The sequence below is a fragment of the Tursiops truncatus genome, chromosome 15 (assembly GCF_011762595.2).
Source record: "Tursiops truncatus isolate mTurTru1 chromosome 15, mTurTru1.mat.Y, whole genome shotgun sequence".
Lineage (NCBI taxonomy): Eukaryota > Metazoa > Chordata > Mammalia > Artiodactyla > Delphinidae > Tursiops > Tursiops truncatus.
The window spans coordinates 76,676,046-76,820,224 of record NC_047048.1 but is presented as its reverse complement, the minus strand read 5'-3'; the positions used below and the strand labels follow the sequence as shown (position 1 = coordinate 76,820,224).

Genomic DNA, 144,179 nt, shown 5'->3' with positions numbered 1-144,179 from the left:
ACAGTAGTGATCAATTTGCTGTAAAACTAAGCAGTTTAGCTCAGCAGTCTATAGTTGGAAAGCAAGTTGTTCAAGAGGAAAGTTTATACTCAGCCCAAGGGATAAATTAAATTTTATGGGGAAAATATGCATTATTACGTGCTTATCTGTTTAACATATTATTCTTTTCCACATCAGTATAATAAATATTTTTAATCGTATATTTTATCTCACATATATATAGTGATGTGGTAATTTTATTCCTCCTGTATTGGCCCAAATATGTTCAATTAATCACAGAATAGAGAAGAGCTTTCAAATCTTTTTTTAAAATTCTGATGCGCTTAGCAAATGTGCATTCCCAGTGAGATGGAGTAGCTTTGCCGTAGGAGAATAGTTCAAATTCTATTTCCTTGAAGGGCGAGCATCGACTGATCTATTTTATCCTTTTTCCCAATTTAAAACCCCTTCTCCTTGCGTAGCGGCTCTCAGCCAAAAATGCTTTGGCCTTACTTGATTCCATTCATAAGGAGTGATTTCACTTTGAAGATTTTTGCCTCAGAGTACATGTTGGTTGTAAGAAATCAAAATTAGAGAATATGAATTCAGGGCCTGTGCATATAGAAGTAGTAAATCATGAGAGCTAACATTAGTTGAGCCTCAGTACTTGTCAGGCTGACTTACCTTATTCCATGTCATTCTCACAAAAATTCTATGGGGTAGGTATGTTGCTATGTCCATTTCAGAGATAAGGAAACTGGGCTTCAAGACTCAAGCTAAGCAGTGCCTGGAGCAGAAGGCGAGAACCACTTAGGAAGCCATTGCTATAACCCCCAAGAGAGAAAATAGCAGCCTGAAACAAGATGGCAGCCATGGAGGTGAAGACAAATAGGTGAATTCAAGAAATATTTGGAAGGTGGAATCAACAAGATGTGATGGTTTGGTGGCTGGTGCCATTCCCAGAGAAATACATTTTCGAATGTTTGCCAGCAAGCTCTATCTATGCGTGTACAAGAATAACTTAATACAGAAAAACCCAGGCATGTTTCTACGTTTTCTCTTCATCCCATCTATCTTGCATGTAAATGAGTATACAAGGACATGTTACCTCAAACTTCAAAGGGTAGAAAAAAGGTTGAGTCTGAAGCTTATTCTAAAAGCATGAACAGTTCAGTGCATCATGGTGACTCCCAGTGGGGAGGGGGTGATTCTCCATGGTGTTTCTACATGTCTTGTGACAGGTTTTGTCCCAGACTGTCTTCTCAAGGATGTTTGTTTGTATAGCATATATCCTTGAAAAATAGAAATTGTGTCTTCCTCCAGAGCAGAAAGCAGATTTGTTTCCTGAACGAGAGAATAAAGGTAACGCCCCCCTCTAAGGCAAAGGTTGAGCAGATATGCCAGTAGCCCCTTTATAATGATATTGGAAGTTTCTTAAACATGGAGGTCCTCAGCTATAGTATAAACCTGCTGCATGTGCAAAATCTACCTAGGCCACTCCACAGCGCTCACATGGGACTTGCAGGCAAGGGGAACAGATACAAATAGGAAGCTCATGCCTTCTGCTGTGCTATGGAGTATCAAAATCTTTTTTCTCTGACCCAAGTCTTATGTCTTCCGCCAGCATCCATGAAACTGTGGCAGGCTCACTTGTCAGCTAGAAAGCAAAGTGAAATCTTATACCCTCCACAGATCTTGACAGTGACATTGCCCATTATCTAGTGATTTTTTAATTAATTTATTTTTTAAATTTACTAAATTAACCAGTATTCCTCCATCCTCTCCAAAGGACCTAGAACAGCCTATTAATTTACATTGCTCAGGTTCCACCCTTTTGGATTTCTGCTTCCTTTCTTCATTTTTCAGTTGGTAGAATTACATGGCACATCAGTATTATCACAACCCCAAAGTATGAGTTATCACAACTATCTATACTTGTAAATGTCTTAACAGCATTCTAAATAGACTGTTTCATATAAACAAACTAGCGTAAGCACTCCATCCATCAATAAATGTTTACTGAGAGCCTTCTATGTGCCAGACACCGCACATGTCATAGTGAAAAAGACAGACACGATCCCTGCCCTGGGAGAGCCTCAAGTCTAAATAGAAATGCAGATAATTGATCAAGCAATTACAATGAAAGGGATTAAGCATCATGTTGGAGAGATGGTAGCTGCCATCCAGGGGAGCTAACCTGTAAGCTGATATTTGACACCACTCATGCATAGCGCGGTCAGCCGGGAAAAGGTGAAGAGGGTTGTGGAAAAGTGACTCAGCTTTTGGAAACAGTTTATGCAAAGTCTGTAGGAAAGCAAGGACACAGTGCGTTTATAAAGTAAGAATGGGACGAGGAAAGAGATGAGGGAAAAGGTAGGCAAAAAACAGACAAGGGAGCTTTGTAATCATGAATAAGGATTCAGGTCTTACCCTACAGGCAATGAGAACACAATAAAGGGTCTTAAGCAAGGAAATGACGTCATCAGATTTACTTTTTTTTTTGGCTACATCGCGCAGCTTGTGGGATCTTAGTTAAACCCAGGCCATGGCAGTGAAAGCGCCTAGGCCTAACCACTGGACAACCGGGGAACTCCCCAGATCTACATTTTAGAAAGTAAAAATCACTATGGCTCCTGAATTGAGAACACGTCGGAGGGAATGACTAGAGCAGGGATTCTCGGTACTGTTGACATTCTGGTCTGGAGAATTCTTTGTTGGGGAGGGGGGCTGTGCATTGTAAGATTTTATCACCATCCCTGACCTGTACCCATTAGATATCAGTAGCATCCTCGTGATTATGACAAAAAAAAAAATCCCCTGGGAAGCAAAATCACCCCAGTTGAAAACCACTGGGGGGAAGGAGACCAGGTTGGGAAGCCATAAGCAGGAGAGAGGAAGGCAGTCTGGACTGTAGGAATGGGGAAAGGAGATGGATTTAAGAGAAATGTAGACACATCCTTTAAATTTCCCATCATCAGTTTATACATCCCTGAGAAGGGTCTGCTTCAGTGACCCACTCCTCCACTTGTGTAAGGAAGTGAATTTTACTACTTGCTTCTGCCTCTTATTCTAAGCAAAACCTACTGTTGTGTGTGTCTGTCTCATCCCTGCTAAGTTGTATACTTTCATACATATGTATGCATGTTAAGTTTTTGCGAGCATAATTTAGACTTTTCCAAACAGTGACATAGTAACAAAGAAAAATTGAGACATGCATGCATTTTGAATATTGATTCCAGTTTCTCACATACTACCCGTGACATTTTCCATGCTGCTTTGTTTTTATGCGTTTGTTTTCTCTGCTTTCCCACGTCTTGCCCAACTTTAAAGGAATCTGCAGCTAACAGGCAATTAGGCCCACCATTAACTATAGAATGTAAACACTATTCCAGGCCAACCCACCAGAAAAATCTGCTGGTTACTAAATAGGGTTTTCATAGGCTAAGGGACAACATAAATAACAATATTTTCATAAAGTTTACTTTGGTAGAAATGGAAATTATGTTTACAGGAAGTGAACTGTATGCTAGGAGCTTTGCAGATATTACCTCAAATGTTAAATCTTCACAAGTACTATAAGGGAGCAATTATTTATCCCATTTTATATTTACAAAATCTGAGATGAGACTCAGAGAAGTAAAGGAACTTACCTAAGGCCACCCAACTAATAAGCTACAAAGCTAGAATAGAAAGGCCATAGAGCAGGGCTGAGCAAACTTGTTGCATAAAGGTTTGTAAATATTTTTAGCTTTGCAAGCTATTCAGTCTCTGTCACAACTACTCAGCTCTGCCCCTGTAGCTAGAAAGCATACGCAGGTGATATGTAAATGAATGAGCACGGCTATGTGCCAATAAAACTTTATTTATAGACAGTGACATTTCAACTTCATATTTTCACATGTCAAAAAATGTAATTTTTCATTATTATTTTTTGACTATTATAAAAGATAAAAATAATCATAGCCCATGGCCAGACAGAAAAAGGCAGTGAGCCAGATTTGGCCCACAGGCCAGAGTTCACCAAGCTGTTGGCAGAGTGTGGGAAGGAACACAGACTCTAGAGGCTGGCTCCCTTGGTGTGAATTCCTACTCTCCCACATCATCTTAAATATAGAAACTTAATGAGTTACTTAACCAATATATCTGTACAACAGTATCTCAGGTGGGGTTCCCCCAAAACAGACCCTGAGACAGGTTTTGAGGACAAGTAGTTTATTTGGGAGGTGATTCCCCAGAAGCACTGGTGGGGATGTAGGAAGCAAGACAGGGAAGGGAGGGAGCCCAATATGGAAAGTTACTGCTCATCAAGGAGCAGGTTACTGCTGGGGACAACTGGACACAATCCTGCCAGGCCCTCCAGGAGACAAGCCTCAGTACTGCTCCGCCTAGCAAGGAAGGGGGATGGGGGGATTTTCATCCTCTGCCAGCAGTGGTGGAGGGCTGCTCTCAGGGGTAATGACAGGGCAGTACCTCTATACCCATGTAGATAAGACCATTCACTGGGGACCAGAGAAGGCCCTGGGGCAGAGTCACAGAATGCCTAGGGAATGGGGCGGTGGGGGGGCAGGGGGCACTGAAAGGTCCCCTGCCACTCAGCTTCCTCATCTGCAAGTCGGCATAATAATAAGGCCTACCTTGTGGGTGTATTGAAAGATTAAATGAATAATATATAAAGTACTTTAAGTCTGAGACTAAGAAAGGTGGATGAAGCACTTGCCTCAGGCATAGAACTTAAGGGGATGCCAAAAAACTCAGTAATCAAGATCAATCATATTTTGGGACTTCCCTGGAGGTCCAGTGGTTAAGACTCCGTGCTTCGACTTCTGGGGGCGCAGGTTCGATCCCTGGTCAGAGAACTAAGATCCTGCGTGCCACACGGCGCGGCCAAAAAACCAAAACAAAACCAAAAGAGTGTTAACTTTATTTTTTTAAAAAAAAAAAGATCAATCATATTTTGATGCAACATTTTTTTAAAAAAACAAAGTTATCGGAAAAAATCCATGATGAACAAAATATCAAAATGTTACGTAAAAGTAGGATCAGTAACAACTCTGTGTGAATGCATACTGGATTCTTAGTCAAAACAAAAAAATATATATTACCATAAACATGCTTTTATATATTTTTAGTGGTTAATTTTTTTCTGAATTAGATTTTGAAAATGTTGATGATGGTTTTACTTCCATTCAAGGAGAAAAGTGAAATTATCATCAGTTCTGTCTGGGGTACAAATAAAATATTTAAACTTAATGTTATGCATTTTAATACAACTGCTTGTCAGTTTTTCAGTATTTTTTTCCAACTTATTTAATGTTCTGGAAAAAAAACTAACAATTAAAAAAATACATATGAGCATCATATGGGAAATGCAAATTTTCCTTTTTTGCCTTAGGTTTCAATATGTCTCCACACAGCACTGTCTTTATTTAAATTTTTGATATTTTGTTCATTTTGGATTTTATGTTAATTTTGATTTTTTAAAATATTGCACAAAATATGAGTTATCTTGATAACTGAATTTTCTGATGTGCCCTGCCCCCTAAATTTTGTACCCACAGTGAGTGCCTCACTTTCCTTACCCTAGTCCTGGCCCTGGTTAGTATATACCTGGCAAATAAGTGCTTAATAAATATTACAGCTCATCTTCAAACCCGGTTTATGCAGCACTACTATCAGTGTTCCTTTTTACAGCCCTCATGCTGCTTCCTTGGTCTATCAGGATAACCACATATTCACATCATTATATCTTTTTTTTCTATCATGGCATGTGGGAAAAAAATGCAGCCTTTTATTGAATATTTCTGAAGCATATGTGTTGATAACTACTCACATAACCTGTTATGGAGGGGGGGAAAGTTAGCAAAGCCAAGGCAATTATGGCTGGATAATTTGAAGGACCCACTTTTTCTTGACAGCAAATTAATTGATGTTATAATGGGTATGTCACCCTGTCATCCATCAACATTTAGTGAGTTCTGACAATGTGCTAGGTTACACGTGAAACAGAACACACACACACACCAAAATCCCCAACTTATTCCTTGCCAAGTGTGATCCATTGATGATATGGTTTGTAATGTATATTTTTTTAAGTAAAAGGGAAATAATATTGCCTGTACTCCCTGTTTCATCTTAGCCTGCCTCTCACCTCCTCCCCCTCTGTGCCCTCCCACCGCCTCTTTCTTTCCCTCTTCCTTCCACCCTCCCACGCCAAATTTATCTTAGCACAATGGTTCTGGTTCGTTTTGAACACGAGTTGTAATCAACTTCTGAAGTGGAATAAAGAGAATTCTTATTTGTAGGAGGAAGTAAATTTGTCTGATAGATGCATTTTAATGACTTCTGCTTATTAATGACCCAGGCTTTCCAGAAACACATTCAAGAATTGAAGCTGTAATCGGCTCTGCTGATTTGGCCTCACAACGTATCACTGTAGAAGCAATGAAAAGAATCAGCAGCAGCTGCTTAACCGACTAACCCCCTGTGCTCTCTTCTCTGGGCCTGTTAACAGAGAGATGCTGGGGTCTGGAGAAGTAAATAAACAATAGCTTTGTTGAAAGTGCTCCTGGAAGAAAAAAAAAAGCCTATGACTCAAAAGAAAAAAAAAAACCACCAAGTAATTACAAAAGAAACTTCATTTCCAGTTGCTGAATAAGACATTAAAGAATTGTAGGAAGCAAAACCCAGTACAAAAACAGCTATTTAATTTTTAGAGTTGTGGTTAGAAATCAAAATGAAAGGATGCGCTGGAGTGGATTTATAACTTTGTCCATAATTCCACATTCCCATTTTTTTTATTTGCGTACGTACATTTGTTTTGGGCAACACATTCCAGTATCAGATTGAGACCTACAATAGTGAAATTTCATCCTTAACCCCACATTTCCTTTATTCCAGCAGCTCTAGTTACAACCTAATGTTATTTTAACAGTTTTTCTTTAATTTAACAATATTTAATTTGCATTCGCTCAAGTGACATACAATAGATCATGCTATTACCATGATTTATATCAGATGAACTGGCATAAATTCAACATTATAAATTGCGCCTGTAAATGAAACTATTATTTTACAGGAATTACTGAGCAGAAAGGGTAAGGACCCTCCAGTCAACCTTAGTCATACCCACTCTTTAGAGTTTTATATTTTATGCCTGCAATAAATGCTTTTGTGGAAGCCCATAACCCACAAAAAAGTCATCCGAAGTACATTAATTACGATAATACTATCCAAAAAGCTGCAAGGGCCTATTTTTGTGACATCATTCTTTGATTTCTTGCTGCCTTAAATTATCCCTTTGATGGCTGTGGAGATTAACAGTCATACTTTTGTCATTAAATATAAGGCATTTTAAAGCTTAATCCACCTAAGTCCTAATTGATATTGCTTTCAGTTGGCAGATAGCAACCTGATTTATAATTTAAATATGCCGCATTATATGCATCTCTTCAGTATAATGAAAAAGCAAAGTTCCTCTCATCTTTCTCAGCAATGTTAAACATCAAGGAAAAGTCGCTTTCTTTTTTCCTTTTATATCCTGAGCCTAATTGAAAACTGTTCATTGAATTTCAACATGATAGAAAAGTCTTTTTATCTCTCAATTTGTCCATTAGCGATTATAATTGAAGTATCTGCTACACAGCTGAATTGATATTGTTCTTGTTTAAATTCTGAATGACTCTAAATCTTTCAGAAGACATCAAAAAATATATATGTATATGTATGCACACACACACACACACACACACACACACACACACGCTTGCATATGTATGTGGCTGAGGAGATATCAGCTAACGACTTTGCTTAAATGGAACATTAGACTAGCTCACTCTCCACGTGGATAAAGCCACACAAAGAAGGAAATCATCTAATTTTGCTGGAGAATGTGTTGCATAATAATCTTACCGGCATGACCATAAGGTTTGCTAATTGCCACATCTGTTGAACATCTGTCAGAGGCTTCCCACATGTTGCCAGCAATATTACAACACAGTACATTACCACGAATTTTATTGTTTTCAAATGTTATTTATTTGTCATAGACATTACTACAGCTAATGATGTCTATTTATGTTATACCACTAATTATTTTCTGTTTTTTTAGAAATCTCTATTTAATCTACTTTCTCAGTTTGGATTATGCCTTTCTTTCCTGCCCCCCGTCTCATGACCCCTGGCTTCCTGTAACCTCCCTGACAACCCCTTCATGTTAATGATACTAATTCTTCTTCATCCAGAGTCATAAATATCCTAATGGGTTTGTAGAATTGAAAAAAAAAAGTTTGCAAAATGTCTTCATTTCTTAATGGCACTGCTGAATTCTTTCACTAAATCTCTAGGCTGAGCCCATGTTAGTGATGATAAATGTACAAATATATCACTGTTTAGGCTGCCTTTACGGAGGCAGAGTGAGTCTTGCTGATTTTTTAAATTATTTTTATATCTCACCTGGTTCCTCACTACAGTGCCTTCTTTTTTTTAAGCACAGCAAACCACGACGTCTATTAAGCAGAAAGTAGAGATTGACAAACTGCAGACTGAGCGAAGTACGCATGACCTGATTTAAAATGAATTGATAGGTGTCACTGATCTCTGTTACACATAGCATATGTGAATGCCATATGATGTATTATTTATCCATAGTAGATGCCTTTTCGTTTCATTAATAAACCTGTATATCAGAGATATACGGTACCAATGATTAGTGTGAGGCAGTACAAAACGACATGGTATTTGCCCGCCATTGCTCAATTATTTTCCTCATTTTTTCCCCGTGTCTTTGCATGAATTATTAAGACCTTGGCTGTTTATTTAAGAATCTAATTTTAGTGCATGTGTCCAACTGAATTCTGTTTTCTCCTCTAATGAAGGAAAATAGTGTGAGAATTTCCAATCTTGGTCTCTGATTTTAGATATGCAATGCACAATGCAAGTCGTAAAGGTCACTCTGCTTTTGAACCATATAGTATAGACATTTGATGGGCCTAAAAATCCATTTTGGTTACGCATCACATCTTGCCAGCAAATTAAAGCAGAGCTGCTTGGTTAAGTCAAGCACAATTTGCATTCGCTTAGAGAGAAAGAAATTAAAGGAGCAAGGATCTGATTTGAGCAACCCTACAGAAAAGCTCTTCTGTGAAAGGAAGGTAGGTGATTGGAGATAACTTCTTGAAGTTGCTGTGAGTGACCGTTGTTCATATTGTGATGTCTGACGTTGCCCATCCTAGTCACCACGTTTGGATGACTCTGGTTTTCACGTCTAGTAACGCACATTCATTTACAACCAAATCATGCCACAACCTGCATAGAGATCTTTGAGATTGCTTATTGAGAGAGTAGATAGAGATGATCTTACACATAAAATTTGCTTTGCTTTTCTAAATATGAACTGAAGGATAACATTTTGTTATGGATTAAAAGTGATTGAAGATTATATATAGATGTATAGTTGGGGGGTTTTCTTAGATTTTTTTTTCATTAAATGACTTTTTCAAAGATGAGTCTGAGACCAAGTTTCTTTAGCTTGTTTGTTCAAGATCTAGTGGAAGGAAAATGATAAGTTTTTAATGTCCACATTGCTTTGAGAGAGTCTGTTAAGAAATCTCACATGGTGTAAATCAAGCAGTGTCTGGAAGCATACAGTCCTGCACAGTCAAGTTTAAATTAACTAGGGAAATGCAACGTGGCAAAATGAAAAAAATCACCATACATATCAAAAACACCTTTTTCAGAACCAGGCACACTCCTTCATAGCTAGTGGGAGTTTAAATAAATTCAAACTTTTTTAGGGCAGTTTGGCAATAGCTTTCAAAATGTATAATGCTGTTCCATTTGACCCCAATGTTCTTCTGCTAGGAACACACGCACTGTAGATATTCTTGCACAGGAGTACAAAGTTAAATGTACAAAATCAATTTTGCAAAGTTGTTTGTAAAATTAAAGATTTTTAAATAGAAAACTGGAAACCCTTCAAGGTTGATCAATAGGGGAATATTTGCACAAATCATGCTTGATCCATTGTTTGTAACAGAAGAATATTGGAAGTAATCTAAATGATTATTATTAGGAGAGTAGACAAATGATGGGTTCATATAATGAGACACCGCACAACCATTAAAAATAATAAAGAAGATCTATGGTACTAATATGGAAAGATGTACTAGATGATAAGTAAAAAACAAGCTATGCATAATATGGCCAGTGAGTGTGTGTATTTGTGGATGTAAGGTGTGTTGGATATTTAAAGCTTTACACATTCACTAGAACGTACATCCCCAGAACGGAAGGGATTTGGCCTGTCTTGTTCACCAACATGTTGCTTACATCGCTGTATCAGTGCCTGGCACAAAATAGAGACTCAATAACTGCTTGTTAAATGAATAAATGAACTCTCATATGCTGGTACAAGCATAAAGGTCTGCATTAAAGATATGGAAGGATACAAACCAAATGTATAAAAGATAAGGCACAGGATTAAAGGAGACAAGCTAGGGAAGGTTGTGTTGATTCTCTACACTGTTGGAGTATTTTTAGAATTGAGTGTTTTTCAAAAGGCTTTATCAGAAAAAGAAAATTAAAAGGCTTTCAAAATATAATAAAACCAAAAAATGGACAGCCATGTTGTGGCTCCCATTTGCATTTTTGTATGACTGTAGGATCTGTCACAAAGATCACAGTCTCTTCCGTCATGCCCCATTTCCCCCTTCCAGTTAGGAAAGAGGGCGGGTGAGGACATGATGGGCAGCATTTACAAGGAATAAGATGCTCTTCTAAAGTTCCTGTGATTGCACATTTGGGGGGCTGACCTCAGCTCTGTGGATGCTGACCTTGTGAAATACTCAACAGGAAACGACTTGAACAAAGCCATCAAGGACAGCTCAATCAAGGTGTCCGACTGTCTGGAGCAGCAGTGAAGAGAGAGGGGGATGGATGGACATGTTAAAAATTAATAGAAAGTATATTAAAGGACCTCGGGTTTTAAATGGTGGGTTGAATTCACCGGTTTATCTTCTCTTCTTCTCAAAACCATGCTAAAATGATGGTAAAGGGATTAAAGAGTTATAAACTCCACAAGGACAAAGAGAGTGGGAGAACAGACAATGACAGGAGAGAAATGTCAGCCACATTTTTAAAGATGGAAAATGAATGAACAAGTGGTAAGTGACTAGGTCCCAGTACTTTCCCATTAGCCCAGGACTGGATGGTGGGAAGGCATCGTGAAGCCAGTTCAGCTCCAGCACCTGGAGAACTTTGAGACTGGGAGGCACCAGTTACTTCTGAAGGCAGAAGTGCAGGCTTGGAGTGAAATCAGGAAAACTCTTAAGGATTTCCTCCCCCACCTTCCTCCTACAGAAATGAAAGTTACTAAGGGCATGAGTTTAAAGACTCTGGAGGGAAGGACACCCAGCACAAAGGAGGCTGAGAGTGACAGCCCTTTATGATACAAGCAGGCATACTGACAAAGACCCTCACCATCCTGTCTCTGCTCAGCTCCCAGTCTGGGCTACCAGGTCAGCACTCACCTCCCTCCCAAGTGAGAGGCTCACTGTTTCCTCTCTGAAAAAAACTCACCTAAGAGAAAGGAAAACTACAGATACTGACATCCTGGGGGATTTCCATGAAACAGGCAAGTCACAGCCCATTGCTCCCACTCAGAGGCCCACCTGTCAGCAGTCATCCCAGACGTAAAGCGTTGAGTGTGCTTTTAGTGCCTCACTTCAAAATACAGATGGACATCCAAGCATCACATGTATTTGAGAAAAACCTCTAAGATAAAATTCAGAGATGAAGACGTGGGGAAAAGGAGGAACGCTAAGGAAATAGAGACTGTGTAATGTGCAAGAAAAAAATGTCAGAAATACTGAAATATCTTCAGTGTTAAAGCATTCATAAATAAAATGCATACAACGATAAATAGCTTTTGGAAATTGAAAGAGTGTAACATTTAAAAATTCAAACGATAGTTTGGAAGACGATGGTGAGAATTCTCCCAGAAAGTAGAACTAAGGAAAAAGAGGTAGACAATAGAGAGAAAATATTAAGAAGAAAATTAAAGATACAATATCCAAATAATAGAAGTTTTATAAAACAACAATACTAAAAATTAGGAGTGAAAAGGGGGAAATAACAAGAAAGTTTGGAACCCATTAGTTACCCAGCTCAGTAAGTGAGAAAAGTCCACACCAAGTTATATCATCATAAAATTTCAAATCCTGAAAACTTCCCAGAGAGACAGAGATTAGAAAAGCATCATCACACATGACAGCAGCCATGCTGAAAACTGGAAGACAATACATTTCTTCAAAATGCTAATGCAAAAGTATTTCTTACCAAGAATTCCGTAACCAGCCAAATTGTTACTCAAGAATAAAAATATTTTCAAACTTGCAATCTCTCAAAAATTGAAATCTCAGATCCCCTTTCTTTAGAAAAAGGGGGACTTTTTTTCTTTTTCTCCAGATAAAGGGGGTACGTCTGTCTGAGAATGAAGGCAACCCAGAGGAAAAGAGAAAGGGCAGTGGGGAGGGAAGATGGAATCTCACCATCATCATTTGAGCCCTGAACCCAAAAGTGACGAGGAGTGTGGGTGTGTCACCTGCACCGCAGTTTTTGGTTCATTCTGACTAATGCAATCCCTGCTAGTTAGAGCCCATCCCTTTCTACCTCATCCATGAGTTTTTCTGAATTGTGCCAACCAATATGGATCTCTCTTCTTCCTGATCATGAATCATTTTAGCTTATGATATTAAACCAGTAAGACACTTTATTTCTAAGGCATTACTTCCTTAGCATGTAGGTATTATGTTTCTCTCCTACATATAAGCCTGTCTTTCCAAATGGGTTAAAGCTACTCTTAGACTGAAATGGTGAGTTCCTGGTTCCACCTCCCCCTCACACCCAATGGGCCACCAAGTTGATTCCACTTCACCTCCTTGCTCCTCCCACCTTCTTTCACCTAAATTCCTACTGATCTCCTTGCTTTCAATTTCCCTCCTTTAGAATCAGTCCTCCACACAGCTGCCCAGCCATTCTAAAATGCCAATTGGATCATGACCCTTCTTCCTGTTTGAAACACCTTAATTGCTCTCAATGGCAGCAGAATAAAATCCAACATCCTTAACACATCATGCAAGATCTAGCCCCCAACTATCCGCCTCCCCCTCCCACGTGAGTCATCTGAAACCACTTAGAGCTACTTCATACCCTTATGACTTTGCAAACCCTGTACCCTCAGCCTGGCATGTCTACCCCTTTACTCTGACAAGTTCTCACACATCCTGCGAGAAGCAACACAGATAAGTCCTGCTCTCTGGAATGTCCCCTAGTCCTTCCCTCCCTGTTTAGATTGCCTGCTCCCTCCACTAACACCTGTCCTCTATTAGAGCACTTACCATATCTTTTACCTTTTGTGACATGTTGGCTTCCCACACTAGGTGATGAGTTCATTTCTGTGCCCCAAAATTGAGACAGGCTCTGTCCTTGGTAGATAATAAATACTTAGTGACGGATCAGTGAATTCTCCTCTAGAACCCACTTCCTGGCACTTTTGTGGAAATACACCTCAATAGATATCTAGTAAAATAAATGGAAGTTTCTTTACTCTCTGTAGGGTGCTTTTGTTGGCTTTGTCTGGCCCACCGTATTCCCCATCATCCTGGTGCTGGTGCTAGAATGATGATTTTTTTTTTTTTTTTTAGTAAACTATCTCTTGGCCTCTGCCACCTCTCCCTTGTCTTACCAGCTCATGAAAGCTGACTGTTAAATTTTTAGCAACCTTCTAAGCCATTTGAGACTGTGCAGGTAGTCTGAAATCAGGCATGGTGGGAGTATTTGCACATAGAAATGTCCCCTGCCCATCCCCAGAGCCAGTTACTAAATATTTACCAGATTTCAGCCCATGTGGTTTGACGGGAGTTGACCCCACCCACAGCCCACCCAAGGTGGATACTTGGCCAAAGCCTGGCCACTCAGTGTGGGCCAAGCCTCCCAGGGCCACAGTGATTGGTTCGCAGAGGGACAGGTTATTTTTGCCTGACCAATGAGAATCTCTCCTGAGATGTTGCTCAGACCACTCAAGAGAGGTGCTCCAGGCACTGAGATGGGCATCTCTACAGAGGACAAATAATCCCCGAACTTCTGGGCTGCCAGGAAGGGAAAACCTGTCCGAGAATGAAGCCAACGTGGGGTCGGGGTTGGAGGCCGGGGAGAGCGAGGGAGGTGAAACTAAGTCCTGACATAACCATTTGAGACCTGGATCCAGCAATGACTCAGCCGGTTTTCGTTCCTACACATTCCAGTCTTCTGAGTCAGTAAAGCCCCTTTTTTCCTTTGGGGGGTTTGGGTGTTTTTTTTTTTGTCACTTGCCATTGAACATATCCTGCCTGACGTATAGTCTATCCCACCAGGTCGTGTGAATTCTCCTGTAATGTGGAAGGCACCTCTTCAGGCGGTTACCTTGCTCCAGTCAATGACCTTGCGCTGGGAACTGCCCCTAGACATGGACCAGGGCCCCCAGCAGCAGTCTACACACCATGGCCTGCCTCTCCTGGCCACAACTGAACCTCTTCCTCCCCTGTATTTGCAGGTTTCAGCGGGAGATGTCTTCGAGTTAAACCACATTATTGGGAGCACTTGAGAGAAAAGAGCCACAGCCTTCATTAAGTCCCAAGCTGCCCTGTGGCTGCCCTGCCCATGGCTGCTTCCTTGATTTTATGAGAAAGCCCAATAAATTCCTTATTTCAGCTTAAGTTACTCAGACCTGCTTTCTATTAACTGCACTTAAAAGAATCTTAACGCAACCTTTCCCAAAAGGTAGTTCATGAACAGCTGGGGTACAGGACAGTTTTAAGTAGCATAGAGATGTCTACTTCTAACGTTGTGTATTTATTTTATGTATATTCAGAAAAATAAAACTAACACATCTAAAGTGATTCCATGGATACCATTACTTAGGATGAAGCTGAAACAGGTTGTTTTTTTTTTAATTTGTCAATTTCAAGAAAATGTTCAATAAATATACCCATCAGGGTTCTTGGCGACAAGTAACAGACCAAATCTGGTTAACTTAGCAGAAATTAATTTGTTGGCAGGAAATCAGGAAGTCCCCCAAAAGAGAAGAAGGCTGGAAAAATGAGCAGGAGCCAAGCAAGGGAAGTTGTGTCAGAGGAACCACTTCAAGGTCACTCCAGAGGGACCTTAACTCTTGTTAATACCCAGTTACCCAAGTAGCATGGCCACTGCTGCTACTGGATATTTCTGCCATTGAGCTCACAACACTGTCCCAACGCCTTTGCTACAAATACTAAGTAAAGTACCTCTACATCCCTCAAGGCTTAAGTGCAACGGGGTATGATGTGAGCCAAGCCAAGATGCCAGCCCTGTACCACAGTGGGGAGAGAGAGGGAGTACTTGCCAGTGGGTCTCAAATGTGGCTGCCCAGTGGAACCATCTGGGGAGCTTTACAAAATGCTGTAACCTGGTCCCACCCCACAGGTTCAGACTGTATTGGTCTGGAGTACAGCCTGGGCATCAGAGCTTTTAAAGCTGTCCAGGAGGTTCTATTGGTCAGCCTAGGTTGAAAAGCACTAGGCTAGGTCGCCTAGCTTTCATAGTGGGCAGTTTTATTCACTGAAGGGAGCTCGGCCTTATCTGAACTTCTTTCCTACATTCCACAATGGATTTCCTTACTCTCCTTATATGCTCTAGTGCTAATGCTGTTTTCAGCTCTTTCAATTATGAGATTTCCTTATCTTTATACTACTGAGAATACCTTACAAGATTTCTTAAACAGCAACTAAATTTATCTGCCTGTCATTTTGTTTTCATTATCCATGATAGCAATCTCTCGAATAGCTTATGAGATCATATCAAGTGATTGGTTTTAAACAAACAAACAAATCCGCAGAGTCAACATTTGTCCCAAGGTGTATAGGATGCTTGTTGCTTCGATGGCTTTGGAGTGATCCGAATCTGATTTGGGCATTCACCCTGGCCCACAGAGGCTTCTCTCCTGAGCCTGTGGATGTTTGTTCTTATCTACTGTTCCCCTTATCACAGACGCTGGCGTACTGTTGTCTGGAGTGTGTTGCTGTGGCCCAAGTTTTGCTCCATAATGAAAGCAATAATTCTGAAAGCATGCCGAAGGCATAAAGACACATGGTAATTGTCAGAAGTTCTTCATTTTGAACGTGAATTGCTCATCGTGGTTGACAGTTGATGGCTTTTAGCTGTAGAATGCATGTAAAAATAACAAGAATTTTAACAACCTAACTTCTGGCTTGCTTTCAGATGAGCTTATCAACAAAGGAGGTCTGGATCCATGGAACACATGAGGAGACCAAACTCAAAGCTGTGTTGAACCCCCATGGTTACCCACTTGGCTACCTGGGTACAGTATTCATGCGTTTCTACTTTCCACCATCTGCCCCAGAGTTAAACTCGTATGATGCAGCTAGCCAGGCTTCTCTGACTCCTCTAACCCAGGGTTTCTCCACCTCGGAATTCCTGACGTTTGGGGCCAGATAATTACTTGTCGTGGGGACTGCCCTGGGCGTTGCAGGTTGTTTAGCAACATCCCTGGCCTCTCTTGGTCCACAAGATGCCAACAGCGCATACCTCTCCCCAAGCTGTGACAACCAAAAACACCTCCCGCCATTGCCAAATGTGCCCTGGGCAGGGAGTAAAATCACTCTCATTTGAAAACCACTGTTCCAGTTCTTGCTGAATATTAGGTTTACCCTTGACGCCATCCCAATGGAATCAGAAACTTTGGGCATGGACCCCAGGCGCCAGCACTGGAAAAGCTACCTAGGGGTTCTAAAGCACAACCTGGGTTGAGAATGTCCATCCTAAAGCAGCTAGTCTAATATTGCTATGGAGCTTCTTAAAGTCCTGCTCAAATATTTTTATAATCAGACCCTCCACTTAGCAACACATGAGCAACTACTACGTAGAAACAATATTAGCTATAATGTCAAGTACCGTCTCATGGAATTTGCAATTTAATGAGGTCATGAGAGTGCGAGGGAAATAAATTGTTTTTCATGTGTGAGTACATATGGAAAAATACCTAGAAAGGAAACCTAAAAGGAATGAGAGAAATGAGTGCTGATCTGTGAAAGGAGGGCAGGGGAAGTTAATAGACAGGTTGGACCCCAGGGAGCTCAGCAGGGGTGAATATGCCCAAGAGCCCTGAGAGGGCAGGAGAGGCATAGGGCATTTTGATGTTTTGAAGATCCTGGTGTATTTTTAAATGTAGGGGGTTACAAAAACTATATGTTCAGCATTTACCTTTTTTTAAATATCAGCTTTATTATAATTCACACACCATAAAATTCTATATTTCAGTGCACAATCCAGTGATTTTTAGTATATTCATAAAATTGTGCAATCACCACCACCATCAAATTTCAAAATATCTTCATCACCCCAGAAAGAAACTTCATACCCATTAGTAGTCACCCTCCCTCATTCACTGCTACTCCCCAGACCCTGGCAACCGATAATCCACTTTCTGTCTCTGCAGATTTGCCTATTCTGGACATTTCATATCAACAGAATCATATAATATATGGCCACTTGTGTCTGGCTACCTAGACAGCATCTAAAAACAAAACAAAGCAAAATGAAAGGGAAAACAAAACCTTCCTCCCAAGAGGCAATTTAACCTGGAGCCCAAGAGATAGACTTTGGCACCAGACAAAACTCAGATTAAATCAAGTCCTAACCCTCTAGCTGTTTGATCTTGGGCAGACAGCTTTGGTCAACCACCTAAAAGCATTCCCAACACCCTTCTCGGCATGCGGAATCGTAGTTCCCCAACCAGGGATCGAACCTGGGCCCCCTGCAGTGGAAGCACGGAATCTTAACCACTGGACTGCCAGGGAAGTCCCTAAAAATCGAGTTGTTTGCTTTTTTTTTTTTTTTCTAACACCCTTCTCAACGCCCAACTCTTACCATAGAGACTGGAAAGGCTAAATAGGCATTGTCCCAAGTCCTCCAGTTTTACCAAAAAGAGAAAGTAGGAAGTCTCAGACAACTCCTAGTAAGGATATTTCCTTCTGTGATTAGAGAGAGATGTACCAGAAGAAAACACTGTGTCATTTGTCCTCCACCCCTTTCTTCCTTCGAAGGATGTGTGAAGGCAGGAAGCTTGGACAGTGGCTGCCATATTGTGACCATGAGGGAAAGACCAAGAAGATCACAGAAATGCCAGCCCAGATTCTGATGTGTTGCTACTGAACCAGTACCAGCAACTGCCTTCTCACTGATTTGTTATGCCCCAAAAATAAGCCCTTGTATGTCTAAGCTACTGTTAACTTGGGTTTTGGTTACTGGAAGCATCAACTATCCCAAACTGGAACAGAAAGTTATTTCATTTCTATGCGTAATTTCACATGTTGGTGGGCAGAACTTCCTCACTTATGTCCCAAGAACCATTACCATTTGTTGAAAATAAGGAGTAGGTTCCTTTTGGGAGTGTCTCTTCCCTTTGGGGAAGCTCATGGGACTTCCATGCTGTTCTCCTTTTGGTAAGATATGAGCCTGTTAGTCAACATACACTCATCAGAAACCCCTCCCTGAAATGTGATTTTTGAAATGGAAAATTATTGGAGTTCATTCTTTCCAGTGGGAGCACAATGACTAATGAGTCTGTTTCCACCACAGGGCTGTTCCTGTATTTACCCATGCATGCATTCATCCATGCACTCTGGAAAAAATTTATTGAACACCTAATATGTGCAGTGTGAGGACATGGAATTGAAGAAAACAGACAAATTCAAGTAGCTTATATCCTAAGAGGGAGTTAGACTATAAACACATCTGTGTCTTATATAACATCACGTGGTGATGAGGCTATGAAGAAAAATAAAGTAGGCTGAAGGGGATAGATTGTGAGAGAGATAGGGAAAACATGGCTTCTATTTTAGAGGGCAATCAGAGGAAACTATATTTGAACAGAGAAGCTCTGCAAAAGTGTTCCAGGCAGAAGGCAGAGCAAGTGCAAAGGCCCTGAGGCAGGAGCCTGCTTGGTATGTTTGAGGAACAGAAAGGAGGAAGTCAATGTGGCTGGAGCAGAGGGATGGAATGGAAATATGGTGGATGAGAAGGCAGGAGAGGTGTCAGGAACTGGATCAAGTCAGATCAAGCCACTTACAAAGACATGAGGCAACCATTTTAACTTAATCCTTCTGGCTGCTGAGTGGAATGTAGACTGAGGGAGAAGACAGGGAGACCAGCGAGGAGGTGATGGTAGTACTTCAGGTGAGAAATGATACTGCCTAGCACCAGGGTTGTAACTGTGGGGTGAATAGGAAGTAATCACATTCCATATATATTTAGAAAGTAGAGCTAACCAGGTTTACCGAAAGACTGGATGTGAAGCGTGAGAGAAATAGGAGAGTCAAGTACAATTCCAACACGCTGGCCTGAGGAGCCATTTACTGAGGTGGAGGACCACGAGAAGGATCAGGTTTTTGGTAGACGGGGTGATGTCAGACGTTGTGATGGCCGTCATTACTGTGGGTCTGCTGCGTAGCTCTCTGGGGCTCCCTCTCGGAAAGTCTGGTCCCGCAACCTTCCCACTGATTCAGGGCTCCCGCTAGCCTTCCAGTAATTTGGCTTAAATTAACCAGAGTTAGTTTCTATTATTTGCAACCAAAACCCTGTAATCGATAAAAGGGGCTCACTTGGCTCTTAAGTGTCAGCACAGGACCCTAAACACCATTCTTACTGTGGGAAAAACGTGTTCTGAGCAACAACCAACAAATTCACAAATGAACTTTCGGACGCCACCCATCTCTCCACGGGAGGCTGACTTTTCCTCTCTGGCATCTCTCCTCAGAGAGACAGCTTCTGCCAGTACAAGGTGGGGAAGTGTCAAATACTATTAAAACCTGATTGCTAATTCAAATGCTATTGTGCTTGATATGCTTGTCATGTAAAAGTGCACAATGTAGCTTAATAAAATTGATAGAACTCCCTTTGAAGATATTTTTGTCACAGAGGCACTCAATAAAACTGTTTCCTTCAGGCTCTTCTGCCTCTTCGATATTTTGCTAGTGACACATTTTAGTGAACTAGTCCAGGGCCTAGCAAAGCATGTTTTGCAAAGAATGTTGGAGGGGAAGGAGTACTCAGATTTTTCTTTTTTTTTTTTTTAATAAATTCATTTATTTATTTTTAGTTTTGGCTGTGTTGGGTCTTCGTTGCTGCGCACGGGCTTTCTTTAGTTGCAGTGACCGGGGGCTACTCTTCGTTGCAGTGCATGGCTTCTCGTTGCGGTGGGTTCTCTTGTTGTGGAGCATGGGTTCTAGGCGCGGGCTTCAGTAGTTGTGGCACGCGGGCTCAGTAGTTGTGGCACAGGGGCTTAGTTGCACCGTGGCATGTGAGATCTTCCCGGACCAGGGATCGAACTCATGTCCCCTACACTGGCAGGCAGATTCTTAATCACTGCGCCACCAAGGAAGCCCTCAGATTTTTCTTTTTATTTCTTGTAATTAGGAAGCCCTCTATCAACTGCCTAATAATACAGTTCATCTGGTCACTGGGAAACCATATCAAAGCTGTTTTGCTTCAGAGTCGTATGCAATCCAATAAATAACCCACAGAGGTTGCTGTCACTAACTCAGAAATAGCTAACTGTAAATACTAAGTCCATTAATCTGTTCAAGGAAATGTTACTTTTCTTCTTGCCTGTGTCCAGCAAGTGTTTTCGGCCTGGGACCCAAGAGAATCACAGATTTGCGTTCACTAACAAGATGGTGGACCTTAACTCCCAGCTTTGGACACAGCCAGCATGGAACAGAAGTAGGTAAGTGATTTCTTACTGGTAAACTGACCAGCCTTGGAGGGATACTGACCTGAGTTCAAAGCTGGGTGGTCTTGGACAAATTATACCATCCTGAAGCTCAGGCTTCACATCTGCAAAACGGGGACGGTATACTCTTGAGTGAGTGGTAGTACTCTTTTGAGTGTAATGGGAAATTCCATTCAAATGGGTTTAAGAAAGAAAAAGGAGATTAACTCACTTCAGTATTTGAAAATATTGAAGCTAGAGCTGGCTTCTAACCCAGCCACATTTGGAAGCTCAAAAATCTCATCAAGACCTGGTGACTCTGTTTCTTGTCTCCGTTTTCCCCTATCTCAGCTTCACACTCAGGCTGACCAGCTCCATATGGGAGCAGGATGGCAGCCAGGTGCTCCTGGCTTACATATTTTTCTAATGAAAAATAGAACACCCCTCTCCAGCCATTTGACCGTTGGCCCAAATTGTGTCATGTGCCCATCCCTAAGCCCATCCCTAAATCAGCAATGCTCTGGTTATCCACATGCCCATGATGGAGCCATAATGGTGTCAACAGTACTCAAATGACATGGACAGACTGTGGGGAAGACATTGTTTCCCCAGAGGGAAATTGTGTGCTGTTACCAGGACATGGAAGAAGGCATGCTGGATAGAAAATGTCTGGTACCAATATCCACTTTATTAGGACTGTTGAGCATTCAATAAGACAATATTGGTCTAACACCTGTGTCAATTAAGAATTCTTTTGGTTCGGGGGTGATAAAAATGTTTTGGAACTAGATAGAGGTGGTAGTTGCACAACACTGTGAATGTGCTAAATGTCACTGAATTGAATTCACTTTAAAATGGTTAATTTTATGTTATGTAAATCCCTCAGTTTTTTAAAAGAATACTTTTGGCTGCAAATAAGAGAAAACCCTGAGCCACTGGCCTAAAAAGTAGAGATTTATTTGTCTTATACAACAGGAAGTCTGAAGGTTTATAGGCGAGGGCTGGTCAGTGAAGCCCTCAGACCTTTCCTTCTTTCTGCTCCATCACCCTCAGCATAAGGCATTTATCCCCATGGTCACAAGATGGCTGCTTCTCTTCCAGTCATCACATCTGTATTCCAGATGGGAAGAATAATAAAGGCAAAAGGACAACAGGGGGAAGGTAGGAAGTGACTGCACGTGTATCAGGAAACTGAAGTTTGACAGAAAGACCAGCTCAGTCTTCCTGACTAGAACTGTGGTAGATGGCTACCCCTGGTTGCCAGGGAGACGGTGGAAGAGCACTTTTTTTATCTGGACACATTGCGTGCTTAAACAAAGTTGGGGTTCTGCTAACAAGGAGGAAAAGAGAACAGATACTAGATAGACAACTAGCATTGTCTTCCATGTGCCTGCAACAAAGTAGGACTTCAACAGAGGCCAGTGGAGGTAGAAGGAGCAGGTGTGGTATTGAAATTCTGAAAACAAAAGATACAGTCCTCCTTGTCATTACCTCCTAAATCTCACTGATTTTTCAGGTGTGAGTTTAAATAGGTTTATTTTTAGTCTTAAATACAAGCTGATTGAATGGGGGAAAATGAAAAGGTAAGTGAAAGAGACCAATAATCCTCTTACACCAATCACTTGCCTTTTTTCTTGTCTTTTCTTTTTTTAGTTTTCATTTTAATGAACTGCATCTGAAACAGCGACCCTAACAAAATCTGGGACACAGGTTTACCAGATTCCAGATTTACTGCCTTCAAGTCCCCCAAAGAATCATTATTTGTAAACACTTTATTTTTCAATCCTGATACCTCCCTGTGACTCGTGTGTTCCCACAGTAAATTAACGTACTGAGAATGACTTCTCACTCAAGGTACAATGGAAACATGAGAAATGGGTTTTAATAAAGAGGGTTTGAAGAGGGCGTCTGAGGGATAGCAGAGGAGGGACTTGGGTTACATCCAAACATTGAAAGGACAGCAGAGAACACATGAAGAATCCCAGCCGTTTCTCTCATTGTGGAACTTGTACAGCTTGATTGCCAATGTTTAGCTAACTATAAAAGATGGTTGCTGTATGACTAGATGTCATTTACATAAAGTAAGAATTACACTCAATATGAACAGAAACTTCATTTTCTAATAGAAACATTTCAGCTTTTTCTCATGAAAAATAATTATTGTGTATTTTTGAAAGTCAAATAATAAAGAAAAACTAAAGATCCTCCTCATAGTCCCAACCCACAGGGAGAACTACTGATCAAACATCCATCTCAGGCTTATTTGTATATCTATTTCCACAAACATACACACATTTTCAAAGCAAAAATGGAATCACACGATGATGCTGGGCAGGGAACATTTATTTTCTGTGTCTCACATTTCCCTAAAGAGGGACCACAATCACAGTGACACTCCTGCTCCCACCCCACAGAGGAGTGAGTTACTTGATAGATGGGTGATAGCCATTGGTCCGCATTGCTCAGGTGGACGGGCTAACATATTAAAAGGCTAATTGCAACTTGCTCCCTTTCCTCTCTGTCCCAGAACCATGCAATCTTTGAGGCAACAATCTTTGACAAACATAGCTTTTCCCTGGGTGGGCTGTGCCCAGGTGGACGCACTCCTAAAAACATCCTCCAAAAAAATTTTTATCAGAAATAAAGCTGACGTTTTTATCCCCATCTATCTGAATTTCCTCTGTACCCATCTAATTATTTCCCTAGGTAAATTTCTAGAAGTGAAACTGCTGGATCAAGGCACATGGCCATATAAAGTTAGTGAATTACTTAGCTAGTTATTGCAGGTTTCTTTCCAAAACGTTTATATTGACGGAACCGCAAATGTCTATTTTTCCACATCTTTATCAGCACCGAGCATTTAAAAAATCTTTTCCAGCTCTCTGAAATAAAAGTAATGTTGGATTTTATTTGCAATTTTGTTATTACTGAGGCTGCATAATTTTTCATGTGCTTAATACATTCTTTTCTGAATTGTCTGAGAAATTAAATTTTATTATTATATAGCCAAGTCCTAATAGACATTTGTTCAGTGTCAAATTACGTCACAGATACCTCACGAAGCCTCGTCTCCCACCACTCTCAAACGCACTCATCCTAAAGTCAGCATTCAGAGTTGCAGTAGGAACCATCTCTGGCTGTTTTGAGTGGGAAATGATATTTTGTGGTCAGGGAATCTTCATGAGAGACTGAGAACCAGGCTTGGAGGCAGCTCAGCCAGGAAGAATGCCCACAATGCCACTGCAGAACTGCTCCAGGGGGACACTGATGTCCCCTTGCAGACTCAGACCCTGCAGCTTGCACCACCTGCATCACCCTGTATGCTCTGGACAGCAGTCCTAACGTCCCTGCAGCTGCTGCCTCCAGAGCCTGGATGGGGTTCCCACTCCAATCACCAGAATGCATTCCACATGGTGCCTGCTTTGTCTCCCTGGCAGGACCTCAGGATCTGCAGTGGCTGTCTGACTGTGGCTATACAAGAGGTGCCAGGGAGGCTGGGAAGGTGAGCCTTCTATGGTAGGTGACAGTTCTTACAACGTGGAGAATCTCCCGTGCCTAGGAAGGATGCAAAAAGGGTTTGAGCTGCCAGAAAAATGGAGAGTGTCTGCCACAGTTCTTGAGGACCTGATCCACATGTAACGGTACCTTTGGAACTTCAGAAGTTTCCATCTGTTCCATCTAAGTCAGGCAATTCAGAGTCACTCCCATCCCCCATTACACCTATTATCCCATTTTTATACATGCTGATACCTCTCCCTGGGATGCTGTCTCTTTCTTCTGCCTGTCAAAACCCTGCTGGTCCAGGCTACACTCCATTAAAAATCACACTTAAAATGTATTGCAGGATCTGAAGTTTCAAACTGTCTCATGAGAAAAAATATCAACTTGTCTTCTGCTTCTTTCTTGCTACATTTAGAGGAAGACATTTGGCCCGTTCTTCTGGGGAGGATAACTTTCTCCAGGATGGAAGACAAACACCATAAAGAGAGGTACCTATCCTCCTGATGCTTATGTTATCTTTTTTAAGTTTGCTTAATGAGCAAACAGAAACTTCTTCCTTAACCTGGAAAGCCTGGAATCCTCCCAGCTATCCCTTACCACCATTCCTGCACAAGAGTGATGGAGCCCTGTGGAGAAAAATCCCCTAACAGTGTGGATTGACATCTCGACAAGTGTAGAAGGATGTAACATGTTTTGATGGGTACATTCCACTTTTTTGACTTTCTCTTCACTACAATGGATGGTGCCTTCTGGAAATGGTGATCAGCCACTTGTATATCCCAGAGGCTGAGCCTGAGGAAGGAGTATCTGGTTTCATAGTGTTCACAATTGGAGCTCCTTTTAACAGGCAATCAATCAGACCCTTCCCAGATGCTCTCAGGGTAGCGGGTGGGGGGGGCGGGGGGGGGGGCCTCTGCATCCGCTCTTGTCAGCTGAGTCAGTCTCACTAAGGACCCCGACAGCTGCGATGAGTGCCCCCCCCATTACAAAATATGCATTGGAAAAAAATACCCAAAAGAACTATGTCAAAATTATAGCAGTGTTTGCCTTTGGGAGGGCAAATGAATAGGATTTCTTAGAGTGTTTTCTGTTTTCTAAATTTTCTGCTAGATGAATGCATGTCATTTTCAAACAATAGTTCATCCACTCCAACTACTCCCCACCCTGCCCTTCATCATCACGGGTGAAAGGTCTGCCCATCTCTCAAGACCCATCAGGGATGCCACCTCCTTCAGGAGCCTCCGCGGCTGGGTGATTCTCTCTCTCTCTCTCTCTCTCTCTCTCTCTCTCTCTCTCTCTCTCTCTGGCCTGCTCCACTGTCTCCCACTCTTCTGGCTGGGATTAGATTTAGCTGGATTCTCAATTTACCCTGCCTGCTAGCTGCCCTCTGTGAGCACAGACTCTATTTAACTTATTTTTTTTTAATTTAAAGCCATGACTGGCACAGCAGCTTACACAGATCAGGTACTCAACAAGTACTCAGAGTTGAATTCTCATTTTTTCTTTAATGAAGGTTTACCTCATCAGATTAATGGTCTCAAATGCCACTTCTCTCTGAGAAACTGAATCAGCTTGGGCGCAGTCATATCCTTGAGGAACCAGAGGCTGAGATTTTTCACAAAATCCACACATGGAGGCTTAGGGCTTTCCCAAGTTCCCACAAGCTTCAGGTGATCCTGGAGGACCGCCCCCCCACCAGAGATCCATTCAACAGACCCATCAACATGGGCACCAAAGATATATAAACAAAGGTGTCCCCTGCAGGGTTGTGTGAAATATTTCAAAAATTGGATTCAACCTTAATCTTTGAATATAAATGAAAGAACATCCACAGAGACCATGGAATATTCTCCAATGGTTGTAAAGACTATGTTAGGTCCACACATAGTAAAATAAAAAGGTCACCAAGACACACTGTTAACTAGAAAAAGCAATATATCAATACATAGGCTATAATTACATAAGTAGAAGTAATAAAAGCTAACAGTTTATTATTTTTTAACATCTTTATTGGAGTATAATAGCTTTACAGTGGTGTGTTTCTGCTTTATAACAAAGTGAATCAGCTATACATATGCATATGTCCCCATATCCCCTCTCTCTTACGTCTCCCTCCCACCCTCCCTATCCCACCCCTCTAGGTGGACACAAAGCACCAGGCTAATCTCCCTGTGCTATGCGGCTGCTTCCCACTAGCTGTTTTACATTTGGTAATGTATATATGTCCATGCCACTCTCTCACTTCCTCCCAGCTTACCCTTCCCCCTCTCCGTGTCCTCAAGTCCATTCTCTCCATCTGCATCTTTAAAACTGTCCTGCCCCTAGGTTCTTCAGAACCTTTTTTTTTAGATTCCATATATATGTGTTAGCATACAGTATTTCTTTTTCTCTTTCTAACTTACTTCACTCTGTATGACAAATTGTAAGTCCATGTCCCTCACTACAAATAACTCAATTTCGTTTCTTTTTATGGCTGAGTAATATTCCATTGTATATATGTGCTGCATCTTCTTTATTCATTCCAACAGTTTATTTTTAAAGTACAGATACACATAGGAAATGTCTGCAGTCTGTACATGTACATGTGAACAGTGATTACTTCTGAGGAAGGATGAGGATTTTCAGGAAGAGATAAAGAGGGACTATAATGTTTACCTCTATGTTAAAAATTATGTCATGAAATGATTATTGTTTGAATTTTTATGAAAACATGTTCCTACATTATATGTGTAATTACAAAAATTAAAAAAGAATTGTAATTTCAGGACAAAGTTAGAATTCTCAAGCATATGCAGATGAAGTCTTTTGTAGAACACCATGGAAATCAATTTATAAAACTTTAAATAACTAAATTTTGCATGTCTGCATTATGTCAATATCATATTAAACTATAGCCTTAAACTGTAGCAGTTTAAGAAAAATGTAAAGCACTGAAACAACTTAAATTGAGAAACCCCTATTGATTAATTTACTTTTCTGAAAATCAGGTGGGAAAGTCATAATTTTTTTTTTTTTTTTTTTGGTGGTATGCGAGCCTCTCACTGTTGTGGCCTCTCCCTTTGCGGAGCACAAGCTCCGGAGGCGCAGGCTCAGCGGCCATGGGCTCACGGGCCTAGCCGTTCCGCGGCACGTGGGATCTTCCCGGACCGGGACACGAGCCCGTGTCCCCTGCATCGGCAGGCGGACTCTCAACCACTGAGCCACCAGGGAAGCCCCATAATTTATTTTTAAACGCAGCATACCTCAGTGGGGTTTCAAGAATACTAGCATCTCATACAGCATAGTTTGAGAAGCCCAAATCTAAAGAGAAAGGGAAAGAATTTAGAAGAATAGAAAAGTAAGCCATGATTATCAGAGAGCTAAGACAATACAAGCTAAACAGACTGAAATCCTGAAAAACAAATTAAAAGAATGTCCTGGAAAATTGGCTTAGATAACAAAAATCACTCTGGAAAAACCGGCAGAATCACCCACCTAGACCACACTGCCTCTCTTTGTCTTTTCACAAAGGATCTAAGCGGACGGTATTAATATTTACAATAAATTTTCTTTGTGCAGTAACATATATAGAGAAACAATAGTCAAAAGACCTATGGGATTACAGTAATTTAGACTTATGTCTTTGCTTCTATCGTACCATAATACCATGGGGATTTTTATACATATTGAAAGACTCAGGATCATGTTATACTTCTTAAAGTGGAATTTCACACACATAAGCTGAAAATAAAACAATGTCTGGGAGAAAATTTCATAACATGCTCAAGGAGAATGGTATCAGAATTCATAGCACTGTAGTCATTTTTTTTTTATTATTTTTACAAAAAGGAAGAGAATGTTAAATATGCAACTAAAGAGCGCCCTCTAGTGGGAGATAATGTTTATACAAAATACTCAGAATTTGACCTATTTTCCAGAAAATGTTGCAACTCAGATTTGCTATGGATAAAACAGACTATGCTTAGAATATATTGCTTCAAATCACAGTATTCTTTGTTAAAATCATTACATTTCACAATGCTTTTTCTCTTCAACTATTAAATGCAATTGGTTAGTCTAAAATATCTTTCTTTTTCTCAAAGCACATCAAGATTGGAAACAATCACTTTTTCTTATTAAAATACCTTCTTTGTTCAGAAATCCTTGAATCTTGCAAACATGACTTCAGATGAATATAAGATGAGGACACAGTTGCCCCTCTTAAAAACTCTTCTTTGGCCTTCAGTACAAATCTGCTGATGCTGACTTGTGGCCTGATGCAGACAGTGATAACGACCAAATTAAAATCCCTCTTTAGGCAGAAATGAAAGGTGCTGAGGAAGCCTACCACAGCATATTTCAGAAAAGTAACCAAGACTGGCCATCTTTATACAACCGTTAATCGTAGTTTTTCCCCATTCGGTACACCAAAGAACTCATCACACAAGTAACGGGGAAAAGATATTAAACGCTTAAACACTGAGAAGGTTTAACATATGATCCAAAAGACCAACAATAAGAGTTTCACCAAAACAACAAGGTTCTCAAAGAACACAGAAACACTGAACTTTTGAATCAGGAGAGCATTTAGAGTTTATTTTACTCAGTATCTCACCCTCGTGATTTTTACCATATTAACATCCCATCTGTACAGTTATTAGCTTAATATTTGTCTTTAACCAGTTTGACTTTCATTTAAAGACCAAGATCACATACCATAAATAGAAACTAACCATAAAAATAAATTAAAAGAAAACAGTAGTATTATATTCTAGAAACTGGGTTTTGCATTGGGGCTCGCTCTTTTTTATGAAAAAGAGGAGGTTGCAAGAGAAAAGAAGTGTTTGGGACAAAATAGCACCCAAGGTAGACTTTCTCATCCATATTTCTAGAAGGACTGAACGAATCAGGATTCAGCGCTATTTGAAGCTATGTCCATGTAGCACTAAAATCATCTCTCATTCTGGCAGTGGTCCATGTCCACAGTTTTAGGAAGCTTTCCTCAAACTCTAGCTTCTCACATGATTGGCGAAAATAAAACTCAAGAAGGGAAACTGCCTTGCCCAAGGCTGTTGGAGGGACCTGGCTGGTGTCTGCCCACAGCCCCTCAGGCATTTCCATTGCTGTGCTCTCTAGAGCAGCTTCCCACTGCCAGCATCCCATCTCTTTGCCTAGGGGCTCCTTCCAGTGGAGGGAGCCCACTCTGCATATGCACTCAGCGCAGGCCAGAAGTCCTGGAGAATTAACATCCCCAAGAGCAGTTCTCAACAAATGACCAACAGGAACGGGTGTATAAATACCCCAGCTCCCTCTCCATCCTGTCAGGGAGGCATGCCGTCCACTCTAGCTCCTGGGGTTCCCACAAGGGATGTGGCCCCATTTACTCACAGAACTAACTTGCGTGATAGCGCATCTTTTATTGGCTGTTCTCAATTCTAGTCTCACTGCCCCATTTCTTTATGTGTTTCCTGGGGTCACCTCTCAATCTACTAGCACTCGGATCTGTATTTCAGGGTCTGCTACTTAGGAAACCCAAATTAAGACAATTATGTAGTAAATGAGCAGTAGAGTCCGTTTCTTAAGCCCGGTTTTCCTACCTCCACATCTAGGATGGTCTTTATTTGTCTCCTCCTTGCCATTGCTTCCTTGCCCCAAGGAAGGAAGCCAAATCTAACTGAGCCAAATCTAACTAACTGAGCCAAATCTAAAAAGATGGTGGCTTTCAGTCATGAGTGTGCCAGTTATAAGGTGCCCAGGGCTCAGGGGGTTCCCAGGAGATGGAACTTGCAGTGAAAAGTCCTAGGCAAACCAGGACCCATTGGTCACCCTAGTCAGCTACCACCTTTGTGTGGAGGGGGCTACAGTTCTGAATTTAGAGACCCCAGCCTTCTATGTGTAACAAATAGGTACAATCCATAAAACATGACTTCAGTAATGAAGCATCTGGAGTTCCCCAAGTTATGCTACATATTCAAGTGGCATCATTGACAATTCTATACTCTACTAGGTATGCGTTTATTTTCCTGTGTATTAGAAAAGTATTAGGGAAAATTTAGCACAGTAAATCTGTGATTTTATAGACATTCATGTCAAAGAAGATGCTCAGATAGTTATTTACTTTCTTAAGTGAGTTCATTAAATAAAAATAAATGATAGTACACATTTTATGTACCCATGGCAAAAAGTCTTGTACAAGTTTGGGGAAACTGAGCTATCTAGATAATTCTAGAAATCATATATTTATAATTTTTTAGGTAAATTAAATTCAGTATTTTAATCTGTTAAGTAACTAATCAATTGTCCTTAAGTAACCATTCCTCTTTATTAAAAATAAGGATTCCTAAAAAAGAAAAGAAAAGAAAAAGGATCCCTATTTGTCAGAATCACAGACAAATGACTCCAGCAATCTCTATCAGGCAGCATATATCAAAAAGCACATTTCAACTACCCTATTTGGGGGACCCTTACTATATGCGGACAGAAAGATTCAATTACTAAGTGAGTTTCAATTACTGAGTAACTGCTGGGTGCCAGTCATTGGACAATCAGAAAAAACATACTGAGCACACACGCTTTATGGTCCTTTATGCAATAGGGAGGGAAGCAAACACAACCCCTGCCCTTGGGGAGTTAACAGTCAAGAAGGCAAGATAGACATTAATTGAATACTAGTTACACAGATAAATATGCAATTATTGTAGCTGAGGTAAAAAAAAAATAACATTCAGCAAGCTGTGTTCAGATACGCAAGGGAAAATGTATCTTCATTTTCTATAACAGGCCCTGGGGGGCAGTGGGGTGGCCAGATGAGAGGGACATGCAGAAATAAAAATTAAAGCTTGCTCATTAAGGTATCTCTGTCTCTTCTGGTTTAAATGCAGCCTCTTTGAGTTCAAAATAGTATCTTTCAAGTAACCTTCTCTCACTTTTGGCTAAATGTTGCATTTTTCTGGGTTTCTCCCCCACCTGCTCAGTAAGATCAACTTTCCTCTATGCCAAAAAGTATAGTACTCTAAAAAAAGTAATAACCCAAGAAGGGACCCTGTCTTAGTCTATTCAGGCTGCTATAACAAACCATAGGTTGAGTGGCTTTAACAACCAGCATTTATTGCTCATGGTTCTGGAAGCTAGAAATCCAAGATCAAGGTGCTGGCATATCTGCTGTCTGAGATCCTGCCTCCTGGCTTGCTGCCTTTTCCGTGTGCCCTCACATGGCTAAGAGAGAGGAAAACAAGCTTCCTCATGTCTCTTCTTAGAAGGGCATTAATCCCTCCATGAGGGGTCCATCTTCATGACCTAATGACCTCCCGAAGACTTCATCACACTGGGGATTAGGGTTTCAGTATATGAATTTGACCCATAGCAGACTCTAATGATCATTTTCTATGGCTCTTCTTTCTTGCTACAGAGGGCCACCCTTCACCCTTCTCTACCCACCATTTCCATCCCAGCCTCATGGTCCATGGTCTGAATGTTTGCACTCCCCCCAGAATCTCAGAAGTAAGGCCACGCTGCTTACGTCACAAGGTCACTAATTTAAACTCTACCACTCAATGTAAATAGAGCATCGTTGTTTTCTATAACTGGCCTGTTCTTCCTCTAGAGCTTAGCTTTCCAATATAGTAGCCATGAGCCACATGCGACTATTTCAATTTAAATTGTACTTAATTAAATTTAAATAAAATTACAAATTCAGTTTCTCAGCCACACCAGCCACATTTGAAGCTCTCAGTAGCCCATGTAGCTTGTGGCTACTAAAATTGGACATGAAGATACAGACCGTGTCCATTATCACGGTCTGTATTAAACAACCCAGGTCTGGCGCACACAAGAGGGAAAAGCAAACAAACTTGCCCATCACTGTATCTTAGCCTCTTTTAGTTTTAAGACAATCTCTTCCCATTTAAAGGAAGTTCTTGAGTAAACTTTGTTTTTCAAGGTTTCTCCTCTCTCATCTTCCAGCAGATGGTGTCTGGATCAAAGTCTCTCAGGGATTCAGCAAAGTATTGAAGGTAAAGCTGGACATCCGCAAACACTGGAACCTGAGGAACAGAGGTGAAAGTTTCTCCAGATGTGGGATAATGAAGCCCACAGATGACAGCTGAGTTATGCCCATTTTATAGGTAAGAAATTGTTGCTCAGAAGTGTAAGCTATTTGCCTAAGGTCACAAAACCAGTGAGAGGTGGAGTCAGAATTCAAACTCTGAGATCTCAGCTCTGTCCACTCCATTGCATTGCCTCTTATATTCTTTACAGTGCATTCAATCTCCTTGCTAAGGGCACAACCCAACAAAGTCTTGGTTGATCAATCCTCAAGAGAAAAAATCTGTGCCAGTTTTCCCGTGGTCCCCATAGTCCAGGACGGGGAGATGCATATACCTGATGACTCCTGAAGAGCTCGGAGGACAGGCAGCTGGTGTAGGAGTAGCCCCGCCACCTGATCACGCAATCTGGTTAAACCCAGTTAGGCCTGTTGTTCTGAGGGTGCTTCTCCATCTCACCAACTCTTCTACTGCTAAGGAGCTTTAATTGTATTAGACCTGCCCATATAACATCTAGAGGTCCTGAATCTTACGTTGTCAACTCCTCATTTTGGAATCGTATTAACTGAGCACAAATTGCATGCCAAGCACTGTGATAAGTACTTTCCAAGATCATTATCTTATATGGTCCTCACAATAGTCCTTTGGAGTTTATATTGTTATTCTCATTTATATTTGAGGGAATGAAACTTAGTTTCAGCCACTGACCAAGATGCAAACACAAAGCTGTTTGGTATCTAAGCCATGCTTTGCCACAGAAGGAAATCAAACTTACCTTTGAAGACATACCTCTGAAGCAGAAACTGTGGGAACAAATTATAGCTCTGTCAGGCACTCACTGTGAGATTTGGTGCGAGTCATTTAGCCTCTCTGAACCCACAGTTCCCAATCTATAAATGGGGGTGGGGATGCCTGCTGCCCACTCCAGTGTGGTTAATGAGAAATGTAGATGCTCTTTCCGTTAGAATTATTGGGTGGCGAGCACTGTTACTTGGCCAGCAAAAGCAAAAAGGGCATTCACTGCAAGGAGGTTTGGGAGCCTCCAGAATCTATGGGAAGGCTGCAGCATGGGGCGTGAACAAAGGTCAGGAACAAAGGCAGGAGGTAGTGCAGAACAGGAGTCAGGGGTCATTGCTCTTGGACTATCTTTCCATCTCTGAGTCACTTCACTCACAATTCAAAGTCCTGGGTTAAGAGAATCTGATTTACTGACCTTAGGTCACTTGTCCACCCTTGGCTGCACTGGAATAATTAGAAGTTTCTGGAAGAGACCTCTTTGGCCTCCACAGTGGGAAGTGAGAACCCTTTGATTAACCATGCTCATGAGGGAAAGATAATATCTGAAAATGAAAACAGGATACTGTTGGAAGAGAGGGAAAATCCTGGGGTTGACTGTAAGATAAACGGTCACAGAAACGCAAAGTAGTGGTAACATTACCATTTCCTGTCCTTACCTGGAAGCCCTGCTGTACACATTTGGGGTAGAGGGGCACTGGGGAGGGGCAGTGTTTGCTCCCCTAAAGGACTTCTTCACACTCTTTTTGTTTCCAGCATTATTGCAAAAATTTATATACTTACTTGCAAACATAGGCTCTAAGTTTTGATTTATACAAATACCAGTTCTTCTCCCAAAAGTATCAACCATAAATAGCAAAAAGATAAGTAAATAAGAGCATGTTAAGCATGAGGAAATCCATGGGCTTCATGCCTCATGTATGAAATTCCTGATGATAAAAACATGATCATGCATTTTTAAGGCAAAAGTAGTAGATCATGTGGCTAGAATAAATGTGAGGCATGACCATTCAGTTGGGAAAGAAATGTTCTTCTTTAGGTTCAAAAGAGAATGAATCATGGCCTGAAAGTCCAAGAACATAAATTTTACCATCATCGTTTACAAAATATTACTATTGAAACCTAGGCCATTATGCAAAAAATACAGGTAGTTCCTCAAGGGGAAGTACTTCAGGCATTAATGTAAATAATAATGTTTTAAAGTTAAAAATGTTACCAAGAATGCAAGACTTATATACATAATACTTGACTTTCTTTTTTTTTAAATGCCATTCCAGGAAAAAATGTCTTCTCTTGGGCACATATATAAAGGTTAAGAAATATTAGCAGATCATATATATTACTAGTTTTGTTTTTCTACCATAAAACAAGAAAAAATGTAGAACAATTAAAAATTTTGTCATGCTTCATCCAAATGATATGTCGAAATATGCCCGAAAGAGAATTTTTCAAATAAACAATAAAGTTAATACAGAAGGCCTCCTACTTCTGTGAATTTGTTGAAGAAGGAAGAAGAGTGGTGGGGGAAAAGAAGAAAGAAAATGAAAAAGAATAAAAAGAACCCGAAGTTGTAATGCTAGAAGAACACCTTTACAACTCAAAAATTCATATTTGGTTACACTGTAAATATTAGAGCCAAACTGAAGTAAGTTACCTCTGAGAATTTTTTTTAATGTTTGATTGACGGTATTTGAATAATCCATTTAAACAAACGCCAGTTGAATTTCAAAATGATTCAGCATTGTGTGAGGCAAAACTGTAAGAGGGACTTACTATTTTAAATTATATGATATGTTACTGTCAATAGAAGTATATCCAACACGTGTCTAAATTTTGCCTACACAGCTAGAAAATAATAGATAACAAAAGCTTTTAAGAAGTACATATTCGTATACATCTATCCCTATATCCCCTCCCTCTTGCGTCTCGCTCCCACCCTCCCTATCCCACCCCTCTAGGTGGTCACAAAGCACTGAGCTGATCTCCCTATGCTATGCAGCTGCTTCCCACTAGCTATCTATTTTATATTTGGTAGTATGTATACGTAGAGCTGATTCACTTTGTTATACAGCAGAAACTAACACAACAATGTAAAGCAATTATACTCCAATAAAGTTGTTAAAAAAAAAAGTACACATTCGTATAAGTTCCATTTTCTATTATCTGTTGATACTGTATCTCATGTTCTAATACAGTGGTTGTTCTGATGACACAAATTACACAGAAACTCACTATTTTCCCCCAATTTTACCCATCATTCAAATTCCAAGTCAAAGAAAAAGTTCCTCTAAATGAATTTTAGGACCTCCTTCCCCTTCTGTTAATTTTTTTTCAAGGCATTAGGCACCTAACGAGAAAAATACATTCTATACATTTCACAGTTATTTGAAAATATTATGCTAGTGGAAAAAGCTGTAGAGTGCTGTTTTTCAAGTCTATATCAATAAACATCACCCAGTGTAAAAACCACAGTGCTTTATCTATGATGCTTGGACTGGAGGAACTAGCATAAGATTTGTAGTAAAATCTCCACCAAGAATATTACACTGGGTAACTTTTTGGTGTGTATGAGTTAATAAATTTCTTGTCAGTCCGGCCCTTAGGATTACTCTTCTGTCTGAATTTTGGTTTTGTTTTCTCTCTGTCCCTCCCTCATGGAGTTGAACTTGGAAATAGCATCACTCTTGAGCTCGTTAGTTTGATAAACTGGCCTAAGTGTGCAGCGGTAGTGGGTACCTCCAGTACAGAAGCATTTATGGGTCTCCAGGGAATTCTGAAGAACACCAGGAAGTGTTTAGGTACTGAATCACAGCCAAGTGTTCTGAATCTTTAATTTTTTTTTCCTTTGAGGATGTCAGCACTAAAACATAGAACATGCTTTTCCCACTTGGTTTCTATTACTTGTAAAGCATTCAAGAGTTTATAGGCTAGAATTACCTCCTTCCCAGGCAAGAGAACGGGCAAAAATTCTAAGATGCATTAACAGTCCCTCTGCTGGTCTTCTTTTATATTTTTTACCCAACAATATAATAAAAATGACTAAGTACTAAACCTGACCATTGTGCTTCTGAATCCATCATATTTTTTATCATATTTATCCATGCAGTGTTCTCATCGTTGGTGGTTTAGATAACGCATGTTGAAATAAATTTCACACGATAACTAGTTTGTTTTCAGATATGACACGTCCATCATCCAAATAACCAGGCAATTATGACATTGCAAACCTTTGGAATAAATGATTTGTTTGAAAGATGGTTTAGGTTACAGATAAAAATTAAACTTCACAGCAAAGGCTGGAAAAAACAAGACAAAATTAATGTTTGTAAATAAGAATTTAAAACAAATTTGGGTGGAAATGACTTGTTTTGTTTTGTTTTGTTTTAATTAAGCACATGTATTATTTATGTTGGAATACCTCAGACAACCGCTGGCGGGGGAAAGAGGGATTACAACTGTATTTTCTCAGATCTTAACTTATCTATCTTTGCTTGCTGACTGCATTAGCATTTTTAAAAGATCACTGCAACAATTGAACATTAGATATTTATCCGTAATCAAATAAGCAAAAATATAGGTACAAAGACATTGAATGAACCAAAAGATAATTTTTTTTAACATCTTTATTGGGGTATAATTACTTTACAATGGTGTGTTAGTTTCTGCTTTATAACAAAGTGAATCAGTTATACATATACATATGTTCCCATATCTCTTCCCTCTTGTGTCTCCCTCCCTCCCACCCTCCCTATCCCACCCCTCCAGGCGGTCATAAAGCACCGAGCCGATATCCCTGTGCCATGCAGCTGCTTCCCACTAGCTATCTACCTTACGTTTGTTAGTGTATATATGTCCATGCCTCTCTCTCGCCCTGTCACAGCTCACCAAAATATAATATTAACAAATTGGAGACAACTGTCCATCAATAGGGAATGACTAATACATTTTAATTAGAGTCATATAATCGAGATATAGAATGCTTTGCAGACGCTTTGAAAAACTGAGCAGATCTGCTTATACCAGTGTGGAAGTTTATCCATGACACAGAGTTGAAGACACAAAGCATTCTGCATTCAGTAAGAATAGTAAGATGTCATTCTAAAATAAGCATTCATAGATATATTTGAACATTGCTTGCATTATTATGACAAAAATATATTATTTGCTCACTATTATTTTTCAAATGATTATTTAAAGGGTCCAGAGGATACCAAAAAACCTGTTAAGAGTTTTTGTAGTGAGCAGGATGTGAGGGAAACACATTCACTCTTTACATGTGTCCGTGTTACTCTTTTTAAACAAAAGACCCCACATTGCTTTAAACAATACTAATTTTGTCTATACCCTGGTTCAGCAAAGAATGAAAACAATGTCATTTATGTGACGTATAAGGGGATAATATTAAAATAAGTGTGAGTAATAGGGACTAGGGAAGGAAAAAGCATGAATATCTAATGAAAGAAATGTAAACTAATATAATAATAATATCTAACTTGGCAAAAAGGGTATTTAAAGTATTTCAGTGGACGGTAGAAACAGAAGTTGGCACAAATTTATAGAAGGCACCTCAGCATTGTATAGCATGAACTTCACAAACATTTGTGCTCTTGAATCCAATGTTTTAACATCTAAAAATTTAGCCTAAGAAAAGGGTTGATGCTAACAGCACTACTTTAAAAAGCAAAGAGCAGGAAACAACCTCTATATCTGGTCAGAGAGGATTAGATGATTTTATTATTATTATTGTTATCGTTGTTGTTATTATCTTACCTTTATTGATTATAATATGCTAGGCATTGTTCCAAGGGTTTAATGGACCTTCTGCCATGTACTCTTGTAACAATCATATGAGATATACACTGTTTCTTTCTACTTTTATAGGGAAAAAAAACAGAGACATGAGCTGTTCCATAACTTGCCCAAGATCCGCATCTAGTGAGGAGTAGAGGAGGGATCAGAACAGATGGACAAGATGCCAAAACCTGTGTTCTTAACCAACACATTCATCTATATTCATCTGATGGAATACAAGGTAGCCATTAAATATCATGGAATATTACTGACCTGGAAAAATATTCATGATTTCTTGTTCCATAAAAAGATATAATTCGGACTTCCCTGGTGGCACGGTGGTTGAGAGTCCACCTGCCGATGCAAGGGACACGAGTTCGTGTCCCGGTCTGGGAAAATCCCACATGCTGCGGAGCGGCTGGGCCCGTGAGCCATGGCCGCTGAGCCTGCGCGTCCAGAGCCTGTGCTCCGCAACAGGAGAGGCCACAACAGAGGCCAGCGTACCGCAAAAAAAAAATATATATATATATATATATATATATAATTCAACAATGTGTATAGTCTGATGATACTTTGGAAGTGCACATTCACATACAAACATAGAGTTTTCTAAAATTAACATATATCCCTTTTATGATCAGAATTAGACATAAAAGAAGTTATTTTTAATCATTTTATGGATGTTTAATGACATACTAAGCAAAAATAGAAAGTGCCAATTGCATATATTATAAAATATGATCCCAAATGTTGAAGCCCCAAATCCCCATGCCAATGGGCCTTTCTAATTGATGTCTTCATCTGCCTCTGGTTGATATCTTATACATATACACAAACACACACACCCACGCATGCATGCAGGCACACACACACACACACACACACACACACACACAAAGGCAAAAGATAGGAGAGCAATACATAAAGACATTATCAGTGGTTCTCTGAGATGTGGGATTTAATCTTTTTCATTATACTTGCAAAATGTTTTCCAAATTTTTACAATACAAGTGTAGAATTTTTAATTATAATTAATACTTATATTTATATATATAATATATATGTAAAGCAATACAACAAAGCTTTCTCTATTACACATCTATTTGTATTATATTCGTAAAGTTGTATTTTGTATTGAAAAAATTCAAACATACACAGCAGTATGACACCCCATATACTCATTATCCAGATTCAAGGATTATCAAGAATTGTTAAGACTGTGCTGCCTTTACTTCAGTTTATCAGGGAAGAGCTCAGGAGCAGGGCCAAGTTTAGAGTGAGGCAAGTGAGGCACTCACCTCAGGTAAAAAATTTAAGGAGGCCCCAAAAAGCTCAGTAATCAGGATAAATAACATTTTAATGCAATATGTTTTTAAATTAATCCAAAAAATCCATGATGAACAAATATTTAAAAATTAAATAAGGACAGAATGTATCCCTCCACTTGCAAGACTCACTGACCCTGGTCCCAGCCCCGGCTGTTAGAAAGGGGAATGGAGTGGAGGAGGGGGAAAAGGAGGATGGAGACAGTGAGGAAAAGAGAAAGGGCTCAGCACTCAGAGGCAGGTCCTGGTGTGGGAGAGAGAGGAGGGGCTTGCCCACAACACACCCAGAAGATTGGAGGTGAGCCGGCCCCCCAAAAAGGGAGGCAGGCTTCAAATCATCCAAGGATTAGGGAGGCGCCCTGAGAACAGGCTGAGGTCTCTGGGCTCTGGTAATTTCTAGTAAGAAATTTTGCAGTACTATTGATACCGTGTCACAGTAGAGAGGAGGGCGGCAGCTAAACCTCAGTCTGCCAGAGCCCCCATTTACATCCACGATGCTTTTCACCAACTCCATCTCCAGTTAAGGAGTACTCTGTAAATGCACACATGAAAAATTATAAACTAAGTATAATTACAAAAAGAGAAAGAGATTCGGTTCATCTCTTTGTATCATCTTAGATGACGGCAAAGAACACTACCAAAATTGTGAAGCCTAAATTAGGAAGGATTCTTTGAGGATATACATTTAAGGTAATATTTAAAGAATGAAAAGAAGCACATGTGCTTTCCATTTTTAGCTGCATAGATATCCTGGCAAACAAACAAAATTAGAAGATGGTACAATCCTTATTGTGAGAGACAAAAACCCTGCCCCCTCTCCCACCAAAAAAATAAGTTTTCATGAACAGAAAGTTCTGGTGATGTGGCCATTGACACCTCCTAGCCACTGGTTTGCAATCTAAGACATAGTCTGGAATTTCCCTAAAACTTATTGACCACCAAGTAACAGATATGGACAAAAAGGAAACTTCCAAATAATACATTTCAGAAGACAAAGTAAACATCACTTCAGAGGTTGAACCTCAGCTCTGACAATATCCTTAATATTTTCCGCACACTTCCTCCAAATTAATAATTATACATATTAGGAAGGAAGCAGACAAATTACTGTTTTAACATAATTAATTTGACATTTATTCATTGTTGTAAAATTATTGTTGTCACATAATCATACTTTAATGTGCACATGTCAATAAGGCAGACCAAGGATGAGGATTTCAAATAGTTTTGAGAAGGAAGACAATTAACTTTTATGATAGTTGCATAAACATTGCATTAAGTGTCAAAGTAACACATTGGAGGAATTCAAATGGCTTCATAAAATCGAAAAGTAGGAAAGTCATAATTACACATATCAGAGAATGATTGACTATTCTTTCTACAGAATTCCTTTGCTGAAGATTAAAAAACTTGGTTTTTGCCAGAATGTTCCAAAATTTGCACCATCAGTGGGACAGGAGATAAATATGATTCTATTTTAATTGTTCTGTGTTTACTTTATCTTAGAAATATGACTAGTGTGTCAAGCCTGAGACGCCACAGTATTGCTTATGATGAACTTTTGTTTTAAAAGAAGTTCTTATAAAAAAAAAGTTCTTATAAATGAAAATAAAACTAAGTCATTGTATAAGTACTCCACAGACTAGAACAGTTGATGTGAGTATATAATGTCTCTGAGCACCCCTTTCCCACTTTCCTGCACACGGACTCTCAACTTGTACCTGCTTCCCATAGCCCTGCACTTGGGTTTTTTGTCCACTTCAAGCTGCCAAAGGCAGTTCTGCCTGGGATCAGGCAGAGCTAGAAATGCCTTAACCAAGCCTTTAACTAATGACCAATAGGTGCAAGGGTATAAACCAGCTTTATCCAATACATAATGCCATCCACCTGTGTCATTCAAAATTTTCTAGAAGCTACTTTTCACAAAAGCACAAATAAACAGGTAGAAATAATTTTTACCTACTTATTTGTTTGTTTGTTTGTTTTTGGCTGCCTTGGGTCTTTGTTGCCGCGCGCGGTCTTTCTCTAGTTGCGGCGAGCGGGGGCTACTCTTTGTTGCGGTGTGCGGGCTTCTCATTGCGGTGGCTTCTCTTGTTGTGGAGCACGGGCTCTAGGCACGCAGGTTTCAGTAGTTGTGGCTCGCGGACTCTAGAGCACAGGCTCAGTAGCTGTGGCACAAGAGCTGAATTGCTCCGCTGCATGTGGGATCTTCCCGGGCCAGGGCTCGAACTCGTGTCCCCTGCATTGGCAGGCGGATTCTTAACCACTGCGCCACCAGGGAAGCCCCGAGGTAGAAATAATTTTAATTAAGCATTTCATTTAACCCATTACAGTAAAACTATATCATTTCAACATGTAATCAATATTAAAAATTACTAATAAGGTATTTCACAGTCTTTTTTGGTACTGAGTGTTCAAAATCTAGTGTGTATTTCACACTTACAGTACATTTCAATTTGGACTAGCCGTACTTCTAGGGCTCAGCGGCCGCATGTGGCTAGGGGTCTGCCATATTGAACAGAACAGATCTAGACAGGTGCTATGGACTGAATGTTTGTGTCTTCCCGTTCCTCTCTCTTTCTCTGCCTCTCTCTCTGCCATGTGAGAATACGGTAAGAAGGCAGCTATTTGCAAACCAGGAAGAGAGCTCCCACCAGAAACTGAATTGGCTGGCATCCTGATCTTGAACTTCCCAAACTCTGAAAGTGTAGGAGACAAATGTATGTTGCTGAAGCCCCCCAGTCTATGGCATTTTTGTCATAGCAGCCCAAGCTGACCAAGACAACAGCTGAGTATGTGCAACACTGCCCCAGAGCTCCCTGGGGGATTCAACCAACATAAATTTTGGAGGGTACACAATTCAACCCACAACAGAAGCTGGGCCCTAAACTAAGTTATTTGTGTGTCTCTTTAAGCATTTCCCAGATGGGAAGCCTTGAAGGAAAAAAAAAAAAAAGTGCAATTTGTGCCAGAAATGAGCAGTTATGAGACCTTATTGAAATCTTCTTGATCAATTCTGCTCACTTTTCTTTCTCATTTTTAGTCTAGGCCTGGTCAGCCAAGTGTACACACCAAAGTCATCCTTTTCTTTTTTTAACTTGAGCCAAATATGCTAGGACACAAGACTAAAGAGTAATGACACCTTGAAGTGCTGAATAAGTTTTTTGGAAAAAAATGTCACATCCCTGCCAACAAAAAAACAAAGCAGACAATGAAATCTCTGGTAAAAATCAAAAAGGAAGTCAGTTGTGATGTTTCAACCATTGAGTCCTCTTTGCAATGTGGTAAAAGAGATTAAAGTCGGTAACCATCACTGTATAATTTTCTTCTGTCTCTGACACCTCTTGGACATGGCCTCATTAACACCAGCTTTATTTCCTACAACTACAGGAGGTCTCAAGAACCTTTTATGTACTATGGTCAAACAGAAATGCTGACCCAACACTATCTTTGTTTCTCATACTTTTAGTTGAATTTCTGATACATTAATAGGAACTTGGGGATTTGAATGCATTTTGAAAACCACATAAGTGATCCTGATATAATAAAAGCTTACTTTAATTCAGGCTGCAGGCTTCATTTTGAGTTATTATGTTAGTGAGTTTTTCAAGCACTTCTCCACACCAACCTTTTCATCTGAGGCACAGGCAGTAAAATTCCCTTTGTGTCCCAAAGCAGAGAGGTTTCCTCTTGCTGCTGTACCAAATTACCACAAACTTAGTGGCTTGAACCAACACAAATGTACTCTCTTACAGTCATGGAGGTCAGAAGTCCAAACTCAGTCTCCCTGGGCTAAATTCAAGGTGTTAGCAGGTCTGGTTCCTTGTGGAGGTGTTAGAACCAGTTCAAAGGAGGATCCAAAGAACAAACACATTCACAGACCAGGGATATTGAATGAATGTGTGAAAAGAGGTGTATTGGTTTCCTAATGCTGCTGTAACACATCACCACAATTAGTGACCTTAAAACACTAAGTGGCTTATTAGCTTACAGTTCTGGAAGCCAGAAGTCCTAGAACCAAGGTGTCGGCAGGGCTGCATTCCTTCTGAAGGCTCAATGGGAGAATCCGTTTCCTGGTCTTTTCCGGCTTCTAGAGGCTGCCTGCTTTCCTGGGCTCATGGCGCCTGTCTCCATCTTCAAATCCAGCAGTGTAGCATCTCCAAATCTCTCTCTTTCTCTGACCTCTTCTTCTATTACCACATCTCCTCCTGCCTCCTTTTTATACAGACCCTTGTGGTTACACGGGACCCACCCAGACAATCCAGGGTCATCTCCCCAACTCAAGATCCTTCATTGAATCATGTCTGCAAAGTCCTTTTTGCCAAGTAAGGTAACCAGTCCATGGTTTTCAGGAATAAGGACTTGAACATCTCGGGAAGGAGAGAGCATTACACTGACTACACAGGAGGAGAGACAGGAAATTTGAAACCAACTTGCCCCTAATACGGTGTCAGAAAAGGAGGGGCGTGTAGAACTCCATCAACACACACACTCCCTCTCTGAACCTCAAGTCTCACCTCCACAGAGCCCAGTTCTAGGGGTTCAGATTATATACCTTTCCAAGGGTAAAGCCTTTCCTTAAATTTTTCATTAATTAATACATTTAAAATTTGTTTTAGCTTACAATACAGATAACTTGATCTTTTTCCTTTCAATGTACAGATCTATATATTTTAACCCATGTATAGATTTGTGTAAGCACCACCACAATCAGGATACAGAACAGTTCCATCACTGTCCAGAAAAGACCCTCATGCTGCCCCTTGGTAGTCACACTTTCCCCCCACCCTTTAAAATCTTAAAATCTTTAAAGTGTGTTCACTTTTCTACCAGTATGAGAGTCATGATTTTAGCTTTTCTGAGAATTCTCTTGCAACACTGAGAATGCAGCGAACAAGTGGTAACTGAATCAGCAGATCCAGGAGAGCCAAATCCTGAGCCGGCAGTGGGAGAGGCCAGAAAGGAGCCCTGGAGATGCTCGGGAATTAGCGGCACCAGATACCTCTGCAAGCTGGAGGTGGAAGTGTGACCCAAAATAGTAAGAGTGCGCGAAAATCTAAGAAAGAGTCAAATCCCCATTCTCCCCTCCCCCATGCCACATGCTGGGCACCCGACGCCCTTCAAACCTGGTTAAATGACTGGGCTTTGTGCTTTTGAGAGGATGAAAGAGAAAGAAGGTCTGTGGACGGGGACTAAACTGAAGATAGAGGGGACGGGGGAAAGGTGACATTCTGATTGCTGAGACCCCGGCCTTCCTCCCCACCCTTTCCAAGACCAGGCAAGAAGGCTGAACTCCTCCAGGCAGGTGAGTGGACAAGAATTCTCTGGAAATTTTGCCCATAAAGAAGAAAACCTAAAGATACTGATATGTGAGTGTAGGGAGGTGGGTGATCGGCAATGACACAGCCCAGCCAGGTCACTCCACAGCGCTGCTCAGGCTGCCTCTTCTAGAAGACAATTGGACACCCAAGGAGTACGAGACCTTTGAGGAAAACTGAAAGACACAGGCTAAAAGAACCAAACCGCTGAAGGCAGCCCGCACGGAGGAAACCAAAACTCTCTCTCCCTAAAACATTAACATCGTCGATAAGAGAAAATACTGCAGCCACAAAATAAGAATCAGAGTTCTTTTTTTTTAAATTCAGGTAACAAGGAAGAGTTCTGGGAAATTAAAAATATGAGCACAGAAATGAAAAACTAAGTTGAAAGCTTGGATGACACAGTTGAAGAAATATTCCAGAAAGTAGAGCAAAAAGAATAAATAAATAACAAGACGTGGAACTTGGAGAGAAATGATAATTAAGAAAAGGAGAGGACCAGCGCAGGAGTTCCAATGCCGAACACTGGGAGTTCTAGGAAGAGAACAGAGGAAACAGAGGGAATGAAAAAAAAAAAATCCAATAAGATTCCCAGAATCAGAGGACATGAGTTATTAGACAGCAGGGATCCATGCAATGGGTGGAAATAGACCCAACCAATAAATATCATCATTAAAATTCAGATTACAAGGGGACAAGGAAAGGTAGAAGCTAGTGGAAAAAAATACGAAGTTTGCATCTAAAAGTACAACAATCAGAATGGCATGAGACATATCATCAACAACACGGTAAACTCAAGGACAGTGGAGCAAGGCCTTCAGATTTCCGAGGGACAATTATATAGTTGATCCTCATTATTAGCGGATTCAGTATTTGGAATTTATCAACTCGTTACAGTTTATTTTTATCACCAAAATCAATACTCGAGAAGCTTTTGGGGTCATTCAAAGACGTGCAGAGCAGCAAAAAAAATTGAATCACATGAAGCGTGCATTTCCAGCTGAGGCCAACCAAGGCAATGCTCTACCTTCTTGTTTCAGATCTCATACCTAAGCAAGTGGCCTCTTCACAGTCTATTTAGGGCCACATTTTGTGTGTGTGCTTTTTGTTAGTGATTTCAGACTGTTTAAAACAGCCCCCAAGCCTAGTGCTGAACTGCTATCTAGTGCTCTAAGTACAAGAAGCCTGCCATGAGCCTTGTGGAGAACATCGGCATGGTAGGTAAGCTTTGCTCAGGCATGACCGTGAGCTCTGTTGGCAGAGAGTTCAACGCTAATGAATGAACAATATATATTAAATAAGCTGTCTTTCAACAGAAACACACATAAAATAAAGTTATGTATTGATGTGTTGATGAAAATGTCATGACCAGGGACTCAAAGCAACCCAACTCTGTATCTCCTCTAGAAGCAGTGGTTCGGTTTTTGCTGATTTGGTAGTCATGGTGACTGCAGGACACAACTAACTCAAACACCAAGAATCAATTAGAATTATAACCTAGGATGTTTCTTTCGTTTTTGTTTTATAATACAGGTAATGACATTTTTCTGTCAGTGTACAGTTCTATGAATTTTAACACGTGTATAGATTTGGGGGACCACCACCACGATTGGGATGCTGAATATTACCATCACCCCCAAAATTTCCCTGGTGTGGCCCATTTGTACTCAGAGCTTCCCCTCACCCTTAAACCCTGGCAATGATTGACCTGTTCTCCATCACTCTATCATTTTGTCTTTTACAGAGTGTCATATAAGTGAAATCCTACAGTAAGGAACCTTTTGAGACTGGCTTCCCTCATTCAACCTAATGTTTTGGGATTCAACCAAGGTTTTACAAGTAGCTACCATTTGCTCCTTTTCACTGCTGAGTAATAGTCTACATAGCCTAGAATTTTAAACTCAAATCCATAAAGTGTGAAGATACACAGATCTTAAACTGTACCTTCCTTATACTTTGTCACAGGAATCTACTACACACACACACACACACAAAGGAGAAGTTAGGGAATAAACCAAGAGGTGAAGACATAAGGGGATCTGCCATAAGGAAGAAACATAAGAAATCCCCAGGATGATGGTGAAGACAACATCTTAAGACAATTGCTCTTCAGCTGCTCCAATCCACATTGAAGAAACTTCTTCAGAAGATGAAATCGATAGAAGTTGTAAAGTGTTTGAATACATTGAGAAGAGATTTACACAACTGGTGGTGACTAATTCAGATGAATTAATACACAAAAAAGTAAGCAGACAAGGAGAAAAGGAAAATTATTAACTCTAATGAAAACAAAAAGGTGTGCAGAACAGGAAAAGGAATCAGAATACCCTATGGTGCAACTATGACTACTGAATATTTGTCTAAACATAATTACACTGTAATTCCTTTGGGGCCTGGGAAATAGGGGTGGGGAGATCACTCTCGTTCATAACAAGCCTTGCAGAATTATTTAACTCTTTAAAATACGTGCCTTTATAACATAGATAAAAATTAAAACTAAACTTAAAAATTTAACTTGATGAAATATATTCTTTTTCTATGTAAGGTCTGAGAGAGAGAGAGAGAGAGAGAAAGCCGTTCCTGGTAATACCATCCTTGAAGGGGAAGTCATTAATTCCCTTCTTTGTCTAAAGCCAGTTCAAATTTGGATTTCATTAACAAAAGAAAACTGACAAGTACTAAAGCTATGCACCCTCCACACCAGGAAGCACCAGGTCTTCATTGTGGTCCTCCATTGAGCAGCTGGGACGGTGCAGGATGTGCTGAATGTGGTCCAGAAGATGCTCCACCAGCTGGACGTCCACATCAGCTGCAGAGCTCGCTGCAGAGCTCGCTGCTACGAACAGTGGCCAAGGCGTCCTGGGCTGCTGGAGGAGCTTGTGTTCCAGATGCCCAAGGAACATGGTGCCCAAGCCGACCAGCATGGGGTTGGTTGGGCGTCTGGCCAGGTCTCCTAGCTGGTCCATTTCCAGGTACGTAGTGGTCCCGATCTCTGCCTTTATATAAGTTGGTTACTTCACTGCGTCCTCAGTTGTGCCTGTTTACTGGATGCAGGCTACCAGCAAGTGATTGCTTGAACCACACCTCTGTGCTTTGCTGGTGGTAGTTCGTCATTATTGTAAAATATACAGTATTTCACCTTTAAGTCTGATTGGACTTGAAAGCCATTTGCACTATCACAAGAAATTCCAACATTTACCAGTGACAGGAAAGGATATGCTTGCTGTTAGAGCCTTTAAATAAAACGTTAGTATTGGAAATTTCTGAAAGTTTGTTGTAAAAATAGCGTATGTTTTGGGCTTCCCTGGTGGCGCAATAGCTAAGAATCCGCCTACCAATGTAGGGGTTACGGGTCTGAGCCCTGGTCCGGGTAGATACCACATGTGGCGGAGCAACTAAGCCCGTGCACCACAACTACTGAGCCTGTGCTCTAGAGCCCGCAAGCCACAACTGCTGAGCCCATGTGTCACAAGTACTGAAGCCCACGTGCCTAGAGCCCATGCCTGACAACAAGAGAAGCCACCGCAATGAGGAGCCTGTTCACCGCAACGAAGAGTAGCCCCCTCTCACTGCAACTAGAGAAAGCCCGCACACAGCAACAAAGATCCAACGCAGCCAAAAATAAATAAATAAATTTATTTAAGAAAACAATAAAACCATAGTGTATGTTTTTATATAGCTTCCTTGTGCTAACAAAGCTTTGCACTGATGGTACCTATCATATATGTAACATGATCGTCATTAAAAAGACCCAAACAGGAATTGCATGGAGCCACTTTAAGCATAAAACATGATACACAAACTTTACGGATGCAAATTCAAGTTTCTCATGTAAAAATCTGATATGTTATAACAAGAAGTTTTGTAAAATTGTAATATTTAATTACTTTCTAAACTTTTCTGTTTGAGTTTTTATATTTTAAGGAAATAACATAAAGAAATATGATTAATTTTCTTTTCCAGCCTCCACATCAATGCCTCAAAAGTCCTGCCATTTTACCCCAGTGTGATAATAATTAAATTATTAGCATTTTAATCATGATTAAATCATGATTAATGTGAAAAAAAATCTTGGAGAGAACTGGCTGAAATCATAAGGACATCTATTATTATTACAATTAATGAAAAGTCAGGAGCTAGGCAGTCTCAGAGTAGGTTCGATGGCTCAGTAATATCAGCAAGAACCCAGGTTCTTTTCAGTTTTGCTCTCCACCTGACTCAGCATCCCGGCTTCCACCCCCAAGCCTGCCACCTGGTGTCCACAAGACGGCTGCTGCAGCTCTAAAACCCAGGTCCACTCGTGACAATCCCCAGAGCAAAGAGGATCAAGTTGGGAATGAGGGAGGAAAGGGCTTTCTTCTCACATGCCTCTTTCTTTTCAGGAGGAAAATTTTTTCTCAGAAGGTTCCAGGAGATTTCCCCTCCATCTTATTGAGCAGAACTTGGTCACATGTTCCAACGTGTGTGTGGGCGGGTGTGTGTGTGTGTGTGTTTCGACACCAAGTAATCCTCCAACACTAGCTGGGTGTCCTACTCAATTCTACAGCTACATAGTGTCAGATCCCACAGGCTCAGGGCTCAGTCCTGCAAGATGGCCTCCCACTCTACTTCAGAAGCCAGTCACAAGTCCACGTTGTCACCTGTGCTTCTGACAATAGCTATAGATCAGAGGTTCCCAAGAACCCCCTCCTTGAGGTCAATTAATTTGCTAGAGTGACTCACAGAACTCAAAGAAACATTTTACTTACTTGTTACCAGTTTATTACAAAAGGACACAACTCAGGGACAGCCAGATGGAAGAAAGGCATAGGGCAAGTATGTGGGAAGTGGCCCAAAGCTTCCTTGCTCTCCCTGAATGGCCAAGTGTTCACCAACCTGGACGCTATCTGAAGCCTGTTCTTTGGGGTTTTCATGGAGGCTCTGTTACACAGGCAGTGTTGATTAAATCATTGGCCACTGGTGATTAAAGGGGGAGGTGAGACTGAAAGTTCCAACCCTCTAATCACAGGGTTGGTTCCCCTGGCAACCAGCCCCCATACTTAGGTTACTTAGAGACTTTCCAAAAGTCACCTCATTAACATAACAGAAGACACTTTTGGACTTCTCTGGTGGCGCAGTGGTTAAGAATCCACCTGACAATGCAGGGGACACGGGTTAGATCCCTGGTCCAGGAAGATCCCACGTGCCACAGAGCAACTAAGCCCGTGCACCACAACTACTAAGCCTGCACTCTAGAGCCCATGAGCCACAACTACTGAGCCCGCGTGCCACAACTAATGAAGCCCGCACACCTAGAGCCCGTGCTCCACAACAAGAGAAGCCACAACGAGAAGCCCGCGCACCGCATGGAAGAGGAGCCCCCGCTCACCACAACTAGAGAAAGCCCGTGTGCAGCAACGAAGACCCAACGCAGCCAAAAATAAATAAATAAATAAATTAATTAAATTAAATTTAAAAAAAAGGCACTTTCATCCACTCTCGTCTCTTAGGAAATTCCAAGGGGTTTTAGGAACTCCATGCCAAGAAAGGTGGAAAACCAAACACATATTTCTCATTATAAATCACAACATCATACATGTCCACTGGTAGACTAATCACTAGTGAAAGGAAATGAGTATTTTCATGTACAGCTTAGAAGGAGGCTGGACACAGCCCGAGACAAAAGCTAGTCCTGACCAATGTAACCAGTCCAGCAGCTCCAGTAAACCCACTGCTGTCCATCTACTGAGAGGATTGACGTTATCTATGCCTTGAGGCATAACTGAGAAAAACTCTATGTAAGATGTTGACAGCCAAAGGCATCCTAACTGAAACAGGCCAACAAGTCAACCAGTGGTTACAAAACACTGTGGCAAGTGCTAGAACATGGCCACACAGAAGGATCTAGGGAGAGGCTCCTCAATCCACCTAGGAGACCCTGAAAGAGGTTCCGTAGAAGGGGACCTTGAGCTCAGATTAAATAAGGAGATACGATCCTGGTAGATAAAGTGAGAAACAGAATTTCAGTTGGGAAACAGAATAGAACGTATATGGTACAGAAGCTTGGGTGAGCTTCAGATAATTCAGCATGGTAGGAGTTGCTGGCTTGGTCTGTGTCCCATGACCACCTCTGTGACCTTTGGGCTGGGGGGCTGCGATTAACATTATGTGGAGTAAGGGGAACCTTTCTCAAAGGAAGTCATGGAAAGAAGCAATCCTGTTATCAGAAGTAAGAGAGGGATAGTAGGAAGACCAAACAAAAAAGTCCAATAGAGTTAGCTAAATAATAATACACTGAATTAAAACCTAGGTCTACAGACCTCCTGGGTGATACATCATCTGAGAAAAAGCAGAGAACCTTTTCTGTGCCACAGCTATCCATCCATCAAAACTTGCCCCCCTCCCACTCTAGAAGGTCCACATCTCCTTCAGGGAGACCTCCTTCCACTGACAGCAGCACCCATCTTAGAATGGAGAATGAGAAATTAGTTTCTGTGACTTTGAACCTTTGTATTCTGGGGACTATTGATTTTTTTAGCAAGTGTGGTCTAACTAAAATACTTACTGGGACACTGTAATGAAAATCTGGATTATCAATACAATTGTGACATGACTATCCTTCTGAATTGGCTGTGATCTTGGATGGGTCAAAAGCATTTAAAAGTAACGAACATTTCAAGAGTTTTTGGCAACACAAAAAGAATATGATGTTATCACTGTGGGGGGGAAGGTAGTGTGAGAACTCTGTACTGTTTTTGCAACTTCTTGTGAGTCTTAAACTATTCCAAAATAAAAAGATATGAAAAAGTATTCAAAAAGGTAAAAAAAATAAATATTTTCAAATTTCCACCAGTAGCTTTGGATTCCCACAAGGGAAGGACCTCAGTTTCCCATTCTGTAAAATGAGAATTACAGCAGTGGTTTTCAAACCATAGGGTCACTGAGGGTGTTTCAAGAGCTCAGCAAATATCTGATTTGAATTTTGTCTTGAACATATTAAAACTATTTGAAAACACACAGGCCAAAGCATTACATGCTGACTTTTAACACACTGGGGACCCCCACAAGTTCACATGAACTGTCACATTAGCTCTTTGACATTCAGACTTTGGAACAAAGTGTCTTCTTTGCCATCTATGCGTTATATTTGAACCTCTTCTGAATCAATAATTACACATTTTGTAACTACATTGTTCTGTTTTGTTGGAGATAGATAGGTGTTAGGAGTTTGTTTTGTTTTGTTTTGTTTTGTTGCTTAAATTCAGAACTGTATCGTAATTAGAGAAATGCAAGTTAAATTTACAACATAGCTTTTTTATTTTTTTACCCACCAGATTGACAAAGATCAGAAACTTGATAACACTGTGTGAGTTAGGATGTAGGAAAGAGGTGTCCTAACAAGTTATTGATGGGAGTTCTAAGTGCCATTGGAAAGCATCAAAACTTTAAATGCATATACCCATTGACCTAGCAATTCTATTTTAGGAATGTATCCTACAGATACACTCTCTTCTGTACAGGCATAGATACAGATATATATTCATTGCAGCTTTGTCTGTGGTAACCAAAAAACAAATTAAATGTTCATTAACAGGGAATGTTTAAGTAAATTTTAGTATATGTAGATACACAATGGAAACCTGAAATCTTCCTAAAGCAATGAGGCAAATCTAGATCCACTTGTAAGCGATATTTTCCAAAATACATTGTTATGCAAAAAAAAAAATCAGGCCGTAGAGTGTTGTTTGCATTATGGTATTATTTGGAAGAAAAAGAAATGGCTGGATATACATATACCTTTCTGAAGAACACCCCAGCATCTGGTAATAGTGACTATTTCCTGAAAGGAAACTGGGGTGGGGGGGCTGTGAGAGGTTGAAGGGGCGCCCACTTCTCACTGTATACCTTTTTATACTGTTTGAGTGTTTTCATGTTAAGATATTAACTATATAAAAGCGTGAAAAAATCAAGCATGTGTATGCTTGCTCGTATGAAATTAAGTGAATATACTATTAAAACACAGGTGTGCCACCCTCCGTTAGATGCCAGGCAAGACTCAAAGCCAGCTGTCATCAAAATAATGGGTTGTGTAATCACCACTTAATGCCCGACAGGCTGAGTCTTGATTATATCCTATTACAGTAGGTTTTAGCACTTATTTAACTTTCAAGTGTTTCTTTATTGACCTTCATGTTTATGTGAGGACTGCACGCAGTTGTTAAATATTGTTAGTGAATCCATTTTGGAATATAAAAAATTTTCCCCTGGTCTGCTCCAAGATTTCAGATCAGGTTTCAGTGAAAAGGTCAGGAGGGGCTTGCTAGTGTCATCCACGACGTGCCTCCATGCTACGTGCCTGGAGCCCACGCCCCAAGATTCTATTCCAATGCATCTGGGTGGTGCCTGAGCATGTGTGTTCTCAGCAAGTTCCCTTGGAGACTCTAAGGCACTCTCCAGTTAAGAATCACCTGCCGCGTCCAGAAAAGCAAGAAGAAAATTATAAGCCCCACAAACCTTAATCCAAACCTTAAACCAGAGCCCAACCAGAAAGAGAAAGCAACTCTGAGGATTTAAGTAAAGTTGATGTCAGGAGTTGATTCACAGGTGATGAAAGAGCTGAAAGGCTAAATGGGAATGGTTAGGCAACCAGAGATTAGTAACGGCTGGAAGTCACTACCCCTGCTCCCCAGGGAGAAGGCTGGGGACCAAAGGAGGAGGACATATTTTCAGACACCAGGAACCAGTCACCTGCCAGAAGCTGAGGCCACAGTGGGCCCTTCTGGGATCCGGGGCCATAGCAGAGACACAGCCACTGCCACCCAGATAGGGAGAGGAGTGGCGGAGAAATACTCTGGTTTCTCCCTTCCATCCATTAGGCAAACCCAACAGGAAGCTAGAAGCCCCAGGAGCCTGGAAATTACAGACAGGGGTCAGCTCCCCTGACATGCAGAGCTGAGCAGGGTGGCAAGGAACGGATCAAAGGGCAACAGACTCAGGGTCAGCTCACCAGCCTCGGTTCAATGTATAGGTGAAACTTTAGGCCAGAATTTTCTGTAGTACTTTTGAGGAAACTGAGTGGAGAGGCTGCTGACACAAGCACTTCTGAAAAGTGCAAAGTTCGCCATTCTTGTTCGCCTTTGTCTAGGAAAATGAAGGAGACTAAAAAGGTATTTGCATACCAGTTACCACACGACTTAAATGGAATCTATAATTTTTCTAGATTCTGTCATTGTACCACACTTTTGTCTGTATGTTTACTGAAAAGGGAAAAATGCTTTTCTGTAATAGTCAAAGGTTTGCTTTAATAGTTATCTTCCAAAGTAACCGTGCTACTAATCGCCCACCCCTCCATCCCTTTTTAGATACCAGGCGCTGTTATAGACGCTGGTGTCCAAGGAAGAAAATAAAAGTTTCTGCCTCGAGAACTTAAATTTTAGTCAATTGTGCATGGTTGCCATAGGAAACTAAACTTGTTAAAATGTCTACTGTCAAAAACATTTTGATCACTTGAAATTATAAATGATTTTGTTAAGAGAAGGATATCTTTGCTCACAAAACCAATGACAATTAACCCAGTGACTATGGCCTCATTATTCTTGTTATGATATTACCAGAATTTTTAAAATATTGTGTATTTTCTTAATAATTGAAGAAAGTATCTGGAAATCTCCTGCCAGGAATCATTTAATGAAGGATATAATTCTAACTGACTGACTTTGAAGCCTATGCAAATCTCTATTCTTCTACAGTTTCTGATACTTGCCCTCAAGGATTCTTAACTGAGCTGGTCCTTTATTGGCCTTTTGACTGGAGGAAATTTGTTTAACCTTTAAGAGGCTGTTTCTGCATCTATGAACTAGTATGATAGTGTCTATCTCTGTGTTGTTCTGAGGATTACATGACATAGCACAGGTAATACGGGTAATTCCTTGGTAGAGATTTTTAGTCAAAAGGAATATTTAAACCATGGGGGGGGGGTAAATCCCTTTTTCTATCAGAAACATGTTGGAAATTTTGTATAAATACATTTTATTTGAATGTAAAAATTCAAATACATGCAGCACAAGGGCAATGATCTAGGAGAACTGATACTCAGTCTTGATATCAAGAAGTATTAAGGAGGAGTGGAGACTGGGGTAAACTGGAGAAGTCAGGCTTCATCCAAAGGAGCGGCTTCTCAGACCTAGTCAAGCGCTACCATGTGATATTCCAAGTCCAGATTGGAGTGCCCACTGAGGCAAAGAGATTGTTATTTTTAATCCCACGTTCATTAGGATTTATTGAATGTAAGGGGCAAGGGAAAACAGGTAATAAACAAGTAAATTGTCATCTATCTCTATAGACAGATATACAGATAGACTGATGGATTGATAGATAGATACAGATAGAGATATTCCAGATATACAATGTTAGGTGTGATAAGTTCTAAGAAGATGAAGCAGACCGGAAGGAAACAGGGAGCCATTGGGTGGTGGAGGAGGGACTGCAGGATTAGAATGGGCTAGCCAAGGAGGGTCTCTCTAAGGATGGGAATTTGAAATCAGGACCTGAAGGCGTTATGGAAGGTGGCAGGTGGATAGAGGGAACAGTAAGCACAGAAGCCTTGAGGCTGGAGAGTGCCTGGGGCTGCCGCCTGAGGGAAGGAGAGAGTAGTAAAGAGAGGAAGTCAGGCAACCGGTCAGATCAGGGAAAGCAGCGTCCACCAATAGCAGGAGCTTCACCTTATAACTTAGAAATGCTCATCCTCGGCCCTCACCCTAGACGCACTGAGTCAGAAACTCTGGGGTGGGCCCAGCAGTCTCCGTCCTAACAAGCTCTCCAGGTGACTGTGATGCATAAAAAAGTTGGCAGACCCCCGAGCAGGGAGCTTACAGCGATTGATCCCAGTTGTTACTCAGGCACGTGATCACGGTCCTCTTTATTTCATTAGCTGGGCAGGGGACCCGCCCAGCGCTCTGCTGATTTGCCGGGCGCTGACGCTCAGCCGGGGTTCACCCCAAGCCCGCGGCGCCCCGCGCACCCACCCAACTGCAGCCCGATTCGGTCTTCTCTGCAAACCACCCGGGCGACCCGGGGGCGACACGGCTGCCCGGCCACAGTGGGGACCAGACGCCCAGGGCTGCAGGTGCAAAGGCGCCAGAGCCGGGGAGGCCAAACGCGCCGGCCCAGACCGCAGGGGTGTGAGCTGGGCGCCGGCTGCCGCAGCCCGGGGTGCGCATCCCTCGCCGCCGGTGGTCGCCCAACCCGCGGAGACGCGTGTGCGCCATCCGGCTCCCGGGGGATTCCGCGGGTGCAGGGCCTAGCGGCCCGGGCATCGGGATTGGACCGCTGCTTCCCCCGGGAGCCGCTGATGCAAAGGCAGGTTGGGGCGGCCGAGCCCGGCCAGCGCCCTCTAGGCAGCGGAAGTGGAGCTTGCTTTACATCCGTCCTCCCCGCCTCGCAGAGTTGGGAGAAGGAAGGCTGGGGGGTGTGGAAAAATAAAAGGAAAAGTCCTTGCACCATGTAGACCCGCGCCCCCCTACCCTGGCACCCCGGCCGGCCGGGGACCTCCCAGTCTGCGGCCATGAACGCGAGCAGCGAGGGCGAGAGCTTCCCGGGCTCGGTGCAAAGTAAGTGCTTTTCCGGGCGCAGCGCGCGCTCCGGGGCCCAGTGCGCGCTCCGGGGCCCGGGCCCAAGCACGTCTGCGACGCAGCTAGCAGGCCCGGGGCCCCGAAATCAGGGTGACGGCCTGGAACCGGCGTCTCGGGGACCGCGGCGGGCGCGCCGTGCGGGAGGCGCCGGAGAGGGCTGGCGGGGGGGCCCCAAGCCGGCGCGGGGGCGGGGGCGTTCTCCAGCCTCCGGAGAGCTCTTGGAAGGGAATCGTGGGGGAGGGCGTGCCGTTCAGACAGTCGTCACCCCCTTGGGGCATTCCCCGCCCCCCGGCGGAGTTTGGAGGTAGATTCGGGGTAACCGCGGCAACGCTGATGGGAAAACTTCTGTCTCGGCGGCCCCAAATTCTGGAAGTCTGGGGCTCGGGGACTTTCACAAGGTCTGCCGGCTTACTGCGAAGCCTTTTCCACATTAAAGGTGGAGATCTGAATGGGGAACGGGGCCGTGGTCGTTTTGAGTTTGGGGTTCATTTTAATTTTCTTGTTGAAGACAGCCTTTTTCAAGTCCATGGTTTCGCCCGGAGCATTGTTTCCCAAAGTGTGGACCAGGGACTGAGCGCAAACCAGCCACCTGGGAGCTCGAGCGATTACTTAAAAAAAGAAAAAAGGACAAAAAAAAAAAAGAAAAGAAAAGCTCTTTGCGCCCCACCCATCAGGTGGCGGGGTGGGCTTGAGGGGAGGAGGGCGGCCTTATCCTGGGCGATTCTGATGCACATAAAGTTTGAGAACCCCTGGCACCTAGTAAGCGTTTAGCTTGTTTGCTGTTACTGTTTACAAGTTTGGAGACATTGGTTTCCAAACTTGACTGTGTATTCCATGCATAACTTGTGAAAAGCGCAGATTTCCCGAAACCTCAGCCCGCATTCAGCCCACCACCATTATGACTCAGTATCTCCGAAGTGGAGCTCAGACGTGGCCATATTTAAACAACCCCCCACCCCCGGCCCGCCCCCTTATTCTGATGTGGAGACAGGTTTGGAGAACTTTGCAAAGATAAAGGAATTCTTTTTGTTGGTGATACGCACAAATTGTGCCCGTTGTTTGTTACTGGGTCTCAATTAATACAGATTTTCGGAGGGGATACTTTCAAATTCAAATAGGGCACCTCAGTAATAACCTAACCAGGTGACATGCTGGGGGAGGGGATCCCTGTGCTGGCCTTTTACAAGCACCATCTCATTTAATCCTCATAACCATCATATGAAGCAGAAACTTCTCCCCATTTCTTCCTGGGTATCAGTCCTATTTGATCATTAAGGAATCCTCAGCGATGCAATCACTACATCTCTTGATTCCTTGTCTTCCTCTTAGCTTGGGCACCTTAGTAGCTACAGGAAGGCAGTGTTCCAGAGGAGAAGAAAAGTGTCCATTCCTTCCATCCATTGATTTCGGTGTTTGCAAGATGGCTTATAAAACATTACCATGCTCAGCCCAGAGGATCTCTTCATAGCAAGTCAACCAAATTGTATTTCTGCCCAGAGATGTCTTGTCTTGGTTGGAAGGGGGAAATTGGACGTAAAGCAAATATTTTATAAATTTTCCAAAAAAGATTATGATGCATGGATGCCAACCATATGTGTACAAAGGTAGTTCTCGTACTGTTTAGACTGGGGAAAATTGGGAATAATATACAAATCTTATAGCTACTGAGAAATTATGAGGCTTGGAAAACATGGAATAATGTGTTGTCATTAAATAATTATTTTATAGAGATTTTAGTGATATAGCACAATGCTTGTGTGATAGCATGTGGGAAAAAGATTAATTTACAATGCACTAGGATCTTAAATAATTTTTAACTGAAAATGAATGGAAGAAAATATTTTGTAATGTTCATGGTATGCGTGGGTGGAAAGATTGTGAGTGATAGCCCTCCTTGCTTCTTCTCTTCCAAATTTTCTGTTATAAACCTGAGTTTCCTTGTAATAAGGCAAAGAAATTTTTTAAAATAAAAAGGTAGTCATATTGGTTAGAGACTTATTAATTGTATTTCTTTATTTAACAAACATTTATATAGCACTTTCTAATATAGTGCCAGGACTGTGGTAAGTGCTTTGCAAATGTTAATACAGTATTAACTCTTTGTATTATTACTGTTGTGAAATAACGCCTCTGTCAGTTAGGAATGAATTTTGGTTACAAGTAACAAAACTGAACTATACTGGCCTAATGAGAAGTCTAGAATTGGTTGATTCCAAGGTTGATTCAGGGGATCCGTGAAGTAAGCTTTTGTAGAGATCTTAGCATTTATCTCATGGTTATAGTGTGGCTGCAGAAGGCCCTGGCATCACATCTGCATTCAAGGCCAGAAGAAGAGGTGGACAGTGTTAACCATGTCAGATCCCTTTTTATCATGAAAGCCACACTTTTCCCAGAAGCTCCTCCAGCATTGTGCTGGAGGGGTTCCCAAGTATGTAGTGGACCAAGATTATTTAGACTAGTGGTTCTCATAATGGGATAGGGGGTTGGAATAGTGGGGGCATTAGTTTTCATAATGACTGGGAAGTACGACTACCTTTTAGTTGGGGTAGGAGATGGCTGCTGGTCCTTTGACGTGTAGGGTAGCCCTGCACATTGGAGAACCTTCTCACATAAAATACCACTAGTGCCCCTGTAGGCAATGACCAGGAGCATCACTTGGGTCTGGGTACATTGCTGCTAGGGCAGAACTGGGATTCTGTTTGCAAGAAGAGGGGAATGGAATAGATATTGGGCCAGCAACTAGCTATGTCTGCCGCCATGCCCTTTTTTTTTTTTTACCATGAATCTGGTTTGTGTTGTAATTTCAAGCTGTTTGGAATTAATCTGTGACTTCCCCTATGTCCCATGGAGTTCCAGGTGGCACAACAGTGCTGGTTGAGCTGACTCCCGACATCCACATCTGCGGCATCTGCAAGCAGCAGTTTAACAACCTGGACGCCTTTGTAGCTCACAAGCAGAGTGGCTGCCAGCTGACCGGCACATCTGGGGCGGCGCCCAGCACGGTACAGTTTGTATCAGAGGAAACGGTGCCTGCCACCCAGACTCAGACCACCACACGAACCATCACCTCTGAGACCCAGACGATCACAGGTATGGCTGGGGGATGGGGGAGTCACTTAGAGTTGGCCTGGCTATGTCCCGAACGCCTCCACAGAACTTGTTAAAAATATAGATACTCAGGGCCAACCCCCTAGGGTTGCTGATTCATTATTTTTAACAAGCTCCACTGGGAAGCCAGCTGCCCAGCCAGGTTTGGGAACCGCTAGGTTAAAACATTAAGTGGTAGCAGTTATAAATTGTTGTCATGTGGTAAACAAAACAAACAGACAAAAAACACGTTTCTAAAACAAAAACCTATATACTACGAAAAAAATACTCGCAGGAAATGGTAAAAAGGAAAAGGTGGTAATTTGGGGTGGTGGGAGTATGTGTGTGATTCCTGAATTTGCATTATTTGTCTAAAGGGACAAAAAAACAATGTTTCAATTTTTTTTTTTAGTTTTTAAATCTATAAACAGGCATTGATGCCTCCCCTCCCTTGTGCTACCAACCAGGAAAACAGAAAAGTTCATCCTAGTTCTTGGTTGTGTCCAAAATAAATTGCAAATGAATGTAAAATTTAAATGTGCAGCATGAAACTGCAAAAGTTCTAGAGTAAAAATTATACACACACAGAGACCGCCCCCCCCCCACACACACACACAGACCCAAACACACACACACACACAGAGACACACACACACACACACACACACACACACACACAGACCCAAACACACACACACACACACACAGAGACACACACACACACACACAGACCCAAACACACACACACACACACAGACCCAAACACACACACACACACACACACACACAGAGACCCAAACACACACACACACACACACAGACCCAAACACACACACACACACAGAGACCCAAACACACACACACACACAGAGACCCAAACACACACACACACACACACAGACCCAAACACACACACACACACACACAGAGACCCGAACACACACACACACACACACACACACACACACACAGAGACACACACACACACACACACACACACACACACACACACACACACACACACACACACACACCCTATACTTATACCTATATAATCTGCCTTACGGGACCAGACAGATTACTTTAAAAATAGCAAGTAAGCCATTTTTGAGATAGTTGGTAGACACACTGCTGGATCCAGTGGGGAAATAGAAAATGTATTTGTTAGCTAAAGGCATTCCAATTTTTCAGTTAAAAATTATATTTATTAATACTGTGCCTGCCAAGGAAGACAGGTTGTGGGATCCCTCCCCCAAAAGAAAAAGAATCATGTGATGAGGTTGTAAATACAGCTACCATTTTTCCAAAGGAAAAACAATGTATAAAAATGTCTAAAGACAACTGGGGAAAAAATAGCAGCACGTGTGTGACTAAGGCCTAGTGTCCCTCATATATAAAGAACTCCTAAAATTCAATAAAAGAACCAAGCGGAAAAGTCAGCAAAGGGCAGCAGATGATATTCAAGAGCCACTAAACATAAAAGGATGCTCCATTGCCTTAGTAGTTAAAGAAATGCAAATCAAATACTGCTTTCCTTTACTTTCTGGAGATGTAAATTCATATAAACTGGGCAATTTTGTGATATCTTTCAATCTTTAAATCTTACATTTAAAATCTTCTAAATTTTAAAATGTACAGAAACATGTTTACCCAGTAAGTGCACTTCTAGGTATTTATCCTATAAAACTTGATAAACAAATGTACATGGGTATTTGCTTAACTTATATACTGTAAAGAAAATGGAACCTTTGTATGTATATGTCAAGAGGAAATTAGATGAATAAATACCAGAGATGAATAGTGAATAGTAATCTAGTAATTTATTAGATGAATAAATTCAGACAGTGGAATGTGACTTAGCATTGAAAAGAGAAGCTAGATCTCTGTACAGACACAGATTCTCAAGGGAAGTGTAAAAAAGCATATATATGCATACATACATAGTATTATATTCACGGAAAGCTGCTAGAACAGGAATGAAGCGAGTAATGTTAACGAGAGAAGTAAGCTGTGCATAAGGCATTAGGGAATGGTGAGGACTGTGGTAAAGTAGAGAAAGCTGCTCTTTGGATCCAGTCATATTTGGGTTTTTCTGAGAAACTGAAAAATGTAAAACTTCCAAAATTTTAAAACTTTGTTGGCCAAACAGGATACGTCTGTGAGCCTGATTGAGCACACCAACAGCTTCTGACTTGTTCTCAATGTTTTGCAAGCAGTTAATCTGGAGCTGAGGTGTGGAGAACATCTGAAGTGGGGGTACCAACTTTCGCCCTATCAGTTGTACATTGGTGTGGTGTCTGAATTTTTCAGCAACAAGCAAAATTTTGTGGTTGTTTCCTTAATGCCTCCAAAATAATGTTTCTGCTGAATTCCTTAAGCATTGAAATATAATTGATCACCTCACAAACTTTAGTAGGATTACCTTGAGGTCTTCCCACTTTCTCCCGAATTTATTTTAATTCTCATTTTAAAGGAAGTCACCAAGAAAATGTTAAAACTGAAAACCACCTTAGAGATGAGCCCGGTACAACCTTCTCATTTTACAGCTGGACAAAGTAATGCTGCACGTGGGTATGAGGCATGGCCAGGGTCCCACCACAGGTTCAAGACGGTCCTGGGACTTAAGTGCTTTGGCCCTTACCCTCGTGGTCTTCTCCCTGAAGACTCCGTGTTGGGTTCCCTATCCTCAAACACAAACTCCCAGTAACCCCACACACTGGGTGTGAAGCCTGGGACACAAGGCCCCAGTGTGAGGAGACCTCAAGGCCTACACTTTATTGGTGGCCATTGCATCCTTCTGGGTTCCGAGCCTTTGCTTATGCTGTTCCCTCTGCCTAAAATACCTTTCCTGCCTGCCTGACACCAGCTCAACCTCAAAACTTTAAGGTTCATGACAGACTGCACACAGAGGATCTGGCTCATCTCAGGACATTCCCCTCCCCTCTGAATTGCAATAGCCTTGATGATGTCCTTTCTGTTTTCCAAATGTGCCACATTTCCTCAAGCCTGGGAGCCTTTGTATGTGTTGTTCCCTCTGCCTGAAACTGACTCAATTCTTATGTGTGTGTCAGAGCTGGGCTTAAAGGCATTTCCTCAAAGAGCCCCTCTTTGACAACACACATGCATGCGCACGGTTCTCCCAGACCAGGTCAAGTCCCAGTACTTAAAGCAGAACAAACTTCAAGGTCTGTCCCATCGCTGAACCTTAAGCACCATGAAGTCAGGAGCTGCACCCCTCGTGTTCACCGTGGATCCCCGGCACCATATTCTTTGTGGAGTGAACGCACAGTTGCCCAAATCTCATATCTATCAGTGAAGCTGACCCCACACCAAATAACTGCCCCTTCTTTTGTCCTAGTTCTTTGCTCAGAGATGTTCACCCTCCTCTCAGCATTTCCACTACCCTGCCGCCATTCACTCTGGCCATGCCTCAGTTTTGCCAACTGCCCTGTACGCTCGGGCCAGGCCTGGAGCCCTCTTTGTGCCCAGCTCATGGTGGTACCTACTGCACAGAGTTGACAGGAGCTCCAAGCTCCAGAGACGGACTGCTGGACATTTATCCCAGTCTGCCATCCTGGCCTGTGGACAAGTCGCTTACTTTGCTTAATTTTCCTCATCTGTAGAAAGGGGTTATAATGGTTCTTAATACTATTAGGTAGTAGAATTAGGTTCCTAATTCATACCTAATATCATTGGGTTATTGTGAGGACTCTGCAGTAATCCACGTAAAGGACCTGGGACAGTATCTCAATAAACGACCGCTTTTATTCATGCAGAGATTAACGCGTGGGGTGAGATTTGCAGGATACCGAGTCTCTGCCGGATCCAGCTGCTCTCCCTGACTGCGCCTGCATTTCTGCCACAAAACAAGCAGAATCTTGCTTTTTTTCCCTTTCTTTAACACTAGTTTGGTTTTCTGGGCCCAACTTCCCCCAGGTTTGGGCTTCAACGTTGCATAGCCGCAGTTTCCAGACCTACCTATGGACCAGGATCCCAGGGGAGCTTGTTAAAGATACTGGTGCCTGGGCTGCACCTCTGAACCCGAATCGCTGAGGCTTACGCATCTGCATTTTTAACAAGCACCTGGGGGATTCTGGGCCTCGACCCAGTTGGAGGGTCGCTCACTGCCCTAAGTCACAGTCTGACCCCTCACCCTGGCAGATTCCTCCAGATACCCACACCCAGTTATTGTCCTGGGCAGTTTGTCCCTCTTCAGTCCTTGATTGAACGAAACCCTCCCTCACTCAGCTCCTATGTCTTGTCTCAGCCCAGTAATAGTTGGATGTAAAGTAAAGTTTATTCTCTGCTAGCTTTGAAAGCTGCCTACAGTTTGGCAGTTAATTTAAGAACTTTTCTATAAAAGCAGTAAAATTAGATATTGATGCTGGCAAAAAAAAAAAAAAAAAGAATTAGCATTCTATGTGCATTTTCTAAGTTCACGGCTTAAAATCCTGGGGCTTTGGAGTCCGGTCCCCAAGTTTGGTCTTGACTGCACAGGGCCTTAGGAGCTGTGTGACCGATGCAAATTATAATAGCTCCTGGTGTCTCGTTTTTAAAGTGGGGACAAGAATAAATAGAAAGGCTACAGAATTTGGTAGTGAAGAGTCTAAGGTCCTGAGCCAGACTGCCTGGGTTCAAATCCCAGCTGCATCACTTGCTAACCAGGTAACCTTGGGCAGGTGACTTAGGGTTTCAGTGTCTTCGTTTCCCCAGCTGTAAAATGGAAGTGATGGTGGTTCTCAACCTCAGAGGGTCCCAGCCGGGCTGCCGTGGGCACCTACATGGAAGACACTTAGAGCTGTCAGGGTTAGCTCTCATTACTTACCCAATCAGGGGCTGTGACAATTAAATGAAACAGCACACGGAAAATTTTGCACAGAGCCTGGCTCATGGCAAGCCCCCAGCCAATATGAGTTGAATTATCACTGGACCTAGAATGATCTTTCCCACCTCTTCTTAATTCCCTTCCCTAATTCTCTTGCTTAATTCCCACTTTTTTAGGTCCCAGGTTAAAAGTCACCTCCACCTAGAAGCTACCTATGATTTCTCCCTCCCCCCCACCGCCCCCCACCCCTAAGGTTAGGTTCTTCTTAATTCCCTTCCCTAATTCTCTTGCTTAATTCCCACTTTTTTAGGTCCCAGGTTAAAAGTCACCTCCACCTAGAAGCTACCTATGATTTCTCCCTCCCCTCCACGGCCCCCCACCCCTAAGGTTAGGTTCATCACTGCTTCCTCACCTAACACATATCACAGTTGCAATTAATTTGTTATTTCGTAACAAGCGGTCTTTAGCCAGAAAAGTAAATTCAGGTGCTCCTGGGGATCAGGCAGTGGCAGCAAATGCAACAGCGGATCCACTGTGATGGAGCGTGGGCGGGCCTTTGGACAATAAGCAGAGGAGGAGGAAAGCAGCCCCTGAGAGCCAGGAGGCAGCATCAGCTGGGCCTTGGTGTTGCTGGGAGCTGGGCTGACTCTCGCTGGTGGGTTGTGCTGTTCTCCTGGTGAACGCAAACAGGTTCACAGAATGTCTGCAGGAGACAGGGCCACTCTGACTGTGGTGGGACAGGATGAAGACAGAACCCCTCTGTCATCACACCTGAGCCACGGGATACCAGACATCCCTCCTCCCCCACTGAGCTGAGTGACACTGCTGCTTTACCTACTACGGCTTTACCTTCTGTGCTTCTCAGTAATAGTCGCTAAGATACCAAATCATAGACTTGTCCCCACCTCCTGACAGCCTCCAACGCAGGCTTCCGTGAACTGTCCCCCCAAAATCATCTAACATGAGCCCCAAACCTCTAATACTCTTTAGGTCCTTTCTAACACCCTCTTACTGAGACCCTCCACGGCTCACGTGGTATGAGGTTTCCTTCGTTATAATGACTAATCAACCTATCCAACTACAGGTGTGTCCCTGGTGGTCTTTGGCCAGAGGTCATTGACCTAGGGAAACCCACCTAGTTGATTTTGAAAGCCTTAAAAAAAAATTCTGAGGGCTCAGTTTGGCTTGTGGGCCCCCAACTAGTAGTTTAATATCTAGTTTACTAGACTGTAAATCTCCCTGGAGCAGGAACTAATCAGTCTTGTTTTCCTGCCACCCAGCACCAGGCCTGGCACATCCTAGGCACTCAGTAAAACAGTTACCAAATGAATGCAGGAAAGGGCAGCTGTAAGGATTAACTTCATTAAATGTGCATGAAGTTCATGGCGTGGCACCTGCCCCATCATCAGGGCCCCGTGAGGGCAGCTCTGGGGCTGTCGTGTGCCAGATGCTGGAGCCGAGATAATGGAGATGCTTCCCGTGGAGAATTCCAGGCTCATCAGGGAGGGGAGGAGAATTTAGTTGTAAGACATACAAACCCAGCCATCTGTGACAAGTACAGCCTTGTGCAGAGAGTTCATGGAGTAGATTGGTCCCAGCGGGGAAAGCCAAGGGAAGAAATGATGAGTGAGATCGAATGTATAATAGGCCTTGAGAACCTCACCTGCCTTGGGGAGGAAGATGGGGGGGCACTTCCTCCTGGTGGTCTGGAGGTGGAGAAGCTGATCTTGCTTCTGAAGGCGAGATCTGATAACAGTGGCAGGAGATGACACGGGGAGTATGGGGTAGCAGCCCTGCTTTGATCTGGCCTTTATTGTGAAGAAGCTGGGGAGCCGTTGAAGGTTGCCGAGCGTGTGAGTTATTAGTAAGGCAAACGATGTAATGATTTGCCGGGAGAATCTGGCAATAATAATAATAGCTAATTCTCATGTACTGCTCATTATGTGCTGTGTACTTTTTTTTTTTTTAATACTTAGCCGCGTTGGGTCTTCATTGCTGCACGTGGGCTTTTTCTAGTTGCAACGAACGGGGGTACTCTTCGTTGTGGTGCACGGGCTTCTCATCGTGGTGGCTTCTCTTGTTGCCGAGCACGGGCTCTAGGCACGTGGGCTTCAGTAGTTGTGGCACGGGGGCTCAGTAGTTGTGGCTCGCAGGCTCTAGAGCACAGGCTCAGTAGTTGTGCACGGGCTTCATTGCTTCACGGCATGTGGGAACTTCCCGGACCAGGGCTTGAACCCGTATCCCCTGCATTGGCAGGCAGATTCTTAACCATTGCACCACCAGGGAAGCCCGCCATGTATTTTTTAAGTACTCTATATATGAAGTCGTTTTTCACGTTTTAAATTGTTATGAATTTAAATTTTACATTTCATTTTAAAAATTAACTTTTCAGAACATAAATTAGGTACTAAGAATTATTATCCCCATTTTACCCATAATGAACTAAAGCACAGAGGAATTAAATAACTTGACCAAGGTGACAGAGCCAGAAAGGGGCAGAACGGGGCCTGAAAGCCAGGCTACCTGGCCGAGGAGTCTGCACTTGACTGCACCACATCACCCCTTAGGAAAGTCCTCATTGCAGTGTTTCTCAAAAGAACCACATGGAGCTTTGGTGAAAAATGCAGACACCCAGCCCCCTCCCTTAAGCGTACCATCTGGGTGGGTCTGAGCAGGGTCCTGGGAATCTGGACCAGCCAGTGAGGGCTTGGGTCAGTTCAGATGCTTTCAGTTGCTCTTAACAGCACTAAACTACAAGAGGGCTGGATTGTAAAACATTCCTTACCTCAGGACACGAACGGCAGGGCAGACCCGGGGTCTTTGCATCTTCTTGCTGTCCTCGGCAGTAGTCCTCCTCATGGCCACAAGGGGGCTGCTGCTGCTGCTTTCAGCCTCAAGTCTTCACTCAGCCCTGCCCATGGATGGGGAAAGGGGCGGCTTCGCTTTACCAGAGAGGAAATGCTTCTCCAGAAATTCTAGATCCCATTGGCTAAGATGCCCCGTTCCACTGTCTTGGAAGAAGCCAGGCCAGCAAGGGACAAGGAGGAGGGGCTTAGCAGTGGAATCCAATCCTGAGGCCCCTCTGGACAGCCACACTCCTGCCACTACCCTGTTAGAATAGTCTAGAGCAGGAGTTCTCAAAGCTGGTATGCAGAAGAATTACATGGAAAACTTGTTAAAAATCAGCTATAAATATACCCAGAGTATACCTAGATCTCGGCATCAGAATCTTTGGTACATGATCAATTTTGAGAACCACTGGACCAGGAGGAGAAAGACAAGAAAGGATGGAAATCTTTCAGTGGCAGTGTCAGGCATGTAGGTGCTTCTTTTTTCAGAATGAAAGTCCACGTCAAGCCGCGTATCTTCGCCCCAATTCCTAATTCCAGGGCAAGAGGGTCTGATTGGTCCAGCGTTTGTGCAGGTGTCTGCTTCCAAACCAATCAGCTGCGGCAGAGAGAGGAGGTGAGGGTCACCCTTGGGACGGGGGACAGATGGGCTGATGTGCTGGGGCAGGTGTGGACCACATTCAGGAAAACCCTTTGGAAGAACATGAGAAGACTTTTCCTTACAGAGAGAGGTGGATTTTTCTCCCAGCAGGTGAATTCTGAGTTTGCATTTGAATCAAGACCCCTAAGTGTGAGTCCTAATAAGCATGGCCTATACTGGAAGAAACAGGAACAAACAAACGATAGATTTGACGATATGACAATGAAGCAATTTCCTTAATCTGTAAAGATCGGGTGTTCCCCGGTGACTTAGTGGATAAGAATCGACTTGCCAATGCAGGGGACACGGGTTTGATCCCTGGTCCAGGAAGATCCCACGTGCCGCGGAGCGACTAAGCCCGGGTGCCACAACTACTGAGCCTGTGCTCTAGAGCCCACAAGCCACAACTACTGAGCCTGCACACCACAACTACTGAGCCTGCCCTCCAGAGCCCACGTATTGCAACTACTGAGCCCACGAGCTACAACTACTGAAGGCTGCATACCTAGAGCCTGTGCTCCGCAACAAGAGAAGCCACCACAATGAGAAGCCCATGCACCGCAACGAAGAGTAGCCCCCACTCACTGCAACTAGAGGAAGCCCGCGCGCAGCAGTGAAGACCCAACGCAGCCATAAATAAATAAATCTGTAAAGATCATTTACAAGTCAATGAGAAAAACGTAAAAATTCAATAGAAAAAAAAAGAGCTAATAGCATGATTAGGCAGTTCATAAAGAAGGTATATGAATGAATAAAATATGGTGGAAAAGAGATTCATCTTCACCAATTATTAATGAAACGCAAATTAAACTAAAATGATCTCATTTTGTCCTGTCAAATAGTCTGTGTGATAGCCAAGGTGAAGGGGAGAATGTACATTGATTTAGATTTTCTGGAAGGATCTCATAATTATGAATCACCAAGCAATAAAATGACCATTCCATTTTGACCTGGTTCTTCAGCTTACAGGAAGGTATCGAGAGAAACTAGGGATAAGTTAAAATTTTTGGATAGGTATTATTTATAAAGGTAAACACCTAAAAACCAACTCATTGTCCAAAACGGGGGAAAGGTCAATTTAACTGTGACAACCAACATGATGGCATATTATGTAGCCATAAGAAATTGTGTTTTGGGTGGATGATAACGTGGCAGAATGCTTTCACATAGCAAAATTGTTTAATAAAATTGCTTAATTGTTTAATAAAAAAGAAAAGAATACAAAACAATTTAAGCCATGACTCCAGTTTTATACTTTTAAAATCTATGTAAAAAGGCTACGTTAGTCATTTGGTCCATCATTAATTCAACCAATGTTCTCTGAGCCCCTGCACTGCCAGCGTCTGTGTGAGGTTCTGGGAAACAGTGATGGAGAGAAACAGGTGTTGTCCTCACCTGGCTCATCCAACCAAAGGAGGAGAGGATGGTCATTAAATACTTTCCCAAATAACTATTTAACTACAGTAGAGATAAGTACTTTGGGGGAAAAGTACAGTATCTAATGAGCATATCATGCAAGGGGGTGTACTGCCGTATGGGGACAGCACTGGGCAGGTTTTCTTCTCTACACTTTTCTGTGCTCCCTAGATCTTCTACCATTGGTGTTTACTGTTGTTTTGAAAAAATAATACATTTTTAATTTTAAAAAAGAGAAAAGGTTTTTAAAAATGGAGTTTTTAAGTCAAAGAAGAGAAGCGAGAAGCAAAGTGGCTTGGGAGACGTGGAATCTTCAGCTATTTGAAGAACAGTTTTGTGGGAGGAGCTACAGTTGGCCCATGTGAGCCCAGCGGATCTAGGACACCAGTGGATCCCAACCACAGAGAGAGATTTTGGTTCCCTGTGAAATTCATGTGACATTCTTACTTTTTAAGCAACAACATGAGTGAATAACTGAACACCCAAGGTGCTCCTGCTACAGACCAGGACTGCATAGAACAAACCGCGTGTTTCAGATACGCACCTGGGCACACGGGCAAGCCAGGGAGAGCCCCGGGGGCAAAAACAAAACCAAAGGCCGGTGTGAGGCTGTGAGCTGCTGGGGGTTGTTGGGGGAGGGCTGGGGGAGCTCATCTCACTAAGCACTGGACTTGATTATAAGAGCCATTGAGAACATTCTCCCCTGGGGATAGGTCATGCCTCTGCTGGAAGCAGTTCCCCCCTCAGCAGATCTGGGTGCTTGGGGTTGACCCTGCTGCCTTCACTTCTGCTGGACACTCAGATTCCCCAAGGCCACTGCCACTATTTATGCCAAATCTGAAGACAGACAAGGGACCCCCCCCCCACCAATTGATCCCTGCATTTGGGTGCCTGACTCCCTATGCATCCTGCCGCCTCCCTCAAGACACCAAAAGCACAGGCAACAAAGGCAAAAATGGGCACGTGGGACTGCATCGAACTTCTGTGCATCTAAGGAAACAACCAGCAGAACGTAAAGGCAGCCTACTGGATGGGAGAAAATATTTGCAAACCATATATCTGAGAAGGGGTTACTATCCAGAATACTGTCGTGTTTCCACTTTGCCGTGACTCACCACGAAAGGGATGCTGAGGCTTACGGTGGAGGGGCAGGTGGACAGTTAGGGGACGAAGCCCCATCGATCTCCCTGGAGGGCGGGAATCCCAGGCTCAGGATCATTCAGGACCCAGCACTTACCTCCCCAGGAGGGTTACGGACTCCACAGCTGAGCTGAGCCGTAGGGAGGGCCTGGCCACTGTCACAACCCCTCCCCACCCCAGCGTCTTCCAGCCTTTTTTGTTCAAAAAGTGGTAGAGCAGAAAGTTGGGAAGTCATGGTAGCGTGAACAGCCATCCTCGTTTTAGCACTGAAGGTCCTGTATCCCGGGGAACCCTCAGTCCCAGGCAAACGAAGGCAGTTGGTCTCCCTGAGTCTTGATCATATTCCTGTTGAAAGTTTGATGCCCAGTTCTGCTCAAGGGTAGTAACTCACATTTATTAAGACTCAGCTGTGGACATATCCTGTGCTACTGATGCTCTCATGAAACTGCAATAACCTTATGAAGTGGGCACAGTGATTATCCCCACTTACAGGCAAGAAAACGGAGGCTCAAAGAAGTCACGTGACTGGCCTGAAGTCCCACACCTAGGAAGTAGCTGAACCTAGACTTTTATCAGTTCAAAGATACATTGTAACATCTGAAATGGGGATGCACCTTGGAATCAAGGAGATAGCTGCCAGCCAAGAGGCAGTCACCAAAAAATTGTCTTCACGCGCTGGGAAACCTTGATTGCATTGTCATTGATCACTTTTTTGGTCACTTTGGCAGAGTTGTGTGCATTTTTTGGCGCTACATTTGTTGGGTTTAATTGCTGTTTGAAATGTCTTCTGCGATGTTGCAGGATGATTCAGATAGAAGATGAAAAGTAACTGTGCCCAGAAAGATCTGGAAACAGTAGCAGCGGGTCAGTTTGATATTAATGAAGCAAATATTTGTTGCTGGAGGAACAACTGTAGTTTTTGCAAAGCAACAACCAAGAAAGATGGAGTCCCTCAATTAGACAAAGCTGGGTTAAGGTTTGCTGCTGAGATGCCTGGAAAAGGATCCCTTACACCAGTGGTTCTCAAACTTGAGCCTGTATCAGAATCACGTGGGCAGCTTGTGAGATTGCTGGGTCCACCTGAGAGTTTCTCATTCAGTAGGTGGGGGCGGGGCCCGAGAATTGCCTTTGTAGCGAGTTCCTAGGTAAGTCCAGCGCTGCTGGCTGGGGACCATGCTTTGAGAACCAAGCAGAGCCGAGGAAGCAGGAGCAATAGCTAATCCCACAGAGTAGATGAAACATCTCAACAAGAGGCAGGTGTGGTTGGTTAAAGCATCAAAGAGACTTGGTGTGAAGATGGAACATGAGTTTGTCAGACTCTTTCGGCCAGCTTTAAACAGAAGCCACTTCCCCCGACGTATTTCAATTGAGGAAAATGGAAACCATGATTTTGCTCAAATACCAAATACTGATAGAACCCAGCTATTCTTTGACATGCATTGGAATGAGGCTGTCATTGCCAAAGGTGCCCAAGGAGTACAGGTCAGGAACCTGAGTTTCCTATCAAGTATCCAAAGAAATCTAAAAGAATTCATTCAACGAATACTATAAAATGTCTAAGGAATATCTATACATATATAAATACCTAAGGAATATGAAAACATTGCATTATAATGTGTTGAATAGGCAACTTTTAAAAATTTATTGTGTGTAAAATAATGCTGCATCTTACAGTCTATAACATCTTAGATTCAAAGAAAGATGATGTTTGTTTTAAGAGAAACTGTAATTAACACCTCAAACCTGTGGAGGGAGTATTACTGCTTCAGGCAAAGCCAAAATAGGGAGTAATGTCAGGCCCATGTTGATTTAAAGAAGTGTACTCTGTAAGTACAATGGCAGAAGTGTCAAAGGTGGTGCCTCAGTGACTGAGGTTTGGAAACAGAAGATGACGTTGGCTCTCAAAGCCATCATTAGGGCCGCTCAGCCTGACAAGTTCATCTAATGAACAGGCCCCATGGTTGTATTTACTCCTATTGGAAGCCACATCTCCATGTGACGATTACATGTAATAAAGGAAGAAAGAAAATACATATTCCCAAACCATAAATTTAATTAACAAAGTAGTCAAAAGAACTATAATTGAAAAAAAGAAATTTGAGACTGCCTGTTATACCTGTTATAATGACAAGGTTAAAGACAAAGATGATAAAGATGTTTGGTCTCCTTTTTATTCTTTTTTCCTCAAAATTTCAGTAAGAATACAAGGTTTGTTTGTTTGTTTTAGGAGTACTTGTGTTAAAAAGTATTTATGTTTAGAGAGTATTTGTAGTTTTGCCCAGAATTCCTTCAATCAGTTCCTTTCCAGTTGTTTGTTAGGATTTTGTGATAAAGCTTATGAAAGTAATGCTTTTGGCTGAAGTTAAGAGAAAACCTACCTGGTAAATGGTAGGGACATTTCTTTTTTATTTAGTAAGTCTAGATTTGAATGGTTTTCCGGGCTCTGGCTCAACATCTGGTTTTCTTGCTCTCCCTTTATGGTTACAGAATGGCTGCCACAGATCCAGACATCACGTCCTCACTCCAGTATGTCCAAAGACAAAGTGGGGCAACCAGGGCAGCAAGAATGAGCTTTCCTCAACTACCTCTCTTTCTGCCCCCACCTTTTCTTCAAGTCAGGGAGAAAATCTTTTCCAAAAGCCCTGCAGCAGATGTTCTCTAGTGTCTCATGGGCTAGAACGGGGTCACATGATCACTCCTATGCAGCAAGGGAGACTGGGAAAGCAATATTAACATGTTCATTCTCTACAAAGGAAGGTGGGCAAAGGGAATATCTATTGGGTATTCATATTATGAAAATTAATAATCATCATATCTTTTAGTTTCAGCTCCAGAATTTGTTTTTGAACATGGCTATCAAACATATCTGCCCACAGAAAGCAACGAAAACCAGACAGCCACTGTCATCTCTCTCCCTGCCAAGTCACGAGCCAAAAAGCCCACAGCCCCAACTGCTCAGAAGAGGCTTAACTGTTGCTATCCAGGTAAAGGCAGCATATTGTCCTACTTTTGTAGAGAATGTGACATTTAACAGGTCCAGGACTCGAACTCGTGAATTCCTGACAACTGGACGTAGATGTGCTCCAAACTGCTTGGCTTAAAAAAATCAACCCACAGCATTTGCATCATCACATACGACCTGTCTCTCACTGTCTCTGGTCACCATGCACTGGGCTCTAAGACTTTTATAGCCATGGGCCTTTCTTTGAATGGGACTAGTGAAGATTTAAGATTACTGTGAATTTTTCTTTCTGTGCTGTAACTTAGGAAGACATCCAGAAAAATTATTCCTTCCTTACTTTAAAAAAAAGAAAAAAGAAACCTTTAGGGGGCTTCCCTGGTGGCGCAGTGGTTGAGAGTTCGCCTGCCGATGCAGGGGACACGGGTTCGTGCCCCGGTCCGGGAGGATCCCACATGCCGCGGAGTGGCTGGGCCTGTGCTCCGCAATGGGAGAGGCCACAGCAATGAGAGGCCCACATACCGCAAAAAAAAAAAAAAAAAAAAAAACCTTTAGGGAAGGCAAGAAAAATTTCAGACTTAAGGAATAGTTGCAAAAATAGCACAAAAAATTTCTGTGTACCTTTCGTCTGGATTTCCCAAATATTAACGTACTATGTTTGCTTTGTTGTTCTTTCTATATATACATATATGTCCCCCAAAGTTGCAGACATGATGTCCCTTTACCCCTAAGTACCTCAATGTACATTTCCTAGAAACAAGAATATTCTTTTATATAACCACAGTACAATCATCAATATCAGGAAATTAACATTTATACATACAATTATCAAACTGCTGACCTTATTAAGATTTTACCAGTTGTCTCACTAATGTCCTCTGTATCAAAAGGAAAACTGGTCCAGGATCCAGTTCATAATACACATTGCATTCAGTTTTCATGTGTCTTTAGTTTCCTTTAATCCTAAGCTTTTGTCTTTCATGACCTTTGACAGTTTTGCAAAGCACAGGCCAGTTATTTCATATTGAATAAAACGTTCGTCACTTTGGGTTTGTCTGATGTTTCCTCATGATCAGATGTAGGTGAAGCAATTTGAGCAGGAAGTACAGACGAGATATTATGTACTTGGTACCTGGTATCAGGAGCACACTGATGCCTGTTGGTCCCATTACTGTGGGATTAACTTTCATCACTTGGTTAAGGAAGTTTCTGCCAGGCTTCTCCATTCTAAAGTGACTGTGTTTCCCTCTGTCATTGATTTTTCCTTGCCTTTTCTTAAGGTTGCCAGTTCAAGACTGCCTATGGCATGAAGGACATGGAGCGTCATTTAAAAATCCACACGGGTAAGTGGTTCACACACATCCCTTCTCTGTGCTGGGAGCTGGGGATCCGGACAAGTCAGACACATGATATGATGCAGAACCTCACTGGTCATCATGGGAATACAAACACAAATGAAATAAAAACGAGATGCTCTTTCTACACGTGATTTTGGCAGAAAATGTTTAGAGCAATAAAATCCAGTGCTGGAACAGATATGAGAAAACTTAGAAGTGGAAATGTGAACTGGTACAGACATTTTGGAAATTGATCTGCCAGAATTAATTTAAATGCACATATTCTTCTCATTTGGAGGAGATGATCCTGTCAGTAAGTGTGTGTGTGTTTGTGGTGTGTGTAATGACTGGTAAACAGAAGAAGGAGGGGGAGAATAGTGACTTTTCATTTATGTATCTTTACACTGCATCATTGGATACCTGAGTGTGTTTTGCAATTTTGAAAGGGGAATTTAATAAATACTTTTTTTAAAGTATTTTATTAAAAAATACTGTTTTTAAAGAATTTAATAAATACTTTTTTTTTAATTTAATAAATACTTTTTTCTCTTTTTTAAAGAGAAAAAAAGGATTGCATGGAAAAAGAAAAGTGTGATTATTTCTGGTGATTTTAATTTTCTCTAATGTATTATTTTTATGTCTCCCAGACCTTCTGCATGGAGAAGGAATTGCTTTTAGACTATTTTTCCTGAAGTATTAGATGCTCATAATTCAGATGATACAGTCATATATGAATTCAGTGAGTGTCAACGTGTACAAGGGAGGGACACTGAAATTTGGCGTGGGCATCCCTAATTGCCCAAATTCTGCTACTTAGCCTCAGATAAAATATCTGGAAGATAAAATAAAGAAGATAAAACATCTAGCAGTTATCTCTGATACTCCTTGGCCACGGCCAATGATTGCCTTGTTGCACTGGGATCACCATCATATCTAATCAGCCTCACGGCGTCCTGTCATTTGGATTTCTTCTAGTTATCACAGTCTGAAGTTATTAAGTTTTAGGTATTGGTAAGCATTCTCAATGTAACAAGCAATGAATCTCTCCTGGTGGGTGCCCTGTGTTGAAGTTCCATCAGTCACACGTAGCATATTCATCATTGTAAGAGTAAAGTGCTGTCATTATGCATGATAACTGGGGAAGCATTATAAAAATGTAAGTGAGGACAGCACCATGGAGTCCATCGCTGCAAATCTTCAGGAAGCATCCTCTACTCACAGTTAGCCACACTTGGGTTTGTAGGATGATTTCTGCATAACTGCAGCATCTCCGTCAACATCTTCAAGTCAGAGAGTTGACAAGGTGTACTTACCTTAGTTACTTTTGGAGAAGAGCTCATGGCCAGGAACAGCAAGAGTGGGGCTCTTTACCAGCAGAGCTGGCCGTAAACCATCCAGCTCCACCGACATCCGGCATCTGCTCGGTGTTGCACATACACAGGATGGTGCCCACAGAAGCTGTTTAGCAGCTGTCAGTAATGAGAAATTATTGTTCCTGGATTTTTTAATTTGACTGTGAACATTTTTAATAATAAAATTACAATCTTGGGCTTCCCTGGTGGCGCGGTGGTCGGGAGTCCACCTGCCGATGCGGGGGACAAGGGTTCGTGCCCCAGTCCGGGAAGATCCGGAAGATCCCACACGCCGCGGAGCGGCTGGGCCCGTGAGCCATGGCCGCTGAGCCTGTGCTCCGCAACGGGAGAGGCCACAACAGTGAGAGGCCCGCGTACCGCAAAAAAAAAAAAAAAAAAAATTACAATCTTTAATATACTTCTAGATGTATTCTTAAATCCCAGATGTTTGTTCTATGAGGATAGTGACCAACTTTGGCTGACAATTGATTTTAGCACTTAGCTATTTAGGATTTGGCCAAAATACATGTTTGATATGTAAAGTAAAGAGTGAAAATCCTCACATTACTGTTAATATGATTGGAGCAGGAGTTAAAAAAAAAAAAAAAAAAAGTGAAAATCCTGACTCACAGCCCACATCCTTCTTATCTGACACATGCCCAAAAGTCACCAGTCTTAATAGTCCAGTGTGTCTCATTCTTAAATTTTGGCATGTGTATACCAGGCTTAAAAACGCACAATTTACTTTTTCCATCTCTTATTAAGTTAATAATATATACACTCTCTGCAACTTTCTGTTTCTCCTTTAACGCTGGATGTCTTTCCGTGTCTGTATGCATGTGTCTACTTCATTCTTTTCGATGGCCAAGTAGGAAATTGGTTCAATAATTTATAGTACATTTACAGTATTGTACATATAATACTTCAGCCTTAAAAATCATGTTGTAGAAATTTAATGATGTGAAAATGATTGAAATTATTTTAAGTGCAAGAAAGTAGTCAGTGGAGAGGCAGTGTTGCATTTGGCTAAGAAAGCAAGACTGTCCTGGGTTCTAATCCCAGTTGTTGAGAGAATTAAGTAAAATCATTCAGAGGCACAGTACCTTCCAAAAAATAAGGGTTTAAATTGATGTTGGCCAAGAAGGTTTTTCTACCCCAAAATGTGCACACACACATACAAGATAATTGGAAAAATCGATATCAAAAAATTAGCAGTTGTTCACGGGTGGCAAGTTGACAATGTGCATTAGTGAGTACAGTTTAAGCTGCTGTAGCAAAACAGCCCAGCACCAGCTCACACAAGGTGGGGGTTTATGTCTGTCTCACGTAGCTGTCCAGAGGTATGCAGGTGGTCTAGGCAGGTAGGCAGCTCTGTCCCCATCATCCAGGGACTTAAGTTCTCTCTCTGTATTACAGTACGTTAGGTTACGTATCCGCCATCTGCAGGTATGCTGTCCTCACCTGCTTGTTCACCCTCATGTCTTGGTAACAGCTGGCAAGACAGGTGGAAAGAGAAAAAGTAAAAGGCAAGCCATTTCCTTTTACGAAAGGGACACATTTACCTTCTCTGCCATTTGATTAATGAGGACTTCATCGCAGAATCACCCCTGGCTGCGAGTGAGGCCGAGAAATGTATTCTTTGGCTGGTCAGACGTGAGCTGTACTAAAACTTAGAGATTCTGAGTTTTAGGGTGTGTCTGTTATGAAAAAGAAAAAAGAGCTAATGGGTATGAGACAATGTTTCTTATTTTACTTAGCTGTACTTTAAAATTTTTGAGTTGCCTTCTATTTTAAATTGATAAAGAAAGAATTCATCTTCAATGTAGGAAAAATTAGAAACTACTAATAAACCACATAGAAGAAGCAATTCCTCCTCTCCCAAGACGTTAGCTCTTTGCCCATCATCCATGTAGTTTTGGGGCGGGGGGGGTTCTAAATATCCTTGGATGACTGTGTCTTAAGCTTTTCATAAGGCAGTGGGAAATAAGCCTTTTTCCCTTTTCATCTTGTTTCCTGATGCCGTGTGTGCACGTTTGAAGGAGACAAACCCCACAAGTGTGAAGTCTGCAGCAAGTGCTTCAGCCGGAAGGATAAGCTGAAGACCCACATGCGGTGCCACACGGGCGTGAAGCCCTATAAGTGCAAGACGTGTGACTACGCTGCTGCGGACAGCAGCAGCCTCAACAAGCACCTGCGGATACATTCCGACGAGCGGCCCTTCAAATGCCAGATCTGCCCCTACGCCAGCCGCAACTCCAGCCAGCTCACCGTACACCTCCGGTCCCACACAGGTACGTCCTTCATGTGGTCCTTACGCTGCGCTCCCAACTGCCTGTTGCCTAAATCACCGGCACCTTCAAGCACTGAGTCACAACCTAAGTAAAGGACCTGGGCACGTTAGTTCATCCCGTGGTTTGCAGTTTTGCTTTTCATCTGCTCAGAAGTCGCTTTCTCTGTAAAATAGGGAAAAACATCAAGGTTATAACTTTATACACATCTTTATGTAGCTTTAGACCCTATTAACTAGTATTTACTTGAGGAGGTGCGCTAAATGAAGTATAGATATAAGCAATGCATTTTTAATCAGTGTCTGCATAACGTATGGTTAGGCATTTCAGTCGTCTTTTGAAGTTCAGCATGGGACAGCTTGATGAAAAAACTCAGCTGAGTAGGTAACTTAACAAATGATGTATGTTTTCCTTTTAGCAAGTGTGTCTCTTCGCTTTCGATACAGTGGTACTGTGTAACCACCACAAAATCTCAGCAGCATATTATAAAAGCATTTGTTGCTCACGTACTTCAGGTCAGCAGGGAGTTGGCTAGACATTCCATTGATCTTGGCTGGGCTTAATCACATGTGTGGGAAAGGCTGGGTGTCCACTGACCCTGGCTGGGGATCTGCTGGCTGTCTCCTTGCCTTGGCTGGGGCAGTCTGGCTCTGCCCACATGTCTCATAGCCTCCCTCTGGGACCAGTGGGCTACTCCAGGCTTGTCCTTCTCGTGTCAAGGGCAGACCTCTGCATGGAAGGCAAAACAAGTATGCCCCAATGTGTAAGCTCATTTCAAGCCTCTGCTTGCATCCCATTGGCTAAAGTAAGTTAAATGGTTGGGCCTGGTGTCAACGGGTGGGGCTGAGCTCACCCACAGTGGAAAGTCATCCCAGGGTTACATGGCAAAGGCCATTTTTGCACCAACCATCATTCACCAGTTCACCCCACCATCATTCACATCTCTCTGACATGCAGACGCATTCATGGCCTCCCAAAACCCACACAAGTCTAGCCAATCATAGGATCAGGAACTTGCAGTCTCCATCAGGTATAGATATGGCTTCTCTTGACCTAGAGCCTTCTGCAATAAAAAGACAAAGCTGTCTGTCCCCACGCTCCCAGCATGCAGCGGTGAAACGCAGCCAGGATACTTATGATATTCCTCCTGTTCCAAAGGGGAAGAACAGGAGGCGCTTGGCAGTCACTGGTGCACAGATTGCTGAAATCCCTCTGGGCAGGTGTTTCCAGGTCCCCACACTCTGGGAACAGGGAATGTTTCTTGATTAGGCGTTGACTCGACCGTGTGCTTTTTGACTCTGCTCCCTGGAGCAGCCTTTCATCACCTCCCTTAACCACTTCTGAAAAGGAGTGGAAAATGTGCCTTTGAGAACCTTTCTCAGCCTGCCTCCTGCCTACCGAAAGTTGGGATCTTTTTAGGTTTTATTTTAGTCTAGACTGACAGCTTTGCTGATAGAGCTATCTTAAAAACGTTGTGAGTTTCCTGTGTATCTGTGTGCCAAAAGCCACACCCATAATTCTTCTGGAGACTTGCCTTTCCTCTAAACTCAATTATAAGCACTTTCGGCAAATAATGTTCTGTAGGTTGAAGCCGGTGCGACTTTTAGGAATCCGTGTCCAGCTGAGAGGACTTACTTGGCACCAACTTTATTCTTTTGGAGATTTTGACAAAGAACCTTGCGCTTACACCCTTCATTTCTCATTCGTTCTTCCCTCTGCGATCAGTTCCCTGGATTTGATCTTTGTTCCCAGGCTTTTGTCGTACTTTGAAAATCTTTTGCTGGTTGAAGATGGGAAACTTCATCTAACCCAGCACATCTTTGATTTTCTGTATTCTCGCTAAATTCCATTTTGAAAATGGCCAGTTCTTTTTGGAATTTGTCTCTTTCTTGTGGGACCTTATCATATGCAGCTTGTAAGACGCTTTCACTGTTCTGCTTAGAACTAATGAATCTCTTTGCTCAAGTTCAGAATTCAGTGGGTACATTTTCTATCTTCTAAGTTACGACAGGTGACAGTTTTCCCAAATGCTTGCCGTGAAATGTGTGCACTGCCACTTTTCCAGCCTTTACCTGCCCCCCAAACCCGAAGCTACGGATTTTAGTCTTCTGTTACGGCAGCGCTCTGTTTCTCGATGCCAACAGGTATATCAGTTATCTGTTGTCACAATAATGCAGTGTAACAAAAAACCCCACAGAACCTCAGTGGATACAACAACATGCCTTCTCTGTTCATGTTTGGGGATCAGCTGGGTGTCATCTGGGCAACTCTGCTGGTCTTTGCTGGGCTCACTTACAAATCTCAGAATCTGCTGGCTGTGGGCTGGCTGTCCACTGGCCTTGGCTGCCACAATCCAGCTGTGCTCCACGTCTGTCGTCCTCCTCCTGGGATCAGCGGGTAGGACAGGATTGACCTTCTCCTGGCGATGGATGACAGAGGTACAAGCGAGCAAACCCCGATTCACAAACCCATTCAAGCCATTACTTGTATCAAGTCTAGTTAACATACCATCAGGCAAATCCAATGACGTGATAGAGCCTATTTTGTTAGGGGTCGTGGCAAGTCATCCTGTCCCTGTCGGGCGAGCATGCATAATCACATACATGGCAGAGGCCATGGCTACGGGGAGCGATAGGAGGTGGGGAGGTCTGGGGACATTAATCTGCTACAGCAAGTTAAGACATTGGCATAACTGGCGCCCATCTGATTTTCTTCAGAAATCTCCTCAACCTCGGTTAGAGGCACTGAAGGATTCATTTAGGGAAGTTGTTCAGAATCGTCTTAACTTAGGAGGGTAAACTTAACCATTTCATTTATAATAGCATCTTTAAGTTGGTCTAGAAAAAGTATATTTTCTAAAAATTTAAATGTATGCCATTTATGCAGTATCTCCATGGAATGTTCATTTCCCTTTTATGAATCTGCGGCACTTGTAAAATTTTACAAATTGTAAAATTAATAGGATTTTTGTCTTTACCCTTCCATCGCTTTGATCGACTATATTGTCTCGGTGGCAACCTAAACTCAAGAGATCTGTCAGCTTAAATATATCAGTTGCTTGTTCACAGAGCAACATTCATTAAGTCCTCACCAGGTACCAGACACTGCGAGGGTCAGGTAGTGGGCAGGAATGAACGTAGTCATTAGCTTTGGGGAGCTTATGGTCCAATGGCACTGGTACTGACCAGTCTGCCTCATTTAAGAAATAAATCTATGGTGAAAAGGAAAAAGAAGAAGATAATGATGATGAAAAGATTTAAACCCTTTGCCTTCACGTCAAAAAGTGTTGTTAAGCTCTGCGACTCAGCTGTGAGATCTGGTTATCTGGTTTTTCTGGGTTTGACCTCTGCTAAATTGCTTTTAAAAAAAAAAAAAAGGCAAACAGATCGTCACTAATTTGGGCAGTGATGTAACTGAAGACCTAGCAGAACATTCTAGAGCAGTGATTCTTCCTCTGAGTCCACAGACACCTCCACCCAGGGATCCATGAGTAGAATTTAGGAGGGCCCTGAACTTGGAGGAGGAAAAAAATTACATCTCCATTTTCACTCATCTTTCTGAAATGTGATGTGTCCTTCAGTTATGAAAATAGGCATCCAGTCTGATTACAGTGCATGTGAACTTGTCGCCAGTAGAAATCACAGATCTTTTTATAATGTGTTTTTGATAGATCAAAACATCGTTTACACTCTTCTCTATTTAGAAATTGGTGTCGTCGCTAGACCCACCGCTAGAGCTTGTTACTTAATGGACACACGTTGCCAAATCACAATTTAATTATTTAATAATTTTCAATATAATTAGTTTGTTTTGTATTCCTTTTGATTTTTATTTTAGTTTACTTTGTGCATTTAAACATTACCCCGAGAAAGCGTGCATGGGTTTCACTAAACCACCAGAAAGGGGTCCGTGGCATAAAAAATGTTGAGAGCAACATTCTAAGACAGAAGTCAGCCAACTTTTTCTATAAAGAGCCAGATAGTAAATATACTTTAGGCTTAGCGGGCCATACAGTGTCTATCACAGTTTACTCACCTCTGCCAGTTGTAGCATGAAAGCAACCAGAAACAACACTCAACAAATGGACATGGCTGTGTTACAATAAAACTTTATTTACAAAAACAGGCTGTGGGCTAGATTTGGCTCACTGTGTATAGCTTACCATTCCTTGTTCTAGGGTTTCACGTGAATGATCTCAGTGGCATTTAGTCATGCAAAGCATTGTTTAGTTTGGGGCTTCTTCCTTTTCTCGAAGCTTGTTTAATTTGCTCCATCATTAATTGCATTTATTAAACAGCTCATTGTGATGTTATAGGTCTTATACCAAAAAGTCAGAACACAATCCCACTCTTTTGAGCTTACGGTAAGAAAGCAAACATTGGTCATATGTACAGATAATCACCTAGCATCCAAGAATACCAGCTTTGGCTACATACTCTAAGATGTTAACCAATATATGACATTCTGGAAAGGGTAGCACTATAGAGACAATTAAAAATATCAGAGATTTCAGGGGTTCCGGGAGCGGGGTTAGGGGTGAATAGGTGTAGCACAGGGCATCTTTAGAGAAGTGACACTATCCTGTATGCTACTGTAATGGTAGATATGTAATAGTATACATTTGTTGAAACCCATAGAAATATACAAAACAGAGTAAATCCACATGTCAACTGGAGTTTAGTTAATAATAATCTATTAATATTGGTTCATCAGTTGTAACAAATGTACTGCATTAATGCAAAATGTTAATAATAGGGAAACGACGTGCAGGGGAGAGAAGGAGGGAGCATATGGGAACTCTTTACTTTCTGTATAATCTCCCCAAACCTAAAACTGCTCTAAAAAAGTAAAGTCTTTTAATTACAAAGAAAAAAAAAAAAGAATACCCGCTTTGGAATCAGCCTGGGTTGGAATCCAAGCTCTGCCATGTACTACCGAGTGACTGGAAACAAGTGATAGAGTCGCTCCAGGCCTCAGCCTCCTCATTTGTACAGTAGTGTTGGGAATAATATTGATAATAGTACCCACCTCATGGGAATGTCGGGATCATCAAGTGAGACCATTCTTGTGGAATGCTCAGCAGGGCGCCTGCCGTCCGGGAAGCCACCGAAGAACCTTAGCTGCTGTTGTTTCGCTTGCTTAAACAATATTGCAATGGGCGGGGTCACCAATTTGCTTGAATTATCAGATGATTGGGACTTAGCGTTCACTGAGGAAATAAACTTGGAATATCATGTCCTTTCAGATGTTGCAATTTCGCTTTTCCTGTTCATCTTTCACCGAACATGAATTAAAAAAAAAAAATCAAGCAGCTGGATTTTGTAACTTCACAAGTAAAGAACGCAGCTGGCAATGTGGGATAAATAAATTGTGCGCAATAAACACGTCTTTATTAATAAAAATCTGCATGAAGTGTAAGCTGGGCGTTTCAATCATTGTAAAAAGAATATTCTGATGAGTGAGCATGGAGCTGACTGATTTGAAAATGTGCCCTTGAATCTGTTACAACATGTAACTCAACCAAAATCAACGGATTATGCAAAATTATGCAACTGTGAATGGTTCCCTAGCAGAGTGAACACAATAACCGTAGGAACGGTAGCTTGATTGTTTTCAAGGATATACTAAGTGTATTCGCAAATCTTATTTTTTTTTACTGGGGACAGTTAAATAGCTTGATTTTCAATCTCCGTTTTTCTTCTGGGTGTTATAATGGTGGTGGTGGTTTAAGTTTGGGAAAAGGAGAGAAGCCCCCGACCCCTCTTTTTTTTTCTCCCAGGGGCTGCTAGGAGCTGCAGTTAGAAGGTCTCCACCCGCCTGCCTTGGTATAAGCGATTTTCTGGTGTGTGCTTCGGGGGGATCCGCTATGGTTGTTGCCTGCCTGTTCTTATCGAAACTCACCTTGTGTTGACAGGGGACGCCCCCTTCCAGTGCTGGCTCTGTAGCGCCAAGTTCAAAATCAGCTCGGACTTGAAAAGGCACATGCGCGTGCACTCGGGGGAGAAGCCTTTCAAGTGCGAGTTCTGCAATGTCCGCTGCACCATGAAGGGGAACCTCAAGTCGCACATCCGCATCAAGCACAGCGGGAACAACTTCAAGTGTCCGCATTGCGACTTCCTGGGGGACAGCAAGGCCACACTCCGCAAGCACAGCCGGGTGCACCAGTCCGAGCACCCCGAGAAATGTTCCGAGTGCAGCTACTCCTGTTCCAGCAAGGCCGCCCTGCGCATCCACGAGCGCATCCACTGCACCGACCGCCCCTTCAAGTGCAGCTACTGCAGCTTCGACACCAAGCAGCCCAGCAACCTGAGCAAGCACGTGAAGAAGTTCCACGGCGACGTTGTCAAGACCGAGGCCTCGGAGAGGAAAGACACGGGCCGGCAGAGCAGCCGCCAGGTGGCCAAGCTGGACGCCAAGAAGACTTTCCACTGTGATCGGTGCGATGCCTCCTTCATGCGCGAGGACTCGCTCCGCAGCCACAAGCGGCAGCACAGTGAGTACAATGAGAATAAGAGCTCGGATGTGACCGTCCTGCAGTTTCAGATCGACCCCAGCAAGCAGCCCGCCGCGCCCCTCACTGTGGGGCACCTCCAGGTGCCCCTCCAGCCCAGCCAAGTGCCCCCGTTCAGCGAGGGCAGAGTCAAAATCATCGTTGGCCATCAGGTGCCCCAGGCAAACACCATCGTCCAGGCTGCGGCGGCCGCAGTGAACATCGTACAGCCCGCCTTGGTGGCGCAGAACCCAGAGGAACTGCCCGGAAACAGCCGGCTGCAGATCTTACGCCAGGTCAATCTGATCGCCCCTCCTCATTCCTCGGGGTGTCCGAGCGAGGCGGCGGCGATGCCCCAGCCGGCTGTCCTGCTGACCACTCACGACCAGACGGACGGAGGCACTTTGCACCAGACCCTCATCCCCACGGCCCCGGGCGGCCCCCAGGAAGGCTCTGGCAACCAGACTTTCATCACCAGTTCGGGCATTACTTGCACTGACTTCGAAGGCCTGAACGCTCTGATTCAGGAGGGGACCGCTGAAGTGACTGTGGTCAGCGACGGAGGCCAGAACATCGCCGTGGCCACCACGGCTCCGCCCATATTCTCCACCACCTCTCAGCAAGAACTACCCAAGCAGACTTACTCCATCATCCAAGGAGGCGCCCACCCAGCTTTGCTCTGTCCGGCGGATTCCATACCAGACTAGTGCTTATAAAACAAAAGAAAGGGGGAAAAAGGAGTGACCAAAAAAGAAGTCAGAAATGGAATTCTGTGAGAGGTTTGCCCTTAATGTTTTTAAGGATTGTTGTGAAAACACCCCACCCCCATAATAAATGGTAATTTTATACTGCTTACTGAAATTTTTTTATGCTGCGATAGTTGTGAGACCTCTGGATCGCGGTGTTCTCAGTGCTGTAGAATCTTAAATACTACCAAGATGATCCCGATTAGGGCTTGGAATGAAATGAATTGAGTAGTGAATACATTTGTTTGCTTCCAACTTGATTTGCAAACTCTAATAAAGGTTTTTTCCACCTCATTACATTTGTGTAGTAGATGGTGCTTCTAAGCCTCTCTTAAGACCCCATCCTGAAATACCCCCAGTGTTTGGGGTAATAGTGTTTTAATACATGGATACAAATCTATCGGCATGAAGGACCATTTTCTACATAATGTTACATGGATTTTTGATCAAAAAGAAAAAAGTTTAGCGTAAATGAGGGGAAAAAAGGAATGGTTTCCTAATAAATTGATACATCATTAAAACATAACAAATGTTAGTGATTCTTCAGAGTCACAGTATGATTTGGGTTATTGGGGTTTGAATTATATAATTAAAGAGAACTTGAAGAAGCAAAGCTTCTTAGTCCTCTCTCATAAATAGTATATAAATGCCTTACCTTCTTCACAGTCAAATATGTGTGGTGCCTAAAGTGACCCAACTACCATTTTTATTTTGAAACTTCAGAGTGACAAACCTGACGTTTCTGTTTAGATGCTGATATAATTAACCTTTAGGTTAGGTTAATTATAATTAACCTTTAGGACAGTTTTCTAGGATGGCATTGTTTTAGATAGTAAGATACGTGCAGTCCCAGGGATCAGATGAGAGGGATTGGAAAAGCACCTAGGTCCAAAGCATGGGCTGTACTGACGAGAGGGAAATTTCAAATTTGTCTGTTTTGAATTGAAATGCTGTGTAATCAGTAGATGGCGCCAGAGAGCGATCTCAAATTACCCGTGCTTGGATCCAAAGACCTGAATTTGGGTCTTCATCTCTGATTTCCAGCTTCTAGCATTATCTTCAACTCAGGGTGGGCTCTTAATAAACACTGCATAAATGAAACATGCTGTCACAGAGCATGAGCAAGGATTGGTGAGGAGGGGAGGTTACTCTTGTGAGAGAAGCATATTTAAAATGTGAGAACACTTTAGATACATTTTTACCAGAGTAATCAACATTTTAATTTTATTCCCTAACACACAAACTTATTAAAATTCTCATGCATATCAATTCACTTTTACATAAAGATATTATTCCCTCCCCCCCTTTTTTTTGTAATAACAAACTAAGGAAATATGGAAAATGGTGATGCTGAAAACCTTGAGAATTGCCTGTTGGAAATAGAAAGTCAGCATCCCTTAGGATACACATACAGGGACTTCCCCAGTGATCCAGTGGTTAAGACGCGGTGCTTCCAATGCAGGGGACGCGGGTTCCATCCCTGGTCGGGGAACTAAGATCCCACATGCTGCGCAGCGTGGCCAAGAAAAAAAAGAAAACACATACATATATATATATATATATATATATATATATATATATATATATATATATATCCTCAAGCTGGGCTTTGTCTTCTTTCTTTTCATTTTTGATCCTTCTTCGCCAGAAATGATTTTTGTATCAGCAGTGATGATAATGCGTCATAACTATGGTTTGGTAAGAAATCAAACAAGCTTGCAGCTTACTCTGTTAGTATTTTATCACTTTAGAATTACTGCTTGCAGTGCTTTAGGAAACTATTCAGCCATTGGATTTTACCTGGGAAACTTCTATTGTCATGAACCTGTGTTCTACATCTTTTTTCCCAGTGTGCCCCTAGTTTCAACTTTTAAATGATTTTTTTCCTGATTATAAATGTAATGTGTATTCAAGATAAAAAATATGGGACACACGTTATAGATCTTCCTCGACGTACGAACGGGTTATGTCCTGATAAACCCATTGTAAGCTGAAAATATCATTAAGTTGAAAATGCATTTAATACAGCTAACCTACCAAGCATCATAGCTTAGCCTCACCTACCTTAAATGTGCTCAGAACATTTACATTAGCCAACAGTTGGGCAAAATCTGCCTATTTTAGAAGAGAATATTGAATAGGTCATGTAATTTAATGAATACAGAAAGTGAAAAACACAGATTGGAGGGGTACAGAATGATTGTAAGTGTATCAGTTGTTCACCTTCGTGATCCCATGGCCGACTCACTGCCACTGCCCAGCATCGGGAGAAAGAATCAGACCACATAGTGCTAGCCCAGGAAAAGATCAAAATTCGAAGTATGATTCTATTGAATGTGTATTGCTTTTGTACCATCGTAAAGTCAAAAAATTGTTGAGCCATCGTAAGTTGGGGACCATCTGTATGTATATTAAGAAAAATTTAAAAGTCACTAATAATTTTACTATCCAGGTGTAAAAATTGTGACCATTTTAATGGACTTCCTTCTAATCTTTTTTTTCTATGCTTGTGTATGTTTTCTATTTTTTAAATTTATTTTATTTATTTATGGCTGCATCAGGTCTTAGTTGCAGCATGTGGGATCTTTCATTGTGCTGCGGGCTCTTTGTTGTGGCGCGTGGGCTTCCTTCGAGTTGTGACATGCAGGCTTCTCTCTAGTTGTGGCGTGCAGGTTTTCTCTCTCTAGTTGTGGCACACGGGCTCTCTCATTGAGGCGTGCGAGCTCAGTAGTCGTGGCACGCAGGCTCAGTTGCCCCACGGCGTGTGGGATCTTAGTTCTCCCACCAGGGATTGAACCCGCGTCCCCTGCATTGGAAGGTGAATTCTTTACCATTGGACCACCAGGGGAGTCCCGTATGTATGTTTTCTACTCCAGTTACAGAGTTGGGGTTGAATTGAGCATACTATTTTCTTTTTATATACTATATTTCTCTTTATATCATTATATCTCCGCGGAACTGCTGCCCTCCATAGATACGTATAATGCATATACACACACATGCGTATTTGGATTTTTTTAACAAACTACGACAGCAAAACTTGTTCCTTGTGATAACCTATATATAGAATTGTACAAAAACCAAGCCAATAATCTCCTAATCTCCAGCCTATTCTCATTCCACCCAAGGTAAGTAAGGTCTCTGTGTTCATACCAACCTAAAAGATAACCTAGAAAAGGCTTTCCCTTATCTTTATAGTAATTGCATCACACTATGTACGTTTCTCTCTACCTTGCCCTTATTATTCCATTTATTAACAGTACTGGGTGTCAGTACAGCTATGCCTTTTTTTTTAAGCAAACGGTAGACTATGACTTACCATGTTATAAGCACCATGCTTTATTCACCCATCTCCATCTTCATGAGTATTTTGGTTGTTTGGGGGTGTGTTTGCCATTACAAACTGCCACAGTAAACATCCTACATAGTTCCTCTTATTCAGTTGTGCTTTCTTTTCTTTCTGTAGGTTAGAGTCCCCAAAGTGCGTTTCAATGAGTTTCTGTAGTTTGTACTTGCATAGATTCAGATGAGTTTTTCAAAACGATAGTCTCGTTGGTGGTGCTGGTGGTGCGGGCTCCAGCTATCACGAATCTTGTTATCCATCTTTTGAAGTTTTGTAGGTCTGATGTGCGAAAATGGTAGTCTGGTCTTTGTGCGTTTCCTGAGCTGGTGTTTTGATCTGCATCTCTGTGACACCTCTGCATAGACTTGTTGATTATTTGCATTTTTCTTATCTATGAACTTTAAACTCATACTCTTATTTTTTTCCTTGGGTTGCTGGGCACCTGGGGATGTGAACCCCATGTCTGTCAAATGGTGCTGAGTTTTCTCCCCTCCTATCCTTTGTCTTTTGACTTTCCTCATGGTGCTATTTCCATCTAAAAATAATCATTTTGTATGCAGTCAGATTCTTCTAGTGCTTTATTTGTGGCTCCTGTATTTTCTAAGAAAGTCCTCCCTTCCCCTGAGGATTTTTTCTTTAATATTTTCATTATTTGTTTTCAGTTTCTGCAGCCAGAATTCATATTTATGTGTGTATGGTATAGGAGTTTAGCTGCTCAATTATAACCAGGACCACGTGTTAAACAAAATATTATTTTCCTTGGAACTGAAATCTTAATTTCACCTTTAGATGCAGTTCCCAAATATACTTGGCTCTATCTCTAGAATCTCCGTTTTGTCTCACTGATCTTTATAATTCTCTGGGTTGCCAACATTACACATTTGATTATATTAGCATCAAGGTAATCCTTAGTATCTTTTAGACTTGCAAAGCCTCCCCGTAGCTATTATTTTCCAAAATTTTCTTAGCAATTCTTAACTATTCATATTTCTAAACGAACTTCATTTTGTCCATTACCCCTCCCCCCATAAAAAGTAAACCTTTTGAGGATTTGTATTAGAATTGTATGTGTATGGTTACATGAACTCATGAAAAGAATGACGTTAAAAACTGTTAAATCTGGGACTTCCCTGGCAGTCCAGTGGTTAAGACTGCACACTTCCACTGCAGCGGGCACGGGGTTGATCCCTGGCTGGGGAACTAAGATCCCACGTGCCACACAGCGCAGCCAAAAAAATAAAAAACAAATGTTAAATCTTCCACCCAAAAACTTTTATTTAAACCCTGTTGTAATATATAGTTTTCTTCATATACAGTCTATTCTTATTAAATAGGGCCTGTATTTTCTTGTTGTTTTGAATTCTATTGTAACTGTAAATAGGATATTTTATGTTAAAATAATTATTTGTTGCAAGCATAGGGAATAGCTATATTTGGTATATTTGTCTATATTGTACTACCTTAGAAAAAAATTTTTATTCATTGACAGTATTTATTAGAAACTCTTGGTCGCTGATAAATATGACATGATGGTTGTGGTATAGTCACCTCATTCCCAGGTGTTTTTTTCTCGTCCCTTGCAATACTTATACTACTTATTTTGCATTCTTGTCCTATTGTATTAGTCAGAACCTCCAAACAATGTTGAAACAGCTGGTATCCCTGTTGCATCTCTGATTTTAACTTGAATGGCTTTAGAATTTCCCAATTTAATATAATATATGCTATTCCTTGGGTGGCAGTTTTTATAGTACTTAGTCATTTTCTTCTCCCATCTTCAGAGTTTTTATCAAGGTGGGTTGCTGATTATTGTCAAATATCTCTTAACTATCTCTTGACATAAATATTTGGGTTTTGTACTTACATATGTTGATATGTGAATTAGTGTAGGACATAGCCTGGTACTGAAGCCTTTTGCATTCCTGAAACAAACCGTCTAGGTCATGTTGGATTATTCTTCTAATACATTCCTAGATTTCATTTACTAATATTTTCCTTGAAATTTTTATAACGGTATGTGTAAGTACAGTTGAATGCTGGTTTTCTTCTTTGTTCTCTGACTTTGCTTGTTTGTTTGTTTTAGGTTATGTTTCTCTGAAAATAAATTGAGGCTCTTTCCTCCTTTTTCAGTGACCAGCCATAGTTTGTTATTTCAGGAATTATCTGTTTATTTTCTGGGCTGATACCCTTTTTCATTGTACATTCTTAACAAACTTTCCATTTTTTTCTGTAATTAATGGTCTATTTGGACTTTATGTCTCAACCTGATAAATTTTGGTAATACATACTTTGCAAAAGAAAAAATCATTCATTTTGCTCTGTAATTCCACTTAACATTCTCCTAAAATTATTTTAGCATCTTTGGCTTTTTTTTCTTTTTTTTTTGATCTAACAGTGCTCTTGTTACTTTTTTTGGGGAGTGGTGGTTTTAGGGGAGTTTGGGGTGGGTTGTGTTTTATTTGTATTTTCAGTCTTCTCCTTAGGTAGTTTGCCAGGAGTTTATCTGTTTTGTCATTATGTAAAAGTAAAGCTTTTGCTTTTATTTATTCTCTCTCTACTCCGCCATTTTATTCATTTCAGCATGTATCTTTATTTCAGCATTATCTTTATTAATTCTTTCCCCTGCTTTTCTTTCCGTTTATTTTGTTAGTCTAATTTCCTGTGTTAAGTTCACTTATTTTCAGCCTTTAATAATGGGGAAGTATTTAAAGCTGTGTATTTTCCAGTATGACTTCACCTATGTTAAAAGATCATTTTTTTCAAAGTTAAATCATGACTGCCATACAAATATAAAATGAGCATGTGTTAGCAATTTTATCTAATTCATTAATTAATGAGGAAATCAGTAAGTTGTTACAACAGGTTTGAAGGGGAATTCAATGAATGCTTACACAGGCAATCAGGAATGCTGAAAGAAACTTACAGACAGATGCAAAACTGGTTGGGGTCTACAGGGCAACCATCAGTTGCATTCCACCCACAAGGTGTGTTTACATTCTTATATGTTTTTTGCATTATTATAGGTTTCTGTAACTCACAAAGTTGTAAAATAGCTCAAAAACGCTAAAAGGCATTGACCGCTATAGGATTAGATAACCCAGAGCTGGGATATGACGGGACAACCAGTAGTCTTTTTTGCCAATTTCCAAGTCTTTCAGAAATTTTCATGACATCCATATCCCTATAGATTTTTATATGAAGTGTCCTTCTTTCGTAAATTTCTAGATACTTCGTTATTTCAGTTTTAGGGTTGGTTGGTTTGTTCCGGAAGTCAGGGGGATAAAACCCAAGAGTTATATAAAGGTTTATGTCTTATTTTTCAAGTAGTTACAGTTTGTGAAACTATATTTTCATTTTTGGTTTCTGATATTAATGAGTTTTGATCTGAGAATATGACCTGTAAAATACGCGCTTTTTGTAATTTATTAGTTTTCTTTATAGCCATGTACATGACCAAGTTTTGTAAACGTTTGAGGAGATCTATGAATCAAGTATGTTGACTTTGTTATTCAGATTCTCTCAGTTTTCGTCGCTTGATAAACTTTGAAAGAAGTATTTTTAAGCCTCTTACTGTGGCTGTGTTTTTTTATCGTGCTTTTCTTGTATTACTGTGTTTCATTTTATTATACTTTGTCATATGTCGTTTGATGCATGTGAGTTTGTGGCTATCATGTGTGTGTTCTTTGTCAATTTTACATTTTACCCTTTAGTATATGCCTGATCTTTCTATTTAATAGCTTTGGGCCTTAAATTACACTTTATTTAATAACAGTATTCTAAGTCTTATTTTATATTTTATTACATTTGCTTGGTTTATCTTTCCCATTCAGTGGTTTAATATCTTCCTTTAATAGCATGTCTTTGTCTTTGGTTGGAGAAGTCAAACTGTTTGCATTTCTCGTAGTAACGTATACTTGGTATTATTCATTTCTGTCTTATTTAATATTTACTATTTATTAAACTTTGTAATTTTCTCCTTTTTCTTTTCTAACTTTTCACTATGTTCTTGAAAGTTCTTATATGTTTCCATTCTGCTAATAGTTACTTTCTAAACTCTAGCGATTATTTTTAAATCGATTCCTCTGTTGCTATATCAGATATAAATATCAACTAGGCCCAAACCTTTCATTAAGAAGTCTCCTCCTCACAAGAGGAGGCCGTTGGGCCACATCTCTTTCTACAACCCCTCTCTCCAAATCCTGGGTGTTGCTGAGGTAGCTTGTGAGTTTACTTCCAGGCTTTTGTTAAGTCTTGCCCTACAGTATGTCTCTTATGTTCCAATTCCCAAATGACCACATCAACTGAGATTTAACCAAAGATTACAACATTCGTTGTTCACCATAATTTCTTAAACTCTTCTTCCCGTATTTCACATCTTTACTCTGAGTTTATCCTTATTCCATTAATTTCTTGACTATATTCCTTAGAAAGGGCACATAAGCTGGTATTTCTTTTGCCCCAGCAGATGAATGATACCTTTGCACAGCGGATTCTTTTCTCTTCAGTAATCTTTAAATTCTGTTCTCGTGGAGATGAGAAGTTTGATACTGATCTGATCCATTTCTTGAATGCCCTAGATCCATCGACCAGCAAAGTTGAGACAAAATGGTAGTGTTGCCAGGAAAAAAAGTTGGGAGGTCTCTCACCTCAGCCAGGTCAGGTTGAGAGAACCAATCTCTGAAATTTCCAGAACAGAGGGAGGGGACTGAAAACGGGAAACATTACTAATCTTGAAAAATTTTTGTTGTTCATTTCATCCCACTCCTCAGCAACAAAATTATAGTTCTATAAATTGAAACACATTTTTTATTCCCTTTGACCGTAGGGCTCCAAGCTTTAAACATTTCTTTTACATCAAATTATCATTCAAAACAACTTTTTGTTGTTGTTATGTTGTAAACTACATAAATATATTACACATTTTTGATAAATAATTAAAATAAGCAAGAATATATCTTAATGCGTTTGATAGGCCTAGTTTTTCATCAGTTTATATATCTGTGATGATATTACTTAAAAAAAATTTTTTTTACCAATTGCTAGAATGAGATACAGATCTCTTTCAGTTATAGTCCCAATTTTCTTTTTTTATTGATGTAAATGCTGAGAAGTCTCACTCGCATAAATAAGGATAGAGACATAGAAAGTGTATTGTTACAGCAATGCTTCTCAATTATTTTAATTCCTTCTGAGTTAAATGCCAGAAAATCATACAATGATCAATCATAATTATTTGGGTCAATAATTATTTGGGTCAACAAATCTTTGTATATTCCCCAAATACAAGAACCCCAATTGAAGGCCCTTGCCCTGGAGCAGGGTTCAGCAAACTTCTTCGGTAAAGGACCAGGTAGATGCCACGGAGCAACTAAGCCCGTGTGCCACAACTACTGAGCCTGTGCTCTAGAGCCCACGTGCCACAACTACTGAGCCCACGTGCCACAACTACTGAGCCCACGTGCCACAACTACTGAAACCCATGCACCTAGAGCCTGTGCTCCGCCACAAGAGAAGCCACTGCAATGAGAAGCCCACGCACCGCAACGAAGAGTAGCCTCCACCCGCCGCAACTAGAGGAGGCCCGTGCACAGCAATGAAGACCCAACACAGCCAAAAATAAAGAAAAAATAAATAAATAAATAATTTTATTTATTTATTTACTTTTTAAAAAAGGACCAGGTAGAAAATATTCAATATTTTTCAGCTCTGTGGGCCACATGGTCTTTATTGCAGCTCTTCCCCTCTGCTATTACAGCATGAAAGTAGCCAGAGACAATAGTAAAGGAGTGGGTGTAGCTGTGTTCTGATAAAACTTTATTTATGGATATTGACATCTGAACTTCACAAAATTTCCAAGTGGCACAAACTATTATTTTTCTTTTGTTTTTTTCCAACCATTTAAAAAAAAAATGTGAAAACCATTCTTGGCTCGCAGACCACATAAGAACAAGTGCGTTGGACCGTAGTTTGCCAACCCTTGCCCTGGACCCTGCACATAATAGGTACATAACAAATATTTATTAAATAAATGGTACTAATGATTTTCAGTGATAAAAAGCTAACATTTATTGACTCAGGATATGCCAACACAATGCTAAATGCTCTACCTGATAATGTAATCCTCCCAACATCCCATGAGGGAGGATTACTATTATTACCCACATTGTGCAGAAAAGATATTTCCCAACTTTCCTGGTTTAAGAATCACCTGAAAAACTTGTTAAAAATGCCCACAGCTACAGCCCAGCTTTGGAGATCCCAGTACAGCACATCTGGGTGGGACACCTGAGAATCTGTATTTTAAATCTAGGACTCTGGCTATTTTTCTGATTCAGACAATAAGGGAAATACCACAGTAAAAACCAGAGGCTCAGAAAAGGTAAGAGATCCACCCAGGGTCACACAGCGATTAGGTGATATTTAAACCAAGAGCCAACACTCAAATCACCTGCCCTCGTTCTAATCAGCATGTTTTCTCTAGTCATGACCTTCACCCAACTTGCTAAATCTGGGCTTCTTTGCCGGAATTCATTTCCCCTCTACTCCCACCCACCCCTGGATCTCCCTGGAATGTTAAGTGGGACTGGGCAGGCCTTGCTGGGGTGCCTGCCACGCCCACCCCCAGATATGAGTTACAGGCCTGTTTTGTTGCACGTCAGTTTACCACTGTAATTTGGGGAGTTCAGAGTTACTGTCTGTGCTCTGAGCTTTTTTTTTTTTTTTTTTTTTTTTTTTTGCGGTACGCGGGCCTCTCACTGTTGTGGCCTCTCCCGTTGCGGAGCACAGGCTCTGGACGCGCAGGCTCAGCGGCCATGGCTCACAGGCCCAGCCGCTCCGCGGCATGTGGGATCTTCCCGGACCAGGGCACGAACCCGTGTCCCCTGCGTCGGCAGGCGGACACTCAACCACTGCACCACCAGGGAAGCCCTGCTCTGAGCTTCTTATACACACCAAAATATTTCAGTTTTGTGTCCCACATTATTCTGCAGTGCTTGATCTAAGAGGTCAAAACATAAGCCTGCTAGCATCTAGTTTTACATGGGTTTTCTTGGGGAAACCAAGAGTTCAAGGGTTGTGTCCTGGAACAGGGTTTCTATATTGATACTTCTTGGGTGGGTCTTGTTTGTTTGTTTTCTTGGCTTCAGAAGGATTCTCTGAGCAATAAAAACTGAATGCTTACAACTGAAATTGATCTTCGGTTCATCAGCCAGAATTGGATCTTCTGGAAAGATTTCAGTTGACGATCTGGAATAAAAACGATGATAGCTTCTCTCCCCTGCCCTTCTGTTTCCTTTACTGCTGTGACGCTGTCCTGTCTTTAAGAGGCTGTGTGAGGAACTAGATTTGACCCAGGAGACTGTCCACAGCGAGACTGCCTAATCTCAGGCAGGAACTGCAAGGCCCATGACTACAGCCTGCAGAGACGGTGAAGTCTTGCTTAAACCAACCCTTCGCGCTTTAAAATGCTCTTCCGCACTTTCAGTGACATGGGGAAACAGAGCAAGAAACAGGTCACGTGACTTGCCCAAGCTCACTCTGCTGGTCACTGGTCTTTGCTTTTGAGCCCAGGTCCCTACCTCCTTCCTTCCCTCACCCCTCCTTCCCCCAGCGCTGAGTGTCCGGCTAGTGGGTAATGAACAGAGGCAAGAGTACCCATTCCATTTCCTTTGGTTTAGTTTTCTCATTTAGCTTGGTGCTTCCGACTTCATCCTGGCATCATGAGAGCAACAGAGGGTGCCCACGAGTCCCCAAGCCAGAGAACAAACTCTGAGAAAAGGCTGTGGTTTAGTATTGAATTGTGGGGAGCCAGCAGGGTCCCACTGCCACTGTCCTGGACTAGGGGCATTTTTGCCCATTCCTAAACACACACACACACAGAAGAAAATTATATATATATAGAGAGAGAGAGAGAGAGAGAGAGAGAGAGAGAAACTTACATTTTACAACTGTGTGGGCACAAGGATTAATATAATCTAAACTGGATTATATTAAAATTTTTTTCTTCTGATTTTAAAACAAATTAAAGCTCTTCCATGGGCCCCTAATTGGAGATGTCAGCCCCTGGGGATGGGGAGATTATAACCAAGACATGAGGAATGTTAAGAGAAGTTTTCATTCTACACGGAGAAGAGACAGGTTGGGCGAAAGTTAATTACTTATCTTGGTTTTGCCTAGTTTGTTTTTTTATAACAGCTTTATATTGAATTATACTGAGATATAATTCAAATGCCATAAAAAGACTTATATTCTTCTAAAGAATATAATTTAGTAATTTTTAGTATATTCATAAAGTTGTGCAACCATTACCAGCATCTATTTTTTTTTTTGGCGGTACACGGGCCTCTCACCGCTGTGGCCTCTCCCATTGCAGAGCACAGGCTCCGGACGCGCAGGCTCAGCGGCCATGGCTCACGGGCCCAGCTGCTCCGCGGCATGTGGGACCCTCCCAGACCGGGGCACGAACCCGTATACCCTGCATCGGCAGGCGAACTCCCAACCACTGCGCCACCAGGGAAGCCCCATTACCAGCATCTAATTGCAGAACATTCTTATCACTCCAGAAGGAAACCCTGTACCCGTTAGCAGTCACTTTCCATCCCTGATCTTCCCAGCCCCTGGCAACCACTAATCTACTTTCTGACTCCGTGAGTTTGCCTATTCTGGGCATTTTATCAATACATAATTGGAATCATACCATATGGGATCTTTTGTATCTGACTTCTTTTACTTAGCATAATGTTATCCAGGTACGTCCAGGTTGTAACGTGTATCACTACTGCATTTCTTTTTATGGCCAAATAATATTCCATTGTGTGGATAGACCACATTTCATTTATCGATTCATCGATTGATGGAAATTTGGGTTGGTGCCATTGTTTGTCCTAGTTTTAAAGATACTCGTGTATTCAGGTTTTTGGAATTATTTGTGAATTTTTGTCATGATACCCACTACCTACTGAACAGTTACTTTGTGTCACTCACATTAACTCTTTGAACATCCCCATCAGCGCTGTTCAGGACCTCTTATTAGCGTCATCATTTTAGGGTTGGTTAGGCTGAGCAACAGAATGGGTGAGCAGCTGGCCCTGGGTCACACAGCTAGTCTAGTTGATTTGGTTGGACTCACCCAGTGATTAAGATCCTGTTCTAGATTCTGATCCTACCAGAATCCCATACTGCAATCTAGTAATGGGCGGGGCACATTCATCCATCTTTGCACGAAGACAAAGACAAAAAGGTTGATTCTAGCCCAGGGATCAGTATGAAAATAGTCAGGCACGGCAGGGAAATGACACACTCTCCTCTCAGATAAGTAGCAAAGGTGGAGCCTGGCCAAGGAGCTACTCTGTTCTCTTAGCAAACTAACGTTTATTGAGCACTTACTACACACCAGGTATTTGCTAAGCATTTAACTGCTGTGCCTCCTATAACCAGCTCTCAAGAAACCAAGAGTGGACCAGAGGAGAACTCCGAAATTTCTTCTGACCCAGTATTGGCATCCCTTAGTTCTCAGGAAACACATCCATCCATACATATATCACATTTACCTTTTTTTTTTAACACATATATATAGATATGTACTTGTATTTTTAAAACACGATTTCTTAGGATAGTCAAAATGTTTTGCAAATTATAAGTAAAATAGTACTTTTGAATATTCTTCCTTGAACCAATCTCTTTATTTTTTTCCAAAAGTGCTAGCTATAAAATTGTAAAAGAATTCCTGTAGTTAGTTGTTCAGTTTTTTTTTTTTTTTTTTTTTTTTATTTTTTATTTATTTTTGCTGTGTTGGGTCTTCGTTTCTGTGCGCGGGCTTTCTCTAGTTGCAGGGGCCACTCTTCATCACAGTGCGCGGGCCTCTCACTGTCTCGGCCTCTCTTGTTGCGGAGCACAGGCTCCAGGCGCGCAGGCTCAGTAGTTGTGGCTCACGGGCCTAGTTGCTCCGCAGCATGTGGGATCTTCCCAGACCAGGGCTCGAACCCGTGTCCCCTGCATTAGCAGGCAGATTCTCAACCACTGCGCCACCAGGGAAGCCCAGTTGTTCAGTTTTTAATGCTGATTTTGTGGTTCTTAAGCAGTGATGAGAGTCACTTATCTTGGGCTATATTCTTCTGGCATTATCTTTCCCTGAGCATTACTTCGCTGAATTTTGAGGGTGGAATTGGGTGATATTTAGTTATTAGGGAAAGGGAAACAATAGGGCGAATGTTCTGAATGCCATCAGCTGCTTTGGTTGTGTGAGTTGATTGGTAGGTTCACTCCAGGTAGGTGTAGAGAACGTTCAACAGGGCCCACGGAGCTATGAGGACACTAGATGCTATGACTGAGCCACTGCCTTGAAGCAGCTTATGTCTAGATGCCACTGTTTCTTGTCTTGTCGTTGCCTCTACCAAAACTGTGGATCTTGAGGGCTCCGACTGGTTCTAACCGTGCTAACCCCTGGAAGGAAGTGTTCAGCAAATGTTCACTGAACTCATTCACTCATTCAGTGTTTCTCGAGCACCTACTCTGTGCCAGGTGTGGTTCTATAAACTTGGGAGGTATCAAGAGCAAACAAAGAGTGATCTTTGCCCTTGTAGTCTACCTTCTAGTGTGGGGAAAGAGACAGTACATAGAGAACAAAACACATCTGTACATTTTACAGTGTCTTAGAAGGATAAGTGCTGTGGCATGGGGGGCAGGGTTTGATAGGGGAGAGGGGTTGCAGTTGTATATAGGATGGTCAGGGAAGGCCTCCCTGAGAAGTTAAGACTGGAATGAGGGAGGGAGGGAGCCATGTGGATATCAAGAGGGAGAGAGTTCCAGGCAGAGGGAACAGCCAATGCAAAAACCCTAAAACAGAAATGTGCCTGGGATGTTTGAGGTTAACGTGACCAGAGGAAAATGAGCAACAGAAAGAGAAACTGGTAGAAAGTGGGGTTGGGAACAGTATGATTCTGTTTTTTGTATTCTGCCATATTTTAAAATAACTAAAACAATAACAACAGTTGCATTCATTCAGCAAATACTAATTGCATATGATGGTAGGGACACAAGGCAGGCAGGGTCCTTGCCCTCTGGGATCTCACAGACTAGTAAGGCAGATGGGCAAATAAACATTTGTCACAGTATATGAATGCTCTATCAGGGGGACATAGCAGGACGACAGGGAACCCATATAACCCAGGTTTGAAGGGCCCAGGGGAGGCTGCTATGGAAAGTCAAAATGATCATTGAAATTGGGAACAGAGAAATGGGGGGTGAGCATTCTAAGGTGGGCTGGAACACATGAAGCCCTGGAGGAGAGAGGTCATTTGTAATCGGAGCATTTTTCTAGAAAGGAAAAGGCAAAAAAAAAAAAACGTGCTCCTTGGAGAATGTTAGCTCCTGGGAAGGTTGTTTATTTCTAGAGAAGCAGCACCACATTTATACCATTTATATAAAGTGATCATATAGTCCATCATCCAGACTGGGACATCAGACTGGGACACCTTTGAGAGTGGGGTGGCAAGCACTATGGGTAATTATGCTGGGAGAGCAGGTATAAGTAGCCTCCAGTATGCCCTTACCACCCTCACCGATGGAAGGCCCAGCCCAGAAGCTGTAAAATAATGCCTAATGCTTCTCCCTAGTGGTGGAATGCAGCAACACAACACAAGTCAAAGATCAGAGTTTCCTATCCCATGAGTCAGTTTTCCAAGAAAAATAACGAGTCACATGCCACAGAGCTGATCAGAGTTTGGGTTTTGACCTAATGCTTTAGAGATAAATTTATTACTATAAATGTATCAAGTCTTTATCCATCTGTTTATTCTTCGCTGTGTGATTGTATTCCTATTTTCAGTGTTAGTGGCTGTGGTAGATTAGATTTCTGTTTCCAGCCCAACACTCCCTCCCTGGTACAGAATCATACTTATCAACCCTTGCTCATTGGTATCATGGTGGGTAGAGTGGCTTCCTGGCCCCATTGACTTTGGGTGAAGCTGTGTGATTTGCTTTGCCCAGTGGAATACAGTAGACCCAATGGGAAGAGGGGTTTTAACTGTGTCTATACAGTTTGGCTCATCCTCTTGCTCTCACGTGACCTGTCATGAGAAGAACATGCTGTGTGTAGCAAAACACCCAAGGAGACACAAGCAAACACATGGAGTTGACCTCAACCCAATCCAGTAGAGCCACAATGACTCACAGACACATAAAAAATAACATAAATATTTGTTGTCGAAAGCCACTGAGATTTTGAAGTTGTTTGTCACGCAGCAAAAACTGACTAATACAGGAGACTATTAGTAAACATACTCAACTTACCATTGTCTACTGAATTGCCATTTCCAGTGTTTAGCATTTACTTGAATGCATGAAATAATGCTTTCCCTGCAGTACCACTTTAAAATCACTTTCAACACAAGTATGGTGAAAAAAGTATTTGTCCTTGTAAAATCTGGATGCAAATCCAGCAGGTCTCTTCTTCCCATCTTGTCTTGCATCCTTTTTCTTCCTTTTTTTTTTTTTTTTTAATTTTTGGTCAGTTCCCTTTCATAGGAGAGAGAAAGAAAACCTGCCCAGAGGACTCCCCACCCAATCTACCCAAGACCTGTTAGTCTCCATAAGGGCATCTTTTGTTAGAGGCAACATTTTCCTCACTGGCTCTGAGACTCAGTGTCTTCCAAGAGAACATACATGGGAGGAATAAAGTGCTGGAGATGCCTCAGCTTTTAAGAGACTTTACACCTTTTCTTAAATAGCATTCCATTCATTTTGAGCTAACTCTAAGTTACCGTGTGTCTTCAGAAAGATTCGCAGAGTTCAGATTAATTTGTAAGATTGGTATGCTGAAGGCTCAATGAGAACTTAAATTTTTTTTCAGCATTAAAGTTCTTAATGCAAGAAGCAAGTTAGCAAATTGGCAGTCATCTTTACAGAGCTTCTTTCCACCTAATCCAGTGTAGACAGCATAGATACACCCAGATTACCTGTAAGCAGGTGAGTAAGTATTGTCATTCAAAGACCTTGCAAGCCTGGGTTGTACAGCAGGCCCATGGAGAAGTGGAACAGTGGATGGTAGTGGTTAAGAACAAGGGCTCTGGAGTCAGAAGAAGGTGGGTTCAAATCCCAGCTCCATGTTTTCCCAGAGATATGACCTAGACAAGTGACCCAACCTCTCTGAACCTCAGTTTCCTCTTCTGCATAATGGGGATAATAAGAGTTCCTACCTTATAGTGTTGTAAAGAAGGATTAAATAACACATGTTAAATAAAATAATGCATGTTAAGATATAGAAAACAAACTTGTGATACCAAAGGGGAAAAGAAAGGGAGGAGGGACAAATTAGGGGTGTAGGATTAACAGATACAAAATAAAATAGAGAAGCAACACAGATATTCTATATAGCACAGGGAACTGCACCCATTATATTGTAATAACCTATAATGGAATATATCTGCAAAAACACTGAATCACTATACTGTATACCTGAAACTAACACAATATTGTAAATCAACCATCCTTCAATTTAAAAAGAAAAACAAAAATAATAATACAGGTTAAGTACATAGCACATAGTAGGCAGTCAATTAACGTAGCCATATAGGTAGCAACGCTAATGACCTGCTTTCTCAGTTTTTCTGTATCTTTGGTTAAGCCGTCAATAGCTCACCTTTGTCATCATCAGGGCTGCTCAGGATCCACCGGCTTCCTGTGTAGACGACATCTGTCACTGTGCTCATCCAGGTGGAAGGCAGTGTCCTACCCACCACTGTACAAGCTGGTGAGCATCAGCTACTCCCACCACTTCCTTGCAGCTTGAGGACACGCACAAGCCCTGGGCTTGGCCAGTCAGGTATTCCTGCCTGAGACCAAGCAAGCAGCACAAACCCCAGGGAGGTATTAAAATTCATCCACAATAGCAGCGTTTCAGCAGAGGTTTAAACAGTGTGATGACAGCAGCGGCGGTTTCTGGGAGCAGTGGGGCCCAGCTTCGGGGTTTCCAGCATCAGCATCAGAGATGTTCCCCTGCAGCATCCCAAACAGACGTCCTTGCAGGGCACCTCGTTCTGGCCTGCCTCACTTTCTGCCCATCACCTGAGCTGGGCTCTCAGGTCCCTCACATGCTCCAGTCAATCAATTCCTGTTCTGGTTCAACTGGCCAGCAGTTTCTGTTGCTTGTAATCAATGAACTCTAATTGATACACTCCCAAAGAGGGAAGCTCTGATGGGCTCTATTGTCATTGACCCATAGTGAGGACTCCAGTTTGGCAGAATTGGGAGCCATATCAGCGTAGAAGTCATTGCTTTAGACTCAGCCTTTGCACTTAGCTAAAAAGCCAGCTCAGGGGCTTCCCTGGTGGCGCAGTGGTTGAGAGTCCGCCTGCCAATGCAGGGGACACGGGTTCGTGCCCCGGTCCGGGAGGATCCCACATGCTACGGAGCGGCTGGGCCCGTGAGCCATGGCCGCTGAGCTTGCGCGTCCAGAGCCTGTGCTCCGCAACGGGACAGGCCACAACAGTGAGAGGCCTGCATACCGCAAAAATAAAATAATAAAATTATTTTTTTAAAAAAAGCCAGCTCAGATGGTTTCAGTCTAATAGTGCAACGCTTGGCACCTTTAAGCAGAAAGATGCCCCTACCACCACCATGGGAATTCTCCTTCCTTCTGAGAGCCTGATGGGTACCAATGCTTCAGGGCTGGCCTTTGACTTCATTATAGAACGGGAACTCCTTAAAGGAAAAATGTCCAACAATTTTTTTTTCCATAAAACATTACAAACATACAGCAAAGTTGAAAAAAAATGTTTGGTGATCACCCACATTCTTTCCACAAAGATTCTGTCATTAACATGTTACTCTTTTGGCTTTATCATATATCTCATTACGATATTTTTAATTGAAAAGCTAATACATGCAGAGTGGAAAAATTCAAACATTCCAACATGGTATATGATGAAAAATTATTCTCCTTTCCACATCAGATCCCCAACTAACTTCCCAAAAGCAATCACGTGTTTACATATGCTTATATGTATAGTTTTTGTTTCTTCTTTTTCCTGATTTCCTTTTAACGGCCCCTTACTCAACTTACCATCTTGTCGTTTGCCTTTCTTTTTTCTTTCATTTAACAATATATCTTTCATTCAGGATCCATTCATAAAAGCTTATTAAGCACCTACTCTGCTGTACCAGACACTTTTTCCATAAACCAGGCACCCTGAATGGGTGGAGTAGTTCTGCTCTCCTCCCTCAGGGCCAAAAATTCAGAAATCATCCCATGTCACCTCATGTGAAACTAGTTCATTCTTTTTTTTTTTTTTGGCTGCATTGGGTCTTCCTTGCTGCGCAAGGGCTTTCTCTAGTTGTGGCAGGGGCTCTAGCAGGGGCTACACTTCGTTGCCGTATGCAGGCTTCTCACTGCAGCGGCTTCTCTCGTTATGGAGCACAGGCTCTATGTGCATGGACTTCAGTAGTTGTGGCACACAGGCTCAGTAGTTGTGGCTCGTGGGCTGTAGAGCTCAGGCTCAGTAGTTGTGGTGCACGGGCTTAGTTGCTTCATGGCATGTGGGATCTTCCCAGACCAGAGCTCGAACCTGTGTCCCCTGCATTGGCAGGCGGATTCTTAACCACCGTGCTGCACCACCAAGGAAGTCCGAAACGAGTTCTTTTTTTTTTCTTAATAAATTTATTTATTTAATTTTGGCTGTGTTGGGTCTTCGTTGCTGCACGCGGACTTTCTCTAGTTGTGGTGAGCCGGGGGCTACTCTTCCTTGTGGTGCACAGGCTTCTCATTGCGGTGGCTTCTTTTGCTGCAGAGCACGGGCTCTAGGTGCGCAGGCTTCAGTAGTTGTGGCTCACGGGCTCTAGAGTGCAGGCTCAGTAGTTGTGGTACACAGGCTTAGTTGCTCCGCGGCATGTGGGATCTTCCCAGACCAGGGCTTGAACCCATATCCCTTGCATTGGCAGGTGGACTCTTAACCACTGCGCCACCAGAAAAGTCCAAAACTAGTTTATTCTTAAAGGGACTTTTAAACCAGGGTTTAAATGCCTATAAGACCCAGGTGACAACAGAAATGTACGAAGGTATCTGCAACACAAAACAATAAACATTTGGAATCCCTGGAGGTCCAGTGGTTAGGACTCTGTGCTTCTACTGCAGGGGGCATGGGTTCGATCCCTGGTCAGGGAATTAAGATCCCGCATGCTGCATGGCAAGGCCAAAAAAAAAAAAAAAAATTATGATGTAACAATAAACGTTTGACCACCAGGTGTGCAGGAGATCAGAAGTTGGAACTAAAATGTATTAGTTCTGGGAATTCTTGGGTATTTTCTCTGCTATAAATGAAACTCAGCTATTCCACATTTGGTTGGTTGGTTGGTTTCTTCCTTTTGCTCGGCCCCTTGCCCTCTATTCTGTATCTTTCACACACCTCATGGTTTCTACTTCCGTAGGGTTTTCGCTTCCTCCTGACTTTAGGTGAGGGGAGGTCCTCTCTGGCCTTTCTCTATGGCTCGCCCACATATTTCCAGCACTCTGTTGGTTACAAGGAACAGAAAACACACTAAAACTAGCAGAAGTAAGAAGACTTCCTGGACAGATACTAGGTAGTTTCCAAAATCGAAGAAAGAAACACAGGGTTCAGGGCTGCTCCCCGGACCTTGAGACCTAAACCAGGGAGATGGTTGTGTGTAGCGTCTTTTTTCATGATCGTGCTCTTCACTACTGGCCTTTGCTTGTTCTTATTCTTTCCTCCTAAGGTGGGTTTTGTAAACTTGCTAGAAAGTTATGGGCACAGTTGGCAACCCCAACTTAACATCAGCCCAATGCAGCAAATCCAGAGGGTAGTCCTTCTGTCTCTGCTTTTGGACATAAACACGCCAGGAATGGTGCGCCCAGCGCCAGAGCACATCTGTGGTCAGGCAGACACAGTGGGTTAGGCTGAGCCCATCCTGGTCAGTGGCCCACTCATCTGGCCATCAGTGGCTTTCCATAAGTGGCACCCCTACCCGAACTAGTTCCCCAAAGGAAGGAGGGTAGCATGGTTACACAAAACCATGAATATTCATTGCCAAGGCCCTGAGCCTCGGACCCCTCTGCTAACGACCTCCTTCTCTGCGCATTTTCCAGACTTTCCTTGGGGATCCACTCCACCCCCTCTTTCAGCCTATATGCTTCAAATGGGGCTAACACACCCCTTTCATGAGGGGAGGGCACGTATCCCATGCTTGGCCAATCACAGTACCCTGTGACCTTGGTCAAAGTTATAAGTCCAAAAGCAAGGGTTAGCAAGTTTATTCTATAAAGCAACAGAAAGAGTTGCTGGTTTCAAGAGAAATAATTGATAGTAAATATTTATCATCTCTGTTGTAGCTACTCAGTTCTGTAGTTCTGGCACAAAAGTAGCCATGGATAACATATAAATGCATGGTGCTCTGTTCCAGTAGAGCCTTATTTACAGAAATAGGCAAGTGGGCCAGATTTGGTCCACAGGCCATAGTTTGCCAAATCCTGGTCCAAAGGATGGGTATATCTATCACCCAAACCAGTCAGGCACAATGTACGTATTCAATAAAATATAGAATAATGGTTATTACATTTTAATTAGTTTTTAAAGTTATTATAGTATAAGGGTAGTAGGTAGATGGCAGCCAATAATAATAACTAATAAACTTGATTCTTTACTATTTGTCAATCCCTTTACATATATTTCCATTTTAATACTCAGAAAAACCATTTGGGGTAGGTAGAATTATTATCCTCATCTTACAGATGAGGAAACTGAGGCTCGAGGAGGTTAAGAGACTTGTTCAAAATCACACATCTCTAAAGAGCTGGACTCTGGTGAGATAATACATGTAGAATATGTTCTAAAATGCTACTCAGCACACGGTGAGCCTCTGTGAATACTCACTCTTCTCATTGTCATCGTCATAGTCATCACTACCACCACTGTTGCTGCGTCTCAGGTTAGGAGAGGTTGAGTAACCTTCCCAAGCCAGGCCTAGGATCTGCCTCTGGATGTGTCCAAGTTTAAAAGGGAGAGAGGGGAAAGGAGAAATAGGAAATGGTTTAATTATACCCTTCTTGCTATACAAAGCCTTTGCATCTACTCCCTACCCATGTCCTGTCTCCAGCACTCTGCCCACCTCCAGCCAGACCGAGGTTCCTCAAAAGTGCCACAGCTGGTCTTTGCACAAGCTATTCCCTCTGCCTGGGACCCTTCTCACCTCATTTCTCTGTCTGCCCCAGACCTGCTCTTCCTACACCTCTGGGGTTATGAATCTGCCTCTTGCAGGAAGCTTTCCCTGATCACTGTGTGAGTCTTTCTTTTCTTTTCTTTTCTTTTTTAATACAGCATGTGTGTGTCTTTATCACACTGTATTGTAACTGTTTACTTATTTTTCCTCTTGATTACTCTGTGACTTCCTTGAAGGCTTACTGTTGCATTCCTAGAGGTTAGTATCATACCTCACACCCAGATAGAACCCAGTTAATGTTTGTAAACAAGTGAATGGTTCTGGAACAAGCCCTGGTAGAATATGTCAGTCAGGGAGACTGTATGCCGTAGATATGGAACACGAAAAGAACCTGAAAATGCCAGTTGGTCTGGGAGATTTCAGTGTCACCAGAAAAGGATTGGAAACTCATTTTTCTCAGGAGTAGGTAAGACAACTGACCAGCTCAGGCCTGCCACACCCAGCCGCACGTCTAGAAGCTTAGAATTCCTATTCTTGGATAACATTCCTCTACAGTTCAGGAACTTCCAAATCTGTAGGTGTTAGCAGGTGAATTGGAGGCTGTTTTCACTATAAAGGTCCTGATCCACATTGTTGCTTGTACAGTATCCTCTTCCAGTAATTCATCTCATCATTTCAAATTCTAATCTATGAAGGGAAGGGGCTGCAGTGGGGGAGGAGAAGGGAAAGAAGAGGAAGAACTGAGGGTCTGTATCGTGGTTATTTCCATTTTCAATTAAGACTGTGCCCTAGTGAGTTTTTAACTAGCTTTTTTTTTTTTAATTTTAAAAGTTAATATGCTGATGGGAATATAAATTAATATGGCCACATTGGGATAGAGTTTGGCATTTCCTAGTTAATTTGAACGTAAGCATATGCTCCGATCCAGGCATTCCTCCCACACTGCATTTCTCAAACTTACCATGCGTGAGAATCACTAAGGGATCTTGTTAAAATGCAGATCCTAGGCTTAGAGAAACTTACACATGTGAATCAGGAAAGCTATGCAAGAATGTTCATAGCTACGTTGCTCATAATTACAAATTGGAGACCACCCACTGGCAATGAAGGTGTAGATGAAGTGTGATATAGTCACAGGGTAACGATGAATGAACCACAGCTGCCTGCAGCAACGTGTTGACTCTCACAGGCTTAAAGGAGCAAGTGAAGGAAAATTAGTCATACTGTTCAACAAGTGGCAACACTAAGCAACATAGTTAGGTGACAAAACTATTTTTAAATAATTATTACACAAAATTAGCAATCCTGGAAGAAGGTGGCAGAAAGAAGGAGAAGCTGATGGATAGGAATATGTGAAGGGCTTCTTTAGTACTAAGAATGTTCTGTATCTTACGGTGCTGATGGTTACTCAGGTGTTGTTCCTTAAATTGCACGTTTATGTTTTATACATTCTTGTATGTGTGCCAAATTTTCAAACTTAAAAGACTGTAAAAAGGTATATAGCAAGATGTCCGTCGCTCAGACAACTGCATCACAAATACTGCTGTCCTGTCCCCAGAGCTAACTCATGTTACCAGCAACCTGGTCTCCTCTGCATTCACAAGTTTGTGTGTGTATGTGTGTAGATGTATATATGTTAAATTTGATATAGAGAGATACTGTTACATATATGTGTTTACATACATATATACACATACACACAACAGCATTACTTGTGTTTTCTGTCCTTTGAATATTTCACCTAATACATCCTGAAAATATTCCATCAGTGCACAGAGAAATACATTATTCTTTTTATAGTCATAAAGAATTTATTCCATTTTATGATAGAACCATAATTTAGTAATTTTAATGATTAATTTTTAACCATAAAGTAGTATGTGAACACACTCCCTATTTTTAAAAAATGTTACTAAGGATAATGTTCTCTTACGCATACCTGTGGAAATTTTAGGTTCTCCAATCCTTCCCCTCTGAATCTACTCCCTGCCGCCACCTTGCTTAACTCATAGCCAGTGTGCATCCTGCCAGGACTTTTGTCCTCTGGATTTTCATTTTCACCACTGAAAACATATGTGGACTTGAATATGTGTTTATGTCTATGTAGAACTTACTTTTCCTCTTCAATGCAGTATAGCTGGAGCTCTAGCCATCCCTATAAACATAAAACTGGCTGATTACTTTTATTTGCTGCCTGGTATGGCTAAACCACAGTTGAATCTAACCATTCCCCTATTGTTGTACACTTAGGTTGTTTCTCAAGTTGTTTGCGATGACAGTAGTGTTGCAACAAACATCCCTGGACTTGTCCCCTTGTGCACATGTGCAAGCATTTCTCTATAGGAGATGGAAAGCCGAACTGATAAACCATTAGGAGGGCATATCTAAAGATTGATTGCCAGATTGCCCTCCAAAGTGGCTATAACCGTTCACACTCCCACTAGCAATGCATTAGAAGACTAATCTCCCTTCACTCTTAGTAAAAGTAGATGTTATCAGCAGTCTTAATTTTTATTGAGCTGATAGGCGAAAGAAAGGAGGACTTTATGGTGAATATTCATTCCCTTATAGTTAGTGATGCTGAACGCCTCTTATAAGTTTGTTGCCCAGAATCTGCATTTAACACGATCCCCAGGTCATTCTTCTGCACATTAAAGTTTGAGAAGCACTGGAGTCAGAATCTTAACAAGGTCCCCAGTGACGCCCATGCACAGTGTGAGGAGTGCAGTGGGGGAGGAATAGCTGGATCATAGCATATGCTCACTTTTACTAATATGTGTGGGGTTGTGTTTATCTTTTCTATTCAGACAGGATATAAAACAGTGCTTCGATGTATTTTTAACTTGCACTTCTTTAATCATAAGTGAGCTTGGACTTTTTTTTTCAAATTCTTACAGGCATATTTTTCTTCTCTGGAAACCAGGTAGTCACTGAATCTTCTTACTTTGCTTCAAACACACGAAAGCTGATCTCCTGGGGGCTTTTGCTGTTATGGTTTTCTCTCCCTTGGAACGTTCTCTCCCTGGTTCTTCCCAGGGCTGCCTATAATATTCAGGTTTTAGCTCAAAGGTCACTTCTAGCGAAACTCAGGTACCGCCCCTACTACCACTCTTCATCTCGCCACCCCGTTTCACCTTGACCGTGGCCCCCACCCCTATCTGAAATGACCTGCACACTCGTTCTTTCCTTCCTTCTCTGACTGCCCTGCTGGATCTTGTGTGTCTTGCCTATCTCTCCATACCCAGCACCTGGAACAGAGCCAGGCAACAGTCTAGACTCAAATTATCGTCAGATGAACAAATAAATGAACTCTCGGCAGATGAAGAAATGAGATTTGCTCCTGTCTAGCTTTACGCCCCACTGGGGCATCACTTTTACCTGGATAAACATTTCTTGATTCATTCCTGTATCCACAGCGGAAAATACTAGGTGGTAACGACAGAAGTCGAGTGAGGTAGCTTTAGGAGAACACGACCCAAGCAAGGTGCTCAGCCCCACGGGAGCCCAGGACAATCAGAGAGACAATTACGTTTTTATCTATTTCTCTTAAAAAAGAAAGCAATTACTTGACCAATATTAAATAATATCATAGTGCTCATTTAGTATATAGAGAGAAACTGGTATAAAGGCATGGAAGTCTGCAACTCAGAAGGGTTGGGTAATGCCAGTACAGGCTTGTGTGCTTCCAATTTATTCCCACATAAAACAGAATATCTGTCCCAAGTTCATTGGAACCACCAATTCTTCTGTTTTTTTTTTTTTTGGCTCTGCCGCACAGCTTGTGGGATCTTAGTTCCCCAACCAGGGATCGAACCTGGGCCCTCAGCAGTGAAAGCGCCAAATCCTAACCACTGGACCACCAGGGAATTCCCGGAACCACCAATTCTAGATGAGCATCAGCTATTTTTACAGATAACTGTAACTCTTACCCTACTCTTATACATAACATTTACAGAGTGCTGCCTCTGTAGTAGACATTGTTCCATGTACTTTCTATATATGTATTCATTCATCCTCACAACCACCCTGGCGGTATTAGCATCGCCATTTTATTGAAGAGAAAACTGGGGCACAAGGCAGCTTTCTCAAGGTCACATGGTAAAAGAGCCAGGATTCTCACCCGGGCTGGCCCCAGTCCATGTGCTTCGTAATGACATGATACTGCCTCTGGAATCTTTGTAATGCTTTGTAAGATGTCGAATGACCGGGAGAATCTTCTGTATAATTCAGAGGTACACTTCACCTCTTGGCAAAATACTTAAGTTATGAAAGTTACAAATATACTCCGTTTTTCTTTTACAAAGGGACAAGCGTTGAAAACTTATTGACTTTCTTTTTGAAGAAAGGGAACTACCTAACAACCATTAAAAAAAAAATCAGGATACAGGTGATATACATATAAAGAATGAGAAAATGCTTTCCAAGAGAAACATGCCATGGAGTGAGTATTTGAAATGCATGTTTGGCCATGATTCCCTTGTTAGGTGATTTTGTTGCTGAAAATAATGAAAAGTTGTCACCTGTAAAGACCTCTATCTGCGTGTTTAAATTTGGCAACAGAATTTCCTAATCTGTTTAAACATCTTCCAAATAAAGAGCTTCAGTGGGTTTGAAATCCAGTTGTTAAAGATATAGTTTAGGGTTTCCCTAGGGCTTCCCTGGTGGCACAGTGGTTGAGAGTCCGCCTGCCAATGCAGGGGACACGGGTTCGTGCCCCGGTCCGGGAAGATCCCGTATGCCGCGGAGCGGCTGGGCCCGTGAGCCATGGCCGCTGAGCCTGCGCGTCCAGAGCCTGTGCTCTGCAACGGGAGAGACCACAACAGTGAGAGGCCCCCGTACCGCGAAGAAAAAAAAAAAAAAAAGATATAGTTTAACCTCTTCAGGTTAATTTGTAGAAGCCCCAGGTTGATTATCAGGGGAAATGAAAATCTACGAGCTGCATTTTCAAAGAAAATAGTCAATTTTCAAAGAAAATAGTCAATTTGTGTAACTGGCGAATGGGATTAAAAAGGGAGAATCATGATTTAAGCATAGCCAATGATACTTTGTTTTTTTCTATATATCCTGTGAGGTTTTTTTTTTTTTCTCTTCAGTTTTTCAGTGATAACCCTTGAAATCAAGTCATTAAAACCAAACATGGTAATAAACTTAATTTAGGACCATAACATTGAATGGATGTATTGTAAAATACTAAAACAGTGCCTTCAAAAAAGGAAGCAAGTTTTAATCTGTTGCTGTCATTATATTTGTAGAAAATATTGATAATTTACTTTGCCTTTTGTTGAAATATATTCAAGGAAAATGCAATCAAAACCGTAGTGAAATATCATTGTATGTCAATTTGATTGGCAAAAATTAAGACATCTGACAATACGGAGTGTGGTAAAGGATCTGACTCCACGGTACCTCTTACCTTGCTGGGGGAAGTGTAGACTGGTGCCTCCACTGTGGCATCATTTCTTACATAGTCACTTACAATCCAACCAATGTATACATTCATTTAAGAAACTGACACTTTTTAGAAAGATCATAGCTGCATTATTCACGTGGCAAAGACAGGGAAACAACCCAAGTGCCCATCAACAGGATGGCAGATGAACCAACTGTGATATTTTCACACCATGGAATATTACACATCAGTCAAACTGGTTGAACAACAGTGATAATTTGGATGATCTTAGCAATATAATAAATGCGGGGGAGGAGTAATTACTGGAAGATTACATACCCTTTTCATGAAGTTCTTTAAAAATTAAAATTTAAGGAATACATGTAGGTGCAAAAAAGACTTGCTAAGAAAAAAAAAACAAAGGAATGAAGAATGAAGGGTTTAGGTGGATGGCTATTAAATTCGAGGAGGGGATGAAGGGGGATAGATGAGAAATGCAGGTTATGGTTAAGGTCCTAGCTTGGGTCAGTGAGTTCCCTGGTATTAATTATATCTTAATAAGCCAAGCAACAAACAACCAACCAGACAAATACAGGTCAGAAACAGATCAGGGATGACAACGGGTCTTGTACCAAAGATTGGTTAATCCAGTTGTGTGCACCTGAGCTGAAGAAATTATTTCTATCCATAGCAAATACAAACACAGGTACACACCTCAAGTAGTAAAAAGCGGGTATCAGATGCCTCCCAACCTCCCGGCTGGGTGCTTTTCCTTCATCAGCTTCCCCAGAGGCAACCATTGGCTCCTAGATATCCTTCTGAGACATTCCAAAAGGTCACACGATAAACAGAAGCACACACGTATGTTTTGAAATGGCTTCACATATACGTGTACCTAGACACATATACACACAGACCAAAGAAAACGTCAAAAGTTGCTTTTTAAAAATTTATCTCGAAAATTTAACCTTGAGTGACTTCACCTGGCTTTACACAAACACCCCCTGCAATCAATTCACAACTTGAAAATCAACGGGAAGTTTGAGGAAAACAGCTCCTTTTTAAAGAAATATAAAAATGCTCTTCTTGCAGACAGTCCCCTTGGGTTTGTCAAGGGTAACCTCACAGAAGGTGAATTACAGGACGCTGCGAAACCCCACAGGGCCGGAGCAAGCCACGGCAGAAAAGCTCACCGCGGCGATGTTAGAAATACGGATTCCCAGTCCCCGCCCCACGGATTCAGGGCTGAACACGGGTCTTTTTTAACCAAGGCCCCCACGTGACTCTCAGGTTCGGGCAAGCTTGGGGCACAGCCCCGCCTTAAGTAACTCCCCAATGGAAGAAAGTAAACATCTGGGGCTTGTAGGTGGCTTTCTTGCTCCCTGTTGGATGTCGTTTACTTGGTGCAAGGAGGGGTCCCCTCGGGTCTCATCAAGGGCCCAGCCAGTCTGAGCACGAACGCCAATTAGCTCAACCCCCCGAGGACCACGCCTCAGTCGCCTGCTGGGCGGGGCCCGCGCCCCTGTCGGCCCCAGGCCTCTTTCCTCCGTGTGGTCTCAGACCCCGGGCGCCAGAGTCCGGGGGCCGGGGAAGAGATGCTGCATGGAAATAGAGATGCCTGGGCTCCGCCGCCTGAAGCCAAAACTTCCGGAATCTGCATTTTTAACCAACTCTTCCAGGACCAGTAAGTTCACCCTGCCATTGGAGACACACTAGCCTCATTTAAATTTTAAATTCGAATATGCAGCCACGAGTGGAGGTCGTGCTTCTCAACCTTGGCTGCCCTTCAGAATAACCTGGGGAAGCTTTTTAAAATATATATACACCAATGCCCAGGTTTCAGTCCAGACCAATTAAGCCGGAATCTAAAAGCGCAGCCTCTGCGGCAGCAGCCGCAAAGGCATCACCTGGGAGCTCGTTAGAAATACAGACGCTCAGGCCCCACCCCAGACCCACTGAGTCAGAATCTGCATTTTAACGAGGTCCCCAGTGATTCGCGCGCACATTAAATTGGAGGGGAGCCGTGCTTATAAAATTTTAATGGGCAAACGAATCACCTGGGGATCTCGTTAAAATGCAGATACGGTTTCTCAAACTTAAATGTGCATGCGAATCACCTGGGGAGCTTGTTAAAATGCAGATTCTGATTCAGCGAGTCTGGGGTGGAGCCCGAGAGTCTGCATTTCTAACGAGCTTCCCAGGTGGTGCGGGCTTCCCGAGTGTGGACCGCGCTTCCCCTGGAGTCCCGAGGTCTTGGCTCCGGGCCAATCAGCCGTCAGGGCTCTTGATAAATCGCCCTGTTCGGCTGAGGAGCAGAATTGCCGGGACATGCGCGCTCATGCCGAGGGAGGGGGTAATTTCCGAACTCCGGGAATTGGTTGTGTGAGGCTGGCCGCTCGTAGGGACTCGCCAGAGCCCTGGTCCTCACGCCATGTCGCGGCGCAAGCAGGCCAGGCCCCAGCATCTCGGCTCCGAGGAGCCGCAGCCTGAGCGCCAGGAGTTCGCCGAGGCGGCCCCGGAGGTGCTGGGGGAGCCGGGTGAGTAGTGCTGCGGACGTCCGGCCCGGGGGGCTGGAGGCAGTTTCTCGGACGTTCCCCAGAGCCGCGCGGGTGCGAGGTCCCGGCTACCGGGCGTGGAAGGGTGGGTGAAGCTTCCAACCCGAGTTCTGGGTCTCGGGCCTTGCTGACCCCACCTTGGTAAGTTACACCCCCCCTACACACACACACACACCTCGTAAATTCACCCTCCTCGGGTAAATTACGTCGCTCCCCGAGGGGATTCCTGCATCCACTCCCCCTCCCCCCAAGCGCTGTGAAATGACGGTTCATCTCCCGAACACGTTGGAAGGATGCTCTGAGACCCCTTTGGAGGCTGTCTTCGGGGTGCGCCGGCACCCGGGTGCCCGACCTCCTTGGCGCTGGGCTGGAGCTGAGCGCCTGGAAGCTGGGCGCTCCGAGACCCGCGCCCCAGGCGTTTTCTTGAGGGATGGGGGGAGATGTCTGTAAAATGTCTGAGCTTCTGCCGGGACCTGGGGCTAGGTGCTGGAGAGACACAGCAACGAACAAGGAGGATAGAATTCCGACCCTCCTGGAGCTTATGGCCCAGTGGAGGCGAGAAAGATGGCACGTGAGATAAAGCGGCGGAGCGTGAGGTGTGTTAGCGCGGAGCGCCGGGGAAAACCTCAAGCTGGGAGGGGGTTGTACCGGGAAGGCCTCTGTGGAGGGCAGCCTCGAGTAACACTCTGGAGGTTGTGAGGGAGCGAGCGGTGGAGATGGCCGAGGGAAGAGCACTCAGGCAGAGGGAACAGCACGTGCAGAGGCCTCGGGCGTCAGCGAGGCTGGAGCTTGGAGGCGCGTCCGATTGAGGTTTTGAGAAGTGACGGGAGCCCCGGGCTCCGATAAGGACTTTGACTTCTACTGTGAGCGAAGTGGAGCCACGTTGGGGGCGGGGAGCGAGCAGGGTGCCGCGGTGGGATCTAACAGGCTCACCCTGGCTGCCACCGGTCTAGAGGGGGTCCGGGAGAAGCCTAGGGACCCCGGCCTACCCTAGGCCCCCGGGTCAGTATTTCTCACCCGGTGGGCCTTGGAGACTCTGCTTCTGAAGAGCCTGCAAGTAGGGAGCTTCGAGAACTCGCCGAATTCTCAGGCTCCCACCACCCCCTGCGCTGCTGTAATCTCAGGGGTGGGGTGGAGTCGGGGACTCTGCATTTCTAAGGCGCTTCCCCTTCTGATTATCTTGCACTCAGGTAAGACAATGTAGGTTCCTACTTGACGGTCCCTCTGCCCGCCACCTTCCCTCCCGCCCGGGGGTCGCTGCTGCCTTTTGCTTAGTAAGGGGGTAGTGAGAGGAGTTTTAGCAGAACTTTCTTCTCTTCTCTCCCTTCCGAGCATTTTCCTGGCTCGGAAAGGGAGAGGGGGATCTAGTCTCTTCTGCCAGAAGGATCAGACTTCCAGCAGCAGGTCTGTCTGGTGGGCTTTGCTACGCTCCCGAGGAGGTGGTGGAGGAAAGCAGAAGCTTAAAGTCACTCCTAAGCTAATAGTTCGGCATCACGCTTTAGTTTTAAATACAGTCCTAAAAATAAAACCAAAGAAGACCAACCCTTTAGATAAATAGCTAATTAAACAAAATGTTTCAAGAAACTCTTAACATTGCCTTTGGAGGGAGCTGGGGAGCGGGGTTGGAGACTTTTCACAGTAACTTTTGGATTATATCTATTAACGCTCTATTACCTATTCCAATAAACAAAGTTTCTTTAAAGAAAAAAAAACCTAAAGCTTGGCTGGATGGAACTCCTATAACCAAAATATCCTGTCTTTGTGCGCAAGGTCTAGAGTGGCGATAGGTGGGTGGAACCGGAGTGGGGTTCCACCCTAACCCTAGGGTGGGGTTCCTGCGGTGGGAGCAAGGCTTCTCCTGATCCTCTGTAAAAGAATTGGGGAGGTATTGGGGATGTTGAGTCTTTGGGGGAAGCGATTATAAAAGACAATTCCTGAGTAAACCCGGGCTGTTCAAAGTGAGTGCCATGGGCTGCTTTTTCTTCCTGCAGACAGCGCTTGGAGGGCACCTCCTGGAGCCTTGCCCTGTGTTTGGAGGGGTTGGGGAGGGTGCTGTGTGTTGTGCAGCACTGTGGGTGCCAGGGCACCCCAACACCAGCTGCCGCTGGGGGGAAAAGCAGCCTTGCAACTGATGTTCCCCCTCCATGCGTTTTAGGTCTGTTATGATGCTGAGTTAGAAGCCCGCCTTTTTTTTTTTTTAAGGTTGGGCCACTCTTAATTTGCAGATGGCTTTGCAACTCACCTAGCTTTTGGAGGAGACAGAACAGAGCAGGTCAGTTGGTAGACTTCAATCATAAGAGGGGCAGGATAACAGCCTTACCAAAGGAACATCAACAAAGGGTTAAAATGGCCGCTGTGCTAAACTGAGTTCTGTCAGATGTGGCCCCAACCCCATCTTTCAGACTAGAAGGGCCTCTGCCTTTTCTCAGGAGAGTAGGCTTCTGACCTTCCTTGCTTTCCTGGATGCTTAAAATTGAAGGAGGAAGGCGCCTTTAGAAGCTCTGCATGCCTCTGCCCTAGTGACCCTTTATAGCCTTGGGCACAGTTTTCTGATAGCTTTAACCCATCCATCTCCCTTCTACCTTCAAGCCCTCAAACTTGCATTGCTCAGTGTTTTCCACTCCCTGAGAATCCGGTGGCTCGTGTGTGTACACATCAGTGAATAAAACCAGTTACATTTATATAGTGCTGACTTATGTATAAGGTTCTTTTACGTATATACATTAAAGAACTTAACCTTCATCTAAACCTGTGAGATGGGGGCCATAATCCTCACTTTACATATGTGGAAACTGAGGAACAGGGAAGTTGAGTAACTTACTCGGTCACACAGCCAGTAAAGGATAGAATTGAAATTTGGAACTTATCACCTGGCTTCCCAGTCAGTTTGCTAAATCATTGTGCTTTACAGCCTCTCACTTGGATTTCAGCTTTTCAGTCTTCCTTGGTTTCTGTGGGATTAAAAACCCTCAATAGTTTAATGGCTTTCTTTAACATGTGAATTGCTGAACAATGCTAGGTTTTGTGTCTTCCTCTGAGGGGCAGAGCGATGGACTTCACATCTGGCGAGTGTGGGTTCTAATTGGCTGAAACCATCTAGCCCTGCGGCCTTGAGCAGCATCTCTTCCGAGCCGGTATCTCTTCTGGAAGAGCAGAAATTCTCAAAATGTGGTCCCCAGACCAACAGCATCAGCTGGGAGCTTGTTAGAAATGAAGCATTGCCAGCCCCACTCCAGACCTACTGAGTCAGGAACTGCAGAGGCGGAGCCCAAACCACCTGTACCTTAACAAGCCCTCCAGGTGATTGTGATGCACAGGTTTTTTGAGTAGTGCTGGCTTGGAGTTACACTTCTGCCACTTTAATGAGCATAGGCGTCACCTGGGGATCTCGTTAAAGTGCAGATTCTGTAGGCCTGGGACCTGAGGTTCTGCATTTCTAACAAGCTCTCAGGTCACGCTGATGTTAGTGCTCTGAGGACCACCGTTTGAGTAGCAAAGGCTTAAAGAGCAGTATGAGGATATCACTTGGAGTGCTTTAAAAATGCAGGTTCCTGGGCCCACCCCCAGTTAAGTCTGGATGAGGCTTTGGAAACTACATTTAAGCCGCAATTCAGGTGATTCTGATGTGGGTGTGGAGGCCGTCCTGTGCATCATAGGATGTTTAGCAACGTCCCTGGCCTCTGCCCACTAGGTGGCACTATCGCAAACGTGTGCACGTGATCATGACAATCAAAAACGTCCCCAGGTATTGCAAAATGGCCCCCAGTTGAAAGCTATGGGACTAGGTCAGTTGTTCAGACCCTGTTAAGGGGCTTCAAGCACCACAGCTACTTGGATGTGATAGCTGCAGTCCTTTACCTGAAGCCCTGTAATAGCATTGACTCAGTGGAGGCCGGGCGCTGTACCAAGAATTTACATTGTTCATCTCTTAACTCTGAGGCAGGTCAGTGATACCTTTTTACAGATAACCTTTCTGAGCCTCAGTTTACTTAAGTTGCCCATAGTCACACAGCTAGCACGTGGCTAAGCAAACCCTATGCTTGGAACTGAAGCCCTTATCAGTGTGTTCTACAGCTTCTCATGGTAAGAAGGTTTACCTTAACAAACCTAGCAAGAAAGATGGAATCCACCTTCTATAACTGGGGCCAAAAGTCCCTGACCTTGGCCTGTAATTCATAAACTAGTTAATATATTCTTTAAGACTTAAGATTGTGCTCCGCAACGGGAGAGGCCACAACAGTGAGAGGCCTGTGTACCGCAAAAAAAAAAAAAAAAAAAAAAAAAACCTTAAGATATTGACAGCACCTCTTTTTACTTTGGTCTTAAATCTACTTGGAGAGAAATCACTTTACAATCTTCTAGGAGTACTTAGGCTTTGTTATAGAAATTTTTAAACCTGCATATTAGATTGAACCCTATGAAATTATCCGATCATTTTGGCCCACAGAAACAGCAGTTTCACCTAGCTTAGCCTTACTAACAGAGAATGATACAGTGAACTTCGTGGACTAGATGCTCAGTTTCAACAACTAGTTACAGTGGCCAATCTTGTTTCTTCTGTGCAGCCATTCCCCTCCCTGGATTATTTTGAAGCACATCAGACATATACAATTTATAAACAGCCATTTGTAAACTATTAGAATGCTTTTTAAAACTTTAATTTCATCTTCACACCTTTATTAAAAAAAATTCCCTTATCAAACTTTCAGTTAGTGTTTGCACTTCCCATGGTCTTAAATGGCTTTTACAATATGTTTAAATCGGGATCCAAAAAGGTCCTGATACTACAGACCATCTCAAATCTTTTAGTCTCTGATTTTTCTTTCTCCTCCTCGATCTTTCAAGTTGAAACAGTGGCATTTTGTCCTGGAAAGCAGTGGCACTTGAAGTGTTGTCTGTGACCTGTTACTGAGTTAGGTCAAAATAAATTCGGAAGTGGAGAGTAAGCACTTAAAGACAGCTCGACATCCACCTTTCTGTCATATCTAATAATGTTTGGGCTTTTGTCTTATTCCACTTTTCTCATAATTTGTCTTTATTTTATAAAAAATACTGGTCTGGGCTTCCCTGGTGGCGCAGTGGTTGAGAGTCCGCCTGCCGATGCAGGGGACACGGGTTCGTGCCCCGGTCCGGGAAGATCCCACGTGCCGCGGGGCGGCTGGGCCCGTGAGCCATGGCCGCTGAGCCTGCGCGTCCGGAGCCTGTGCTCCGCAACGGGAGAGGCCACAGCAGTGAGGGGCCCGTGTACAGCAACAACAAAAAAAAATACTGGTCTGACGGATTGGAAATTATTCTATGTACCAGGTCTTCCCCACGTTGTTCGAGAAGCACTGCTGCAAAGTTTTGCAGTCTGGGTCTTGGCAGTTGGGTCCCTGTCACGATACCGTGTTCCTTTGTCCCCTGTACTTCCTGGAAATTGGTAAAGAGGAAGAGGATTGTTAAGACCAGAGTGTGCATGGCTTCTAACTTGTGATGTTTGGGGTTTTGTTTTTGTTTTTTGTGGGGTGCGGAGGGTGGTAGGTGAAATAAGCCCAAACCTGCTATAAGACTTACCGTGGTGCTCGTATTTGAGAAATTAACACTTATTATTGTCTCACTTTCAGCTTCAGAACTAGATAATGATGTTCCAAAACCAACTTGTCCTTCCGCTGATAGCAGTGATACCCAGAAAGCCCCTGTCACAGCTCTTCCCTCTGAGTCAAAGGAACAAACAGCAACCCTTGGGGAGAGGACCTTCAACTGCTGCTATCCAGGTAAGAGTAAACTCGAGGCGCTGAACCCTTCTCTGTACGGGGCTCGGTCACAGGAGCTCAGCATCCGTTCGCTCACTGACTCAGCACGTGACTTGCCAGAATTTCAGATTCCTGGTAGCTTTCCTCTTTGAGGTTATTTATATTAAGGGAACCTGTTTTTCTTTTCTAGGTTGCCACTTCAAAACTGTTCATGGCATGAAAGATTTGGACCGCCATCTAAGAATCCACACTGGTAGGTATCCGTTCATTTGTTCAAAACTTGAGTGTTGAAAAAACCCAAGGATGTGGATATGAACGAAAGTGCTGGGCGTATAGTGGCAAGCAGGACAGAAACAGTCTCTCTGCCTCATGAAACTTAGTCTAGTGGGAGGGTCTGGGAGCTAAAAAGTCACAAAGGCAATAATGGTAACTAACAGGCAAGGGGAGAAGTACCAGGACTGTAGTAGGGGATTTGATCCAGGCTGGTCATGACAGGCTTTTCGGAGGAAGAGACTCTCAAGTTAAACTATGAGAGATGGCTAAGGGACTTGCCGGGCGGTCCAGTGGTTAAGACTCTGTGCTTCCACTGCAGGGGGCGCAGGTTCGATCCCTGGTCCAGGAATTAGATCCTGCGTGCTGCATGGTGAAAAGAAAAAAGAGAAAAACAGAAAGATGGCTGAGTAACCAGATGAGAAGGAAGGGTTCCAGGCAGAGGGAACCGCGGTGCAAAGGCTTGGAGGGAGCAGAAGCAGGATGGGTGTGAGGTGAAGTTGGGGAGGCGGGTAGAAGCAGGGGAGGGGGACACAGAGGCCCTGTGGCCATAGGAACCTTAGATAAGAGCAGTGAAGTTGCTTCTCGAAGGTGCCTTCAGAGCAACCAGCTGCTAAGAATACAGAGAAACCATACGTGCTGGAGCAAAGGAATGCGTGATCACGAACCACGTTCTGCACACTGCGTACGGCCTGTTATCGTGTCCATTTGTCTAACTGTTATCTGTGGCTGCTTTGTTACCGATAATGTAACAGTAAGCCCATTACGTATTAACAATTTTATGAAAAATAACTTTTCTGGCCCTACAGTGGGGTTATTGAGTAGTTGCTGGGGATTGCATGTTGCACAAAGCCTAAGATGTACTATACTCTCTGGTTCTTTCCATAAACTTTGCCAACCTCTGGTCTCTAGTGTAGACTCTACAGTAGCCTGTATGAGTTGGGATACTGATGTCTTTGCTCTCAGAGAAACCAAACTAAGTGACTGAAACACAATCAGATTTATTTCTCTCAAGTACAATTTAAGAAGTAAATAGTCCACAGCTGGTGGAATAGCTGGCAGCCTAAACATACAGCTTCGTCTCCTGGTCCAAGGCAGCTGCTCTAGAACTCAGTCTCTCAACCAGTGGAAAAAAGAAGCAGGAGGAAGGGCTCACAGCGTGCCTCCCCTCAGGTCATGCCCCAGAAGCAGCATCCCCTGTGACTTAGCGGTATAATGAGCAGACTCAGTCGTGGCCACATCGGGCACGGAGGGGGGCTGGAAAATGGCTTCAAGAAGGGCAGCCATACGCCCAGCTAAAACCCTGAAGCTCCATCATTAAGAAGACAGCTTTCTGGACAACCAGTCTGTACTGGAAATGGGCGTCGTGCTATGGAAACTAGAGAACAAAGGGTCAACTTTGCCTGGGAAGGGTGGATCGTGAAAGGCCTCCTAGTGAAGCCTTGAAAGGCAAGGCTGCCAGGATGATGCCGGTGAGAGCATGCAGACTGTGGGAGCCATTTGAACAAAGATGACCCCCCCTTCCTCCCCAGCAGGGTGGCCTGGCTAGGCAACTTCAAAGTGGGTGACTGCCCTGAGGATAACTGAGCAATCCTCCATCGGGGCGGTGCTGCTGCCATCTAGTGGGTGGGGGCCAGAGGTGCTGCCGAAATCCGGCAATGCACAGGACAGGCCCTGCAAAGAACTGTCAGGCCCCAATGTCAACAGCACCAGGTGGACCTAGAGAGCTAGGCAGGGGCTGGATTGATGTTTTATCGAGGTGATACAGAGCATGATGGGGATACAGAAAGTATAAGGCAAGGCCCTGTCCTTGGTGGGGTTCACTGAGTCAGGGATGCATATGTAGGGCAGACCCGTGCTTCTCTGGTAGGTATACACTTGAGCTGCTTCTCTGGATCCAAGGCAATTGCTCTACTTCTCTGAATCTCTTACCCAGTGGAAGATAGGAGTGGGGCCTGGGGGGCTCACAGCATCTTTCCCTCTGGGCATGACCCAGAAGTAGTATCCCTTGTGACTCATGGAATAGTGAGTAAGCAACTAAAGGTTGCATAAAAGCAAAGTATTTCAGTCCTGTGACAGTCCAGGCATGGTGGCCGGGCCCCATGGCTTCAGGGACTCGGTCTCTTCTTTTGTTGCTTTGATATCCCAGTGATGTAGCTCTCATTGGTGTGGTCTGAGATGGCTTACTGCACCTTAAAGGCACATCCTACAAGTTACACACATCATTTGAATTGACGCCCATTTGGCCAGAACTTAGTCACATGGCCACTCTTAGCTGTGGAAGTGAGGGCCGGGAGCTTGAAATCTTCAATCTGTGTGGCAAGTGCCCAGCTACAAAGAGAAGGTTCTATTACCAAGAAAAAGAACTTATATAGACCCAATGCCATCTCTGACCCAGCTGTTAGTGGGAGGCAAGGATGGCAGTGTATGTGTGGCTGATCACTTAGGGACCTTGGCCAAATGGGTAGAACATTGATTTCCCAGCCACTGCTTGAGATCTTTTACGCTTCAAAACTGAAGATCCCCAAAGAGTTTTTTTTTTATCGACAGTTACTGCATTAAAAGTTAGAACGAAAACTTTAAAACATTATTCATTTAAAAATAACAGTAGACGACTTCCCTGATGGTCCAGTGGTTAAGACTCCACGCTTCCAGTGCAGGGAGTGCGGGTTCAATCCCTGGTCAGGGAACTAAGATCCCACATGCTGTACCACGTGGCCAAAAAAAAAGTAAATTTTTTTAAAAAAACAGTAAGCTCATTATATATAAACACTTCTATGAAAAGTAACTATTTTCCAAAACTGATAAGTAACATTGTATACACATTTGCACACCTGTCTTAATAGCTGGATTCTCATCCCTCTATTTGAGTATACAGTCTATTGCCATGTGTTCCTTTGGAGGATATGAAGAAAATCTGGCCTCTCATATAATGTAATTGGAAATGGAGGAGGTTTGTTTTGTTTTGTTTTGTTTTGTTTTTGCGGTACGCGGACCTCTCACCGTTGTGGCCTCTCCCGTTGCGGAGCACAGGCTCCGGACGCGCAGGCTCAGCGGCCATGGCTTACGGGCCCAGCCGCTCCGCGGCATGTTGGGATCTTCCCGGACCGGGGCACGAACCCGTGTCCCCTGCATCAAACCCATGTCCCCTGCATCGGCAGGCGGACTCTCAACCACTGCGCCACCAGGGAAGCCCTGGAGGAGTATTTTGATAACCTTTTCAGATAATACTACACCAAAATACAACAAATGATAGTTCGTTAAAGACTAGTTGCTGTATAGAATTTGCAGTCATATCCATAAATTTTTCAAACTGTTAAGTTAAAATCCATTCATTAGTTTGTTTTCCACTTTGAATGGCTCCTACCCAGGCTTGATTTGACAGTCATACACTGGACGTCTGGGAAAATGTAGGTTTTACTAACTTTTATAATTGTTCCAAACGTTGACCCATTTCATTGTAACATAGGAGAAGATCACATTTAATATTACCAATCTCATCAGAAGTATCTAAGAACTAGGATGCTGCGGGCCCAGGGTAATGGGGATATATGTTCTGAAATCCGAACTTTTCTTTTAGAATCCAAAAGTTAACCTCACAGTATCATCAGTAACGTTCCTTGACACGACAGTCTCAGTTAGTTCATATTTTAGAAAACATCGGCCAAATACCAAATCTGAAAATAATCATGGTTTTTCAGTTCTTTCAAGTCAAAATGGTGCAGCATAAGAAAAGCACCCAGTTTGCAGTGCAGTCGTCCCACAAGCGCTTGTTCTGAAGCCAACTAGCATAGTTTGGTTTACAGCAGACTTTTTTAAAAATATAATTGACATTTTTAATAGGGAAATTTGCCATTCAGATTTCAAATATACTAAATAAGTTAAATATTAAAGTATGTGACTTACTAGCAAATATAGGAGGACAAATTTATGGGGGGAGATAGACAGGCAAAAACAATTAGCAAAGACCACAAAGAAGGCAGATTAAATATGACTAAAGTTAAAGCTTACAATAAGATACGATTAAGGAGTTAAGACAAGTGTCCTACAAGAAATGTGCAACGTGGGGCAGAGTTCATCTTCAGAACACACAGGATGCCTACAAATCAAAGATCATTCCAACGGAAAAGGATTTGAACAAGCAGTCACTTAAGACGTAGAAGTGCCAATATTCACATGAAAAGCCCACAAGGAGTAAAGTCCAAAAGAAACAAGTGCTGTATTTTCCTCAGTTGGCTAGCTGGAAAGTTCTAAATTAAGACCGTGAGAGGGAAGAGATATGGGAACATATGTATATGTATATGTATTTAAACATAATAAAAGCACATTAAACTATATTTAAGTACAATTGCTGTCAAAGTGTTCATCGTGTGGGATTTTAATACACTAAACCCTCGCTTTTCTGAAGTGTGGTACAGACCAGAAAGGTCAGCACCACCTGGGAGCTCGTTAGAAACACAGAATCTTAGTCCCCACCCAGGCCCACTGAATCTGAAACTGCATTTTACTTTGTTTCTATGAGCTCAGCTTGAGAAATGGGGAGATGTTGGTCAAAGGGTACAGACTTGTAGTTATTAGAGGAATGAGTCCTAGGGATCAAATGTACAGCGTAGTGACTGTAGTTAACAATTCTGTATTATATACTTGGAAGTTGCTACGAATAGATCTGAAATGTTCTTACCACAAAATGGTAACTGAGGTGATGGAGGTGTTAAGTAACCTTATTGTGGTAATCATTTCTCATGATATACATGTATGAAACCATCACATCATATACCTTAAACCTACACAATTTCATATATCAATTATATCTCAAAGCTGTGAAAAAATCTGCATTTTAATGAGACCTCACCCCCAGATGATTTGTTGGCACAGGAGCACTGAAGCTCTGCAGTTAATTTTCAGATCCAGTGGCTGGTCTACTATCTTAATTGTGAAGTAGTGATGAGCATAAAGGATACTGAGAACTACAGCAAGTAGAATGTGGTCTGAACATGGCTCGTGTCTATTAATGGAGGTCTCGGGTACCATTGTTATGGTTTATTGACTGCATCCATAATTGGAGGAAATGCTAAATTCCAGTTAGAGGTAATGGAGATAAAAATTTAATCCTTTCTCATGCAAGGTCTTGGATCCCCTAAATTGTATCCATGAGGCCCAAAATAAGAACCCCTGCTCTGGTTGAGAATCCGCCTGCCAATGGAGGGAACACAGGTTCGATCCCTGCTCCAGGAAGATCCCACATGCCGTGGAGCAACTAAGCCCATACGCCACAACTACTGAGCCTGTGCTCTAGAGCCTGTGAGCCACAACTCCTGAGCCCACATTGCTGCAGCTACTGAAGCCCACACACCTAGAGCCCATGCTCCACAACGAGAGAAGCCACTGCAATGAGAAGCCCGCACACTGCAATGAAGAGTAGCCCTCGCTCGCCGCAACTAGAGAAAGCCCGCACGCAGCAACGAAGACCCAACAGAGCCAAAAATAAATAAAGTAAATTCATTTAAAAAAAAAAAAAGAAACCCTGCTCTTCACAGGGAATAAAGCAAGCCAATATTTTATAATAACTATAAGTGGAATATAACCTTTAAAATTGTGAATCACTGTTGTACACCTGAAATATATAATATTGTACATCAACTATACTTAAAAAAAAAAAAAAAAAACCTGATCTGGAATGTTACAGGTCATCTTGGGCAAGAGAAGCGAGTGTAGCCAACCAGACACTGGCTGTTTTTTGTTGTTTGTTTTTGTTTTGTTTTGGCCACACCGAGTGGCTTGCAGGATCTTAGTTCCTGTACCAGGGATCGAGCGGGAGTCCTAACCATTAGACCACCAGGGAATTCCCAAGGCACTGGCTCTTAAAAGCATTTGCCTAACAGTGACTCATCAGTTTTGCTCCTCTTCCATTGGGCAGAGCCAGTCACATGTCCAAGCCTGCAGTGGTGGGACCATGCAGCATAATTCTCCTGGGAACGACAGTGACTATTTGAACAATAAACAATTTACCTTGGGGTACATCTCTGACATAGCAGTTTTTCTAAATGTTATTGCTCCATTTTCTTTCTTGATTCAGACTGTAATTTTATATCTTCCTGGACGATCACCATTTTATTGAGTCTTCTAAACTGATTGGGGTAAAGGCCTGCTTAATAATCATGATTGAGTTTGTCTATTTCTTGTCCACTTCTCCTTTCCAATGTCTATTAAAATGGTTCTCAGCCAGGTACAATTTTGTCCCCCTCCCCCCAGGACAGTTGGTAATATCTGAAGACATTTTTGACTCTCAGAACTGGGGAGGAAGGTGCTACTGGCATCTAGTGGAAAGGGTCAGAGAATGCTGCTAAACATCTTAAGTGCACGGGACAGGGCACAGCAAAGAATCACCTGGCCCCAAATGGTTGTAGTGGCGGGATTGAAAACCCTGGCCTATTGGTACCTTTTCTTTGAGCAAACCTTCCCCTTTTAACAGCCATTTTTTGTTTTTATTGATCAGGTGCTGTTCATTTCTTCTAGTTTCTTGAGTTGCAAATGGTTCGCTTGCTTTCAGCCTTTTATTTAAAATGACCTGAAGTTCACAGACATTCTTCTGGAAAGTGACTAGGCTATGGGCTTTGATACATGGAGCTCCCCCTGTTCATCTCTTGGGAGTTTGTAATTGGATTTTGATTCTTGAGCAAAAGTTGTTTTAAAACATATCCTACAATTTGCAAGCTTTTCTTTGAAAAACCTTTTGTGAAACCGTGTTAGATTCATAAGTCTGATTCACATCTACTTAGTGAGTTCTGTCTCCTCAGTATAAAATGTTTAGTGGCTTTCACCATGATTTATTTTGCCTAATATTGATATTTCTGATGTCTTTTAGCATTTTCCTAGAGTATTTTTCTATCATTTTCTACTTCTCTGCCATTTTTATTTGGGTATCTTAAGAGCATTAAGCTGATTTTTTTTAATGTAATTGACATTTTTAATAGGAAATTTAATCCATTTGTTTCTTGTACTAAGTGATGTTTAGTTTGATTTTTACCTCATTTTGTGTTCTGTTGTATCCCTTTTTTTTTTTTTTTTTTCTCAGTACGCGGGCCTCTCACTGTTGTGGCCTCTCCCATCGCGGAGCACGGGCTCCAGACGCGCAGGCTCAGCGGCCATGGCTCACGGGCCCAGCCGCTCCGCGGCATGTGGGATCTTCCCGGACCGGGGCACGAACCCATGTCCCCTGCATCGGCAGGCAGACTCTCAACCACTGCGCCACCAGGGAAGCCCTGTATCCCTTTTTTTTTTATGATTGGCTGTCTTCCGTGGTTTGGAAGCAGTACTTTCCATTTCATTACTTAAAGCCCACATCTTATCCACTTACCTTTTTGTTGTTCTGACGTACACGGTTGAAGTGTGATAGCCTGCGTCATCTGTCAACTGGCTTTATTTTTTCTTCCCATGGAATGCTAGTTCAAGTACAGGATATCATTTCTGTGGAACTTTGCAGATACTGTTCCCATCTTGCTACCATCCAGTGTTGTCTGAGGAGTTGTGTGCTCATCTGGGCATTTTTTTTTTTCTGAAAGCTTTAAGATCTCGTCATTCCTAGGCTTCTGACACTGTACCACCATGGCTCTAGGTAAGCCGTCTTAAGACACATGTCTGGGGAATTCCCTGGAGGTACAGTGGTTAGGATGTGACACTTTCACTGCTGAGGGCCCGGGTTCGATCTCTGGTTGGGGAGCTAAGATCCCGCAAGCTGGGTGGTGCGGCCAAAAAAATTTTTTTAATTAAAAAAAAAAATCCATGTCTGTTTTTAGTGTTGAAATAATTATTTTCTCTAACTTCAGGTTCTTGAATTAGGCATGTCTTTCTGTTCTGGCTTTCCCCAAGCATTTGGTTATTGGGTAGACTTTTATTTGGATATGATCAGTCTGGAGTGGTTATGTGGTGGCAATGTTCTGGGCTTGGGGTTCTCTGCTCTCCAGGGTACCTCTAGGTACTTGGGGCCTTTAACATTGTTTCTCCAGCCTAAGCACGCTCACTTCCTAACAGCCTGGGAGGAGGTAGAGACCATTGCTGCTTGTGGTTTAGTACAAGTAAGGGAAGGGTCAACCTGACCATTCTCCGTGTGTTTTATCAACTAGTGAGCCAGAAAGCTGTTCTAATGCCCTTCCACCTGCCCCCTCTGATCTTGAGTACTTCTATGACCACTCTCGTTTTCCCAAACAAGGTTTGGCCTATGATTTTCTCTCAGTCTGATATTATCTCTGTTCCAATGTGCTAATCTAGACCTCAGCGTCTTCCTATCTCTGGGCATTTGGTGAGAAGGAAGAAGCAGACCCCTATGCTCAGGCTACCACCTTGGTCACCTCTCTTTGCAGTCATCTTGGTAGAGAAAACCCTTAAAACCCTGACTCTTCTTATGTGTTTGAAGGAGACAAACCCCACAAGTGTGAGTTCTGTGACAAGTGCTTCAGCCGGAAGGACAACCTGACGATGCACATGCGGTGCCACACCAGCGTGAAGCCCCACAAGTGTCACCTGTGTGACTACGCTGCCGTGGACAGCAGCAGCCTCAAGAAGCACCTGCGGATACATTCCGACGAGCGGCCGTACAAGTGCCAGCTCTGCCCCTACGCCAGCCGCAACTCCAGCCAGCTCACCGTACACCTCCGGTCCCACACAGGTACGTCCCACACCTCGAAACCTCGGTGCCTCCCTTGTTCTCTAATTCCTTAGCGTTCATTTAGTTAAAGCACAAGCAACTTAAATGACTTCAGGGTGTAAGTAAAGAAGTTTGGAGCTTCTCTGTTGATGGTGAAGTTTGTGGTTTCTTCTACCGGGGCAGCAGCTTTCAGTAAAACGTGAAAGTCTGACAGCTGGGTTCTCTAACTTGACTACATAGAATACCACTGGGGATGATAATCCAATTCAGCAGTCAGGAAGCAAAGGATGTATCTCAATAAAAGTCTGATGTATAAACTAGGTGTTTCTGTCATTTAACTGAAACTCTGATTGCGTGGCTTAATTCAGAAACGTGCAGCAAAATCACCTGAATGTAACTGCAAGTCACAGACTTCTAGATCTAGAAGTTAGACTTTGCAGAAAAGCTTTTCCTTCCCTTCTTCGTGAGACCCTGTTGAAATAACAAGATAGAACCAACCAACCCCACATGGCCCAGAAAAATGGGCATGGGGAGGCTCATAAGGAGAGTCGTAAAATGAGAATTTCCAGTGAATTCATGGAAAATGGCAAGCAGACAGGCATATACTGACATCTAAAATTGAGTAAAGAACACTGTGTCCCAGCAGACAAGTGGGAGGTAGCTATAGTGTTGGGAGCCAGTCTTTCCAGCCAATTTCTGTCTGCGTTGAGCGTTCTGGACTTGGAACTGGTGTGTAGACTGCAAAGGTCAGAGTTCAGAGGAGAAGCTGAAGCCTATTAGCAAAATGGTCTAAACTATCCAGTAACAGGTAAAACCCATGACACCTATGTCTAATCCTTAAACCAGCCTACTCTTCCTAACTGTAAAATGTCAACTGTGGATTATCTCATCATCTGCAGAAAATGAGTGGTATGAAATGTGCCAAATCTAACAAATAACAAATTCTGGAGATAACAGAGCACTTGGGTAACTTACAAGAATTTTTCGGTTTTCTTTGGTATCTACCCACCGGCAGAAATGTTGCATCCAAGAAGAGTTTTATGAGCAAAGGTAGTCAGAAAAAAGAGGTATGAATTGAAATTAGGGTTGCTGGCTATAAAATTAAACTTCCCAGAGACCAGGAAAAAAGTTGGAGAACTAATGATAAGAAGATAGAAGTCTGGTTTCTGACTAGGTCTAGGAAGAAAAGAGAAGTGAGAAAATCAAATGAGAAAAATTTTTCAATTCTCGGGGGCCATGAGAGATGAAAGGGCTTACAAGAAGCCACACAGGACAAAGGGAATGGCTGGAGAGATCCATACCTAGAAAGACTTTTCAGTAATATTGGCTTCTCGGAGATAGTGGAACAGTGCCCACAAAATTAAGAAATGATTTGGTATGTAGACTTCTATACCCAGCCAAACTATCTCAAGTGTGAACGTAGACTAGACAACAATGCACAAGGACTTGAGACTTCACTCACAGCCACCAGGCTAGTGGAAGTTACTGGAAGATAAACTCTAGCAAAACAAGGGAGGAAACAAAATTTGGCATGAGATATTTGATATGTGAAGATCTGAATGAAGCTGACTGGGGTTGTAATAAAGGGAAATATCAGGATGATACTTATATGGAAAGTTAAGAGGAAATTCAGCAAATCAGAAACTCAAAATCCATAAGAAATTCCATGTAAAATGTTACATAATTAAGAGACTGGATGGCTTTTGAGATGATGGTGAGATTCTTTTTTCCCTCAATGCACAAGCCAAGAAGCAGGATAAAATGTGACCCCCAAGTGAACATGTAAGAAAAGAGAATCAAGGGAAGGGCAAGATAGGGGTATGGGATTAAGAGATACAGACTACTATGTATAAAATAAGCAACAGGATGTACTGTCCAGCATGAGGAAATATAGCCATTATTTTGTAATAACTTTAAATGGAGTGTAATCTATAAAAATATTGAATCACTATGCTGTATACTTGAACCTAAGATAATATTATAAATCAAAATACTTCAATGTAAAAAGGGAATCGAGGTGAACTTGATACTAGCCACACGATCAACTGGCCCAGGTGGAAGTGGACGTTTATCCACTATAAGGAAGTGGACGTAATCCCAGTGCAGAATTTGGCTCAGATGAACGTCACATACCCAGTCATAATATGCATTACTTGTGGTTTGTGTCTAAAGTTTAAAGCAACTAGTTAAAGCATGGGAATTAAGTCAGAATGCAAACCGAACTTAAATGTAAAAATAAAGTTATTTCTCAAGCAGGGAGAACGTAGTGTGACAAAGAGAAAGGAATCCTTAAACCTCTCAAGCTGATGGACTAAAAGTTGAAGCTATTACTCATTTTAGAAAGTAAGGCTAGAAGAGTCAAAATCACAACCAACAATGCAGGAGAAGTTTGGGGAAAGGATGGTTATGTAGGATAAGTAAGAATCTCATCTTTTCATACAGTCAACTGAAATGATATTTAAAGTAACAACCTCCAAAAGAACTAAACCCTTAGCAGTGCCTCCAGGGAGTACCGAGGAGGCTATGGCGTTTCATGATTTGTCTTCTCCTGCTGCCATATTCATGAGTTAATTTTATAAATAAAATTCATTCTGCCATCGTGAAACTACGAAACTTTAATAATACAAGCCAGTTAACTGGTGTAAAAATACAGGTTAAACACTGAAGTGAGCACATTTGTAAGTGTTAACTTGATTTGGAACAGTTGTGTGTAACGTAAACCACACCTCTTCCTTCCATGTCCAAATTTGGGATGTCAAGTTAAGTGAGTTTAGATCTGAAACGGAAGTGTCCTGAAGAGTGTGGACTTGGATGCCATGATGCCTGGATTCAGATCCCTGCTGTTTGGCCATGGTCGAATAACTTGACCTCTCTGAGCCTCCGTTACCCCATCTATTAAAATGGGGGTAGTAGTACCCACACGTAGGATTGTCGTGAGGATTAAGCGAGTTAATATACGTGGTAAGTGGTGGTGTTACGAGGTGACAAGTCATTGGAGTTCAAAGACCCAGCTACCTCTCTGCGGCCAGGTGTTCTGAGGTGTGTTTGGGGGGAGTTCTGTGTTGCCTGCCTGCTCTAATGGAAACACACCTTCCGTTGCTAGGGGACACCCCCTTCCAGTGCTGGCTCTGTAGCGCCAAGTTCAAAATCAGCTCGGACTTGAAAAGGCACATGATCGTGCACTCGGGGGAGAAGCCTTTCAAGTGCGAGTTCTGTGACGTCCGCTGCACCATGAAGGCGAACCTCAAGTCGCACATCCGCATCAAGCACACCTTCAAGTGCCTGCACTGCGCCTTCCAGGGCCGGGACCGGGCCGACCTCCTGGAGCACAGCCGGCTCCACCAGGCCGACCACCCCGAGAAGTGCCCCGAGTGCAGCTACTCCTGTTCCAGCGCCGCCGCCCTGCGCGTGCACAGCCGGGTCCACTGCAAGGACCGCCCCTTCAAGTGCGACTTCTGCAGCTTCGACACCAAGCGGCCCAGCAGCCTGGCCAAGCACATCGACAAGGTGCACAGGGACGAGGCCAAAACAGAGAACCGGGCCCCGCCGGGCAGGGAGGGGCCCCGAGAGAGCAGTGGGCAGCACGTGGCCCAGATAGTGACCCAGCGGGCCTTCCGCTGCGAGACCTGCGGCGCCTCCTTTGTCAGGGGCGACTCTCTGCGGTGCCACAAGAAGCAGCACAGTGACCACAGTGAGAACAAGAGCTCGGGCTTGGTCACCTTCCCGCCCGAGAGCGGCGCCTCGGGGCAGCTGGGCACCCTGGTCTCCGTGGGGCAGCTCGAGACGTCCCTGGAGCCCAGCCAGTGCCTCTAGTTCCGCCGGAGAGGGTGGGCAGCCGTCCGGAACGCCAGACACGCGCCCCGGCCCGGCCCTCTGCACTCAGGCCTTCGAGCCAGACTTGAGTCACCAGCTGAGGGGACACCTGCTCCAGCGAGGCCATGGCCCCAGTCACCGTGGCCTGAGGGCGGGCAGGCGCCAAGGCAACGCTGTGGAGACCCTCCCCCATCCGTGTCCCTGTCTTCCCTCCAAGAATCATCTAAGCGGGTTGTCTCGGTTCCAAGGTGGGGGGCGACCATCGAGCGCTGCTCCCTCCAATAGGGATGGTTGCTTCGCGATGGATTCCAGTTCTAAAACCAGTCCATCTCCGATGGCATTATGGAACTAATTAGACCGCATGGAAAAACTAATACTACGCTCATCTGTAGAGCGGGAAAGGTGAAGGTGATGGCGGGGTACCTGGAGGGTCTGGGGCGGCCGGAAAAGTTCTATTTCTTAACCTGGGTGGTGGTTTATGAGTATTCGCCTTCTGCGTTTTTTGTGTGGTTCCTTTTATCTGTTGTCTTATAATAAAAAGGCAAGCTCATCTGTAGAATGGTGTAAGAGGGGCACTCCATGTTTATGGTCTTCCACAGACAGGTTATGGTGTGGGGTTCTGCGGTGCTGCCCCGGCCCCGTAGTAATTTCTCTGTAAATGCACGTAGGAGATCTGTGTCTTAGTGCTGTAGTGAAGCGAAATGCAGTTTGATCTGTAGGTGGCGCCAAAGATCAAGCTGACGCTAGCTCAGCCTGTAATTGTGTGTGTTGTGAAATTCAACCTTGGCCTACTTGGGTTCATAAAAAGAGATGAGGGGCCCAGTGGGTCCTGGGCTTGGTTCTGGGACATACGATGCGTGGGAAAGCCTGAGACTAGTGTCTTCATCACGGTAAGCCCTTGGTGTTTGCTGAACCAACAAACGAGAAACCCCAAACCTCTTGTAAATGGACACTTCACTTGACGGAAACTTAGGAGGCCATGGAATGCCAGTGGATATATAATTTATCCAAAGTTGCTTTGTTCTTTTCTTCAAATACAGTCTTTGTTTAATACAAATTCTTGTGTGCTCTCATCAAGCTAAACATCTGTGCTTTTAAAACATTGAATAGATCCATTGTTTTTGATACACTAGAAACAAGGATGTGAAAACATTTTTTTATAGATTGTATGCAGGGGACTATGTCACTTATGAAATAGAGGTACAGAACTTATTTTAGAAATTTTGTTTGAACAAATCTGATTCCGTTTAAGTCTGACTTCGGGCGAGTTAGAACGCACTGTTGGATCTTTTTGTGAGAAGAAAAGATGGAAATGATAGCAGAGAGAATTAATCATTTCTTTGCTCTAGAGCTATTTTTGGTTGTTCAGAAGTGTTTTGTTACTGAATGCTGGTGCATTGTACAGATTCTTTAGTCACCTTTCTGCCGTTTGTCAAAGAGTCTTATCTGTGTTTCTGTTCCAGTATCAGAAGGGCTGTTGACCTTTCAAGTGGGAACCGATAGATCGAAATCGTATAGACGTTGCTTGTACTTCTGGTGTTATAGCTCTTCAGATAAACAGGAAAAATATCAGCCTCTTTAGAAGACATTTTTTCACCGCTGTATGGGCATCAAGGGTCTTGGATCCACGCTGGTATCACCTGGCAAATTTGCTTGCCCAGTAGAGCGGAGGTCAGCAAAAAGTTTGGGATCAGATAATATTTAATATAAATAGTAAATATTTGAGGCATTATGGAGCCATTAGGTCTCCTTTGTGACTAAACTCTCTGCACAGAAGTAGCCAGACTATAAGAAAAAGAACATGTCTGTGTTCCAACAAAACTTTATAAAATGAGGATGAGACTTAAAATATACAGCTAATCACCAAATAAAGCTGGGAAGCAGCCATGGTAGGTAAGAGGCCGCTGACACGGTTTCTGCACCCAGCTCTGTTTCGCAAGGTCCATATGGATCTGAAAGGGGAAATTGATTAATGAATATGTTTGCAGTTTGACATCACCTGGACCAGGGGTTGGCGAACTTTTTCAGTAAAAGGCCAGATAGTACATTTGGGGGGCTTTGCTGGCCTTAGTCTCTGTTGAAACTCCTCAGCTCTGTTCACCTCTGTGGCACAATCACTCAACTCTGCCGTTGTCACCGAAGCAGCCGTAGATAACAGGTAAGTGAATGGGTATGGCTGTGTGCCAATAAAACTTTATTTACGAAAAGCAGGCCATGATTTGGAGGGCCATCTTTGGCTGACCCCCGAGCTGGGCTATTGAGTGCAAGCAACGGGGTAATTGATGATGGGTGAAAACACAGGAGAAATACTGAGAATGCCAAGTTTCCTGGGATCCCTTTAAGCAAGCTACAGCTTCATGCGAGAGATCGGCAAGTTCCCGCTTAGGCACTGGGAAGAGCTGCGTCTTTTTGATCGTTAGTCAGTGTAGCTATCTCCAGTGAAGAGTACAGAAATCAAGATGTTACCCTCATGCTCTCCTCTGACTAAGGTTTCTTGCTGCCTTCTAAACATTGTAGAACATGAATTTTTTTGTTTGTCCCTGGGTTTAATTTCTTAAAAAGTATGCGCCTCAATTCCTCTTGCTGTGTTGTTGTGAGTCCTTACTCTGAGCCAGACACTGTGCTGAGAACGTGACCCGTGTTAACTCATCTCCTTCTCCCGGGTACCATCCAGAGCTGGAACTAGGGTGAGACAAGGGAGGCGTGTGCCTGGGGCACTCAGAACTCAGTAATCACTCGTTTTAAAGCAATATTTTTTTAATTGGCAAACTGTGGCCCACAGGTCAGCTGCTTTGTTTTTGTAAATGAAGTTTTATTAGAAGTTGGCCTGGGAATGAAGGCAGGACCATGCAGGGGCAGACTTGGACCTGTCTTTAAGAGTGTGGTGTTTTTGTTCGTTGTGGATTCTTCTGCGTTCCGTTTGGTTTTTAGGAAAATTGCGTTAAAATAGTCACCTTGATCAGTGAGATGTTGGGTGCCACTTTCTATCTGCACCAGAGGGGATCGCCTCAACCACCTCACCCTGGTCTCTGCCTCTTGTTCAGATACGAAGGTGAAGAAACTTCTGTTATTTTGTTAGAGTAATAAGTTGATCTGAGTAAGATGATGACACAACCATCCAAAAGGAGCCTTCTTTTGTTAAAAGGTAACAGGGTTGAGGAGGAAGGAGGTAAGAACAACCCTGCCTCTGGCACTACTGTCTGGCTGACGTCCGGCTAGAGATTTTACCTCAGATTCTCAGTTTGCTCGTCTGTAAAATGGGCCATTTCAGGCATTTGGCTTAATGATAAAGTCGACTGGTTTAAAACACCAAAACAGAAATTGGCTCGCGTGTGTGTCTTTTTCTCGTTTATTTTGTTTGGGGCCAGGGGATGGGGACAACCAAGGACTAGTACTGTGACCTTATGACACTGGGCATCGTGGTTTCTATCTTACTTCTCAGCCCCGCCCCGCATCTTCAACACATGGTCCAAGGTGGTGGCAACTTAAGCTCGAGCCAGGATAGGAGGGGGAGACCATCCTCCCTCTTCTTGGCACTGCTAGAAGGTTGCACATAAACTTATGCTCACCTCTCCTGGCTACATGGCTGGTCATACGCCGTGGCTGTGGCAAAGGGTGCTGGGAAATCGTGGCTCTGGAGTAGCCTTGCCGAGTTAAAACCCCACAAGGAGATGCTGAGTCATGAGTATTCTCTGCCCCTGAGCAATAATGCAGGCTCTTGAAGGCTGGAGATGACTTTGCTATGAAACACCTGGCACGGGTCCTGAACACCCAGGGTATTCTGTACATGAGCGTTTCTGTTTTATCAGGGCTTGTTGGGGCACCCTCTGTCTGTTCTTTGTGCATACTGGCCCATGGCATTCTTCCAAGGCTTTCTGTTCCTCTAGTCCGGTGGGTCTCAACTGTGGCTCTGGGCTGCAGTACCTGGAAAGCTCTGAGGTATTTGGAATCCGTCTCTGTGGGGAAGGGCCTGGGCATCAGTACTTTCTAAAATTCTGCAGGTGATTCTAATGTGCAGCCAGGTGGGAAGAGCTGCTCCAGTGAAGGAGGGCTGTCTTCATGGGTGCTTGCCGTCTGTGCAGTCATGAAGGGCCTCACACTCGGGTGCGTGCTCTGCTTTTGCTGTCTTGGAATTCTTAATTTTTGAACAAGGGGTCCTGCATTTGCATTTTGCATCAAGCCCTGCAAATTACGCAGCCAGTCCTGTGAGGAAAGAAAAACATGCCTAAGGAGGGAGCCTGTGTGCATCACTGGTACAGAAAAGGTCTCAACTTTTGAAAACAAGACTCCTGGCTGGGGCTGGCCAGCCAGGGCTCTGGGTGGGAGGAGGAAGCGCCCTGAACCATGAAGTTCAAGCATTTCCCTGCCGGATTCCACTCAGACCTTACAATGAATGACTTTGGTATTTGCTGTTACAAGAGAAAGCTAATCTTCAGAAAAGTTAACCTGCTCGGTGCAGCTAACACAGGAAAGTCAGACCCACGTGTGCTGGACTCCCGTGCCTGTGTGTAATTTGCAGCCTGACTCTCCACTTAGACTAGGGTGTCTTCCACTGGCAGAAGTAGGGGAATCGGGGACGGAGCGATTTGAGTTCTAAGTGTCGAGGCAGGAAAATGACAAGATCTTTTGCACGAATGGTGAGGTCGATGTTGGATTGGAAAAAATTTTGAATATGGGTGTTGCTGGATGATCGGAAAGTGTCCCTAGGCTGTCTGCCCACATGCTGGGGGCAAGTATTGCTGGAATGACCCATGTTACATTCCCCCAACAGGCAGGTTACAAAATGGTTGAGCAAATTTTGCTTCGATACTGATCGTTGGTGATAATCGCACTTGAACTCCCAAGAGTATGAGTGGCCAGCTGAGCCTGTGCTCAGGGGCCGCGTGGATAGGATCTCGTTCATGCCCCACCTTGAGACGTTTCTGTTTTTTTTTTTTTTTTTTTTTCGTTTCTGTTTTAATAGAGAAGGAAATGAAGGTAAAGAACCCAAGTCCAGCAGTTGGTCAGGATTAGAACCAGTGTCTGCGTCCTCCAAGTGGAGCTCCTTCTAATACCCAGCACCACCTGCTTAGGAGACCTGCCTTAAGGCCAGTTTTCTTCATTGCTTTTTGAGTCATGGACCCCTTTGTCAGTCCAGTGGAATCTCTGAATCCCTTCTCTGAGTGATGTTTAAAAGAATAAAACAAAATGTATAGGTTTGCCAAGGAAAACTGTTATATTGAAATAGTTATCAGAATATTTCCTGGATTATGGGCATTTTTATTAGCATTATATTAAATGAAGGCTGTAGCAGCAGACCTAGTTAGTAACCATAGTTGACCCTTGAACAATGCAGGGCTTAATCTTACCTAATTTATAGTCGGCCTTTGGCCTTCCATGTCCGCAGTTCCTCCATGTTTGTGGATTCAACCAGCCACGACATATAGTACTGTAGTATTTACTTTTGAAAAAAAAAAAATACCTGCGTGTAAGTGGACCAGTGCAGTTCAAACCTGTGTTGTTCAAGGGTCAGCCATACTCTTAATTTTGAAGGAGAGATGCGCATAAATGTTATTTCAAGATAGCTACAGCAACCAGAATGTTATATGAAAATAACTGATTTCTTTTGCTGACTGAATCACTGGTCCTGTTAATGCTTCTGTGGTTTGGTACCTGCATCCCAAACTGACAAATGCTCAATTTCAGTTAGAGGCGAGGGAAGTAAGATTCATCTTCTTTCCCATCCAAATCCCTGGACCCTCTAAATTCTATCCATGGTCCCTTTGCTGCTAGGTTAAGACCTCTGATGCTAATGGAATTTCTGGGGTCTGGTTTTCTTGGTAAAATTTGAACTTGCAGTTCTTTCCATCATAACTAGATCTAGTAGCACCAGGACTTAAATATTTACCCCTGCCTCCCCTCACCCACCCCCCAAAAGACCTTGCATTAGGAGGGATTCACCGAACAAGGCTCTTTGTAATGCCTACGTACAGCCCTTTTCTGATAAACTGTCTTAAGATGGCTCAATTCTCACCTGTTAGTTTGAGGGACTTTGGCCTATAGAAAATAGACAGTGTATGTTTGTCAAACAATTCTGAAATTCTCGAGGCATTACACATACTCACGTGCTCTCACACTGCACCATCTATTTCTGGAAAGGTCACAACGGACTGGCTTCAGCCTAAAGCTAAGGGTAGGGTTTTTACCCAAGGCTGAGAGAGTAGTAACACATGAATAACAGCAGATAATTCTAGTATTCAGTGCAGGGTTATCTGCACTTGTTCATTTTAAGCATCCTGGGAGGGAAATGGTTATTTCAATTGTATTGGTGGTTACTTGTGGACTTGAAACAATCTACCTTCATTACTTTTAGTTTTGATAAATGATCCCTTTATATTTAAGAGAAATTCACGTCCTGTGTGTAATTCTTTCAAAACACATAGACATCTCTAGATTTTGAGAAAAAAACTGGACATATTTGCCTCTTATTTAATTGTCCATTTGTCCCTCATTGCAACAAATTTCTAACATCGATATCTGAGGGAATCAATGGTACAGACATCGTTTAGAAATTGTCTTTAAAAGAAAAATCTTCATTCCAGATACTCATTTCTCTCCTGACCCTAGCCCAGTCTCCAGCCCAAAGGCCAGCAAACTTTTCTGTAAAGCTGGTAGGAAATATTTTAGGCTTTGCAGGTCGTACGGTCACTTGCAACTGCTCAGCTCTGGCCTCACAGCACAAAAGCAGCTGGAAGTGGTACGTAAAGGAATGTGCGTGTGTTCCCGCAAATCTTTACGGACACCGAAATTGGAATCTCATGTAATTTCACATCACAAAATATTCTTAATTTTCTCAACCATTTAAAAATCCTTAGCTCGTGGATTATACAAAAACAGGTGATAGGTTAAATGAGAAACACAGGGCAAAGTATACGAGGAATCTCTGTTACTTTTATAACTACATGTGGATCTGCAATTATCTCAGTAAAAATTTCACTTAGAAAAATAAACTAACAGGTAGTTGGCTAGATTTAGCCCCCAGGCTGTAGTTTACTACCCCTGCCAGTCAGAACAGCTTATTAAAATATGATACATAATTTTAAACTGCTCTCCTATTTCTTGATTGTTTTTGACGTGAATGGAATGTTTGAATAGGATTTTTTTCTGACGTGTGCTGTCTCCAAATATTGGTTTTATATTACAGTTCAAATACAAAAGCCTTAGCCATGTAGCTGTTGTAATTAAAGATTCTAGTGTAGCTTAAGTATCTAAGTGATACTAAGCAAATTTACATTTGTCAAATGTTCACTTAACTAAAAAGCTCAGCATATCCTCTCTCTGAAATATGAAAGTCATTTATAAGAAGTCCTCAGCCCTAAAATGTTTTCTTTTAAAATAATAATCTTGACTTTTTTTTAAAAAAATCAAGCAATACCAGGGGATGTGCAGTGAAAAGTCTCTCTCCTTTCACAGCCCCTCATTTTCCCTTTCCACAGGCAGTCACCATTAGCGGTCGGTGTCTATATCTATAAACGTTTTGGTTTAAAATCAGTCATCATGGCTGTCTTTTGGGGTTGGCTCCCCAAAATCATAATGATAGTAGCTGCCAGTGCCAGAGGGTGCGTGAACCTCACAAACGTCTTGACTCCACACAGCAACTCCAGCGTAGGTGACGCTGGCCCCATTTTACAGATTGAGCTCTTAAAGGGCAGAGTCGTCGGACACAAGTGGGTCATGGTGTTTGCATGGTTTTGTGGTTTGATGAAACAAAACCCTCCTGATGCTGAGTGGCTGTTGGTATGGAGGTTGGATGAGGCATTGGAAAGATAAGCTACCTTCCGGTATTGAAAGCGTTCAGTTCTTAAGAACTGTCACTATTGTAAAGTGACTTTGTCTTATTACAAAAGCAACATGTGGTCACTGGAGGAAATGTACAAAAGCAAAATAAAAATTAACCTGTAGGGGCTTCCCTGGTGGCGCAGTGGTTAAGAATCCACCTGCCAATGCAGGGAACACGGGTTCAAGCCTTGGTCCGGAAAGATCCCACATGCCATGGAGCAACTAAGCTTGTGCTCCACAACTACTGAGCCTGTGCTCTAGAGCCCGCGTGCCACAACTACTGAAGCCCATGCACCTAGAGCCCATGCTCTGCAACAAGAGAAGCCACTGCAGTGAGAAGCCGGCGCACTGAAAATGAAGAGTAGCCCCTGCTCTCTGCAACTAGAGGAAGCCTGCACACAGCAACGAAGACCCAACACAGCCATAAATAAATAAATAAATAATTTATTTAAAAAAAAAATTAACCTGTACTTTAGCCATCACAGCATCTTGCCGTTGGGGACACCTCCAACCCAAGGCAGGTAAGGAAGTTTTCCATCGTCAGTGCTATGATGAAAAGCTTTGTGGAGAACTGTTGAATGCATCCTTTTATTTCCTGAAGATGAGCTTTGAATGTAGCATGGTAGTTAAGAGCCCAGAGGCTGCATTCGGAGTACCTGGCTGGAATTCTGGCTCTGTCATTTCGTTAGTTGCATGACCTTGGTCATATTAAGACCCTCTGTGCCTCATTTTTTTAAATCTATAAAATAATCGTAGTACCTACCTCATAGAGTTGTCATGAAGGTTAAATAAGTTAATCTATGTAAAGAGCTAGAACAGTGCCTGGCACGTGCTAAGCACCAGATTGGACTAGCTAATCATAATTTATATTCTTTAATGAGTAGGTAATACTGCCAACAATTCTCAGTTACCCAGGAGTTTCCTTAATCCTCAAATTGGTCTGTGTGACTTTGGAATTAATTACATATTTTATGAATTGGATTTACTTTCTTACTAGTAATTTCTGATGCACCTACTTGAATCAGGACAAACCTACACAGACCTTGCCGTTTATCCTCTTCTCTTTGGTCAAGTAAAAAATGCCTGTACTTTGAAAATAAATGGACATATTGAGTGAACACAATGGAATAGAAATTGCCTATTCGTTGTAAACAAAATTTAATTCTACAGCCGGATAGTGGGAAAGAGTATTCTTATGCCTTGCTAGAGGGAGATTTTGAGGGGGACCAATTTGGTGATATCTACCAAAATATTAAAATGTGAGTTCCTTTTGACCCAGCAATTATTCTTATAGGAATTTCTCCTGTGGAATTAATTCAAGTATGCAATTGAGTATGTTCAAGGATGTTCAGAGCAGCGTTGTCCACAAGAACAGTTAGCAGGATACAACCAGATGTCCATGAGAACAGGGCTGGTCAAATAATGATACAGCCATGCAGTCCTGACCACGCATCACTAAAAAAAAAAAAAAAAATGTGGTTGACCCATGTGTGTTGAGATACAAGTGGTTGAAGGTCAGTTATTAAGTAAAATTAAGTTGCAGAGTACTCTGTACAGTTTAATCTCCATTGGTGTTTTTTTAAAAAAGTTATATACATGAATATTGTCTTAAAGGATATGAAATAACTTTAATGGTGGCCGTCTCTGGTAAGTGAAGCAGGCGTGGGAAAGAGTGGAGAGCTTTTATTGCTTTACTAAAATCTATTCTGTTAGGCTTTTTACAACAAGCAAGTATTACAAATATAAATAACTTTCAAATTTATCTTAGAGGTTCTCATCCACTTTGCCAGTTTATTCACTTTGATGCCCAGTTCTAAATATAAATGACACATTAAATGTGTAAAGTCCTTTGGAATTTAAACATTCTATGAACATCTCATCTCTTGTGTTTTGCTTCTTCTACACTCTTCCTCCGCGCCTATAGCCTCCTACCCACCTTTGGACACTTTTTAACCTCATTTTCTGGAAAATACTGAAAAGAGTTCTTTAAATGCAGTTTATGAATTGTACAGAACGTCTTTCAAAATGTGAGCATGGAAGAATTGATCACCTTCATGGGTTTCTTTGTTATTTTCTGGCATTCTAACTTCAGGATAAAATAGGAATTTACCCAATTAGAGCAGTAGTCATTTCAGCAGCTGACCTTGTTTCTGCCAAAAAAAATTCAGTCACAGAGTAGATCTATTCTCTGATTTCACCTGTAACTCACCTTGCACTCCTGTGCTTTCCTTTAAAAAATATTCTCAGAGAATGTGACCACACCTCTGGAGAACAGGGAATACTGTGCTGGGGGCAATACAATGCACTACTGATATTTCACTCCAAAAGAATATATTGATCTTAATGTTTTAATTTAAAACTATTGCAATACAGTCAATCATTTTTATCATATTAAATTCATGCTTAGGGCTTCCCTGGTGGCGCAGTGGTTGAGGGTCTGCCTGCCGATGCAGGGGACACGGGTTCGTGCCCCGGTCCGGGAGGATCCCACATGCCGCAGAGCCTGCGTGTCCGGAGCCTCTGCTCCGCAGTGGGAGAGGCCACAATGGTGAGGCCTGCGTACCCAAAAAAAAAAAAAAAAAAAATCATGCTTATAGAAAATTTGGAAAATACAAAATAATACAGAAAACTACCTGTAATCTAGTCCCAAATCCGTAGGCAACAGTTGCTAACATTGTACTCTATTTTCTTAGTCTTTTGTTCTGCTTAGTATGTTTTTACATCATTGTGTAATACATGCTAATGTCTGCACAATTCGAAATTTTTATTTTCCCCTCTTTGTAACCTAATATGGTATTTCTCCATGTTGTCAAAACTACGTGTAAATGTTACTTACCATTACTCCCTTGGTGGACATTTGGGTTTCTTTTCATTTTTTTATTCTTAAAAACAATGCTGCTTTTATCATAATGCATAAAGCTCTTTCCATATTTAGCATTATTCAGCTAGATTCCCAGAAATTGAATTACTAGGTCAAAAGTCATGAACAGTTTAAAGGCTCTTGCTAAATGTTACCAAATTGCTTTCCACAAAGGTTGTACCAGTTTACCCTCATCAGCAATGCTGAAAGGCCAAGTTGACTTTCTCCTTCTCCAAAACTGTGTGTTATTTTGTTAAGTACAATGCTAATTTAGATAAGCTGATTATCATTATCGCATTAGTGGAGGACTTTTAAAAACTCC

At 42.7% G+C, this 144,179-nt stretch overlaps 1 protein-coding gene across 7 annotated transcripts; it reads left to right on the top strand.

Annotated features, from left to right (window-relative positions):
* Positions 1-55,509: 55,509 nt before the first annotated feature.
* On the top strand, positions 55,510-134,236 carry ZFP64 (ZFP64 zinc finger protein). Of its 7 annotated transcripts, XM_019943807.3 has the most exons (9): positions 55,510-56,118; positions 58,990-59,229; positions 72,919-73,080; positions 74,336-74,398; positions 77,784-78,035; positions 120,324-120,473; positions 120,643-120,705; positions 129,136-129,387; positions 132,470-133,738. In XM_019943807.3, exons 1-9 carry the CDS (start codon positions 56,073-56,075, stop codon positions 133,177-133,179), a joined length of 1,938 nt encoding a protein of 645 aa, XP_019799366.1. In that variant the 5' UTR covers positions 55,510-56,072; the 3' UTR covers positions 133,180-133,738. The 7 variants fall into 7 exon arrangements, with proteins under 7 accessions (XP_019799366.1, XP_019799364.1, XP_019799363.1 ...); XM_019943805.3 differs by lacking the exons at positions 120,324-120,473; positions 120,643-120,705; positions 129,136-129,387; positions 132,470-133,738 and adding exons at positions 57,469-57,743; positions 83,947-85,373 and having other exon boundaries at positions 55,526-56,118; positions 58,996-59,229; XM_019943804.3 differs by lacking the exons at positions 120,324-120,473; positions 120,643-120,705; positions 129,136-129,387; positions 132,470-133,738 and adding exons at positions 57,469-57,743; positions 83,947-85,373 and having other exon boundaries at positions 55,526-56,118.
* Positions 134,237-144,179: the final 9,943 nt, after the last annotated feature.

Excerpts from the sequence above, each read along its gene's own strand:
- ZFP64 (XM_073793110.1), top strand. The coding sequence starts at position 56,473 with ATGGGAAAACTTCTGTCTCGGCGGCCCCAAATTCTGGAAGTCTGGGGC. Across the intron at positions 59,230-72,918 it reads TGAGACCCAGACGATCACAG|TTTCAGCTCCAGAATTTGTT; the intron begins GTATGGCTGGGG and ends CATATCTTTTAG. Across the intron at positions 73,081-74,335 it reads GCTTAACTGTTGCTATCCAG|GTTGCCAGTTCAAGACTGCC; the intron begins GTAAAGGCAGCA and ends CCTTTTCTTAAG.